Genomic DNA, 142,055 nt, shown 5'->3' with positions numbered 1-142,055 from the left:
TCTGCTTTAAAACGTACATCCACGGGCGAAAGATTCGAGCCATCCACTAATCATCAAAAGGAGTACAAAATTGGTGGAGAATCACCAAATAGAGAACATCTCTAATAAATATGCCCTTAGAAGAAAAACCCACAAAGTGTTTCTTTCTCTACAAGAAGTAACCCAAAAGGGTAAGAATTAACTTATATTCCTCACATCACACACACCCCTTTTTTCCCTTATTCACATCAATGTCTACATTGTGTGTTCGGTTTTGGTGTCTTCTAAAAGGTGAATAAGGTAGGCTATATATAGTGAGTAAATAATCTATATGGCATTAGGAATATTAATCCTAATTGGATTTATACTTCCTAGTTAGCCAATGATAACAAAGTTATCCTTCTCCCAAACACTTCATTAATAGAGTCCTAATACAAATAGGAATTAGAATTCTAGGCATATTCCAACAATCTCCACCTTGACTTGAATTCTCCAATAAACTGTGATTACTGTTGTGCTCCACCTTCTCCATTTAAGTCCAAACTGAACTTATTCCAAAAGAGGTTCTTTGAGGAGGACCATACAAGCTTCAAGAACGTCTTGAACTTGCTGAAACCAAAATGACTTGAAGATTTACTATCTTCGGGTGTATCAATCAAAATTTCACGAAGCTTCGAATTTTGTTGGTATTAAAACTGATACCAGAAACAAATGTCATTAGTAGCCTATAATGATTAAATCAAAAAACAAATGTTGAGGTCGTAGCATATCCCTTAATCTTCATAAGTCGACCAACCCAATGAGCATACATCACAAGTGCAGCATCCAATCTCACTTCATCGCCAAATAACCCATAAAACTCGTAGTTTTATATATTGAGATACCAGACATGTGCATATAGAAATCATGTTGAACATACATTATTGTTCTAACTGCCTCATTATGCATCTTGTCCTTGACTGAACCAAAATCCCAAAATTCTGCATGTATTGACCGTTACCCATAACTACACTCCACTATCAACTCAGTTGTAGACGGAAAACCAATCGAAATTGGCACATATGTGATATGAACAACCTGAATCTGCATAAATTTTGGATAAAAAATATTCTGCCTATCTCCAAACAAATTGGCTTATGAGCGATTCAATAGTGACGCCGTTTCAAATTACAAACGTTGTAATTCATCTTGTGTCTAAGATTGCTACTTAATCAAACAAAATCTCTTTTGCTATATCATGATTTTATCAAAATCTGATTATACCCAAACAAACTCTTCATTCAACAAACTCTTAAAAGCAATTTTTATATTACTAATAGAATTTTATGAGAGTATAAAGAGATTACCCCAATCATTCATCTTACAAAAGCTCTATAAAATCCTCAAATAGTTGTGTGTTTAGAAAAGTCATACCTTTTTCTTTGTAGTTTAAAGTAGCATATTAATCTCCATCACAAAAATCTCCTTAAGAATTTTAATACCCAAGTCTGTCTTCAATTGACAACTTTCGGCACTTCCAAATTTGGTGGCTTCTCTATCTCCAAATAATCTTCTTTGTGTCAAGTAATTGCGCCTTGCGAAATCCTCCAAATAATACTTTGCCATCATAATCATAATCCAAAATTGAATCTGAAAACCAAATTGGCTCCGATACCAATTGTTGTAACATTGATACCGATTGTTGAATCTTTGGTACCAATTGTCGTGACCGGTTCTTGACCGGATTGGTATGCGCAGCGGAATCGAAACCATTGGTAGGTATTTAATTATGGATTTGATCAACAAATAACAATATAGCAAAATAATAAATAGCACAAGAGATTTACGTGGTTCTGCTTTAAAGCGTACATCCACGGGCGAAAGATTCGAGCCATCCACTAATCATCAAAAGGAGTACAAAATTGGTGGAGAATCACCAAATAGAGAACATCTCTAATAAATATGCCCTTAGAAGAAAAACCCACAAAGTGTTTCTTTCTCTACAAGAAGTAACCCAAAAGGGTAAGAATTAACTTATATTCCTCACATCACACACACCCCTTTTTTCCCTTATTCACATCAATGTCTACATTGTGTGTTCGGTTTTGGTGTCTTCTAAAAGGTGAATAAGGTAGGCTATATATAGTGAGTAAATAATCTATATGGCATTAGGAATATTAATCCTAATTGGATTTATACTTCCTAGTTAGCCAATGATAACAAAGTTATCCTTCTCCCAAACACTTCATTAATAGAGTCCTAATACAAATAGGAATTAGAATTCTAGGCATATTCCAACATCACGTATGCGGAGAAATAAGGTTGGAAGGAATTATATGGGATATTAAACTCCCCGAATCACTAAATTTAGGTCAGATTACAGAAAGATCACTAAACGGATTTTTATTACAAAAGTGTCACTTGAAGTTAACAATTTGTTGCAACAAGAAGTCACTCGCACAGAACTCATCATTTTTGATGACATGTCTCGCCAGATTTGTCCACATCATACATGCCTCATATGCCATGTCAGACGAATTTTAATTAATAAAAGTTTAAAAATCATATTAATTCATTAATGAATGGGGTTTATTACATATAAAATCACCACCTTTACACGAATTTTTAAAAATAACTTGACTTTTAAAACATGTCAATTAAGGGCACCAACTTTTGTTTCTTTTCAAAAACGACATCGGCAATATTAATAGCGTTTTTGCTGACGTGGCAGGACACATGGCAGACCCATCGGGTGTGCAAGTCAGCAAAATTTTATCTAAAAATGTATCCATGTTGTTTTTAAAAAGAAATAAAAGGTGATGACCTGAATTGACACGTTTTCAAAGTCGAATTATTTTTGAAAATTCGTGTAAAGGTGGTGATTTTATATGTCATTAACCCATAAAAATGTAGGAACCTAACTTCATTTTTTTCAGGGTTTTAAATATAATTAACCACTAAATCTAATTTACCTAAATTCATCTCATCTTCTTCATTATTCTGGGCCACCATTCTTCCTCTCCAGTCACCACCACTGCCTGCTATCACTCACGCGCAGCAGCTCCACACTTCTTCTCTTGTAAATCACAGCTCCATCTCTATCACCTCACTGAAAATCAAGAGACAATGGCAACAATACTACACTGATCAATTAGGAGCAGCAACGGCATTAATGCCGTCAAATTCCTTAGATTTGTAAGAAATTTCAGGCTCATTTCTCACAGATCCTTCTCAGGTACACTTAACTTCGTCCAGGCTCGCCTGAATTTTGATTGTTTTTGTACTGTTTAATTCAAAATAAAGAGAAAATCGTTTTTTTTTTTAATTTCACTGATGTTTTTATTTTTTTGTCTAGACAAAGTTTGAGAGTTCTTCTGTAGATTCTAAAATCCGGGTATGCTTCTTGCTCTCTACTCTTATATACGCGAATTTGAATTATCTACACACTGTTTGCATGGATCCTTTAGAAATTCTTTCTTTGATTGTTTATATTGTGGCTTCTGCCGCCGTTCTTGGATCTACAAGTGCACTTGTCGCCGGTCTAGAAAGGGAAGTTATTGTTGCTGGCCGGAGAGGATCTGCACCCGTCACCGTTCTTGGAGATGCAGCGCTGCCGCCGAACATGTCCTCCCACCTGAGAAGACGGACAATTTTGATTTATTAGGTTTAGGTTAAATTTGATTTGATTAAATTAATTAGAATTTTATTTTAGTTTTAATTGATGTTAAAAACTAATAATTAAACTAATATTAAACTAAATTTAATTATTAATGCAAAGAGTCCAAAATGATTCCTAAATTTTTGTTAAACTAAATTTAATTATTAATGTAAAGAGTCCAAAATGATCCCTAAATGTTTATTAAACCAATATTAAATTCGTCTAACGTTGCATATGAGGCATGTATGATGTGGACAAATCCGACGAGACATGTATCTTCTTGCGAGTGACTTCCCGTTGTAACAAATTGTTAACTTCAGTGATATTTTTGTAATAAAAGTCCGTTTAGTGACCTTTCTGTAATCTGATCTAAATTTAGTGATCCAGGGAGTTTAATATCCGAATTACATGTTTGTGTGATATAAACTGTACAAAATGCTACCTTTGACATGTTGACTAACCTTATATATCATGAACATGCATATCATGCATCAAGATATTAACCTCTTATGCATGCTGTCATTAGACTTTCCCACACCATCGTTGGCAAAGACACTATGGTAGACTAATTAGGTTACCAAGCCCTACAAACTTACCCAAGAATCCTATGTCTTCAAAGCAGTTATCTAGGCGCATCAGTTAAGCGGGTTCACCTCTACTCGAAAGTCGATCACTCAAGATGTCAGGATAAAATGACGAGAAGCTGAAATTAGTTAAGGCGGTAATGGATCAACTAAAGAATGAATTCAAGGAATCATTTGCAGAATAAATTATCAAGATTAACAACTTGTTTTCTGAGTACATGACACCTTGAACTGATATGATTATTAATCTAGAGAAGGATCCAACATTTACCGCTAAGAAGAGCAGCAAAAGGAAGAGCTCATAAGTGAGAAGCTAAAGAAAGATAAAATTAAGAAATATTTGAGACTATGAGATAACAATATCCATATCCTATTAAAAATCTAACTAAGAGAGTGGAGAAAATGCAAGCCAACATGTTAAATAATAGCATGGATCCCATTATTAATCTGGATGAATATTTGCTAGATGATGATGAAAAACTTCATGCAAAGTTCAAAATGCCAGACTTTAGCTGTTTTAATGGTAGGGTTGACCGTGGAACTGATGTAAATCAATTTATTCTTACTATGTCTAATTATTGTACTGAATAAGGAACAAATTCTTTGATCATATCTTATACCATTTCAGGGTATTGCAGCCTGATGGTATTATGATTTACCTTTGAAAATAAGAGGGAATTGGAGTGAGTTATCATGTCATGTTATCTATCATTACAATTATGTACTTAAGCTAGAAGTATCTCTGTAAAACCTGGAATAGACTAATTAGAAACCAGAAAGGCCACTTTTTAAATATTTGGTCAAACGAGTAGACAAGGTTACGGTAGACACCTATTTTTCAGACATGTAAAAAGTAATAAGGGACTTAAGTGTCGAATTATAATTTTCAGAAAAATTTGTCCTGGTGATGAGCTATCGATTTGCTTGCTGGAATATAAGCAGGCGTTAGCTTATAAAAATCCAAAAAGATTGTAATCTAAGTCCAGAAATTGGACTAACTGCAATATCTTAGAAGTTTATGACCAATTTGCAAGTTTTATAGACTAAAATTGACCATACCCAAACCCATAGGGTCCCAAGAGTCATTTTTAATTGCCCAATTACGTATTTTTAATAAAATGCCATGAAATTGATGAAAAAGCATGTTAGTGGCTGAATTAATAAGTTTTGTATGCTTAAATCCAAAAAGGCAGTAGTTTAGAACACCTAAAATGCATGTTTAGGCTGTTTTTGAGTTTATTAACCATGAAAAAAATACTTGCTTAAAGTTGCTGGAAAATTGTAATCTAGTGTTCAAAATCTGTTGTTAACACTCTGCAATTGCCATATTTGCATTCCTTGTATTTTTATGCGTTTTTTGCTGTCTTTACACGAAAAGCAGAGTTAAAACGAATGAAAACGGAGCTGAAAACGATGAAAAACGACCTAATTTTCTTTCGTGCCCAAATGACGCCGCCACCAACCCAGATGGCCGGTGCCGCCGGCTGATACTGCCGGCGCCGACAGTACATGATGTCGCCGCCGACACTGAGGGTGGCGGCATCGTGTGTTCTTCCCCCTTCCCTAGAACTCGATTTTCCAAACTTCCAGGCTTTCGGGCTCGGAACCAGACCTGGTTTTAATCTAGACGTAAATAATTTGATGTACTTTATTTTCATGCACTTTACGGGCAAAAAACAATGTAAATCGAGCCCATTAAACTAAAACCTAGAAACTTCCAAGCCGTGTTCAGGGACAGACCAAACTCGTAATCGACCCTTGTTTGAACCGATGGAACCGTATTGATGAGACGGGAAACTTCCGTGTTCTGACCAAGAACCAGTTCTTACCACACTCACGGTTATATTCGCGCGAGTTCAAGGCATTCAAAAATTAACGAGTTTTAAAAGTATTAAACAATGCTAATAAATATTTAGTTAATTCTATTTAATTATATATCATTTTTTACATCAATATTTTATTTACAACATGATTTAACAATTATTTGTTTTTATATAATAAAAAGTCATATAAAGAGTAAAAGTACTTGTAGATAAATAAAAAATTAAATTCAATATTTAGTTATACTAAAAATAACGGATCAATATTTATGTAAAAAAATAAATGTAAAATATTTTTATTTATTGTAATTTAAAAATGAAAAATAATTGAAATTAATATTATAAGAAAATTGTAAACATATATAACACTGTTTCATATAAAGAATAAAAGAACTTGTAGATAAATAAAAAAATAAAATTCAATATTTAATTAAACTAAAAATAAATAATGATATTTAATTCCAAAAGATAAATGTAAAATGTACATTTTTTTAAATGATAGATGAATTAGCACTTTCTCCAGATGAGGAAGGCAAAAAAAGATTTGGAATACAACACCGGAAAACCGGAAAGAAATCAATCTCTAGCTAGGAAATTTAGACTATTAAACACATCATTTCCATAATAAACGAATGAAGAGTTGTGATATTTGTAATGCATGACATTCTTACGAATACAAAGAAAAACTAAGCCTGAGTAATCTACCTTAAGGCGGCGAATAAAATGGCACCAAAAACTCCAGACGATAGAGCAATGTAAGACGATGTGCAGCCCTGATTCGACCTCAGATAAACAATTCCAACAATATCTATTCTCATTGCTAATGATATGGCGGTTAATTTTAAAAGAATCAATAAATACCAAAATTAGAAGAGATTATTTTCAAAATACTCATTTTAAAACATATTTACAACTTTTTTATCCATCTTTTTATAATTCCCCTCCCTGTCCTTATTTAACACATAATATCAAAAATACCCTACTATAATATTAGGACTTTATTTCATTTTAGGTCATTTGATTCTCATAGCCAGCATACCTTTTCTCTCTCCTAACACAAATTTTCTTTCTCTCTGCTTTTCTCTTCCTATTAAATTTTTCTCTTCCTTTCCACTTCTCTTCCTATCAAATTTTTCTCCATCTTCTTTTTTTCCAATAACCGCTTTCTTTCATCTCGCCGTCACACGTCTTCCGGTGTATTTTCTGTCGTAGTTTGTTCCCATCGCATTTTTTTGTGGATCTTTCAGCGTCGCGATTCTTCTAATGATTTTCTCGTCGCCGCGTTTCTTCTGATGGATTCATCGACGTCGTTTTTAGATATTTGTAATTTTTTTAGGGTTTTTGTGATAAATTAGATTTTTTTGTAAAGAGTGTCTTGTAGATTTATTATTTTTATGTTTATACAATTCTTTTATTATTCATATAATTATTTTGTTTTTTTTTTCATAAATTTATTTTTTTATTTTGCTGCTACTGATTTTGTAAAAAATAAATTGATTTATGGTGTATTTGTAGTGTTTTTATGGTGTATCTACGTTATAGTGTATTTATGTTATAGTGTATTTTTGATGTATTTATAGTATTTTTCTAGTGTATTTGCAGTGTTTTTGTAGTACACTATAAAAATACTATAAAAATAGCATAGATACACTATATATACACTATTATTACACTATAAAATATCATAATTACACTAAAAACGCAATATATACACTATAAAACATCATAATTACACTAACAACACGATAAAAAATTAAAAAAAACACCAGAAAATAATCATTAAAAAGTGAAAAAAAATGTATTTGTGAAATTAAGAAAAGAAGAAGGTATTTTTCGTAAAAAAAAAATTAAAAAAATAAAGACAAAAAAAATATAAAAATATAAATAAAATAGAAAAATAGTATAATGTAGGAAATTTTCTTTAAAACATCAGAAAAGTTGTTAACATATATGATACAACTTATAGTTAAAAAATAGAAGTAGTAAAATGAATTTAAAGAATAACGAAAAAGGTAATTATATAGGGCATTTTTTCTGCTTGTGGCTAATATTTTTGTCTTTCTTTGATAAGTATGTATGCCCATGATTAATTAGGGAAATTATCCTATCTCATTTTTTCAATTTTTTTTATAAAAAATACTCCTTTTACCTCTAATCTATTAATGAGTTATCGATAATTTACTAATAAACTAGCGAAAACGAATATTTTTACAAAAATTTCAAAAAAAAAAAACAGTTTTAGAAAAACCCTTTAATTAAAGATGGTGGGTTTATGTTTGGTTTAATTTCAAAAGCCCAAGTAAAAGTCATAACTCTTGTTTGTATTATATAACATTGAGAAATTTAAAATCATTACAATTGTAGGAGTTAAACTCACGATTTTACTGATTTTATCGATTTTATTGATTTAACTCACGATTTTACAGTGATTTTATTAAAATGCGATTTTTAAAATGTGTTGAATCGTTTGAAACATTTTAACTTGTAAAATCGTAACATTGTGCGTGTTAAAACACAGTTTTAACAACATTGGTAGGAACGAAGCTCATCTCTGTGAGATCCCAGGTTATTGATACAGAAGTATAAGCCATACTTCGGGGATTAGAAGTTGCGAGGGACTGTGCTTTCCAGGCGGTCATTATTGAATTAGACTGTGCTACTCTAATTAATGCGTTGAATCAGCACAGTAAATTCCTCACTGCTGTTAGAGATATTCTAGCAGATATAAAGGCTATGAGACATCAAATTGTTTCTCAACAATCAAATGGAAACACTCTCCAAAAACAGCAAATATCTTAGCTCATTAGTTGGCTGCGATGGCAGAACCAGGTGAAGCTCGAATATGGTTTGAAGACCTTCTTTTTTAATGGCAGCAAGTCTGGCATAATGACTTACTATGGAGCATAGTTGATAGTCCAAGTTTAGTTCAGTGTAATTGTGCGGGTCTCTTGCTTTGCAAGGTTCTTGTTTTTCCATAAACAAATGTTGACCTGTTAACTTGTGAGACATTTAAAGATACTCTAGAAGCTCAAATTATGTATTTTGTATTAGTTTTTGATATTATAGTGCTGACAGATCACAGTTCAGCATGTGATGTTAGGTTACTGATTAGAGTAGGATTAGAAGTATGGTTGAAAGTATGGTAATGTAAGATGTAGATGTCCATGTAATGATTATTTTGATTATGTTATCTCCTATATATCTAATGACATTAAGAAGCAGATGTGTGTTAGAGGAAAAATGAAATTTAAAGTTTATTTACTGTTATGTTTTTCTTCTCTACTCTAAAACTCTAACATAACCTAGTTAGATTTTTTTAGTAAAAAAATCATTAATATCAAATTAAATATTTTTTAAAGGAATAAAGGTCGACATATATGCACCTAACATTTGTCTCAGGATCATTTACGTCTTCGTGATTTGGAAATGTGCAAATATACCTCTAACGTTTTAAAATGTACTCATTTAGGCTCTTGCATTTAACACGGTTAGGAGAATACATGACCCTTTTTTGAAAAAACATTGTTGTCCTAAATGATCCCGTTAAAAAATATTTGGGTATATTTGCACTTTTTTGAATCATGAGGGCATAATTGATTCTGAGATAAACGTTAGGGGCATTTGAAGTCCCTTTTCTCTTTTTTAAATTAAACTTCGAGTATTTACATGTTAACTCAAGGAGGAGTGAAAAGATGTTCATGGGTTCTTTTTCATCATTTCAGGTACATAATAGGTCCTGATATTACCAATTTAGTCATAGAGTTTTTCAATGGAGGAATATTTCTGTGTAGTCTAAATCATACAATCATTTCCCTTATCCCTAATGTTCAAACTCCAACCTCGGTGATTGACTTCAGACCAATTAGCCTATGTTCAGTGTTTTATAAGGTAATCTTCAAGATCATTGCAGCCAGATTATAGAAAGTGCTTCCTCAGATTGTAGTTAGTTCTCAAAATTCCTTCATTTAAGGGAGAGCGATTTCAGACAACATCTTGATTGCCCATGAATTGTTGCAATTCCTCAAAATTAAAACCACGGGAAAAAGCGACTATCTAGTGGTGAAACTGGATATTAGCAAGGCTTATGACCGAGTAAAATGCGGTTATTTGAAAGAAATCCTCAAAGCTTCGGGATTTGATGATAAATTTACTGGCTGGATCATGAATTGCATTACCTCTGTTACATATTATGTTCTTATCAATGGAGAACTAAAGGATTTTTTTTCAACCTTCCAGGTGACTGAGACAAGGAGACCCTCTCTCATCTTTGTTATTTTTTTTTTGTGCAGAAGGTTTATCCCACATGATAAAGAGAGAAATTGCCAACAAGCAATTAGCAGGTATCAGCATTAATCGTTACTGCCCCGCAATAAAGTCACCTATTCTTTGCAGATGATTCACTGATATTTGCAAAGATCAATTCAACCACTATTGATGCCATTAGAAGAATTATAAACCATTATGGTAAGGCTACTGGAAAATTATCAACCTAGGGAAATCCTCAGTTTTCTTTAGTGGGAATACTCATTCAAATATCATGGATAATGTCATGAGCTCGCTGGATCTCTCCTCGATGACTTCGGTAGACAAGTACCTATGTTTTCCAGCTCAAATCCATAGATAAAAAAACATCACCTTTGCAAGCCTATTAATGACCCTTCAAAATAAGCTAAGTGGATGGAAAACAAAATATATCTTGCAGGGAGGCAAGGAAGTGCTTATTAAATCTGTGCTCATGGTTATACCTGTGTATGCTATGATGTGTTTCTTGAAGCCCAAATCTCTGTGTAGCCGTATCAACAGCCTCATTGGCAAATTTTGGTGGGGGCAGCATGGTGAAGACAGGCGTACGGCCTGGGTGGCTTGGACCAAGATGTGCTGAAGCAAGTGAGAAGGAGGATTAGGTATTAGAGATCTGGAAGTATTCAACATTGCCCTACTGGCCAAGCAGAGCTGAAATATTTTGAATAATCCAGACAGCATCATATACCAATTACTTAAAGGAAGATATTTTCGTTCCTCCTCTCTGCTGGAAGCAACTCGAGGTTCCAATCCCTCTTGGGGTTGGAAGAGCATCCTTAAAGGTTTGGCCCTACTAAAAAAAGGTCTTAGATGGCAGTGTAATAATGGCTCTCGCATCAGAACTATGCTTGATCCCTGGATTCCTAGAGACAATGAATTTTTACCTAAGGTGCGAACTGGAATTAGTGAGCATCAGATCCCCAGGGAGGTTTCAGACCTTATAGATTCAGTGAACAATTGTTGGAAGGAAATTTTGATTAAGTCCATATTTAGTGATGCCGATGGAGAGCTCATCCTCTCCTTACCCATCCATTATTGTTTGCCCCTAATAGACTAATCTGGCATTATAATAAGGATGGATGTTATTCTGTTAAATCAGAAAACTATATTCATCTGAGCCATAGACACTCTCATGAGGTTTTGAGGAACTCAACTATAAGATTTGAAAAACAGGATTGGAAATACCTTTGGGCTCTAAACATCTCTAATAATATCTGCATCTTCATCTGGAAAATTCTCCATAACGGTATCCCGGTAACTAAAGCGTTGAATAGGCGAATTGAAAGTAACCTGGCTTGCCCTCATTATCAAGATGAGGAATCAGTGTTTCATGTCTTCTTCGGTTTCCATTTTGCCCAGCGTGTGTGGTTCCTGTCTGAACTCCATCTTAATGCTAGTGCTCTTCCAGATAACTCCTTTGATTTGCTTTGGAAATTTAAGATTAGCAGCTTATCTGCCCAGCAGCATTCGGATAAACTCATATTTCTGTTTGTCTTCACAATTTGGTCAATATGAAAGGCGAGAGATGCCAAAATATTTCAAGCCCTACATTGGACAGTAGAAGAACAAACCTGCATCAATGCAATCTCGAAAGGAATTCGAAGACGGCCAAGCCACCGATCTCGTTAAGGTCAAAGCAATGGAGAGACTAACTTCCAGGCAGCCAAGGTTACCTCCATCAGGGACTCATATCTCAAAAGACTCTATAATCATCACTTATAATGGTGGTGTAAATTCAAGGCTCAAGGTTGGCTCGGTAGCGGGACTAGCCAAATCTAGTTCGGGCACTCTCTTGGGCAAATTTGCTCTTTCCTTTAGAGATGTTTGGGATCCGGGCATCATGGAATTCATAGCGCTCGGAGAAGCTATTCTGTGGCGAAAAGGAAAGACTGGCGGAAGGTGATCTTTAAAGGAGATGCCATCCAGATTCCAACTCGGTCAATTCAGGTTCTTGTTTATTGGCCTCTTGTTGGGGTCTCTGTCATGATATTTGGTTACTTTTACCCTCCTTTGAAGATTACCAAATCATATGGATCAAAAGGACGAATAACAAGGAAGTTCATCATCTGGTTCAGTTGGAAAAAGCTAAGTTTAGAAATTATAATGTTTTAAAATATCCCAGTTTTTTTTTTTATGAATATATCCTAGCTTATTAGTTCCTTGCTTTGTAAGCTACCTATTGGGGAAAAAAATACTAAAAGAAAAGATGTTCCACCATACACACGCTCGAAAACCACATTAATATTTTAAAAGTTTATAAAATATGTAATGGTTAATAAATAACTAGTCCTTAAATTGAGGGTTTTGAGCGTGAAGGCCATGAGCAAGCACGTGGTTGTGTTCCCTAACCCCGGGATAAGCATTTCTTCTAATTTCACCATATGGGCCTTCCATTTCGATTTTTTTTTTTAATCGTTGCTATAGTAATATTATTAATGTGTTTAACTCCTTTGTTATAAATAGGAGAAATTTTTAGGTAGACCGAGTCTACCATAATTAAGTCATTTATAATATAACACCTCATTAAAATGATGACAATATCGTAATAATTATGCAATAAATGCATCCATCTTAATGGTGATATTATGATATTGCCATCATTTTATTGCGTGTTGCATTATGAATGGTTTAACTTACGGATGACGTGGTAGACTCGATTTATCTAAGAATTTCTCTATAAATAAACAAAATTTTAAGTCACCCGATTTCAAAAATATTTAAAATAAATAGTCATCCTAGGAATATTTATACCAATGATTATTCATCAATTATCAGTTTATGTAGAAGTTAAAATCATCAGATCATAAAAATTTCTAAAACATACCACTCGTTTTGTGTGTCATGATCAATACTCAAGAGCTTTTTAAATTATTAATTATAAATATATATTTTTTAGACAATTAATAAATTTGTTCTACATAATTTTATCTAAGTATAAATGCATTTAAAATCTTTGAAATATAATTTTGATTAAATATATATTTCATCTATTCAATTTAATTAATTTCAGTTAAGTTTATATGGAATTTAGAAGACTTAATTCATATTATTATGTTGTTATCTTAGTCTTTTTAATTATATATCTTTAATTTTTATTATTATTTTCTGTTACTAAAGAGAACAATAAACCATTAAAACAAATAGTCATGGACGTTAATAACATTTGTTGCTTTATAATAATTTGATTATTTGTTAATTAATAAATTGTATTTTATCATTAAACTATTAGAAGTTTAAAAAACAAATTGGCAAAAAAAATTATTTTTTTTAAATGGGACATTATAATTATGACAATGTGTGTCTTTTTATATGAGACAAATCATATATCAATTTTTTAATGTTTTAATTATCTATATATTTTAGTTTTTCCCATGACCATTTATACACTTAATTTTATTTTTTCATTACATTTGAATTCTTAATCATAATTAGCATTCCAACAACTAACACCTATCTTTCTCCCGAAAAAAGAAATTAAATTGATTAATTTTTTATATTATACAATCAATCTAATTTAAATTCAATTTGTTTGATAAACTAGTCTATACTTTAGGGTCAATATTTAATAATAATTTCAATATTTTATTTTTTAATAGAAATTGGTGATTTTTTTTAAGAAAGGCGCAATAATCATAATAAAATTATATTCACTAATAAACTGGAAAAGCTGGAAATAAAATGTTATATAGTCCTTAAATTTGCAATAACTGAGAAGCTGGAAATAAACTGGAAATCTAACAAACATGAAAATTTTATAAGCTGATGAAAGTTATTGCGAGCTTATATTAAATTAGATAAGTGATAATATTTGAAAACGGGACGAACGGTCTGTGAATTTGATGTGGTTGGTTTCACTTAAATTTGTTACAATCTCGTGACCTGATCTAGAATGAAATCATCACCTGATTGTGTTAGAACTACCTTTTATACCAATTAATATATCTAACTCACTTTTAGATGCCTATGACCATATACATCGTACTAAAAGATCCGAGTTCATGCACACAATTAAATTTTATGACTTATCATCTTATTGAGATTATTAATTTACTGATATACTTCCAATTATTAATATCATGCTATACAAAAAATAATAGATATAATCTTTAATCATAATAGAATAGATAAAATTTGCAATAACTGAAAAGCTGGAAATAAACTGGAAATCTATTAAACATGAAACTTTTTTTATGAATAATAATTACATTAAAAGCCACAAGATGTGACATCAAAATTTTCGCACAAAAAATGGTACTCATTAGCTGACACACTAAGAGTTATGACTAAAAGAAAAAACCAAAAAAATAAAATTGAAATCCGTAGAACAAGATACAATAAGAACTTTTAAAGAAATGCAAACCCGAATAAGAATTTATTTTATTAAATATCTTGAAAATAAAAACCGCCTTCGAGAAACAATTAAAGATCGCCACTTCTTTGCTTGGTACGTAATTTATTCTGAAAAACTCTACTATTCCTGCATTTCAATAATTCACACACCCATAGAGACCAAAAAACCTGCCACAGCTTCCAATAAAAACCTCTGGGAATAATTTCATGTCATTATGTCATAAAATCCACCACTGAGATAGGAAAAGTCAAAGTAACATCCAACTTATGCATAGCCTCACACCAAAAATTCTTAGCAAATCTATAGTGAACAGTAATATGAGCTTGCATTTCCACCATCCTACATAACGAGCACAAAAAATTATCCACTGAAATAATAAAGTAATTCACCAAAAAATCGAGTGATAGAACTCTATTGTGCAAAGCAAGAAAATACTTAACCTAAGGCGAAGCTAATGACTTTCAAATATATTTGAACGGAAGAATAAGCTGTCCCCATAACCCATCACGATGCTACAACAACAGACTCACATTATGATTATTCCTATGCAAAATCGTTTACCTAACTGCATCCTCCTATCACGTGCATGATAGTTCATCCCATGCAAATCAATATTAGGAGTCTCACGTTGCAAACCTATACCATGCACATCAATAATAGCTCCTAAACCTGACCCACGCAACTCACTACGAGCATGATTAAAATCATGCAAATCATTACGCGTGAAAGCATGTAGGTGTTCTCCAAAATTAACTTGTTGCAGACCTATTGTCAAAGAATTATGACTCACTTAATCACCAGGCAAAAAAATCAGAAATGTATATGTAATACCCCGTAATCTAATAAGATACTAATAAAGTACTAGGACGTGCTATATGGAAATTATGAAATTAAGGACCGAAAGGTTGGAAGTGAGAATCGAGCTAAGAAACGTAGTTGGACTAAATTTATCAAGTGAATCACTATTGGGCCAATTATTAGCGGGACTTAATATAAAATAAGATATACGTTCTGAGCTAATAATTTTCACGACAATGTTCGTAAAATATTAATAACAATTAATCGGAAAAGGATTTCCGGAAAGTTAGTACGACGATTATTTGGAAATTTGAGTTTAAGTGAAACTTAACCGTTTTTAGCTAGAGTGAGCTTTTAGCCACTTTGAGCCAAAGTGGCACTTTAGTCAGAACTAAGTAACATAAGTGATAAATAAATAATATGGAGTTGATCGGACCTAAAAGGTTTAGCGTTCGACGGACGAAATCGAACAAGTTTTAAGTTAGAAATCGAAACGGTTTAAGTCGATTTCTTTAATGACTAAAGGAGACCTTTTTTCATAAATATATAAGGAAAATGGATTGAGTTTTAAACTAAACAATTCATTCTATTTCAGCTAGCAAAATCCAGCAACTCTTTCTTCCCCTTTGAAGTTCGTACCAAACATTTTCAAACTATCATATCTTTCTCAATTTTTAACGGAATTGAGCGATTCTCGCGGCCACGAAAGGAGGAAATGATCCTCTATTTGATTGTGGAATAAATTTGAGGTAAGGATGAGTGTTTATGGTTAGGGTTTTCAGTGTTTCAGTTCGGTTTTGAGATTGAATTCTGGGAATTCTGCTTAAATGATTAGGTGATGTGTTCTTGAGTTTGTTTGGAGCAAAGTGATAGTGAATTGGAGAATAGGAACCTACGGCATGGAGGTAAGATGAATTCTAAAAATTTTGATCTTTTAATGGAAGTGTTTGAATGGTGTTTAAGCATAGGGAATTTGTAATAGTCATGAGGATAATGTATCTGGTGTATTGTTTATGTTAAGTATTGTTGTGATTGGAATTTTGGATATGAAAAATGCCAAAGGCATTCGGCCCTAAGTTTGGGTGATGAAGACGAAGTTTAAATTTTGGGTTTATTCTTGATTCATGATTGTTAGGATTGTATTAGTGTCACGACCCGATTTCCATTCAAAATTCGAGCTGAGACCGGCGCTAGGGAATGGGAGTGATTGCTCTGAAACCCGTAGCAAGCCTAAAAACCTTTATAATTTTTTGTGTTTTAAAACATAAAAAGGTTTGCAACCTCATTGCAGAAATACTTTAACACCTTTATTAAAATGCGATCGCAATTCAAGACCATACATCACGTATGATCTGTTTTCAAAAAATACCGTTAAAACCTTTTCTCGTTTAAGAAAAACACATTTCTGAAAACCAAGTTCATAAAATCCCGATTGTATTTCAAGAAAACAGAGCGCAAACATTAATCTCATATGACCCTACATGCTCTGTTTCCAATACAATCCTAATATGCCAAAAACATGAAATCAATGTATATCTCAAACAACTGGTTAAAGCATTTTAGAAAAGACAGCTTTTCAATCATATATATACATTAGTTCAAATCATAGTCTATCAAAATAAGTTTGAACTGCTGTAAACAAAAAGATAGACTTCCCGGCATCTAACTACTTGCAGCTCTAGAGGTATGGCAGACATTGACTTCCACAATTATTGTGGAAGTCCGACCTCGTACTTGATAACCTGAAAGGTAAACATTGGGGATGACCAGAAATATAAATATTTTTGAGTGAGTTCACACATTTACAAATGAATATTCAAACGGTATATATGTAAAACAATTGTATATATAAAAATATTACCAATTACTTGATCCAGATGAAACCCTACAAATTAGACTATTGTATGGGTCTCAACCTACACAACATGCGCCTTTTACCGTGAACTGAATCACTGCCGTCTAAGCTGGGTGTCTGGACCGTAACCGTGAACTGCTATCACGTAGGAGACATTTCTATTTTTTCCCCGGGGAATCTTTTGAATTACCACTGCTTAGCTTTCAATTCGCCTCTGACCATCAAATGAAATGTGAATAACCCGTCCTCCTCTCTTTGAAACAAGGGGTGCTTCTGGTTCTGTCGGTGCTTGAAACAATTTTATCTTCTCCATATTACTATATCTCTAGAGTCAATAATTTTCTATGAGGAACTACTGAACTCAATCACTTGCTGCCGTTACTCTTCAGTTTTCTGTTGAGGTCTATCCTGTAGAGGTATTCAATTTGGATCAGTGATCGATTTCTAGGTTTTTTCGTAAACCTAATTGGTTATTTTTCCAATTACGTAAATCAATAGTTCAAACCGCACTCAAAGGTAGGGCATTTCCCATTTTTATAGGAACTTCTGTACCAGAAAGAATGGTATCTCCAATTATAGCCCCTCTGGGATGTAAAATATATCTCTTCTCACCATCCCCATAGTGTATGAGACAAATGTATGCATTTCGATTAGGGTCGTATTCTATGGTTACGATTCTGCCATATATGTCTTTTTCATTCCGTCGCAAATCGATTTTACGGTATAGACGCTTATGACCTCCCCCTCTATGCCTTGCGGTAATGATTCCTCTGGCATTACGGCCTTTACCACAATGATGCTATCCATAGATCAAATTATTTCGTGTATTGGATTTCACTTGACTGTCTACGGCTCCATTGCGTGTACTCGGGGTAGAGGTTTTGTATAAATGTATCGCCATGCTATTAAGTATTTTGATTTAAGCTCTTTTCTTTCTAAGAGGTGGAATAGAATAACCCAGTTGAAGAGTGATCATACGTCTGTAATGCATTGTATGTCCCATAATAGGTCTCATTCTTCTACCCTTTCCCGGGAGTCGATGGCTATTCATAGCTATTACCTTCACACCAAAGAAGAGTTCGACCCAATGCTTTATTTCTGTCCTAGTTGATCCTGATTCGACATTAAAAGTATATTGATTTTTCCCCAATAACCGAATACTTTTGTCTGTAAATACTGCATATTTGATTCCATCCACAAATCTATTTTCTTCCCTATGAGTTCTAGTCTCACTAAGAATGCTAGTTCTTACTGTTCATATTATATGATATGAATATACCACACCAATTCGTTATGTATGGATGATGAGATTCCATTGATACAATTCAAATCCTGGATTTTCAAATTGAGAGAGATATTGAGAGAGATCCAGAATTCTCACTATTTCTTAGATTCATGGACCCAATTCAATTCTGTGGGATCTTTCATTCACATTTTTTTCCATCAAGAACGTTTTATAAAACTCTTGGACTCCCGAATTTGGAGTATCTTACTTTCACGCAATTCACAGGGTTTCAACAAGAAATCGATATTTCACGATCAAGGGTGTAGTACTATTTGTAGTAGTGGTCCTTATATATCGTATTAACAATCGAAAGATGGTCGAAAGAAAAAATCTCTATTTGACAAAGCTTCTTCCTATACTTATGAATTCCATTGGACCCAGAAATGATACATTGGAAGAATCCTTTTGGTCTTCCAATATCAATAGGTTGATTGTTTTGCTCCTGTATCTTCCAAAAGGAAAAAAGATCTCTGAGAGCTCTTTCCTGGATCCGAAAGAGAGTACTTGATTTTTTCCAATAACTAAAAAGAGGGATTCTAATTGTAAGATATCTAATGAAACCGTCGCTGGAATTGAGATCTCATTCAAAGAAAAAGATATCAAATATCTGGAGTTTCTTTTTGTATATTATATGGATGATCCGATCCGCAAGGACCATGATTGGGAATTGTTCGATCGTCTTTCTCTGAGGAAGGGGAGAAACAGAATCAACTTGAATTCGGGACAGCTATTCAAAATCTTAGTGAAAGACTGGATTTTTTTTATCTCATGTTTGCTTTTCGTGAAAAAATATCAATTGAAGTGGAGGGTTTCTTCATATGTGGCAATTCCGCCAAGATCTCTTCATTAGTTGGGGGAATAATCCGTACGAATCAGATTTTTTGAGGAACATATCGAGAGAGAATTGAATTTGGTTAGACAATGTGTGGTTGGTAAACAAAGATCGGTTTTTTAGTAAGGCACAGAATATATCGTCAAATATTCAATATGATTCCACAAGATCTAGTTTTGTTCAAGGAAGGAATTCTATCCAATGGAAGAGATCTTCTGATCAATCCAGAGATCATTTCGATTCCATTAGTAGTGAGAATTCGGAATATCACACATTGATCAATCAAAGAAAGATTCAACAACTAAAAGAAAGATCGATTCTTTGGGATCCTTCCTTTCTTCAAACGGAACGAACTGAGATAGAATCAGACCGATTCCATTAGTAATGAGGAATCGGAATATCACACATTGATCAATCAAAGAAAGATTCAACAACTAAAAGAAAGATCGATTATTTAGGATCCTTCCTCTCTTCAAACGGAATGAACAGAGATAGAATCAGACCAATTCCCTAAATGCCTTTCTGGATATTCCTCAATGTCCCGGCTATTCACGGAAGGTGAGAAGGAGATGAATAATCATCTGCTTCTGGAAGAAATCGAAGAATTTCTTGGGATCCTACAAGATCCATTCGTTCTTTTTTCTCTGACAGATCGTCAGAACTTCATCTGGGTTCGAATCCTACGGTGTCCACTAGAGATCAGAAATTGTTGAAGAAAGAGCAAGATGTTTCTTTTGTCCCTTCCAGGCAATCGAAAAATAAAGAAATAGTTAATATATTCAAGATAATAACGTATTTACAAAATACCGTCTCAATTCATCCTATTTCACCATATCCGGGATGTGATATGTTTCTGAAGGATGATAGATATGGACAGTTCCAATAAGATCTCTTTCTTCAACAAAAATCCATTTTTTAATTTATTTCATCTATTCCATGATCGGAACCGGGGGGATGGGTGATAGGAGTATTTTACTCCTATAATTAGGGTCGATTTTACTCGGTTTTCATCATGTGTAGTATTGTTTTTATACATTATTTGGCGTTTTTACGTTTAATAGTGTTTGTTAGTGTTTCAGTGGAAATTAGGTGAAAAACGACTATTTGGGGCAAATTTATGGTGGATTGCGTGTACGAGTAAAAAGCGTAGCTTGCGGACGAAGAAATTGAAGATTCACGAACGAGATTGAGAAAAATAGGTTGTTCCCGTTCGAAACAAGGTTTCTCGAACGGGAACCATGCAGAATGAGCATGAGTCTCGAACGAGAAGGCCTTGTCTCGTTCGGGACTCAAGAAGGAATCAACATCTCAAAGCTCTCGGTTTAAGTTTTTTCGAACGTGAACGAGGCTCCCGTTCGGGAACCATGTTAAAATTGGGCATGTCACGAACGGAACTATGGTTTCCCGAACGGGAAAGAAGAAAATTACGCGTGCAGCAGACTTTGAATTGGACTGAAATTCCTCCTCAAATTACAATTACAATTCCTATTACAAATTGATTTGTAATACAAATTAGAAGACTCCGGAACTTCTCCTACTATATAAAGACCTTGTACTAGACTCAATTTAAGATGTAGAATAATTTAGACTACATTAGTTTTATTTTCATTCTCTTAAAATAGCGTTTTAGCTTCTATTTCTCAGCAGTTTATAAGTAGTTTATTATTAGTTTCTGCAAAGAACGATTGTGAAGATTTCAAGTTTAATCTAGACGATTCTTCCGAAATTGACAACTCCGGTATTTATTGTTCTAATTATGTTTAATTCTTCATCTTCTTCTTTGTTTAATTTAAGCTTAAGCATGTGTAACTAAATCCTTTGTTCGGGGATTGATATGAACACTTAGATTAGTTTTCGAATTGGATTAGGATTTATTAAGTGAGTAAAATTGTGTTTTAATTACTAAGATTAATGCTTGAATTAATTTGATCACTTAGTTCATGATTTTGTGTTTAATTAACTAATTGAGAGATTGTTAATTAAATAGACATAGGTAATTAAAAACTTAGAGGAAAACACCGTGAGAGCGGGTTGGAATTTAGGTAGTCGTTGAGTTTGCTTCATAATTACAATTTAATTATTTAATTCAGTTTTAATATTGTGAGAGCAAGTTAATAATTGATTAGCTAATTAGGTTGTGATTTTATTTGAATCTTTGAGGCTTGAGAGAGCGGGATTCGGTGCATTAGAATAGCTCGATTCATAATAAAATCACTAGATAAATTTTAATCCATTCTTCTACTAGTTTATTTGGAATTATCAATCCTTGAGCTTTTTACCATTATTGTTTAAACTTCAATTTATTTGTTTGATTTCAGATTTTTAGTCTAACTATTTGAGTTAATTCATTAGTTTACACAAATCCATTTATTTTCCTACTAGCCAATTAAAGAATATTAGAAATTAGTTGTTTAGTTCATTGTTCCTTGTGGGATCGATACTTGGTTTTCCAAGTTATATTACTTGCGCGATATCGTACACTTGTTGGCAAATAATCGCAAGTGTACGATATCGCGCAAGTAATATAACTTGGAAGACCAAGTATCGATCCCACAAGGAACAATGAACTAAACAACTAATTTCTAATATTCTTTAATTGGCTAGTAGGAAAATAAATGGATTTGTGTAAACTAATGAATTAACTCAAATAATTAGACTAAAAATCTGAAATCAAACAAATAAATTGAAGTTTAAACAATAATGGTAAAAAGCTCAAGGATTGATAATTCCAAATAAACTAGTAGAAGAATGGATCAAAATTTATCTAGTGATTTTATTATGAATCGAGCTATTCTAATGCACCGAATCCCGCTCTCTCAAGCCTCAAAGATTCAAATAAATCACAACCTAATTAGCTAATCAATTATTAACTTGCTCTCACAATATTAAAACTGAATTAAATAACTAAATTGTAATTATGAAGCAAACTCAACGACTACCTAAATTCCAACCCGCTCTCACGGTGTTTTCCTCTAAGTTTTTAATTACCTATGTCTATTTAATTAACAATCTCTCAATTAGTTAATTAAACACAAAATCATGAACTAAGTGATCAAATTAATTCAAGCATTAATCTTAGTAAACACAATTTTACTCACTTAATAAATCCTAATCCAATTCGAAAACTAATCTAAGTGTTCATATCAATCCCCGAACAAAGGATTTAGTTACACATGCTTAAGCTTAAATTAAACAAAGAAGAAGATGAAGAATTAAACATAATTAGAACAATAAATACCGGAGTTGTCAATTTCGGAAGAATCGTCTAGATTAAACTTGAAATCTTCACAATCGTTCTTTGCAGAAACTAATAATAAACTACTTATAAACTGCTAAGAAATAGAAGCTAAAACACTATTTTAAGAGAATGAAAATAAAACTAATGTAGTCTAAATTATTCTACATCTTAAATTGAGTCTAGTACAAGGTCTTTATATAGTAGGAGAAGTTCCGGAGTCTTCTAATTCGTATTACAAATCAATTTGTAATAGGAATTGTAATTGTAATTTGAGGAGGAATTTCAGTCCAATTCAAAGTCTGCTGCACGCGTAATTTTCTTCTTTCCCGTTCGGGAAACCATAGTTCCGTTCGTGACATGCCCAATTTTAACATGGTTCCCGAACGGGAGCCTCGTTCACGTTCGAAAAAACTTAAACCGAGAGCTTTGAGATGTTGATTCCTTCTTGAGTCCCGAACGAGACAAGGCCTTCTCGTTCGAGACTCATGCTCATTCTGCATGGTTCCCGTTCGAGAAACCTTGTTTCAAACGGGAACAACCTATTTTTCTCAATCTCGTTCGTGAATCTTCAATTTCTTCGTCCGCAAGCTACGCTTTTTACTCGTACACGCAATCCACCATAAATTTGCCCCAAATAGTCGTTTTTCACCTAATTTCCACTGAAACACTAACAAACACTATTAAACGTAAAAACGCCAAATAATGTATAAAAACAATACTACACATGATGAAAACCGAGTAAAATCGACCCTAATTATAGGAGTAAAATACTCCTATCAAACCTCCTCACACTTAACCTTTGCTTGTCCTCAAGCAAGAAATAAATCTTACTCTACAAAATATGTTAGAAATCCTTAGCATATAACTTAACAATAAATCAATCAAAGAAATCCCCGACCCTATGAATAATATGAAAAACAACCTTCTAAAACCGACAACTAAATAATGATGCAATCAAATAACAATAATAATTTTATGACATAATTCAATATAACAACGGTTACTAACTCATTAGTACAAGGTCAAATTGAATCACACTTCAAGCTTCACTATCACTTGCGGGACATGGAAAATAATCAATTTCTCACTTAGGCAAATCATAGCACAATTTAGTAAAAACTAAGCTAATGGCATCAATATTTCAACAAGTAGGGTATATAACAAAGAAAGCTCACAATTGAAAACATGAATACTCACCATAAGCTTGCTCATAGTCCCGGACTCCGCTACTTGATTCGGTAATCAACAAAAATCATATGGTCTTTTATTGGGTTGTAATGTGGCTAAGGTAAAGGGTAGGTAAAAAGGTTAAACAAAGGCTAATTATCAACTTAATACACTATTTATTACTACTATTAACTTCTAGGTTGATCTAACTCCGGTTTTGCATTTATATGAACTCATAACTTTCTTTTTTTTTTGAATTACGCTCTCCTCATTGCTTTTTGCAATCTCAGAATTTTTTTTTCTTTTGAAGCTTTTGCTTGCAAATTTTTATCTTTTTTTTTTTTTTTTTTTTTTATCTTTTTTCCAAGGCGCAATCTTAATCTTTTAAGCACAATGTAGTTCACTTTCTCTTTTCACTAATCTCGAGTTATTAATCACCTATATTTATCATAGTCATAACAAATAATATATAAAGTCGATAAGGTAAACAAAAGAGGTAAAGCATAGAACGGTAAAGGGTAAAATACGGTAAAAACAATAAAAAAGTTTAAGGCTTAAATTGGTGTAATCTAAGGGATAAAGGGTAGTCTATTTAAGTGGTCTAAAAGAAAGGGATATACCTAATTGCCATAATCATCTAATTGTTGAAAACTCAATCGTGTAACTTTAAACGGACACCGAGCAAGTTCTAGGAATAAAACATGAAATCAACACTCACAACAAGAAAATTAAGCTCAAAACTCTCAAAAGTGTGTAGTGTTATGCCATAAACTCAATTCCTACAAAAATTATGCTACTTATGCCAAAAGTTAAAAACGACTATAAAAATAAACAATCAACATGTCATGAATCCGCATCAAGTTATTCAATTATGTTTCAATGATTTGAACAAGTCTAAATTTTGAATTCACCCTTATTTCATCGGATTATGTCAACGAATTATTAAGTCATTAAGCAAGCATCGCTTATCAATTGTCGAATTAAGAAATCGCGTTCATACATTCATTGATTTGGGGAAATCTAAGATTGACAAATTAATTAAGATACACACCAAATCAACTAACACTTTCATATTTAAAAGACAAAGATTTAAAGCGATACAAGACCTTGAAATAAACTAATTTAACACCTAATACAATCTACTAAAAAGAAAATAACACCCTAATAAAAATAAACTAAAACTGAAAATAAAGATAAATCACCGAAAAATAACCCAAACGAAAAATAAATTTTTCTTCCCCCCTCCTCACACTATTTCTAGCTATGTCCCCAAAGCTAAGAAATAAGAAATAAAAATAGAAAATTGAAAAGAGTTTGGGTTTAGAAAAACAAATCTCGCTCTAGTCAAAGGCCGGTGGATCCGGTGATGGTTCCGGTGATGGATAACGCTCTCCGCCGGCGGCATTAAAATAACCCCGAAGAAAATCCTCTTGCCGATTAAGTCGAGCTCGCATTCGATCTTGCCTCCATTGTAGTTGTGCAAGACCAACATGTTGTTCACGTCGGATATCTTCAAGTAATTTTTGGTTAGTTTCCCAACCAACCCGGTTTTGCTCCCATCCGGTCCGGTTTTGCTCAACCAACTCAGAAAACCGTTGGTCAAACACGGAAACATGAGCCGCTTCTCCGGCTTGAGAAGTTCCCGCGGGTTCCTTCCCCGCTCTTCTTCCTTCTCCTCCTTCTTCTTCCCGTGCTACCGCTTCTCGTCGTGTTCGTGCCACCAATCGTACCCTTCTATTATAGGGAATAACTCTTCCCTTCTTCACAAACCCGGCAACATCCAAATGGTTGATATTAAGAGACCGTGCTAGAATGGTCTCAAAAGTTGCCAAAGTAGACGCCGTAGGCATACAATTGTATTTCTCGGCCAAAGCACGAATAATGAAACCATAGCCAATCTTGGATAATTCGGTTGGAACTTCCCTCAATCGCTTCAAAAGACGATACGCCGTGTTGACTTGGTAGGCTTCTATCTCCGGATGCAAAATAGCATTCAAAGCTAAAAGATCACTCTTGGCCACCTTCGAATATTCACTACGCCCGCCAAACGAGTGCCCAAACCACTTCAAAAACACCACAATAGCTATGTCTTTGATTTCATTAATTTTGGATCCCCTTGTCCGATAATCATCATGATCCGTCAATTCTCTCCATATCTCCACTTGATCAAAATTTTGATCCCAATCCATCAACCCCGTTCCCCTCATTCCAAACATTTCCACCAAATCTTCAACACTAAGTGTATGGCTAGTGTTGTTGATGCGGAAAGAAATAGATGTAGGAGAACCGCTAACCGGTTTGAGAGTAGAGAAGAATTCACGAGTAATTTCATCGTAAGAGTGATGACTAACCTTTGATAATGCCAATAACCCCAAAATATCCAAATAGCGCTCCACCTCATCCTTGATGCCAAGGCTTTCCATATCATCAAAATCGATTTGAAATGGAATTACCATTTCCCTTTCTTTGATACTCAAATATAAATCACCTTCCTCCTCCGTATGGATTTGGAAAGGTGCGTTATAGCGAGTAGTCAATATCGCCGAGGTGTTAACCCGAGATGAGGATGGAGCGGTTGTTTTAGTACGTCCCCTTCCCACGGCCGGTAAGGGTGGATTCGCCGCTTCTTGATTTCTCGTGCTTGAACGACGGATTGGTTGATTTTCGGCATTCTTGCTTCGCACCATGATTGCGGAATGAGAATGTTTCTAAGCAAAAATTTGGAGAATAAGAAAAGAAGAATATTAGAAGAAGAATATGTGTGAAATAAAAAGTAGAAAAATGCAAGATATTTATAGGAAAAATATAACAAATCTCAAGATTTCCCACCACTAAATTCAAACTTTCAATTTAATAACTTTAAATTGATTTAACGGTTTAGATCGAAGCCATGTAATCAATCCAAGTGAAATTTAAACACTAATGAATGGTTCGGATTTGCCAAATCATCAATCCAAGTGAAAAATTCAAATTTTTGCAAAGCACAAATCTTAAAGAAACACAAGTTTCAAAAAAAACACAAGTCTCAAAAGAAACACAAGTCCCAAGAAATCTACTACACTTTAATTCAAAATTCAAAATTCAAATTTTTCAAAAATTTTTTATGCTTCCCGAACGGGAATAATTTAATCCCGAACGGGATTAGGCTTATTCCTCGGTTTTCATTTTTGTCCCGTTCGAGACCCTTTCGAACCTAGGCAAAAATGCCTTGTGTCTCGAACGGGAATGGCCTTTCCCGAACGGGACAAAGGCAAAATTTGCCTAGTCCCGAACGAGACAGGCCATTCACGTTCGAAAAAAGTGGAATCTGAGGGCTGGGTCTCGAACGAGAAAGGTCTTTCTCGGTAGTTGTTGAAGTTGCCTTGGTTTTGTGGACCACGGTTTCCTCCTTGAAAATTTGCTCCTCCCATATTTGGGTTGGCATTGGCTTGACCCGCATTTTCCCTCCACGAAAAATTAGGATGATTCCTCCACCCCGGATTATAGGTGTTGGAATATGGGTCATTGCCTTGCCTTTGTCCATTGACATAGTTGACTTGCTCATTTGAGTTTTGATGTAGGACGGGTCAATCCATTCCCGAATGATCGTGCCCATCACAAGTCTCGCAACCCAATTGAACTACCGCAAGTTGAGCATTCCTTTGATTTGCTTGTTGTTTGTACATCTCGAGTTGTGCTAGAAGTGTCGCATTCTTCGCTTTCGCTATTTCGCGATGCAAAAGACTTTGTTAGTCATTGCGATCGATGCCAAAGAGTGGGGAACATATCTAAGAGAGATGAAATGCCGCTTACCAACATTCAAGAGGTAGAACTTTTCGATGTATGGGGAATAGATTTCATGGGTCCATTTCCTATGTCGTTTGGAAAGCAATACATATTGGTGTGCGTAGATTACGTTTCAAAATGGGTAGAGGCGGAAGCATTACCCACTAACGATGCCAAAGTAGTGTTGGATTTTCTCAAACGTTTGATGAATCGATACGGGACTCCTAGAGCAATAATAAGCGACGGTGGATCTCACTTTTGCAATAGGCAATTCGATGCCTTGATGCGGAAATATAAAGTCTATCATCGGGTCGCTACTCCGTACCATCCTCAAACAAGCGGGCAAGTTGAAGTTTCTAACCGTGAGCTAAAAAGAATTCTAGAGAAAACGGTTAATAACACATGGAAAGATTGGTCACTGAAACTAGATGATGCATTATGGGCATATCGTACGGCTTTTAAAACGCCCCTCAGAATGTCTCCATATCGTATTGTTTTTGGGAAAGCATGCCATCTTCCGGTGGAACTTGAACATAGAGCGTATTGGGCCATTAAAAAGCTCAATTTTGACCTTAAAGCGGCGGGGGAGAAACGTATGCTTCAACTCAATGAGTTGGACGAATTTCGGTTAAATGCTTATGAAAACGCCAAGCTTTACAAAGAAAAGACGAAACGATGGCACGACGCTCATATCGTTCCTAAAACTTTTTCGGAAGGCTCTTTTGTCTTGCTCTACAACTCACGCCTCAAATTATTTCCCGGGAAATTAATATCCCGTTGGAGCGGTCCTTTCAAAATTCGAACGGTGGCAAGTCATGGAGCTTTGGAATTGGAGAATTCTAGTGGTGAAATCTTCAAAGTAAATGGACAACGGTGCAAGCCGTATCTTGGACCTTTGACGGATCAAGTAGTGGAACAAATCACGTTCACCACTCCTACATAAATTCCGGGCCACGGTCTAGCTTTTGACCGAAAATAAAGCGCACTCGAGAGGCAATCTCGAGAGGTCACGTGTTTTGTTTTTTTTGTTATTATTTATTTTTTATTCTTTTTATGCTTATTTAAATTTTTATTTGTTTATTTATTTCCGTTTAATTCCGGGGTGAGTTTTTGTGTGTTTACGCAGGTATATAAAAGATTTCAGGAAGTTCTCGTTCGGAACAGAGCCTTTCTCGAACGAGAAAGCCAAAAATTGGCCTTGGTCTCGTTCGAGAAAGACCTTTCTCGTTCGAGACCCATCCCTCATATTCCACTTTTTTCGAACGTGAATGGCCTGTCTCGTTCGGGACTAGGCAAATTTTGCCTTTGTCCCGTTCGGGAAAGGCCATTCCCGTTCGAGACACAAGGCATTTTTGCCTAGGTTCGAAAGGGTCTCGAACGGGACAAAAATGAAAACCGAGGAATAAGCCTAATCCCGTTCGAGATTAAATTATTCCCGTTCGGGAAGCATCAAAAATTTTTGAAAAATTTGAATTTTGAATTTTGAATTAAAGTGTAGTAGATTTCTTGGGACTTGTGTTTCTTTTGAGACTTGTGTTTTTTTTGAAACTTGTGTTTCTTTAAGATTTGTGCTTTGCAAAAATTTGAATTTTTCACTTGGATTGATGATTTGGCAAATCCGAACCATTCATTAGTGTTTAAATTTCACTTGGATTGATTACATGGCTTCGATCTAAACCGTTAAATCAATTTAAAGTTATTAAATTGAAAGTTTGAATTTAGTGGTGGGAAATCTTGAGATTTGTTATATTTTTCCTATAAATACCTTGCATTTTTCTACTTTTTATTTCACACATATTCTTCTTCTAATATTCTTCTTTTCTTATTCTCCAAATTTTTGCTTAGAAACATTCTCATTCCGCAATCATGGTGCGAAGCAAGAATGCCGAAAATCAACCAATCCGTCGTTCAAGCACGAGAAATCAAGAAGCGGCGAATCCACCCTTACCGGCCGTGGGAAGGGGACGTACTAAAACAACTGCTCCATCCTCATCTCGGGTTAACACCTCGGCGATATTGACTACTCGCTATAACGCACCTTTCCAAATCCATACGGAGGAGGAAGGTGATTTATATTTGAGTATCAAAGAAAGGGAAATGGTAATTCCATTTCAAATCGATTTTGATGATATGGAAAGCCTTGGCATCAAGGATGAGGTGGAGCGCTATTTGGATATTTTGGGGTTATTGGCATTATCAAAGGTTAGTCATCACTCTTACGATGAAATTACTCGTGAATTCTTCTCTACTCTCAAACTGGTTAGCGGTTCTCCTACATCTATTTCTTTCCGCATCAACAACACTAGCCATACACTTAGTGTTGAAGATTTGGTGGAAATGTTTGGAATGAGGGGAACGGGGTTGATGGATTGGGATCAAAATTTTGATCAAGTGGAGATATGGAGAGAATTGACGGATCGTGATGATTATCGGACAAGGGGATCCAAAATTAATGAAATCAAAGACATAGCTATTGTGGTGTTTTTGAAGTGGTTTGGGCACTCGTTTGGCGGGCGTAGTGAATATTCGAAGGTGGCCAAGAGTGATCTTTTAGCTTTGAATGCTATTTTGCATCCGGAGATAGAAGCCTACCAAGTCAACACGGCGTATCGTCTTTTGAAGCGATTGAGGGAAGTTCCAACCGAATTATCCAAGATTGGCTATGGTTTCATTATTCGTGCTTTGGCCGAGAAATACAATTGTATGCCTACGGCGTCTACTTTGGCAACTTTTGAGACCATTCTAGCACGGTCTCTTAATATCAACCATTTGGATGTTGCCGGGTTTGTGAAGAAGGGAAGAGTTATTCCCTATAATAGAAGGGTACGATTGGTGGCACGAACACGACGAGAAGCGGTAGCACGGGAAGAAGAAGGAGGAGAAGGAAGAAGAGCGGGGAAGGAACCCGCGGGAACTTCTCAAGCCGGAGAAGCGGCTCATGTTTCCGGGTTTGACCAACGGTTTTCTGAGTTGGTTGAGCAAAACCGGACCGGATGGGAGCAAAACCGGGTTGGTTGGGAAACTAACCAAAAATTACTTGAAGATATCCGACGTGAACAACATGTTGGTCTTGCACAACTACAATGGAGGCAAGATCGAATGCGAGCTCGACTTAATCGGCAAGAGGATTTTCTTCGGGGTTATTTTAATGCCGCCGGCGGAGAGCGTTATCCATCACCGGAACCATCACCGGATCCACCGGCCTTTGACTAGAGCGAGATTTGTTTTTCTAAACCCAAACTCTTTTCAATTTTCTATTTTTATTTCTTATTTCTTAGCTTTGGAGACATAGCTAGAAATAGTGTGAGGAGGGGGGAAGAAAAATTTATTTTTCGTTTGGGTTATTTTTCGGTGATTTATCTTTATTTTCAGTTTTAGTTTATTTTTATTAGGGTGTTATTTTCTTTTTAGTAGATTGTATTAGGTGTTAAATTAGTTTATTTCAAGGTCTTGTATCGCTTTAAATCTTTGTCTTTTAAATATGAAAGTGTTAGTTGATTTGGTGTGTATCTTAATTAATTTGTCAATCTTAGATTTCCCCAAATCAATGAATGTATGAACGCGATTTCTTAATTCGACAATTGATAAGCGATGCTTGCTTAATGACTTAATAATTCGTTGACATAATCCGATGAAATAAGGGTGAATTCAAAATTTAGACTTGTTCAAATCATTGAAACATAATTGAATAACTTGATGCGGATTCATGACATGTTGATTGTTTATTTTTATAGTCGTTTTTAACTTTTGGCATAAGTAGCATAATTTTTGTAGGAATTGAGTTTATGGCATAACACTACACACTTTTGAGAGTTTTGAGCTTAATTTTCTTGTTGTGAGTGTTGATTTCATGTTTTATTCCTAGAACTTGCTCGGTGTCCGTTTAAAGTTACACGATTGAGTTTTCAACAATTAGATGATTATGGCAATTAGGTATACCCCTTTCTTTTAGACCACTTAAATAGACTACCCTTTATCCCTTAGATTACACCAATTTAAGCCTTAAACCTTTTTATTGTTTTTACCGTATTTTACCCTTTACCGTTCTATGCTTTACCTCTTTTGTTTACCTTATCGACTTTATATATTATTTGTTATGACTATGATAAATATAGGTGATTAATAACTCGAGATTAGTGAAAAGAGAAAGTGAACTACATTGTGCTTAAAAGATTAAGATTGCCCCTTGGAAAAAAGATAAAAAAAAAAAAAAGAAGAAGATAAAAATTTGCAAGCAAAAGCTTCCAAAGAAAAAAAAAATTCTGAGATTGCAAAAAGCAATGAGGAGAGCGTAATTCAAAAAAGAAAAGAAAGTTATGAGTTCATATAAATGCAAAACCGGAGTTAGATCAACCTAGAAGTTAATAGTAGTAATAAATAGTGTTTTAAGTTGATAATTAGCCTTTGTTTAACCTTTTTACCTACCCTTTACCTTAGCCACATTACAACCCAATAAAAGACCATATGATTTTTGTTGATTACCGAATCAAGTAGCGGAGTCCGGGACTATGAGCAAGCTTATGGTGAGTATTCATGTTTTCAATTGTGAGCTTTCTTTGTTATATACCCTACTTGTTGAAATATTGATGCCATTAGCTTAGTTTTTACTAAATTGTGCTATGATTTGCCTAAGTGAGAAATTGATTATTTTCCATGTCCCGCAAGTGATAGTGAAGCTTGAAGTGTGATTCAATTTGACCTTGTACTAATGAGTTAGTAACCGTTGTTATATTAAATTATGTCATAAAATTATTATTGTTATTTGATTGCATCATTATTTAGTTGTCGGTTTTAGAAGGTTGTTTTTCATATTATTCATAGGGTCGGGGATTTCTTTGATTGATTTATTGTTAAGTTATATGCTAAGGATTTCTAACATATTTTGTAGAGTAAGATTTATTTCTTGCTTGAGGACAAGCAAAGGTTAAGTGTGAGGAGGTTTGATAGGAGTATTTTACTCCTATAATTAGGGTCGATTTTACTCGGTTTTCATCATGTGTAGTATTGTTTTTATACATTATTTGGCGTTTTTACGTTTAATAGTGTTTGTTAGTGTTTCAGTGGAAATTAGGTGAAAAACGACTATTTGGGGCAAATTTATGGTGGATTGCGTGTACGAGTAAAAAGCGTAGCTTGCGGACGAAGAAATTGAAGATTCACGAACGAGATTGAGAAAAATAGGTTGTTCCCGTTCGAAACAAGGTTTCTCGAACGGGAACCATGCAGAATGAGCATGAGTCTCGAACGAGAAGGCCTTGTCTCGTTCGGGACTCAAGAAGGAATCAACATCTCAAAGCTCTCGGTTTAAGTTTTTTCGAACGTGAACGAGGCTCCCGTTCGGGAACCATGTTAAAATTGGGCATGTCACGAACGGAACTATGGTTTCCCGAACGGGAAAGAAGAAAATTACGCGTGCAGCAGACTTTGAATTGGACTGAAATTCCTCCTCAATTACAATTACAATTCCTATTACAAATTGATTTGTAATACGAATTAGAAGACTCCGGAACTTCTCCTACTATATAAAGACCTTGTACTAGACTCAATTTAAGATGTAGAATAATTTAGACTACATTAGTTTTATTTTCATTCTCTTAAAATAGTGTTTTAGCTTCTATTTCTCAGCAGTTTATAAGTAGTTTATTATTAGTTTCTGCAAATAACGATTGTGAAGATTTCAAGTTTAATCTAGACGATTCTTCCGAAATTGACAACTCCGGTATTTATTGTTCTAATTATGTTTAATTCTTCATCTTCTTCTTTGTTTAATTTAAGCTTAAGCATGTGTAACTAAATCCTTTGTTCGGGGATTGATATGAACACTTAGATTAGTTTTCGAATTGGATTAGGATTTATTAAGTGAGTAAAATTGTGTTTTAATTACTAAGATTAATGCTTGAATTAATTTGATCACTTAGTTCATGATTTTGTGTTTAATTAACTAATTGAGAGATTGTTAATTAAATAGACATAGGTAATTAAAAACTTAGAGGAAAACACCGTGAGAGCGGGTTGGAATTTAGGTAGTCGTTGAGTTTGCTTCATAATTACAATTTAGTTATTTAATTCAGTTTTAATATTGTGAGAGCAAGTTAATAATTGATTAGCTAATTAGGTTGTGATTTTATTTGAATCTTTGAGGCTTGAGAGAGCAGGATTCGGTGCATTAGAATAGCTCGATTCATAATAAAATCACTAGATAAATTTTGATCCATTCTTCTACTAGTTTATTTGGAATTATCAATCCTTGAGCTTTTTACCATTATTGTTTAAACTTCAATTTATTTGTTTGATTTCAGATTTTTAGTCTAATTATTTGAGTTAATTCATTAGTTTACACAAATCCATTTATTTTCCTACTAGCCAATTAAAGAATATTAGAAATTAGTTGTTTAGTTCATTGTTCCTTGTGGGATCGATACTTGGTCTTCCAAGTTATATTACTTGCGCGATATCGTACACTTGTTGGCAAATAATCGCAAGTGTAATTTTCTGTAGAAGTCTAGCAATGAGAAAATTTGAGCATCAAGAGCCAAATTTTCATGTTTTTAAGACAGTTTTTTTGCTTAGTTAAGGAATGTAATTTGGTTGAAGCTGTCCATGTAATAAAATTAACACGGATGGTTCTTCTTTGGGTGCACTAGGTCCTTCGGGGGCAGGCGGGATTTTAAAAAACGCAAGGGGTTTTAGCTGTGGCTGTTTTGCTTTTCATTTCTTGCTGAGACTTAAAACAATGATAAGTTGATTGAACAATGGACACAATTGGTGGCATCAATTTCCAGATTTAAAGGATTTTTAGCTTTGAATAGTTTGGAGTACTCGTGTGAGGCTAGTCTCTTCTAAGGTTTTTTTGTGCTGATGTATTTTTTGCTTTGATTTTTTACGCTTTTTGGTTATTTTCAATTTTGTACTTGAACTTTTTTTTTTGAATTTTTATAATGGTTGCAAGAAAAAGGATGTCAATGCTAAGAGGGTGACACCTAATTGAGATGTTCGGATGCGTTTCCTGATTACTCGACTCCAATTTTAAATAAAAAAAAATCTATTTATTATTTTAAATACACTCTTTGATAAATAATAATTTTTTAATAATAAACATTTTTAGTTTACGTCAGGCATATTATCTAAATTTTATAGGACAAAAAAAGTGGCTACTTTTTCTGTGTGTATTGGACGGAGGGCGTATATTTTGAGAAATTATTAAAGAGATAATTGAGGGTCTCAAAAATTGCCAACAGGAATATAGTTGCAGAATAATAAAAACTTTAAAACCTTTTAAATGTACCAGAAATGGCCAGCCAAACGCACCTTCTCCGGCTTTCGACCACTCTGCTCCGCCAACGCCAACCAGGGCTCCCCCACTGCTGGTCACCCCACTGCCTAAATCAAAAAATAAAACAACAGGCTTATCTCCGTTAGTACCAGAACTAGTCATTTAGTAAATTCAGAAGCAGCAATGTCCATCATCAAGAAGTTAAAGCACCAGAACTAGTCAGACACAAAACCAGCAGGCTCAAAGCATCTACGAAAACAGGGTAAAAAACATCGACTAGGCTTACTTACATGCTCTTTACAATGAACCTCCAACATGGCAAATAAAACACAAAAATATCGGATAAGTATATAAAACCGATAACAGACTTCATAGCTAGTACGTGAATTTCAGGTATCTTAAGACTTTCATCAATGCAACTCAATAATAATCTCAAGCTGAGATGCCTTGAGAATGTTCTCCAAACCGGTGCCTATAAAAAATGTATAATGCAAGGCAAAATTCAGATAAATACCCGTTTATATGAAAGAAATGCAAATGACAATTAGATGTCTCTACAACCACAACAATTGAACAAAAAACTTCAATCTGAAACGATAACTTGAACAGGCACAACATAATGCATATCATGCTAAATTAACTTTGCTTCAATACCAAAACAAAATGAGAAAAAAAATATGAGATTTTTGAGTAGCTCCACCTCATTCGACCGCTGTTGTTTGTTCTGTTTCAAGTCTGGAGCGCCCACATATTCCAGGCCGCCAAGCCACTGTGACGACCAGCATACATATCTAGGACCATTTCCGCCCCTTGAAGCTTCTCGAGTTTCAAACGCTGCTAGCTGATGGCTGAGCTCTCTATCCCTCAGCCAGGATGCCCTCAACTCCGCTTCTTCAAGTCCATGTTTAAGTGCAGACAACTATATGCAAATGGCCAAGGATATTAGGCATAGAAACCGTAATTACAGAAAACAAATCAACTATTCAAACATGTTGGAACCAACGAATTTCGCATCGTGTATTCCAGATGCAACATAGAAATCCCACCATGTCTTATTGTATGAGTAGTTCAAAAAATCACAGAACACACTTAATTGAAGCTTTTAAACACAGGGATTTGCAAATTGTGCAAGCATTAGAACTATCAAAGGTAAGAATTTCCAATTTTATAATTTATGAATCGTTCCCCAATAAACAAAGAAGAAAAAACAACTGAATCACAACAATTTATCAAATAGGAGGTACATTATCAGCAATCAGAATGAAACTCCCAAGCATATATGTATCAGCAATCAGAAAATCATATACAACAAACTTTTCAGTTATAATTTAAACCAAAAACCCAGAAATCGAAACAAACCTTGTAATTCTCCACTGCTTCTGCTTTTCTTGGCAAATCAAATAGAAATCCAAACCCACATCAAGAACCAGCAAAATTGAAAAAAGACAAAGCTACCCATATCAAAGAACCCGTAAATTTGTAATGAAAAAAAGGGACTGACCTCATTTTATAGCCATAATGAGCTGACTCTTTTGCCAACGGTCGAATTTCGTTTCATTATCTACCTTCAGATCTAATTCTAATCCAACGCTTTACGTTCAACCAAAAGTAGCCGTTGGGGCATCGTGAAAAAGTTACCGTTAACGCTAAAACGCTTCCTTTTGCTAACACGTGCTCAATGATAATTTATGTTATTTTTTAGCCGGAAAACACCTTGATTAAACCCATCTAATTTTCTATTTTTCTTCTCATCATATAGAAATATTTTTTTTTTTGCCGTTTACAAAAAAATTAATCGCAAACTTTAACAGAACTATACCCTATGCATTTAAGGGACCGTTTGATTCGTCCAAAAAGGAGAACTGTAAACTAGCGTTAGTCTCGTACGTTATACGTGTTTATTTTATTTTATTGATTACTGTTATTTTTTTAATAAAACTATGATTGAAAGATTTTATTTAATAGTTAGAGAGTTTCTTATTTATGAAATAATTTATTTGAGTTTCTTGTTTTAGTTTATTTTAAGAAGTCTTTTTTGTGAATATTACTTTAGGTAGTTATGCGATATTTGCACAAATTAGTTTTGTTTTTAATAAATTTATAGCCGTTTTTAATTTATTTTTAATAGATAACATATTATGAATATTTATTTGGGTTAATTCCAATAAAATACCAAAAGTTTGCGGATTTTATCAGTTATAACCAAACCTTTCAAAATTGTCTAGTTTAGTTCATTTTGGGATATTTAGAACCTTTTCTAGCCATTTACAAAAAAAATTCGAAAAATTTATCATTCGTAAATGGGCTAAACTAGCCGATTTGGATTGATATTGGATATTTGAAATATTTTCTAGCGACATTAATCAAAATCGGCTAGTTTAGCCTGTTCACGAATGACAATTTTTTTTTTGATTTTTTTCGCAAAAAGCTATAAAATGTTCTAAATATCCCAAAATGGGCTAAAGTAGACAATTTTAAAAGGTTTGGTTATATTGACTAAACTCATAAACGTTTGGTATTTTATTGAGATTAACCCTATTTATTTTTAGGCTTAATTCCTTAAAAAAATCCCACCTTGCATTTTTTTTCGTTTATACCCTGATCTTGTAAAAACACCATTTGTACCCAATTTTGAGTTTTTATGTTTCATCTCTACCCAAAAGCATTAAATTGTACTCTTTTCATTTGAAAAATATTTCCGACAAAAAAATTAAAAATAATAATTTTTTTTTAATTTTTTATTATTTTATTAAATTAAAAAATTTAATTAATTATTTGGATGTATTTGATTATATTTTAAGTTTAAGGATTTATTTGTATTTTTAAAAATAGAAAAAAATATGTTTTAAACTCTTTTCTAAATGAAAAAAATTATAATTTAATACTTTTGAGTAGGGATGAAACATAAAAATCTAAAATTGGGTACAAATGGTGTTTTTAAAAGGTCAGGGTATAAACGAAGAAAAAGTATAAGGTGAGAGTTTTTTAAGGAATTAAACCTTATTTTTATTACAGTTGTTGTATTTTAATTAGCATTTAACATTCTTGCCGTTTAAAATTTAAATTTTAGAATCTGTAACTCAAAATCAACCCAAATATTAACTCTAGTTATTACTATTTATCTATCAAACTAAAATACCAACCCACCTTAATTCTTATATTTTTACAGTATTCAAATTATAAGTGTATTATTAAGTTTTATAATTAATTTTTAAAAAATAAATTTTAGTTAGATGTAGTATTAGTTTCTATGAGGTCATTTAAAAATAAAACATGGATTTAACATTTAAATTTTTTTGTATCAATAATAAAAAAAAAATTGTAACAAAATCGATCAAACCTTAATAAACTAATATCTTGGCACTATTTAATTTATATTTTATGACCTTTTTCATTTATACTGGATTACTAAATACCGCCCCTTTTTACTACGCACCGCCCCTGCACTTTACCCTTTTGCCCTTTTCCCTATTTCTATACAAAACTAAAACCTCTCAATCCATTCAAACTAAAACCATATTCTACGTGACTGTCCTCCTTCAAGGGGTTGTTTCCGGCACCGCCAAAAATCTTCTAAATGAACTTGTACAACGTAAATAATTATGTTTAAAAATTTATAAAATTTAACACATTTTTTTTAATAAATATATTGCCGGCAGCGATATTGTTCGCCACCGCCGACAGAAGGGGGACGTCCCGGAGAGACATCCCTCCTCAGAGGGAAATCCCTCCACAAGGAGGGACTTCCCATCTGGGAAGTCCCTCCACAAGAGGGACTTTTGGACGTCCCTTCTTGTGGAGGGATGTCCCTCCGAGACGTCCCCTCTTCTGAGCCGATGCCATCTGAGGATGTCGGCTCAGAATCCATAAAATACAAATAAAAGACCGTTTTTTTATCTCGAAAAAACCGGAAAAACTTGTTTCCGAACGTCGATAATCGTTACCCGACGAATTGTAATCGTTGTCCGTCATTTTATCAACTTTTTACGTATTTGTTCGAATGAGTTGAGAGAATTTTTTTGTTTTGGTTTTGCTAGAAGAGCGAAAATGTCTTTTGTAGGGGCGATGTTAAGTAAAAAGGAGCGGCGAACAGTAAAACTCTATACATATGATATAATGTTTGCATTCATTATAATTTAATAATAAATAACTTAATAAAAAATTATTAGTTCAAAATTATTATTTTTTTATTAATTTAATATTTATTTCAAACTGGCATCATTAATATGCTACTTAAATAGTAAAAAAATCAATTTTATGTAATATTACAAATTGAAAAGTCATAAGAGTTTTAATTTTGTAAATGTAAATTAAGGTTAGAAATCAATCAATTAAATAATTTTTATTTTCAAGATAGATAAATTTATTAAAAAGATTAAAGTATAAAATGAAAGTTATAAACAACCAACATATGAACTTTCAAAACTCTAATATATCAAATAAAGATGCATATGGAACTATGAAGTACAAGCAAAAGATTAATTAAAAGGGAATAAATTAAGCCGATATTCTGTCAATATTGCTAACATGACATTCTTCACCGAGAGTATGGAGTCTTAATTTATTACATTTGTTCGATTATGTCTTGAAAACCGCTTACTCCTTAAACTTTTTGTGCATCTTCAAAATAAATAGACAAAGATAAATCTCATAAAGCATGAGTAAGCATCAGCATATTGTGAGCGGAGCGGCCGCTCCGCTCGCTCAAGGCTTATGGCTGACTTCTCGATCTGGAAATAGCTTAAAAAATGGAGTCGCCACCTAGTTCAACTAGGAAATGTCGGTTAACCGAATAAATAACCTTACTCGCTTCCAGTAAAACTATCGTGCATCAGACCAAAGATTAGGATTTGTGGACCTCACCGAGACTCTTGTGCTTGACTTATCTGTTACCGGTTTTATTTACTGGACATATTCATTTTATCTTACCTCAATAATATATGCAGTTCACAGGATATGAAAGCTGCAAATAAATATGTATGAAAGCAGTAAACACGTTTGACGCGCATATGACTCTATCTGAACTGGCATTTGAGGCAAGTAGCAGGTATCCTAAACATACATCTAACCTTAGAGGTTTCTAACAAATAGTCATAAGTCTGGCTGGTCTGGATTGATTACATGCACAAAGCCTAAACCGGATGTATAAGTGTGATTGGGTGATTTTATTAGGTGAACTTGAAAAACATATACAACTGTTACTCTGTTTTCGTGGTAGTCCTACAATGTCTAAATGTTGGGCTGGAATTGCATTAATGGGCCAATTTTAGGTGATTAGTCTTTTAACCGGTTATTATCTGATTTGGAATGATTTTGGAAAGCGGTAAATAGTGGGATATACATACAAGGTTAGGAATACTTTTTAACCTCGTTGACTTTGAGTGCCTGGCACTCGCGCGGGTTTTGACCATCAGTCTGGTCAGAATAGGCTCTCGGTCATATCACGGGAGTTGTGCGTCTCATCGATCCGGTTCTACTGGTTTAATCTGGACTTAATTCCGAGTTCGGGTTAGCCCGGAATCGGCTCTGGAAGTTGCTGGTTTGCTGGGCCTCAGCCTCGTGAGCCCGGTTTATACACTATGTTACATATTTGGACTTTTGGGTCCGTTGTACATCGGGTCTGACCCGTTATATTATAGAATATTAAAGTAAATTTAATTAGCTATGTCTGGATTCAAACTGGACCTGATTTAGAGTCCGGATGAGCCCGGAAACGCGTTTTGAAGTTTGGATCAAAGTTTGGAAGATCTGGAAAGCGATTTTGGAAAGTTGGCGATGAAGAACATGGCGTCAACTTAAGCTGTCGACACCGTCATGTTATTGTGGCGGCGCAGCCACTTTATTGCGGCGGCGGCGGCGGCGGTTCGTCGGCATGTTCAGAGGTCGTTTTGTTTCACTTCGTTCTTACTCGTTTTGAGTCCGTTTCTCATGCAAAAGCAGTCAAAAGCGCATAAAATTGAACAAGGAATCCAAATATAGCATTTACGGAGTGTTTAAAGATTATTCAAACAAAAAAAAATTATGGGCAGCAACTCGAAAATAAGTTTTTTTTCATGGCTAAAAACACCTAAAAACATGCATTCTAAAGCATCTAATCGATTGTTTTTTGGGTTTGAATAAAACCAGCTAATTATAGTGATTAACATTCTTTTTCATCGAATTCATGACAATTTATTGAAAGCATCGAATTATCTAATATGGCAATTTTATAGCTAAAGTTAACAATTACGCTAACATGCTCCTTAGCTCATACAATCATAGCAATTATGATATTTATGGCATACAATCTATTGGCAAAATCAAAGGAATAAATATAGAGGGTCCTCAGAATTACCGGTTTGAGTCCTTGACTCGTTTACTAGCGAAGTGGATGCGGAATCCAGCTTCGAAACCGTGCGGATGTTGCATTCTTGGAGAATTAACATGTATCAATGTTTTTAGGACTGGATTGAATCGAATCTTTATGTGTGTGTGCTACAGTATTCGGCTATACTAGGTTTTTTTAGGGGGTGGTCGAATGTTTTAGGTCTTTTTCTAGGATTTGTGTGCTCCTTTAGCCAGACTGGCTTAAGGTTATATGGTCTAATTAGGTCTAGGGTTATGTGTATTTACAGGTCCGTCCTAGTTTGAGTTTGGTTAGGGGTTGAAGAAGTGTTATGTGATAAGTATAGATGTATTTAGGATCAGGTTTTAATTAATTAATTAATTAGGATTTTAATTATAATTTTTGAATTTTGACTTACTAGCTAAGTAAAAAGGTGCTAAACGTCTATTTTGGTGTCTAAAAGTGTTAAAAAGACTACTAAAGTCCATAGGTTTGGTTATGGTCAATTCCAATCCGTAAAACTTGCAAATTCGCCCATAAACTTATAAGACATTGCAATTAGTCCGATTTCTGGACTTAGATTACAATCTTTTTGGATTTTTATGGGCTATCTACGCCTAATTGTGCTTTAATCCTCCAAGTTTGCAGCTGTGCACAAGTTACTCATGTTTAGATTCCAGCAAGCAAATCGAAATCTCGTCACCCTGACAGATTTCTCTGACAATCATCATTTTTTACCTGTCCGAAAAGTAGGTGTCCACACATATACTTAAACAATATACAAACTACATAATTTCTAAGGTCCAACCTTAAAATTTAGAAGAAACCACTAGAAAAAATTAGAAAGTGGTTTTTCAACCCCCTAATAGCCACCTTCAATTTTTTTCTAAACCTCTAAAAATATACTAGGGAAAATCACAAAAAATATTACTATTTAAATAAGAAATACAATAATAAACACCAACATAATAATTTACATTGATACCAAAAAAGATAAAAGTTTACATATTATAACCAAATGACTAAATAGGAGATACATGGCATATTCAAAGGGGAAAAATGGTCAAAAACGTGTCTGACACGCGCGTCAGTCGCGCATCAGCGCGTGTCAGCATATCAAAATATTTAAACATGTATCATCTATATATCCGTTATATATTGTAAATGTATCATTAACTTATTTTCTCATATTTCTAAAGCATGTTCGAAGAATGCTGTAAAATTGAGAAAAACATATGGTTCTTTTATAAGTTTAGAATTGTTTTTGTAATGAAATTTTAAGTTATCCGGCCACAGTGACCTCCTGTTATAATAGAACCATAACTTAATGGCCTTTTTATGTAATTCCGAACAAACTAAGTGACTGCGGAGTTTAATATCCATGTTATGCCATAAAATTCATAGTTTTTGCATGGCAAAACTAATGCTAAGCCCCCTCTACTATACTGTTTTTATTCGATAAGCCCCAACTCTAAAGTTGCTCACGTCTAGGTCCCTTTATTTTTAAATATCGCATTTAGACACTCTTAAACTGACGGAAAATGGCATGTGATTCACACTTGCGTTATGTGAGAGTGTAAATAAAAAGTCAGTCTAATATTTTTACTTTTAGTCCCTAAAAAAATGTATAAAATATATATAAATTAAAGAACCTATAAGGGTAATTGATTCTGTGGGTCACCGTACTTTCTCAATCACAAAAAGGTCACTGAACTAAAAAATGCTACAAAGTGCTCCTCAAATTTTCATTTTTGTATCACATGTAGGGGTGTGCAGAAACCGAATTGTCCGAATTAACCGAATCGAACCGAACCGAAATTCCAGGTTTGATTCGGTAATTTCGACAAAACGGTGCAGTTTGGTGTGAGATAATGAGGTTATTAGATATTTGATATTCAATTCGGTTTAGGGCATCGGTTAACCGATTTAACCGAAAAAACCGATATGCAGAAACGACGTCGTTTTGCCAGAAACCTCACACATGCGAGGGAACCTTCCAGACCTTGTGCATGTGCGAAGGGTTTGTGTTTAACAAACACAAAACGCTGAGTTTTGGTGTTTGTATATATTCCACATTTAAAACACAAACCCTAGCACCTCTCAGATTTTCATCGATTCAACTACTTCATTTTCTAATTCTCTGAGAGTTTCTCTCAACTCTGAAACTGAAACCCCTAAAAATTGAAACCCTAAGTCATCTCTGTGCCTCTCTCGCTCCTCTGTTCCCCGCATAATCAATGGTTCCTCTCTGATTACATGCTTAACTTAAACTAAATCCATGGCTGCTTGCTTCTGTTCTTCGGTTCTCACTCTCTCAGTGTGTTTTGTATGAACAAAAACAACATCCTTTCAAGTTTCAAAGTTTCAAACTTTATTAACAATCTGTTAATAACGAAGAAAACAATAGTTAAAGAACATATGATATGGTGAGTGTTCTACGGTTTTTAAATTGATTTTTGATTACTCATCATTTCTTCTCAGATCTTTATCACTGATATCTATTCTTGTTCACTTGTTTGTGTTTGTTTTTTTGAAAATGGATGGACTGGATCATTTCACAGAAGTTTCACTGTCAATCACAAACTTAAAAGGTAGATCTGTTCTTGATACACATTTTTATTTTATTTTGATTTTTATTTTGTAATTTCTGCCGTTTACTAATTGTTTGTTTTCTTTGTTTTGTCGAGAACTGAAGTGGTGGAAGCCTGCGATCTCTGAGCTCTCTTTGTTTGACAGTTTGAGACATCTTGATTCTTGTGGTGGTGGAAGCTTGAGTCCCATTTCACTTTCTGATGGAACCCGATTCAATTGTAAGTTAAAAATGCCCTTTTGGTTTATTTGATTTCTGTTTTGTTTAATTAGTTTTGTTTAAGTAGTTTTTAAAGTTTGAACTGACCTAGTGTTCTTATTTTTTATTCCAGATGCTAACAGCTGAGCAAATTGGGACTGGGGGCAATGTTGCTTCCAGTCCTTGTGCACCTGTTAATACTACTGATGCTGTTATTGAGGGCTCAACACAGCCTCAACCTCAACCTGAGGCAGCCGGGAATAATCCAAAAAAGAGGAAGCCAATGTCCAAAAGGTCTGCTGTCTGGGACCATTATGAACGCATAAACGATGAAATGGGCAGAGTGGTTAGTGCTAAATGCTTATATTGTGCGAAAGAGTATCAATGTCATAGTAAACTGAATGGGACCTCAACTCTTAGAGCCCATATGCTTGCTTGTCTAAAGAATCCTCACAGTAAGCACACAAGGCAGACTCTCTTAACTGTTAATAATATTGAACCTGCTGGTGATGGGGATAGATTTAATTTAGGGGCATGGAAGTTTAGTCAAGAAGCTGTTAGGGAGTCATTAGCTTACATGATAATTGTAGATGAGTTGCCCTTACGGTTTGTAGATGGAATGGGGTTTAAGAAACTGATGAGTACTGCATGTCCTAGGTTTAGAATTCCTTCTAGGTGGACTGTGTCTAGAGATTGCATTGATATGTTTGCAAATGAAAAGTCAAAACTTAAGTCTGTTTTGAAAGAACACAGTCAGAGGGTTAGCATCACTACTGATACATGGACTAGCATTCAAAGAATAAATTATATGTGTGTCACCTGCTACTGGATTGATGATTTGTGTCAGCTGCCAGCTTCTCATCCTTCTGCTGCTTTCATGCTCAACTGTCAACTGAACTCAGTCATTTCCTATTCCTGATGTGAATTATGCAGTGAAAAGAAGGATCATTATTTGAATGCTTGCTGAGTTTCTGTTCTGAATATTTGGTTGTAACTTGCAAATTGCAAGATTATATTTTTTGATAATTTGAGATGTAATTTTTTTGCATATATTATACTTGTAAATTTGTAAAGAAGGGAATTAAACTATGGGAAATAGTACTTAGTGATTATATTTTGTATTTAGGGCATGTCATTTGAATGCCTTTCATTGTATTTTGATAAATATTTTAAATTGCAAAAGGCCCATATGGAGGCCCATGTGGAAGCCCAAACCGATATACCGAATTGAACCGAACCGAAACCGACCGACAAATATCGGTTAAAAATATTTCGGTTATCGTTTAAAAAATGTGCAATTTGGTTTGTTTCACTCCTGTAATTCGGTATCATCGGTTTCTTAATATTCAAAACCGAACCGAACCGAACCGACCGATGCACAGTCCTAATCACATGGATGTCACCGGCCCCTTTCCGTCCTATTTTTTCCTACGATATCGCTCAAGTAATATAACTTGGAAGACCAAGTATCGATCCCACAAGGAACAATGAATTAAACAACTAATTTCTAATATTCTTTAATTGGCTAGTAGAAAAATAAATGGATTTGTGTAAACTAAATAAAATCTAACTTAAATTAACTCAAGTAATTAAACTAAAAATCTGAAATTAAACAAATAAATTGAGGTTTAAACAATAATGGCAAAAAGCTCAAGGATTGATAATTCCAAATAAACTAGTAAAAGAATGGATTAAAACTTATTTAGTGATTTTATTGTGAATCGAGCTATTCTAATGCACCGAATCTCGCTCTCTCAAGCCTCAAAGATTCAAATAAATCACAACCTAATTAACTAATCAATTATTAACTTGCTCTCACAATATTAAAATTGAATTAAAGAACTAAATTGTAATTATGAAGCAAATTCAACGACTACCTAAATTCCAACCCGCTCTCACGGCGTTTTCTTCTAAGTTTTTAATTACCTATGTCTATTTAATTAACAATCTCTTAATTAGTTAATTAAACACAAAATCATGAACTAAGCGATCAAATTAATTCAAGCATCAATCTTCGTAATTAAAACACAATTTTACTCACTTAATAAATCCTAATCCAATTCAAAAACTAATCTAAGTGTTCATATCAATCCCCGAACAAAGGATTTAGTTACTCATGCTTAAACTTAAATTAAACAAAGAAGAAGATGAAGAATTAAACATAATTAGAACAATAGATACCGGAGTTGTCAATTTCGGAAGAATCGTCTAGATTAAACTTGAAATTTTCACAATCGTTCTTTGCAGAAACTAATAATAAACTACTTATAAACTGCTGGGAAACAGAAGCTAAAACGCTATTTTAAGAGAACGAAAATATAACTAATGTATTCTAATTATTAAAACTAGTCTATTACAAGGTCTTTATATAGTGGAGGAAGCTCTAGAATCTTCTAAGTCGATTTACGAATCGATTTTGAAATAGGAGTTTCGGTTGGAGTCGGAAAAGAAGATTAAGTCCAAGTGCAATTCTGATTAGGCAAACTTCAGCTCTTTCTCGTTCGTACCTCTGATTCTCGTTCAGGAATTAAGCCAAAATCTCAAGGTTTCGAACGAACCCTCCCTATTTTCTCTTGATTCTCGTTCGAGAATGGCTTTCTCGTTCGAGACTCATCCTTTTTCTTCATGGTTCCCGTTCGAGAATTATGTTTTTCGAACGGAAACATCCTTTTACTGCACAAGGTTCGTTCGAAAATAATAAGATTCCGTTTGAACCTTTCTTTATGATGTTAATTTCTTCGTCCGCAAGCTACGCTTTTACTCCAACGCTCAATTCATCATTAATTAGCTCCAAATACTCGATTTTCACCTAATTTTCACTGAAACACTAACAAACACTATCAAACATAAAAATGCCAAATAATGTATAAAATAAATACTAAATGTGATAAAAACCGAATAAAGTTCTCCTATCAGTGGACATCAGATCTGTTGAACCCCCTCTCTCTTCTCCACCTCGCTGCCACCTATTGGACCACATTACTTGAAAACTACTCAATTCATCCCTAAACTTTGTAGATAATATTTAAAATAAAAATTCTTAATTTTATTTATATTTTTATCATCTTCTACCCTACATTTTCATCTCCTTCCACCTCCACCAGCCCCCACCACACCTACCCACCAAACCCTCCCCTCTTTGCTGAGTTTCTTCGCCTGGGTGTGAACCCAAACGAAAATTCATCGTCTGGGTTCACATCCAGACGAGTTTCTTCGTCTGGGTGTGAACCCATACAAAGATCTTCGTCTGGGTTCACACCCAGACGAAGAAAATTTCTTCGTCTGGGTTCACACCGAGACGAAAGGCGACGGCGGGTGGTTGTGAGGCAGTGGTGGGGGTGGTTGGAGATGGGTAGGAGATGGTGGAATTGTAAAAAAGAAAATTATTTTTTGTTATAAAATTTATGTGGAAAATTGAAGGGTATAAATTGATTTTTTCAAGGTGATGTGGCTTGGTTTAAATAAATTCCGGCTGCCACATTGGATTAATTTGACCGGAATTCATTAAGTGACCTCCTTGTGATTCAAAAATGAAAGTTCAAAGAGCACTTTATAGCGTTTTTTAGTTCATTGACCTTTTTGTTAGATTGGGTAAGTTTGGTGACCCCATAATCAATTACCCGGCCTATAAAGAAGTTTTTCCTTGTTTTTTCTAAAATTGAATTTCACATAAAACATTGAGTTTTATTCGTCTTCTCCACTTCATCTTTTTCCCCAAAAACTACAATTTCCTTTAAATCCCCATAAAATTCAGTTCATATAAAACCTTTTATTTTTCTCTTTTTATTCTATGCCCACCCAATTCATCAAATTCCCGTGAAACCCATAATCCAACCCATCTTCTCTCTCACTCTAAATTTTTTTTCTTGTTTTCGTCTACATATAAACCTTCAATCTTTTAACATTGTGCTATATGGGTTTGATGGCAACTTAGAATTATTTTAGGTTTTCTTCATACTTTCTTTAACTAGGTTTTGTGGTTTCGTTCTTGAGCTATGTAATATGGAGCACTATTGCCATATTACATTTTAGTGGATCTCAATATGAAAATTTACTGGTAACTTTTAGACTATAAAATCTGTTAAAATATGGCTTTTTGAGTATTTTTATCAAATTTAATTGCTTAAAGATGTGGGTTGTTGCAGAGAGAGCTAGAAAAGTTGGTGAGCTTGGCGTTCATGGGTTTAATTTTGGCAGTCTCTGAAAATAACATAGTGACATGCCAAATAAAGAAGATGATGGCAAAATGACATGTTTACTATCATATATATTTTGTTTTACACTTTTTTATCAAGTTGTATTTTCGTAATGAAAAAAGTCCTCAAAATTGATGCCATGTAGATCTTAATATATGAAAAGCAATGCCACGTCAATATTTTCTGTTAAATAACGGAGAGTGAATTTCACTTGCCACTTTTCCGTCAGTTTGAGGGTGTATAAATGCGATTTTTGAAAGTAAAGGGACCCAGACGTGAGCAATTTTGGAGTAGGGGCTTATCGAATAAAAATGATATAGTAGAGGGGCCTTAGCATGGGTTTTGCCTTTTGCATTAATAAACTTTCTATATAAGTAGAAATATATATATTTTTTTTAAATATTTCAATTTTCCGTTCCCCATACCCGTATCAGTGAATCACATATTACAATTCTTTCGAACCGAAAACTAAAATTTGAATTTATTATGAAGTGTAACAGCATGCATGCAGGAAGGCTTAGAAAAGGGGCCATGTACACACTGAATTAATATTTCAGCAGCATTGTATTATGTTTAGCAAATACACATGCTATATAAAAGCTGATGCACAAGAAGCAAATTAAGCTGCAAACTAAGCTGCAAATTTTTATAAGGAAGGAACACAACCAGCTTAGTTTATACCTAGAAAAAGAAGTTGTTGAGCTGCGTTTGAGCTTGTGATTCTTCAAGATCGTGTGATGGAGAATGTACGTGTCTACCTTCATATGTCGTTATCACCATTCTTGGATCTTCCGCTAGTCTCTCTACTCGTTTCTTTACTCGGCAGCTATCTTGTGTACAACGATAATAGCTCCTGCATTAAAATTGCATCAACTAATGTTTTTTATAAGCTGCCATTGCAATTTTTAGTTGCAAATGTATAAGACTCCATATTTTTATTTATAGATCCAGGAACATGACATTAACATGAAAATAATTTAAATGAAAGTGTTATGATCCTTGTCCCGATTTCAGTTATTTGATACGTAGAAGTTACAAGAGAAACAATGAGTTATCAAAATTGAGAAAACAAAATAGTAATTTCAAATATAAAAGAAAATTAAGAGCAATACCAAATAAAAAAAAAGGATTTAAATAAAATTATTTTGATTTTAACTGTATTGAATATTTTTGAGGTTATCAAATTATATTTTTTTTCCTTCAAAATGGTTGGCGAATTATAAAAAATTGCAAAACAATTATCAAACTATTATTTTTTACAAAAAGGTTACCGAACTATAAAAAATTATAAAAGAGTTGCACAACTATAGTTTCTTTACAAAACGGTAATCAAACTATAACTCTTTCACAAAACGACTACCGGCTTGTTGCATGGTTATATATTTTTTCCTTATCCACATCTATAATCCGGTAACCATTTTATAAAAAAGCTACAGTTTAATAACGTTTTTGTAAATTTTTATAGTTGGATAACCATTTTGTAAAAAATGTATAGTTTGGTAATTTTTTACAATTAATATTTTAATTATCAATAAGTAGAAGGTTTTTTTTTCGTCTAAGATGGTAATTGACTCATTAAAGTCTTAATTATTAGTTTGTTAGTTGCTGAGACGTGGTTCGAATCTACAATCTCTTGATGTAGATTGCAGCAAAACTACAACATGGCAGAATTTATGAAGATTGAAGAGACTGACCTGCTGCTAGACAGCACTTGTTTCATGCCATATGTGTACAAAATTGTTACTATTGAGAAAAGAATTTTTGGGTCACAACACTGTAAAAGGCATCAAACTATCATGAAAATGTAAGTTATTGTCTTTTTTTCTTTTAAAATTTTCAAACAGTTAAAAGTAGTGTTTGGGTCAGCTTTTGCATTTCAGTTGAGTTATTCATATTGGCAAATAATTAATTAATCTAAAAGTTTAAACTATTCGAGACTTTAATAACAATTTTTTTAATTTCTACTATTATCCACACGCTAATATCAATTAGATTTGAAGTGTAAATAAACTCATTTTACCTTCTGTCTCATATATTTTGACTATGTAAATGAAGATTGTTAAGAATTGAACTCTAACCAGACTTTTTGACCATAAAGACTGATACAATATCAAAATAATTAAAGGTAAAATGAATATTTCTACACAACTTTTATGTTTCTACCAAATATAACACAATTTTTAAATCTTGCCAATTTGATCTATTATCTTTGCGAACTTTATCCAAGACTCATTTTGAGCTAATGTGAAGCAATGTTTTTCGTTTACATGTATAAAATTTATCGCATGTGGCCTATACAGCCTCTCGTCATGTTAGCTCCAAATAAGTCGTGAGTTTATTTGACAAAGATTTAAACGATGATGGATCAAACTGATAAGATTTAAAAATCGTGGTATATATGAAAGAAAAAATATCAAAATTATGAATAGATAAATTTCATCCACAACCTCAAATTGTTAGACAAGCTGCAACTATAATTTTATCATCCCTAGACCGTAGCTTGAGCTAAGAATACTAATTGTTACTTATCAATAATATTAATATTAAAAGTAACCTTATAAATTTCCTACTTTATAGTAGAAGAAGAGTTTTTAAAACTAAATGATACATAGACCATGGTTGAAACTCTTAACTAAACCAAGTATATATAGTCTCTAGTTGGATGTTCACTTTTTGACTTTGCCTATGTTCATCCACTCATGCTCACAACAAAGAAATACTATAAGCAATGCACAAAACAAATCGTGTATAATTATGCAAAATTTACAAATTCAAAAAGCTGAAATCATTGCTGTAGAATTTTCATCCACTTTTTATACTCTTCTTATACTAACAAATGAAGAACACAATTCCTAGCCGAGACAAAACTGCTTTAAAACATATATGCATGGACCTTCAAATCTTACTATTGTAAATCATGCCATCTAATTTTATCTTCGCATTCATTCCATCACAAGATTTTCAAAGATCTACTCGAGTCGAAAATTTATTTTCGGTTGCTTTTTCCTTGTCTGAACATTTAATTGTTTGCAGCTCTCCATATTTAACCTAGATATGCTTGATATATCTTTCTATATCTCAATCAGTGGCGGATCCAGAATTTTTTAGCCCGGATTTAACTTCTAGTTCACCTCTGATCTTTCAACCACCCGGATTTAACCTCCCTCTATCTCTGAATTCACTACAAACCCTACTATTATTTTTTAAAAATAATCTCTCCATAAATTAAACTTTAGTTTAATGAACTTGATCATGAAATAAAAATTTCATTTATTGACCTTGATACTTTCACAAAATGCATGCTCATAGAAGTTTATTTTAATTACATCTACCTTTTCTGTCTATTAAAAACATTTCCATCCATCTAAAAAAATTTAGATGTCTACATTTTACATGCACAAGAAAATGACTTTATAAACACATTACAATGAATACTTCTAACTAGATCCATGCATGAATTGTCATTTCTGCTTGTAAATGATGGGTCGAATCACTCCATTTGAGTCTAATAACTTCCATAGATCAAGAATTATTTACCTTATTATTTGTCTAATCACTTCCATAGATCAAATTCAAGTTATAATTTAGCTTTGCATAAGACATTATGATTGATCAATTGTTATAACTTTTCCTTTTCCTTTTTTTACAATTGTGATTTTGGCTTTTAAAAGCTATAATTATGACTTCTTTTTGGCCACTTCCAAAATATTAAATTTTGTTATCAAATAATGATTAAAACTCAATCACCTCACATATACTCACAATATATTTATCCATTAAAATCTCCTGCACCCAAGTCTGTAAAAGCCTATAACACCAATAATGATATCAAAGATAATAATGAAAAATGACAGAAAAGAGGTATAGTAACATAGCATGTGTTTATAGGGTACCCTACAGCAACAACTACAAATTACAATCCAATATGTATAAGAATTGAAACACTATAAATTTGAAAAAGAAAAAAAAAGAATTGCTAACCTGGGATGTAGTGTGTTCTTGACAACTTTTTGGCCATATTTTCTCCATTTGTAACCATCATCAAGAACATCTATATCACTCATTGTCTTGAAGCAAAACCTAGGCTCTCTAATCTTTCTCCTTGCTTTTATTTTCTTCATTTTCATTGTAGAAACCCCTAAATTATGATCCTCTCCAGTGCTATTTCTTTTGTGGGTTATATATTCATTTACCTCTCCCCATCCCCTGAAAAAAAATTCCATAAAATCCATTAGTTATATGCTAGATATAGCACGGACACGGACATGGACATGATCGAACCGTGTTATTTTAAGGTTTCGTATGTAAAAAAAGATAAAGTATCGTGTCCGAAACATCAAATGTTTGACACATTTCCGAAACAAATAGTTCATATATTAAACATCAGATCAGTTCTAAAATGTTATAAATCCAACACCAGATTAAAACAAATAAGTACTTAAACTAATAAGTGATAAGAAAGAAAAGCAAGAAGAGAGAGAAAAAACTGCAAAAGAAGGTGATTGCATGATTACCATAGATTTGCTCTAGATCTTTGCAAAGAGAGACTAGGGTTTGTAACAGCAGCAGTAGTAGAGGATGATGATGATGATGAGATTAGGGTTTCTGATAGATTAGCTGTGGAAAAAGAAGAAGGTGCATGATGAACTGCAAGTGAAGGTATAGAAGTACTCAAACCTTTCAAAAAAGATTGATGGCAACTACCCAATTGAGGAAAATTCATGTTTTGATGAGGAAAAGGAAAGAAACCCATCTGAGTAGAGGCTGCCATAACTTGTTCCTCAAACAATCCTTGATTTGCCATGGATTCAGAAGTGGCTGCCATTTCTTTTTCAAAGGACTTGGCTCTTCTAGGTATGATCTTTACAAGGCAAAACAAAGACTTGTTCAAGATTGAAAACAGATGGAATAAGGAAGATGAGCAAAGAGAATAACTAAGATATATATATATGACAGTAACCCAATACCAATAAACCTATAAATATAACCAACCACTTTCTTTCTCTCTTTTCCCCATAGAGATCTCTATGTTAAAAATGAAAAAGTGGCTTTAAAAGTTTTGAGAAAGTATTAAAAAATTTAAAACCTGTCAAAATTCTAAAATTTATATATTTTTCTAATTTTTATTTTATTTTTAAATGCTTTGTGTTTTCCTTTTATATAACTTTTTTACTTTATATGTTTTATATCATAAAAGAATTTAAAATAGAACAAAATTTTCCTGCAAACCAAAGTTGCAGGAAGTCCTACAACTCCTTGATGTGGCTATTGTTGATAGGCTGCTGCATATGTGGCATCAGGTATTTCAAGTTTTAAGGAAAAATTGCAATATTAGTCTCATAGTTTATCAGCCTTTTTAAAATATATCGTATCACTATTTATGTTGAATTCTTTAATATATTAAATTTGACTACAAAATTTCTTTAATATTTTCATTATACTATAGATTACATTTTAATTCTTATTTTTTTTCCCATAAAAAAAATTCTTAAATTTTCCTAGATTTAGGAAATTACTTTTTTGCTCAAAAAGGAATTTATATTTATAAATGTATTATCATTTTCTACTAGGATAGTAATGTTTTATATAAGAAATAATTTAATTTTGTTATTTTCTAAGACCTTGCATTTTTTTATTTTTCTAATTGATAAATTAACTTAGCTATATTTCGGCTAAATAATTAAATCAAATAAATTTAATACATAAATTATGATGATATAAATTAAATGAAATAAAAATATAATTAGAATAGTTAATTAACTTTCAAAATATTTTTAAGTTTTGTTCATTGAAATTTCATAAAATTACATTAAGATTACAAAAGATAAAATTAAAATTATTAAAATATAATATAATCAAAATTGAATTATTAATGTATAAGATAAATTATTAATTTAATTTTTCATTTGTGGTAAAGTGTTAATAAAAATATACCATTTTTAAAAAGTTATATAAAAAGATACTCTTTGTTAGACAGAATTGAATTATAATAGAATCTATAAAAAAATATAAGGATCAAAGTTGAATTTTTTTACTAAGTCGTATACACTCAAGTGGTACAGCTATAGCCAATGGATGGCTGACACACTTAGAATAGTAGGACTTCCTACAACCATAATTTGTAGGAAATTTTTATTCTTTAAAATATATCAGTGCATCGAAAATATAGCAGTGATGTATCTTATATGTAATTATCTGTTATAGGTAGAAATAAAAGTTTAAAAATTTAAAAATTAATATTTTTCATCAAAAAAAATTTAGACTTAAGTGCGTTTTATGCAATAGGATTATGTTCATCCTTGGTTATTATATTATGCATGGAGCTAAATTATTATCGTTTTTCTAATTTATTCTTTTAATAATCGATAATATTAAAATATTATTATTTATATAATTTGAAAAAGTATTATTGTTTGTTTAATACGGTGTTATTGACTTATAAAAGAATAAAATTAAACAATTAAAGTATATAAAATACGTGGATTTTTATCTACTTCAATTGTTTACTTTTATTATAAGTTGTATATAAAAGAATCATAATAATAAAATTATAATTTTTTTAATATATATTTAATTATACAATGTAATAGTATGGACTAATGTTAATGGTTAAACCTCAAACCGGTTTGTACGGACGATTACAAGAAAAAACCCCTATATCTGCTTTTTTCAATTTTTTCCGGCGAGAAGAATTGGCCCTTCTAACTCCCCTGAATCTGCCCTTGACTGCAATGAGATTTTTATATTTTTATATTACATCTCAATTTTAAAAGTTTTATAAGAAAAAACTCTTATATCTGGGTTTTAAAAAAAAAAAAAACATTCGGCGAGGAAGATTGGCCAACTCTCCTAACTTCTGTGGATCTGCCCCTGACTACAACTGGATTTTTATATTTTTATATTACATCTCAATTTCAAAAATTGATTATGATTATTTTTAAATTTTAATTTAGGTATAAATTTAACCTATGTAATCTCACTCATTTTAATCAAAATCACTTTTTTAATTTTATAAAATTCAATATTTATTCAATGTGAATCCCTTAGTGTTTATGTCATGTTTTTCATTCACTTAATTTATTATAGCAGTATTCATCAAAAAAAAAATTATAAGAGTCTGAAGTATCTAATATATTCATATAAAATAATTGAGAAAATTATATCATTTAGCAGTTTTCAAAGTATATATACAGATATACCGTAGGGTTTTAAAAAATTACATTTAACATTTGACTATTTAAAATATATTTTTAAAATTTTTATTTATGAAAACACATCATTTAAGAAAAATGCTAGAAACACTATAAAACATCATAACTACACCTGTGACCAGTCGCCGAAGTTTAGTCGGAAATTTTTTCGGTCAACACGTAATATGTTCAATGTTGACCAGTAGACTGTTGACTCAGTTTACTGTATAATATGAGAGTTTTATAAGTATCTTTTAGGTATTATTAAGTGTCTTTTTAGTGTTTTTTAGTATATATTTTAAGTGTTTATTAGGTGTCTCTTTTCGTGTGTGTGGTTTTTTTTATTTAATTTTATTTTTATAGTATTTTCGGCATACTAATATCGTAAAAAAGTAAACCAAAAATATACCATTTTCTATTTACTTGTGATTTATTTCCAGTGTTTTTTATTTTAGTATCTTTGTAAGAAAAAAATTCAATATCTTGGATAGTTATTATTCTGCATCAGTTTTCCTGAAATTATTTTGGGATTGTTTTCACTAAATAATTTTATACTCAAACTGAAACTAAAATTTAAGTATGATAAATTTTAAAATTTTAAATATAATTATAAAAAGTAAAAAAGCTTTAATTTTAATTGATAAAAATGAAAAGCTTTGCGCTTAAATAGTGAGCAAGCCAATTCCAAATATCAATTTTGAGGAGATTCAAAATAAATTATATGCCACTTGAGTTTATCATGGTAGTTTTTTTTTCATCAAAACCTCTCGACTAAACCCTCTCAAATTTAACACCGCATGATTTTCAAGGGTGATGGGATAATAATCTCTATTTCAAATAAACTAAACTCTCCCAAATTTTGTGCTTTTTCTTTTTTAAAAAACAATTATTTGCTATGAAGATCTCTTAGTGTTTTAGTGTGTTTTATGGGTTTTTTAAATAATTTTAGTTTGTGTGCTCTTAGTCGATTTTTGATGCATTGAAGACCGTTTAGTGTTTCTTCGGTTGCAAATTTTTTGTTTATCGAAGTTATGGTCATATAAATTGAAGTATATTTAAAATATATAAAGATAAAAATAAAACTAGTAAATGTAATAGTGCTCAAAAAAATTGCAACACTTGAATTTTCTGGGTATTGCATTGTTAAAATTTTATTCTTAAATTTAGTTTTTATTTTATTTTATTTTGATTCAAGTTAGATCAATTGCTCAGTTTGTTTTAGTTTATTAATATTTTTAAAAAAAGTCGATTTATGATGTATTCCAATATTAACTCAATTTGAACAAAATACCAGTTAAGAATAAATTTATGACTTTAAACAAAAAATCCATTTTCCCGTTAGTAAAATTCACATGTTAGTTAATTTGAGTTTTTTAGTTGCGCTGACAGAAAATACTACATATAAGTTTGAGCTTATGTATTAAAAAAATTATTGAATAAAGTTAAAATTAAAGAAATAAAATGATTCAAATATTTATTTTAAAATATTTTCATTTAAAATATTTATATTCATGAAGTTTTTATTTAAATTAAAAAATTCACCTTATTTAATCTTATATTTCAAATTTAAGTGAAAAAGTAAATCTTTGTTGATATGTAATCACACAAATTCATGTGAAGTTGAGGTTCCTAACTTTTGAAGTGGTATGTACAGTGCAACAAAATATATGTTACTGTTTGACATAAAAAGCATAAAAATGTTGTGTGAATGAAAAGGAATTAAGCTTTGTGGAGGTCAACAATAGAGGACAAATGGGATATTGAGGAGCATATGTTTAAATAAATTAAAATATGCAGATGTTTTAATTTTTCTGCCAGATTGAATGAAAATTTCTGCTCACTCTTTTGTCACTATGGACGACTCCAAAGAATTTCAATGAAAAGAGACTCATAATTATTTTATAGTATTTTTTATGGATGTAAAAAATCTTTTTATAATAAAAGTATTTGGAAACTTAAATTTAAATAAGTAAGAGACTAGAATGCTAACATATCAACAAGAAAAGTTACCATACTTCTCCTATATTTTATTTTATTTTGAATAAATGATAATTTAAATTAAGTTCCAACACAAGAATTGGAGATAAAAAAACCTACAAATAGATTAAATAAAGGAGATCACAAAATATGGAAAATGCGAGTGGGAAGAAGAAAAAAACTGAACCATCACAAACACACAAATAAGCAAGAAACTCATATGCGAAGCACTATTGAACACTTTATTGTTTTGAGTTTTCTAAAACTCCCAAATGCCGAATAACCAAACAAGACTACATATGTATAAGAAAAATGCGAAAAGGAAGTCCCAAAATTGAAAAAGATGAATCGAAGATGGAGAAAGGTAAACAATATCACAGTTTTGCCAAAACTAAAGTAGCAGAATTTCCAAATAAAAGAACAATGACAAATAAAACACCAAATTAGATTCGGATTCAAGATACAGCTAAATAAAGTCTAAAAAAATCTCCTGCTCCGAAAAAAACAACAGTCAAAATCGTAGACTGAACATCAGAAAGAGAATAAATCAATAGACTATCTAGAAAGAAAGGAAGTCTAGTATTCTTTCTAAATAACTTCTTATAAAATAAAAAAAACCTACTCTTTGACATCACTTAGAATAATAAGAGACATTATCAACCATAATCTCGGTAATTAAGTTATTCCTAGAATGAATCAAAGAAATCGAATTGAAGAATCTGATATTTCTGTCCCCAGGTAAATTCCAATTCACCCTCAATTTTTGTCCATAATTATTGGCTAGTTTAGCCCACGAATAGAAAAAAAAATTGTTCGTTTTACGAAAGGTTAAAAATTCTTTTAAATATTTCAAATGGGTTAAACTAGCTGATTTTAAAAGGTTTGGTTATAACTGACAAAATCCGCAAACGTTTCGTCTTTTAATTAGGATTAACATTCTTTTTATGAATTTAGGTAATTTGTTAATTTTTGAAAAATTACTATTCTATCATTAATACTTCTCTTTTGCTCTTAAAATTGATAGAAGAAGAGTAATTTCAAATTCAGAGAATTAATAATAATTAAAATCATATAAAAAAATTTACTGAAAAGTTAGTGGTTATAGACACCTTGGATTGGCCCGCTCCCTACATCATCTTGGTTTTTGGTGAATTTATTCTTAGGGTTTGTTTAGATAATAATAAAAGAGAGATGTGGAGCAATGATGATAAATCTTGGGTGCAAATCTCGCCCTTCTTTTTTTCTCTATCGGCGGTGAAGGGATGTTATCATTATGATCAATGTAATAGTAATACCCTCTATTTGACTTTTTTGCATACAAAAATAATCATAATTATATTAATTATTATTATTATAAAAAGCTCTTTACCTTTCTCAAATTTCCTTTTTATTACAACACTTTTCATTTGCTTTTCTATTATTCTAATGTCTATTTCTATGTCCCCATCCTCCTCCCATCCAACCCTACATTAGGGGTAGTGCATTTAGATTAAAATGAATTATATTAAGTTAAATTTAAATCGGATTGAATTAATAAAAATTTAAATATTTTACACTAAAAATCGAATCAATCCATTTAGTTTATTTCAAAAATAAATTAAAAATAGATTTCACAAATTCACATCTAAATAATTTTTTTTAATAAAAACAAAGTGTCTTAGACAGATTGTAATTATTAAACGGTACTTTCAAAAATCTTTAACTAATCTCTGTTCGAACAGGATAAAATCTTTACAAGAGAATTTGCTTTAATATTTTAAATATTAAAAGGTTGTATATAAAAAAATAGTTCAAATCTGCACAATTCTACTTAAATTATAAGAGCGTTTTATCAATTCACTTACATTTTCGATTAATATCCAACGACGTTAAAGTGAGCCAAATTGAATTTATTAATTCGGAGCTACCGGAAATTCTCTCTCTACCCACCACTTCTCAAATTCCAAACCAACCTATTATGATGTTATCATCTCTTCAATTAATCATAAGAATTGTGTTTGGTATCTCTTTTATATCTTTTTTGAGTTAAATATGAATATTGGGTCATGGCTTAGTTATCATCACATTGTTTGCATTTGCACCAATTTAGGCCATTGGGTATCATTTATCTTTTTAACTTATAATTACCACCTAATTATGTTTTTCTTGTACTTGGGTTAAGCTTGGAAAAAATGATTAAATTCATTTAGTAGAAAAACAATTAGCAAATGAGGGTTAAACAAATTAATATAAGAAAACATTAGATGGTAAATATTCATAGACAAGTGGTAAAAACTAACAAGGTAAACATTTTATGAAATGCTGTAGAGATTTGATTTTAATTATCATTCATAAGTGAATCTAAGTAATGGTGAATTCTGGACATCTTCATTAGCCGTAAAGATATAGTGATATAATTTTTATCCTATCTAATAAGTATAAGGCAATATGCAAATTAATTTTTTTATTTTGTTTCATGTTAGGTAATTAGAAACGGTTAAATTTTTACACTTATAATTGCTTGATATTAATAGAAGATTATTTGATTGTCAAAAAAAATATAAAAACTAATATAAATTTTTAATTATGAATACTTTATAAATTGAATCATAAAGTCATTATTAAAAAGGGATAAATTTGAAATATAATAGTTAAAATTATCTTAAAATTTTAAAAGAACAAATGATTATAGACAACTACATAAACTATCTATTGTACGCCCTAAGTAGATCCGCTCAGTAATTTAAACCTAATAATTATAGAATCAACTGAGTGTAAAAAATAATTTTTAGAAATGGAACATTTAACTAAAATAAAATAATTCTATTTATATATATTGTGACGTAGTTAAGAAATAATATTGAGGGAGGCGAATATTAATAATATGATGTAATCGAAAATTATTGTTGGGACAACGTATTATAACGGATAAAACTCTAATCAACAATCTTTTTATACTAACCAAAGCAGAATTTGAACTCATAATTATTTTCGAAAAGAGAATAAATCTCTGATCAATTACGACCAGAACCGGCACACGGACCCGCCCGTGAATGGCTTTGACGTATAAGTATAGGAAACACATAACATGAATATCAAACTAATTTTTTGAAAATTTATTAATAAATAACAAATACAAAAATTAAAATATAATAATAGTTTTACTTAAATTTACTAATTTGATTTAATTTAATATTTTTTAAAAAATTAGTTGATTATGTAATGAATTATCAGTAAAATAGATAACGATTATATATCACAGATGCTACAGATTATTAACAAGTTATAAATGAAGAATGTCTAATGCTTCATTCACTAATAAATATGTCATCATATCAAAATTTACATCATTAAGAGGAATTGAAAGTATGATTATTATTTCTAAATATTTTAATTATTATCTCAAAACAGAACTTAGAATTTTACATGCTTGGGTGGGCATAACGTGGAGATGATGTCACGATGGTACGTACAGTTTGCAAATAATAAGTTGCATCATCTACGGGCAATTCTAGTTGCTTTGTTTCGAGGGAATTTTAAATTGAACTTTTTTGAGAAACATTTTTTCTGAAATTAAAAAATTAAAAGTAGTGAAAAATGGATTCTGGGTTGTCTCTTTCATTGGGGGCCCAGCTAAATAAAATAAGCATCATTTCATTTTGTCTCGGTTTATAGGTGGCCATTATGCCACTTCTTTTCTATCTAGTAGCTCCCCAATTTCTTTTAGGATTAATATTGCCATAAGTTCATTTTAAATTTGAGGAAGTATAGCTCATTTTAAATTTGAGGGAGTATATTTAAAATATACATCGTTCATTATAAAATAAACGGTATATATAAAAATAATATAATTTAAATTAAATTAATTTATTTTATAATAAACGTTATAAATTTTAAACATAACCCTCTCAAGTTTATAATAAACTTCTTGAAAAAATTCCAATCCTTTTTTTTAATATTTTTCAGATATTTTTTATATGGTAAAATTTGTGTGACAAATAACTGAATGATCTACGATCCAAGTCTCATGAAGTTCATCTGAAAACACAAACAAATAGGTTAGAAGAACGTCGAAAGGGAATACCAGCTTTTACTCTAACGAGTAAGTCAATATTTTAGTAAAAAAAAGATGAAAATAGTAAACTGAGTGTGAAAAAGTATTAACCTAATATTTGAGATTGTGTATACATAAGGAGTGCTGATATAGGCAAGTTTATTAAGGGGTGGTGTGTATAATTTTTTTTTTTAAAGAGTGTTAGGTGTATGGGATGCGAGGGATAACATTTCATGATGTTTGACGTTCCCTTGTTATAAGATCTTTGTGTCCCCCCCCCCCCCTCCCCCTCCCCCTCCTTTTGATCTCTTGGTTTTGTTATTTTTGGGTTATCTCGGCTAATGCTATTCCTTAGTCATAACTAGGTTATGCAGTTCCTAATTATAACTCGGCTATGCTATTTCTTCGTCATAGCTCGGATAGGATATTTCTTATTCATATCTCGGTTAGGTTGTTTCTTAATCATAGTTCAACTTGTTGTTACTCGGTTTCGTGTTTTGTCTATTCTTTAAATTAGGTTTAGTTATTTGGATTTGGAATTTGTCTCAAGTGAACTTTGTTTATTAGGCTTTAAGGTGATTTGAAGTTGTTCCTCTAATATTATGTTATCATCAACCCCCCCCCCCCCCTCTCCTAACTAGTGCACCCGGTTGTTGTTACTTGGTGTTTGTTATGTATATGGTTGAGTGTCAGTTTGTGTTGTCTCAGTGGCGAAACTATGTGATTTTATGGGTGTGTTAAAGATATAATAATTCAGGATTTTGAGTAGAGTGTCTTTTTAAATTGGATTAATTGAAAATTAAATCATGAACATTAGCATGATTTGCAATTACAACACGAACTTTGAAACTTGGCAACGTTAGTCACCATTTTTTGTTTTTTGGAAAATCAGAATACTAAATTAAAAAACATTGACATGGACATTATAATATACAGCCACGTCAACATTTTTATTATTGCATGATTAATTGGTGTTCCAATTTTCTAAAAAATAAAAGTAGGTAACTGACATTACCAAGTTTCAAAGTTCATGTTTTAATTGCAAATTATCTGCATTTATATCTGTTATAAAGGGCGAATCGCTTGTTGTCATCTGGCATATGAACTTTCTCCTCGTGCTTCGAGGATTTTTCTTTTGATCTCTCGTTTTTTGAATCTTTCGTCTTGGTTTCCTTTCCTCTTAGGGCTCTTCGCCCTTCATCCAGCCCGAAATAATTTTTGGCGATTCTCATCAGATTTGCGAATGTGGTGGGTTTGTTTATCAGCAGCTTGTCTACTCACTTTTCAAATCTAGTTCCTTCTCGGAGGGCTTTGGTAGCTATATCAACATTAAGGTTATCGATTTTTATAACTTATCTATTGAATCGTTCCATATAACTCCGTAGAGCTTCTCCTTCCTCTTGAATGTAGGTCCTCAGTATGCTAGTAGTAGTTTTAGCAGGTATATTTATCATATACCTGCTAATGAATTCATTGGACAGAGTTATGTAGTTCTTGATGGAACGAGGCTTTAACCTGTTGAACCATCTCTGAGAAGTTCCTTTTAGCGTTTTAGGGAAAACTCTGCACACGATTGCATCGATTAGTTGAGTAACCCCATGGTCACGTAAAATCTGGAGGCATGATCCCTTAGGTCTCCTTCTCCATTGAAAGTTGGCAATGTCGGTCACTTTATGTTATGATGGATTTTCCTCCATTATCTTTGCAGACAAGGGCGTGTCCGTTAGCTTTAGATCATCTAGATTTAGCTCTTCACCTTTTAATTTCTTCGGCGCCCTGGCTTTTCTTTCTTCCAAGTTCTCTTCTACTATGTATGCAGCTTTGTTCGGAGGTAAGGATTCAGATGACTCTCCTTCGTCTTCTTCTTGATTTCTTATTTTCTTTGATTGTGATTTTTGCGGATCTTTCTCCTCTCTCTTGCTCCTGGTTGGAATTTATCTTCATTCATCTATTTGTTTTGCATCAGATTTTCTCCTTTGCCTCTCGGACCGTTTCATTCTTTATTGCGTCGGACGGCATTTTCCCGCTTCTCTTGATTCCTTTTATCGTTGTGAACGTTATTCCTTTGGTTTGTTCTTTCTCCAGTGTTTCGGTCTTTGTCGATTGCCTTGTCTTTTGGGTTCATATCTTTTCTGTTTCTTTTAGAATTGTGTAGATTTTGTCTCCGGTTACTCAGGGGAGTTGTTACGGATTCTCTGTAACTTGATGTTTTCAATATGTGCCTTGTATCTTTTCTAGGTTAGAATGGAAGTTTTTGAGCATACTCTTTAACGTTTGATGGTAAATTTATGGGAAAACCAACGTGGGAGTTGGTTTCGGTGCTCCATCTAATGATGGGAAAGAAATAGGGTTAGATTCCCTCATCTATTGAGTTTGGTACTCGGGTGTTAGGTCCAGAGGATCTTTTTTGGATCCTCCTGAGGTGGTTCTGGTGAGAGTGGTGCTTTCCCAGAATGATCTCTAAACTTTTTTGGATCTACCAGTTGTTTGTTTTTGGGGTCACTTCCATCGGAATCCATCTTAGTCAATAGAATTTGTTGGCTCGCAAAAAACTCCTTTTGATGAATTATTGTGAGTTTTCCCACAAACGGCACCAATTGATGACTTAGTGAGCTTCGTGATAGCGTGAACTTGCAAAATAGGGTAAATAGCTTATCGGACGATGGTGGTCTGATTATCTCTCTAATGCTTTTAAGTCAGTTGAGTTTAAGGGAGGACATTCAAATTCAGTTGTGTGTGTAGGCATACCTCAATCCCGTATATTGTGATGCGTGAAAACTTGTTAGAGTCCTGGAAGGAAAGTGACTTCTTTTAGGAAGTTCAATCTGACCAAGAAAAGGATTCATATTCAGTGCATTTTCCTTTTTATGAATGAATCTTATTTATGATTGAGTCCTAAATAGGATAGTATTCTTGTATTGCAATTAAGTCTCGAATAGGAGACTATCTTTGGTTATTCTAGAAGATATAGGTCTTCTAGAATCTTCCTTCTTCATCGTTGGTATAATTGATTTTAGATTCGCTCTCTTAATGAGAATCATATATGATCTGATGTTCTTTAATGACTGAATCCTAGACGATTCGGCTGTCATTTCCTAAGGCGAACCTATCTTGACTTTATAGCTAAGGAATCCAGTAGGATTCACCTTTGGCTTTTAGAATTCTCTCTAGTTTAGTTGTCCTTTGTGTAGAGGTGTAAATGAATCGAGTCGAGTTTTAGAGTGTTCATATTCGGCTCTTTTAGCGAATAAGGTGTTCATGTTCGGTTCATGTTCAATCGAGTTTTGAACGGAGAGTTCATGTTCGGTTTATTTAGATTTTATAGTGTTCATGTTTAGTTCATGTTCAGCTCGTATTCGTTCGTTTAGCCACTAAACGAGCAAGTTTGCGAACGAGCTCATGAACGAGTTTGATAAGTACTAAACGAGCTCGTTCACGAACAAGCTCGCGAACGATCTCGATAAATATTAAACAAGCTCGTTCGCGAAACCCGCTCGTTTAGCGTAAAAAAGAACGAACACGAGCTGTTAAAAGAACAAACATGAATATGATCTAAATAAATTAAAAACAATCTAATCAACCTCGTTCACGAATATGAGTTGAATAAATTAAAAACATAATTATATAAATTAATTTAAATATGTTCGCGAACGCCTAATCGATTAAACAAACTTGTTCATGAACTATATACGAACTCGTTCATGAACTTATTCACAAACTCTTAATCGAGCCCGTTCACGAGCTTGTTCACCACTGTGTTCATGTTCGGCTTGTTTATTTTAACGAATATAAAATTAAGCTCGAACTTGGTTCGTTTAGAATACGAACGAACATGAGCCGAGCTTTTATCGAGCCGAACACCGAGCTGCTCGCGAACGGCTCGATTCGTTTACACCCCTACCTGCGTTTAGACTTCTTACAGTGAATATTCTTGGAATTTGGTTTATCGGTATCATGTGGAAATTGAGTTTCCATCAATAATAATATATTATAATTTTTAATACTATATTTTCTAAATATATGTTCATGTATTTTTAAACATATAAAATAACTATGTTTATCAAGTTATATTAAATTATATTTATTTTTATATATATTTCCGGTACTATAATTTTTATGTTGTTGTTGTGTGTTTATTTAACTATTGAATAAATTAATACAAGTCTATTTATGTTCATATGTATAATTTAGGTATGTTTATAAACTTTTAAATTTTAAAATAACTATATTTATTAAAAAAATAAAAAATATTTATTAGATGATAACAGACACTTAAATGTATCATAGTTGATAAAAATCTACTTTATTTGATGTTACATATTAATTTTTTTGATCAAATTGGACATGCTTATTGGACTAAATTATGACAAAAATTAATAAATGTTTAATAATAAAATTTATAATAAAATAAAAAAGATAAAAGTAAAATAGCACCACTCTATTTTCATCTTCAATAATACTTTATTTTAAGATATACTATAATAGAGTAACTCTATATATAGAGAAAAATATAAAATAAAGGATCAACGCGCTCCCTGAATTTGTGGCATAAGGTTGTTGGGTTTTCTTGGTTCATAACGCAGCGGAATTTCAAAAATTTATCTAAAAACCCAAACCAAGATCCATGTAATTCGAATTAACATAATAATTATTTACTTGTATGTCGAATTCAACAGCAATGTAGGAAGGAAGGAGGTGGTTCACTTTGGTGATACCTGGCCTCGGATCAGAAACGCCTCCAAAAGAACGCGTCCTCTACGAGTATCCACACGAACAGACCTTAGCCAAAACTAGTGCTTGTGTGCTAGCACTATTGCTTCACAAGCAATTTCGAATTTTAGTGATTTAGTGAATAATGAATTTCGTGATTCTCAAACCAATTGCTTAATGTGTATTTATAGTGATAAACAACACTAGGGTTTGAGACAAATTCGAATTTCAATCTCATTGCAATTCTACAAGTTTATGTTTATCAAAAACTCCTTTTTGATAATTATCCATATATATTAATTACTATATTTATTATCTTCCAAAAATAATAAATTAAGGAAAACACTTATCCTTAAATTTCGAATTAATATATATATTTATTAATATATATATATATATATATATATTTATTAATATATATATATATATATAATTAATCACTTAATCACATTGGGCTTGTACAACCCATAACTGTTTTGGGCCTGTTCTTAGTGTGTGATCCTGTAGGTTCATATAACGTTGGCAGTAGGCTCGAAATCCCTATTTCAGCCCACAAGTCATAAGTGGCCTCTAGCAAGACATTATGACTGCCCAAGTTATACGAATATCGATAATCCGATTTAACCATTTATAATAATATTTTAATCCCTTTGTCTCTCGATATCCAGATTGAATATAAGGCATAGTCCTGTCATCCTTATAATATTCAATTATTAGTTTCTTAACTCTAAGTAGACTGAAAATGATAACTCCTTATCAATTAGCATGGCCATGCATTTCCTTCAGTCTATCTTTTTCAAGGGGCCCATAGATATCTTACTCAAATAAATGAGGGACAAATTCCTTCTCAGTCACTCACATTTCTCACATAGTTACTTTCATATCCAATGACAATCTATTCCATTATCTTGTTAAAGATAATGTAAGACTGTATCAAAACATGAAATAGCTATGTAGAAATCCATGATGATTTTAAGGTCAAAAGATTATACTAATAGAACTGTAATGAGAATTACTTATGACAGTGATCTATGTAGTATTCTCACAGTGGGTCATCAGTGCCTTATTTCTCAAATAGCACCTATGATTTGACTTAATATCTCATATACATGATTAGTAAAACATAATCATCAGTCAACATCATACTAGTCTCAATGTTCTATTAAGACTAGGGATAGATGGTATATAATTCTTTTATTAAACCTAAAGGTTCTTCTATCAAGTCACATATTTGATGACCTTAGAAAGAATTAACCATTCAAGTATTTTAATCATTAATATAAAATGATAAAAACTGCCAATCAATAAATAACAAAATGATAAAGTCAAAACATGGTCAAACATGATTGACCTAGTGCATATCACTAACAAAGGTTATATAATCTAATTTTAAATTTTTGAGCAATTAAACCCAAAAATTCTTTATTTTAAGTCAGATTATCCCATAATTTATATTTTTATTACAAAAAAAAATTACGATAATTTTATCGCAACAATCATGAAATTTTCTAAATTTTTTTTTCATCACTCACCTACGATTTATATTTCACGCGTTTTAAAAATATAATTATATGTATTACCGAAAAATCAAGAGTTTTGGGGTTAGTTGCTCAAAAAAGTAAAAATCAGGTTAAATGATCTTGTGTCACAAATTCCAAAAACCAGTTTACCCTTTTTCAAAATAAATAAGATACACTATAATATAATAGAGTTGGATATGGAGTACTATTAGAGATGATTTTTACACTATAATAACAAGATAGCATGCTATTAGGGGTTAATGACGTTTTTATTTATAAAATTAAGAAATTTTCTAAAATTAGCCCCAGATTAATTGATTTTTCCTATTTGTGCCATACAGACCGCGGAACACTTAGGCGGTTTGATGTAAACCGCGGAAGTGTTCCGCGGTCTGCAGACGTGGCTCCATCTGGACGCAGGTGGAGCCACGTCATTGTAAACCGCGGAAGAGTTCCGCGGTTTACAGTGACGTGTCACTGTAAACCGCGGAACTCTTCCGCGTGACCGAGTGGTTGTAGACCGCGGAAATGTTCCGCGGTCTACACCACTATATAAGGGGGAACCGTTCCCCCTTATACTCAAACAATTTTGAAATTTCAACAAGATATAGAAAGAGAGAGATAGTAGAGAGAAAATTTCCGAGAGAGAGAGATAGTAGAGAGAAAATTTTCTAAATCGGGGTATTATTGTGGAGAAGATTTTGCGGAGTCGGTTTTCGTGGCGGAATATTATTTTTTGGCGAAGAATATTATTTTTTAGCGGAATTATCGGGTGAGTCTTTAAAATTTATAGATATGTTATTTTTAATTATTGAATGTAGTTAGATTTAAATGATGTTTGATGTGTAGTTAGATTAAAATAATGTTTGAAATGTAGTTAGTTAAATAAATATAGAGTTAACCCATAGATATAGTTAGATTTAGTTAAATTTTTTAAAAATATGTATTATATAATAAATTAGATTAATGTGTAAATGAAATTAGAATAATGTGTATAAAATTTATATAAATGTAAAATAGAGTAAATTAAAATTAGAAAATCGAATATATGAAATTTTTAAAATATTTTTAAATTAGGTTGGAATTAAAATTTATGTTTTATATTATATAAATAGATTCGGAATACTAAAAAATTAAATATAAAAATAGGTATTTGTTTTTTACAGTATTTAAAGAAAATATAATTTTTTTTATAACTGTAATTTTGTGAAAAAAGTTAATATAAAAAATAATTTGAATTTACATTTAAATCGGCTAATTATTAAAAATTTGAATTTGACATGTAGAATAGTCGAATGATATTACAAATACGAGTAACTCTCTTTTTAATTATTTGATAAATGTAGTAATGACGACAAATGAGCTGTCAGCCCTAAAAATTTATTGGGATGGTACAATATTATCGACTCCGGGTGGAGTTGATTATGTTTCCGGTAAATCAGAACTGGTTGAGCTGACAAGTGTAGTGAATTTTACACAACTACAAGTCGCAATTAGAAGGGTAATTGGGCTGAACGATGCTGACGAGATAGTGAAGATTTATCTACGAGTGCCTCGGTTCGATGAACATGGAACATTTCAAAAATATGATGGTTTTCCTATGGAGACAGATGTTCACATGGAAGCAATGTGGCGTAATGTTTCGCGGACGCCACAAATGAGGGTACTTGAGTTTTATATTGTGTACAATCTGTTATCTCAAGTACGTGCGGATGTAGACGACTCTGTGGATGTAGACGACTGTGCGGATGTAGACGACTGTGCGGATGTAGACGATGGTGATGATTTAGTGATGAAAATGAGGAAGAAGAACACTTCTACGAGGTCGTTGATGATGACAACGAGGATGATGATGATGATGATGACATCGGTGGTGAGAATGGAGATGGCACCCATGGTGAGAATGTCGGTGGTGAGTCGGAACAAAATACAGATCATTTTCAGTCGCGCCTTCCTCATGAGTACACGCATCAGAATGTTGACGACATGTGTGTCAATATGAATCTGTGGCCTAAAGAAAATGCAATATGGGAAGCTGGCAAAGAGTTTGAATTGGGGATGGTTTTTAGTTCGAGGTATGTTGTCCAGACATGCGCGGCGAGTTATCACATTGCAGCTAATAAAGAATACAAGAGCAGTCAAACAACTGGTAAAACAATAGTTCTTGTGTGTGTGAACAATGACACTTGCAATTGGAGGTTGCGTGCGTCGCTTTTAAAAGGCGAGACAGATTGGATGATAACAAGATATAACGGCCCCCACCAATGCAGCGGCCAATCAATGAACCAAGACCATCGCAATTTAAGAGCGCGACAGATAGCTGAACACATCGACACGCAATTGCATCTGCAACGTGACATTAGGATTAAATTTTCTTAAATTATGTGTTTTTCAATTAATTAATCAATGTAAAATTGTGGGTTAATGTCCTACTTTTTTTAACGTATTATATCTTTATTTGCAGGCCGATTTTGTGGAGCGTGTACGTAGGGATGCTCCTGTTGACACTGAGCTTCGGCGGTTCGCAGCCAGCACACAGAGAGGCACTAGAGAGGACCGCCGTGATGTTACATCGCCCCCTATCGAGCCTTCTATACCGCCGCATCGACTACCAGTCATACCTGACGCGCCGATAGATCCGACTACACTGAGACATCGACGGCGAGAGCGGCATCATCCCCCTGCACCACCTCAGCGTCTGACCGATCCTATGCCTCCCCCCAGTGGTTTTTCATCCTTTCAGAGGGCATTACTATTACGCGGGGTCCAGTTCTGCACCGCCACCCTTTTCATCGGGTCCTCCTTCTTCATCTGGCCAGTTTTACGGGGATTCGGCATATCACTATTTTCAGGGGTCATGTTCATATCCAGTGCCACCAGGACCTTCTTCGCCTTTTGTTCCACCGCCGCCTGCTTATGTACCACCTACGGTGCCTCTTTTTCAGGTGCAGTGGGATCAGCCTACACAGGGTACACAGGACTTTCCAGCTTCACAGGGACTTCCAGAGACACCTGGGACTACAGACTTTCTGTCATATGGTAGCAGTTGGTTAGGTCTAGACAGCATGGAGGCTATGATGTTCCGCCAACAAGAAGAATTTGTTACCCAGCCACCAGCAACGACGAGTACGGCCATTCCCGAGGACCAGCAGGGTGACGACGGAGACGACGACGAGGACGCCGATGCAGGAGGGGGAGATGGTGATGGTCGCCCAGGTCGACTTTACCTCACCATCAGTACAGGCCGTCGGGCGAACCGTAACAGAAACAACTTGCGCTTGAACCTCCCGGTCACTAGCAAATATGACGATAGAACTCCTCGGTGATTTGTTTTTGTACTTTGAACATTATTATCCGATGTAGTAATTTTTTTTTTAATTTGTAATTTTTAGTTTATTAAATATGTTATTGTTATGAAGTATAAATCATATTTGAATATTTTTTAATATAATTATTTTGTAGTATTTTATAAATTTATTTTTGTAGAATGTTAAAAAAATTAACTAATTCAAACGATTTAAATTTAAAAATTCAACAATCAAAACGTAAAATTTTTTTAATCAAAGATTTTTTCATTTTTAAATAAATTTTTTATTTATTTAAATTTTTTTTAAATGATTGGGAGAAAACCTCCCAATCATTTAAAATAAATCAAATGATTGAGAGAATTTTCTCCCAATCAGTGCAGCACAAAAGCAAACCGCGTAACTGTTACGCGGTTTGCCACGTCGGAAAAGCAAACCGCGTAACTGTTACGCGGTTTACTTTTCCTATGTGGCTCCTCCCTAGCGAGGAGCCACGTAGGACAGACCGCGGAACAGTTCCGCGGTTTACACAAACCGCGGAACAGTTCCGCGGACTATATGGTATTAAGTGGGAAAAATTGGAGTTTTGGGGGTAATTTGAGAAATAATTAGCAAATTATTTATACAATGGTCATTAACCCTGCTATTAGAGATGGGGTAATGCTTGTTTATTGTCAGATTATCGGGATTGGTTTTCAAATTTTTTCGAATATTTTATAAATGTAGCCATTTTTAAAAAAGAAATAAAATACAACACAAAATACATACAACCAACGCATATGCTCAAATTTTTCACATTTAAATATTCTAAATACAATAAATATAGAAGGCCTAATTATTTAAAAAAAACCCCAACTTGTAACATTTTTTCGTTTATACCCTCATCTAGGAAAAAGTTCATTTGTATCCTTTTTTTGATTTTTCGTTTTCATCTCTACCCTAAAATTTAAATTTTTGACAATTAAATTAACTAAAGGATGAAAAGATTATAAATGATTAATAATATTAATGTTTAATTAGATTATAAGCTAAATATAAAGGATCATTTTGAATATTTTTCCAATTGAAAAAAAATCAAATTAGCTCTTTAGGGTAGAGAAGAAAATGAAAAATCAAAAAAAGGGTACAAATGAACTTTTTCTTACGTCAGATTATAAACGAAAAAATATTATAAGGTGGAGATTTTTTAAGTAATTATGCCAATATAGAACGAATACATACTTTGAAGCATTACCAAATTATTAATAGTATATATTAGACTGAAAAAATAGTGTATAAGCATTATTATATTTCAAATGGAGAAATAATTTTGAAAGATGGAATCATGTTTGATGTATAAGGAATGATGACACCCACTTCCTCATCAGAAGGCAGAAGGTACTGTATAGAAGCAGAGAGTAGGGTAGTTTTGCACCCTAAAAATAAATAATGCCTAAATTTCATACCATGCCTGATTTTATTTTTTAGCTGCCTTGACATGACTTTTTATTTTATTTATAAATAAAAATTAGTTTATTATTTTAATGTTTCAATTTAGGTTGAACGGAAATTTTATTGGACTAGTAGCGTTACACTAGTCGGAAGCTTGCATATTTGCGTATAATTAAATTTATTAATTTAAGTTATAATTATTATTTATTAAAAAAATATTAATAATTCGTAAAATTTTAAATTTGTGAACTTATAATTAAAATAAAAATCTAATTTAGTAATCCAAATGAATTTACATATGAACAATGCATGAGAATGTCGCCTTGATCTTCGGGATGACCACAAAAATCATAGCTGATAGTATCAATTGAGTTAATATTTCTAGAAGCAAGAAAAGTTAAAAAGGATACTGAGCTACATGCATAACAATCCATAAGAATAATATCACTCGAGGCAGCAAAATAAAATTTTAAATAGTGTGAAACGGCTTGATAGAAAGAGTTTGAGTTTGCTGCAATTTTACAAAAGAGCTAAGAGTGAAATCCTAACTTTCAAAATTTCACAAAATTTTGTCACTGTTGCTGCCAGAATTAAGAACTACGCTTGCTAACCAACTTTGCATCTGGTCGAGTATAAGTATTTTATTTATATTAGGAAACTAACGAGAATTATTTTTTAATAACAACTTTTTAAAATTAAATAAGTATTTTATATAAATTGGGAATTAATAAGAGTTCTCTTTTGATCCTTTCAAATATATAAGGATAAACATTATTATTTCGTAAATTAAACTATATCACTAGCATCTAGAATTTTTGAATTCCATATTTTAGTTATAAATTTTTAAATGGTATTTTATTTTTAATAATATATTAAAATTTTATTTTAATGAATTTTTGATCACAACAATGCTAAAAATAAAAAATTAATTCTTATATTTTGATTAATTAAAAATGATATCATATTGAAATTATACATTTATTTATGTAAAATTAATAGAATTTATATGATATATTGTATCAATAATTTTAAAAATTTATTTTTACTTTGCTAATTATACAGAGATCTTAAAAAACTTTAAATATTTCTTTAATATATTTAAAAATATTGAAATAGTAAATTAGAATTTATTGAAGTTTAAATATTAAAAACGTTAAAACACAATTTCTAAATTTTTGTAATTTAAAGTTTTGATAAATATAAATATATTTTATTTATATTTAAATAATTTTATTTGTAAAGTCTATCTTAGAAGCACAACTTATAGCCCTCTAATAATTAGAATTAAATGTAAATTAAATCACAAATTTTAACGTGATTTAACAAAACGAACTTTAATCTTTGATATTATAAGTCAGCAATTTTAATTTTTTTCTCTATCTCAATTAAAAAAAAAACAATTCTAATATTTTGACAAACAATAATATTGAGTTATTTTACGGTGAAAAAATATTGGCATGTACGCCATAATTCAGTAGCCTTACCAGTGATTTTTTTGACAAAAAATAAGCTGTTTTGATTTGTTAAAATTCAAAAATTAATAACCGAATTTGTTTAAAATTCTTATTATAATTATAAAAATATTAGAATTTATGATTTATTTTACAGTTTATCTTAAATGCAATAATCAAATTTGAAGTAGTGTTATCCTACATTTTGAGATATGGTATTTTTAATTATTAGTAGGTGATTATGTGAATATTCCTTTGTTTTTTTAATAATGCAAAACATCACATCAAAGAGTGATGATAGTAAATTTAGGGAAATAGAGGAAAATGATTACAAAGAAAATGACAGTTGAAAATGGTGGAAGGCAGTGAGTGGTGGATTTGTGTCAGATTTATCCCCACTGATCACCTCAACAAAATATTGCTGCCTCCGATGACGAACATTAAAAAAATAGATCATCCAGATTTTAATTTGATGAAAACGTCAAATTTGCTCTAACATTAGGAGTGTTTATCTCATACAACCGTTGCGCCACGTTATTATTACATCAAGCCAATGAGTATTTGCGATAGAGAATCTTTTAATTATTACTTATTTTTTTTATCATTCAATTTTTCACATGGCTAACGCACAATTGGTTTGTTGCACGAATGACATGGCGCAACGGTTGTGTGTAATAATTTTTCTAACATTAGTCATTAAATTCAACATTAAAAACATTTTTTTTATTTTTAATATTTTAATTATTTTAAATGTTAACTTTTTATACATTTTTTACAAATTATCCTATAAATTTATTTTTGTTACATGTTCATCCAATTAATATTTTATATATATATATATATATATATAATTATTTATAATTTAAAATAAAATGTTATTAAAAAAATTATTAAACCTATATTATTTACATCTTGATTTATAATAAAACTGCTAAAAATAAATATTATATTAATTTATTTGAATTAGAACAATAAAAAGCTAAAATTATTGAATATATAATTCAACCATCACAATTACAATGTTACATCCACAAATGTGCTATTGATGCATTACGAAGTTCAAATGTTTTTTGAATAAAAAGATATTTTATTTCTTTACTATGTAATGTCTCGTCTTTAAATTACCGTCTCTTAAAATTATTAATGTTATAACTTTTATGTTTTAATTTTAATATGTTAATGAAAATATATGATTAGATTATTTAAATATTCATGTGTCAAATTATTCCATAATAATATAATAGTACATTATTTATTTATGCTTAACTCTGTAATTAAATAAATTTTAAATTAAATAAAAAAATAAACTATAAATATTAGATTGTAAGTTAACCGAATAATAAAATATTGTGAATATTAATTAGATGACTAAAAACAGTCATTAGAATTGATGAGAAAGGGTGTGAAAAAGAGAAATAAGGTCATCAAATCATTGGAGAACAGGATCGTCAAACATCAATTTAATGACCTTTGTTGGAGATGCCCTAAGTTTATAAATTAAGCTAATTCATCTAATTTTTAATTTAAATTTTATTTACGGATACATATATTTTAAATTCAAATAGTTCTTTTTAAATACAAATAAAAAATTAATTGTATAAAATATTTAATAAAATTTAAAAATTCTGAAGAACAATTCTAAAAGTAAGTTAAATTAACAGTTAGATATATTTAGTTAAATTTACAAAACTGAAGATCATAATGTTCAACGTAATTTTTAAAAATATGTTAATGAAATGGTCAAAGTTGTGGAGATAAAAAAAGCCTTTTGTTTTAATTCTATAATCAATTTATATTTTATAAAAATTTAATATAAATAAATTTAAATATATTGGTGTTCACTTCTTTTAAAAATATATGTAGCCACCTCTTTTTCGGACCGTTAGAAAAGCGATAAGGGACTAAAGCGTCCATAGATGAATTTCAGAAACACATTTTTATGATGAGCTAGCGGTCCGCTTGACAATATTCAAGTAGACTAGTAGATAGACATACAACGACAAACTTGAAGAACTGAAATGTATTTTTTGCAAATAACCTATAAAACTACAAAAAAAATTGTGATAAAAGTGTAAAAAATTGGACTAGATTTCAATGATTTAAAAGTTTATGTGTCAATTATAAGTTTGATTCAAATATTTCTAACTATGCATATATATCCATTACTGGATGGGTATATTGTTCCTCGGTATTGCTGTGAACAGTGTTTTAAAAACCGAACCGGTGAGGACACCGGCTTCCGGTTCAACCGGTTGAACCGGTTCAATGACCGGTTCAACCGGTTTGATAAATTTAAAAAAATTTAAAAAAATTACGATTCACCGGTTTTTTACCGGTTCAATCCGGTCCGGTCCGGTTCAACATCCGATTTTTTACCGGTTCAATCCGGTTCAACCGGTCCAATCCGGTCCAACCCGGTCCAACCAAAAGATCCGGTTTTTCGCAGTTTCAGACCGGACCACTGGCCGGTTTGCGGTTCAACCGGTCCGGTCCGATTTTTAAAACACTGGCTGTGAATGTATGCTCAGATCCAATATTAGCAAGTTAATCAACATTACCACATTAATTTAGTTCTAAATTAGTTCAAACACCTAGAAATCTTAAGGCTTCCATGAAAATGTAATGAGTGTTCATCCCAGTGTTTTAAAAACCGAACCGGTGGCCGAACCGGTGAGGCCACCGGTTTCCGGTTCAACCGGTTGAACCGGTTCAATGACCGGTTCAACCGGTTTGATAAATTTAAAAAAGTTTAAAAAAAATTCCGATTTACCGGTTTTTTACCGGTTCAATCCGGTCTGATCCGGTTCAATATCCGGTTTTTTACCGGTTCAATCCGGTTCAACCGGTCCAACCCGGTCCAACCAAAAGATCCGGTTTTTTGCTGTTTCAGACCGGACCACTGGCCGGTTCGCGGTTCAACCGGTCCGACCGGCCGGTCCGGTCCGGTTTTTAAAACACTGGACTTCATCCCATGCATTGGTTTTGCTATGTCATATTTACAACAAACCAATGAGCATTCGCGATAGGGAATCTTTTAATTATTATTTAATTTTTTATTATCAATTTTTCCACATAGCTAACGCATCATTGGTTTGTTGCACGAGTGATATGGCACAACGATTGCGTGCAATAATTTTTCAAATGTAATCAGTGCTTATATAGGCATTAAAAAAATTAAATAAAACTAATCTCACATTTACATCTGGTATAGGTTTTTGTATGTAATTAGAATAAGATCAATCTCGGTTTGCTATTTGATAGAAACCTCAGAATTTGATATTTATTTAGGAATACATGTTGCCCGCTTGTCATGTTAGTCTAGATCAAATTACATGTCAATTATTTATTATATTACATATTTACATTATTTTCAGTTTTGTCCAATATTTTCAGTTCTCCAATTATTTTCTTAATCCATGATGAGAATGAGATGCTATATTTATTATTGCCTCAACTACCTGATAATAATTAGCCTGGTGTATACAGGTAAACCAATAAAATTAATAAACGACAAGTCTCTCAGATGGATTGGAATTCCTTCAAATTCATTTTGAACTTGAGAGGTCATGTTCACAATATACACTGTTTATTGTAAAATGAACGATGTAGATTAATTTGATCAAAATTGTACTTTTTTTATCTGCACCGTTCATTTTACAATAAACGGTGTATATCATGAACATAACCCCCTCAAGTTCATTTTGAATTTGAGAGAATTCTGATCCCTCTCAAATTGTTTGTGTATCTAAATCTTTCGATCTAATACAACACCCTATATATCCATAAGCAAATGGAACATTCCATTCGATAGAAAATATATTTTCAGTATGACTAGGTGGCAAATTTCTTCTAGTTTTTGAAAATATATTTCCAGTATGACTAGGTGGCAAATTTCTTCTAGTTTTTACCGACAAGGTTGCCATAAATCTAAGCAAACGTTAAACTTTTTTGGAAAAATTGTTTGAGTTCTTTTCATTATCCCGAATTATAAACACTTTATTTTAAGAAGGTTTCACCTGTAAAATAATTTCAAAAAACATAGATGTGTAATTTTAGTACATGTTGGGTAGTAATATATCTTTAATACATAATATACACGTTTTCAGAACATAAATTTTGGTAGAAATGTAGGGTTCAATCCACTTTCAAGAACATTTATTTATATGCATCGAAAGACAACATTAAGCAACAAAATTAACATTTTACAATTCTTCAAAAATTGAACAATGCCCTCGCTCCCTGTATACAGTTCCCTCAGAATTTGAAGAACCAAAAATCAATCAACTTAAACTCTCTTTCAGCCATGCTATTTACTCGGACAACCACATAATCAACCCGACTTCCATAAATCTAGCCAACCTAATCTGTAGTTCTTTTTAATTACACCACTCGAAACCCCTAAACTTGTCCATGTATGTTGAAAAAAATATTGATTTTCTTACCCTTCCAGTAATTTACAACAGGGTGGCTACCGATACTCGAGTATTCTTCCAGCTACATCTCCCCAAGGAAAAATAAGAGAGCATAAAGCTTATAGAGCCACTTATGTTCAAAACTTTTTCACCGCGAGCATCATCAGCATCGGCGGACAGCAATGAGTTTTGATTATCACAACCACCTATCTTCCTGTCGAGGTCGAGCATCAGTTTCACATCAGGGGAAGATAGGCACCACCATGCCCTTTCCTTAATACGAGCGGTCCCGCAACATCGGGAACCTTGTCCAGTGCCTTCGTACAAGCATCAATGATTTCATTAAAACCAGTTGCTACTGTAGCCAGCTGCAATCTTAACCTCAGATCTCTAGTTCTCATTAACAAACAGCGGAACGATCTCCCTAAATATTTAGCCCATTCTGCAGGTAATCCTCCCCCAGTCAGCCAAACAGAAAACTGCGATTGGTCACCTCTGGCTGCCACCTCAGCCCTATAGAATCTTGCAAGTTCAATAAGCATTGAGGGTTGCAGAGGAAGAACAGCCACAAATTCAGCTACAAATTCTTCTGTTAGTTCTGGCTTTAGCATCTGATTCCAAAGAACCAGTGCCCACTCACTCGCCTGGTTAAGATTATAGGCTTCAGCAACAATTAGGGCTTCCTGAAAACGGCATTGATCTACTAGTAACCGCCTCGCATTCGTTTCAGACAAACTTAGCCACTTGGAATCTGGCATTCGAATTTGAAGAGAAACGAGGGAAGCCTGCGCACAAGTTCCACATGTTTTATTGCCCGCATCAATTGAAGAGTGTACTTCAGCTGCTTCAATGAAGTATCGCATTGATTCAAGGAGGTCTTCATTCTGATCTTTGTCATACCGGCGAAACCACTGCTCAGAAGACTGCCATGCTCGCGACTCTAATAGAGAAGCTGTTTCATGCTTCATGTCGAAGTGTTTGTAGACCTGGAAGAAAAAAAAGCTTGAATGTTATGCTAATTAAAATGGCAGCATAGCAAATTTTTATTAAATAGTTCGAGAAAGATCAGAACGTCACAGCATTGGATCTCCCATATATACGCGAGTAAAACAGGTCAAATCCAGAAATGGACCTACTAGCAACTCAAAACTTAATGTTTGCAATTGGCAGCCTGGGACACAGGCAATTAGGCAAGAAAACAGACTTGTTTTCTCCTATATCCATCAAAATATGCTGGTTCAGTTTTATCTTCAATCATTTGTTTCCCCACCACTCGAACAACATTTTTATCTTACCATGATTTCATCAAATAATGTAATCCCACAATAAATACATCACTCATGCACTGGGCATTAAGATAATTCCAAAAAAAAAAAAAAGGAACTCATGCATGTACAAACCATAGCAAATGCATCGAGATCTTTTGGATTGAAATGCTTCAATGATGTTAAAACAGCCATTCGGAATCCTCTGACAGCCTCAGCTGTTCCTGCATTTGTGTCTGCAGCAGCTGAATACTTCTGAAGTAGCAAGTCTAACTGCCCATTCTCTATGAGAATTCCAAGAATGAAATTAAGGGCATGAAAATTTCCAACTCCAGTTATTAACCGAGCCAAACATGCAAAATCACCCTCATATACATAAGCTTCAACCCTGGTTGCAGCAAGAGCCACCAAAACATCAACTCCATCAAGGCATGCTGATGATTTGTAATAGTGGTGAGACAGAATAAGAAGCTCAACCTGCAAAAAAGTTTTATCAAAAGAACAGATAAAGAATAAATGCAGGATGACGTGAAATCAAGAAACCATAAAAAGTTTCAAATCTACATTGTTATAAATTGTAATTACTAATAATAGGTGGCAATAATTACTGGGTATTCATATTAGTCAATCATTGCATATAAGAATCTGATGATATAACCCATGTACAGCATTATAAGATAACAAGAAATACAGTTATATAACATTTCAAGTGCTACAGACACAAAAACATTAACCAGAGGATATCATTATTAACAGCTTCATATTAGTTAAAACTCAACTCAACATATCCAAAATCTAAGCTAAAAGAGACAGCTAAATAGAAATATCTCTTAGCACGATTATTTTAGTTACTTTTGACAGTATCGCAAACAAAGAGTAAAGAAGAATGGTTGTTTTGTACTCAACACAAAACAATGAAGATATATATACAAAGTGCCTTCTAATATCTAGAATCATCTCTAATTAATTACTTTCTTCATTCTATGACGTTCTACTAATAACTTCCCACATTCTATAATATTCTACACTATTCTATCACACTCCCCCTCAAAATGGCGCATAAATATCTATTATGCCTAGCTTGTTACAAATATCAACAACTCGATTTTCATTTAGCGCTTTATATGAAAATATCTTATAATTTCTCTCCAGTCTTTAAATACTCCAAAGAAATCAGTCCTTTCACTAGTTTTTCCCAAACAAAATCAATTTCAATATGCTTAGTTCTTTCACAAAATACGGGATTAGATTCAGTATGAAGCGGAGCTTGATTATCGCACCATAATTTTTTGGCATTGAAGTCTTAAGACTTAAATCACTCAAAAATTTGTAATTTATATTACTTCACAAACACTCTTAAGTCATAGCTTTATATTCTGATCTGCACTTGAACGTGAAACAACACTTTGACCCACTTTTCCTATTTCTTACTATGTAGAGTACATATTTCCTTTGACACAAGAGGATTCCTATCTAACTTTTCAATACTTCGACTATAAAGAAATACTTCAATATTCCTAAATTCTTTGTCTGAGACAGAGTATGTATAAAAGATTTAAGAAAGGAAATGCATGTCGTATCACTTCCAATAATATCGACATACATGGCCAAAAGGATCAGGCCAGCTTCATATTGCCTATAGAACACGGAATGATATGATTTACTTTGCTTCAGTCCAAGAGCCGGAAACACAATAGAAGCCTAAACTTGATTGCCTAAGTTAGACTGACATAGAGTAAGCAAACGGAGATAAGCTGGCTGACAGACTCGCCTCCACGCGTCGGCGCAGGGAAGAAGCAATTTCTTCTTGTCAGTCTGCTCCTTTCTCGAGGTGAGTACCAACTGTAGCCAGAAAATAGTGACCCAGGAACCTAACAATTCTGTTCACTAGAGCAGAAATAGAATTTAAACAGATGAATGCTCACTGGGCAATCTGAACAGTAGAAGAAGGTGATTACTCAATCAGATTAGGCTCTGATACCATGTTGAAAACAAAGAGTAAAGTAACTGTAGTACTGTATTCAACATAGAACAATGAATATATATACAAACAGCTTTCTAATCTAAAACTTTCTAATGTCTAGAATATCTTTAGCTAATTACTTTCTTCATTCTACGACATTCTACTAATACTTCTCACATTCTAAAATATTCTACACTATTTATAACAGGCAGTAATGCCAGGGTTGTAGAAACTCCATGGGTCAGATAATATTGGATTGAACAAACATCAATGGCCTGTGGTCATATAAGTGGGGTTGGAATCCATCTAGCCCATAACCATGTGCCAATTCACTTGAGCTAATCCCTATCTTCTCCATTCTATTCCATTACCATAGTACATCTTCATAATTTTTCTCGGTGGGATTATATTCTCCAAAAAACACATCAAGTATACCAGAAAAAACAACTACAAACAGCAGCAGTAATAGACAATAACATAGCTAATTGAGTAATGCCATACCTCACAGGCATGTGGTATTTCTTGCCCTGTAATTACCAATCGCATCAAAGCATGACCAATTTCAGGTTGTGAAGGGCAAAGCTCTGCCCATTTTAAGAAGTCAGAAAATCTCCACAATAAAGGAGAAGGTCCTTCCTCCTTCTGGGTATCCATATATCCCCCACGATGTGCAGCCAGTAGACCCTGTAACACGAAGAATTATAATAAAAATCAGTAAAACAAAATAACAGAGGCACTTTCAAGACATAGAACTCGACTTCTTAGAGAAAAGCTGAGGAATGGTCAACATTCTACAGGTTATTATTGCAGTAAAAAGTCAACAAGCAAAACAACTAAGCCTCAATATACAGACTGAAATGTTGCGCCAAATTTTTCGTGAAGAGTTTCAAAATATAGTTTGTAACTTTTGGAAAGAAGTATGCACTTATTATTGTAAATGATGAAATACCTTGAAGACCATCAAATAACCAATTCACCAAAAATTCAAGCTGTTAATGTGAGAATCCAACTATAATTTTGTTATTATCTTAATACATCCCCGCATGCGAATGCCTGTTAAACTTAAACCTTGAACAAGTATACACTCGCTTTATCTTATATATTTAATATTTAATTAATCAAAGACTTCAATCATAGAGGCTCCGATACTAAATCAAATAACTAAATTACTCAAAAGTTTAAACTGTTAGGTAAGACGCCAACATTATTTTATTATTATCTCCAACAAAGATTATAGTAGTAGTTTAAGAAGAATACTAAAGATGAGATGCAAACAAAAGTCCACCTTCAAAAAGGATTCTGCTAGAATTTGAGCAATACTAGCTGCTGGCATAGAATGAGTGTGGACTAAGAGAGATGCTTCCTCAAATGATTCTTGTGCTTTAAGAGAAAGCAGCTGCAGCAGTTCGATTGGCTGCTTCTCAAATGCTTCTGAAAAAGGGATACATAGAACATTTGCAGCTTTTACAACTGTTATGATTCTCTTACATAGTCCACGTCCACTACCCTCGATAAAAATGGTCGATAAGCTCTGTAACACCTTCATTTGAAAATTTATCATTTCCGATCCATGCATAGAAAAAGGATCAAGTTAGAAAGCATATATGCAGAAGAAAAAAATGTATATTTTGCATGTTTAAAGGATAAACTAACAAATCAAAAAGAAAGCAGGAGATGGTTAATGACCTCAAGTGGGTCAAATAGATTTCGCTCAATTAAAATGCCATATGATTGGAGAACAGACAGCACTTCCTTATCAAGCAATGATGGAGATAGTCGACTGCTAGGAGTTGAGATAGCTGCAAGCTTTAGAGCAGTATCCACAAGAATAAATTCTGGAGGTGTGTGTTCTGGAGACAGCTTATGTTGGAGTTGCTTGGCAGCTGTTATTTGTCCACACTCCATTAAAGAAAGAACAGCCCTTTCCAGCTCTGCAGCTCCAACTGTTTCCTCCCATTTAGAAAATGAAATTTCCAACTTCAAATTTGCATCTTGCAGGTTCAACTCATTCTTAGAACTAAGAGGAACGGAAACATCTTCCGGATCAATAGTTTTATCCACTGAATCAATGAATGGTCGCCGAGATGGTAAGTACGCTTTGGCCCTCCGCTTTGTCTTTGCCCCAACCCCTGCAGATGGGGTGCTGGCATCCAGGGCTTGATTCTTCTGAACACCACCAATCAAACTTTCCTTCATATCGTGTTTCTCTGCAGTTCTATTCCTCATCGTGTTAATATGGATGTCCATCTTTGTTATTAAATTTGCAGTCTTGTCAATGATATTGGAGCTATTTCCAGCCATAGGAACTTGACTTGAAGAAGATGTAAAATCTCCTTCACTCTTTACCTGAGCTTCTGATTCTACTGCCAACAGCCACACTCTAGTCTCAATTTCTCGCAGAAGATTTATTGGATAAACCCTGAAAAAATTATCATAGAGGTATGAGAAGAATCCGGATGAACTCTGAAAAATTACATAGAGGTAAAAGATAATTCTTCACCAAGAACTGACATGGAAATTAAATTAGGATGAATCACTTACGGACTGGACAGCGTTATCATCCCACTTAACCATTGAAGAGAAAGCAGAAGCAATTCATAAAGCTCTCTAGCTGGAAGGTCTTTCTCCACCATTTCAGCATGTTTAAGGAAAAATAAGCCAGCCTAAGAATGATATGCTATTTAGAGATAATCAACAAACATGCAGAAAGGACTCCACAATAATTCTCAATTTACTTGATAGCAGTAAATAAACACACCTGTAAAGGGGAAAAGGAATATCTTATGAACAGGGTCTGACAATGGCCCCATAGAGCAACTCTTTCTTCAGGAACATCCCAAAGAAATTCCTTCCATTCAGTTACCATGGCTTCAGCCTGGAGATTGACAGAAAAGGAGGTGAAGTGTGTCCACAGATTCATATTACAGGGATATCATTGCAAACAGTAGAATAGTTTCAAGGGAAACACTTAAAACATGTGAAAGGATAAATATTCGTTCATAGGACTAAAGCTATTAATGATTTAAACTTTCTACCAGCTAAATCAAAGGCATTTCAAACAAAAAATTCAATATCTTTGCACTAATAGTTGACTACGCACAACTATGAAGTGACTTAAAAGAGAATTGTCATAAACTAAAGACAGAAAATGGACTACCAGAAGAGAAAATTACAAGAAGGGTAACTGTAAGCTTATCTTATCAAATAAGCAACCAGCAGAAAGAAGAAGATTAATGAAAAATTAGGACCGAATTTGAGTGGATCTTCTTCATTCACAGGTTCTTATAGAAGAGGTAATATCTGTTTGTTTTGAAGATTTTTTATCATGAAGGATTGAATGCCACAAATATGGCTTCAAAAAGAGATCAGGACATTACAAACAAAATTTACGTAGCTGGAAGGCCTTCTAATGAGGATGAGATGTGACATGTAATGTTTGACAAGGATACATGGGAAGCTCATTCCTCAATGGCTTTTTGAGAATATCATATTGGGTTTTTGTGTTAAACTGATTTGTTCCAGTCCTTTCTGGACTTGTTCCTCATTAGTTTTCTAGGCAGGATAAATTTTATGTTTGTAATCCTTCAGACAAAGCAACATCCAGTTTCAAGGTTAAGAGCTTCCAAGTTCTAATCCATAAGTCTGGTAAGTTTGTAAATTCTAATGTATTAGTAATCATCATCTAAGGTCTAAACACCATTTAGCATACCAAAGAACTACTCCCTCCATGCCAATATAGTTGTCCACTTTCACAAATTTTTTTGTCCCTAAACTCTTGTCCACTTTTAGTAAATAACAACTTTTGAAATGGATATTCCTATATTATTCCTATTTTTAAAACCCACTCATCAACTATTTGTTGTTAATATTTATTGTTATTGTTCATTGAATAAGGGTATAGTAAGGAAAGTTTATATAAATTAGTAAATATTTATAACATTAATTGTGTTTTCTTAAACAGTGTGGAAAAGTGAAAGTGGACAGCTCTATTGAGACGGACGGAGTATTATTGGAGATAACTTAGTGAAAGATGATCAGAGAAGGTAGCCATTCTTAAATTGGACTTCTGAAAAGCTTATCAAGTGAGTGGAAAGTCTTGTCAAATGGTAAAGAAGATTAAAGGTTTTGCGAAGGGATAGAAAGAAGGCACATTTATTCTATTGAATCTATTCCTTTTACTATAAATGGAACCCCTAAAATTTGCTCAAGACATTCTTTCCTTCTTGACTCTTCTGGATGATCTAGATAGTTCATAGGGGATCAGAATCAGGCAGAAATATAAGTATTTATCTGACTGGAGGACAGCTGAGAGTTTGCTGTCTATAGTTGAGTACAAGGTTGTAGTGGCATATGGCACATCTGAAGTCCTCAATCTCAATAGAGATTTTAGCTTCATAATTTGGGAGTCAAATATTTTGGGTAGTTACCTCCAGAATATAACACTCTTTGACATAAGGCTAATAAAGCCAAGTATATAAGGATGGAGAGAGTGAAGCTTAAGCAATCTATAAAGCTCATGGAATAATCTTGTTCTTTGATGGTCTTTTTTTCCCTCAAACCAATATCTAGTCACAATAAAATAACATAACTCGACCAAGCAGGAATATGTATCACAAGAAAGTACCTGAGTTTCAGTTACATGGTGAACAGCAGATTTCCAAGGTCCGCCACTTGCCTCCAACTGCCTAGCCCAGTTGCGTGCTTGCTCCCAATGCCCATTCTTCTCTAGTGCTGTTAAAAGCGAAGCATCATCTAGAGTCTCACTACCAAGATGCAGACCATCATCCTTCCTCAGTAGAGGCTCTGCTAAGTTAATTTTCCAATAAAGTCGTCGATAGTATGTTGAAGCAGATCCTCCATCCCCGAAGTCAGTTGCAGCAAGAAGTTGTAACAAGCATCTTTTTTCATAAGGAGATGGACAATTTGAAAGCATCGCATTGGCAGCTTGAACAGCAGTGGAGCTTAGCCATGATGTTCCAGAATGTGCTTCTCTTCCAATGATTGATTGTAAATTAGATGATTCATCCTTTATCCTGGCCGAGAAGGAACCGAGATGTGCTGAAGCTTCAGATAGGCGCATCTGTGAAAATGCCTAAAAAGAAAGGAAATAAAAAGAAATTTTGAAATTCTATCAGATGGCATTATAATAAATTACTTGTCTCTGAAGCAAATTGCGGACAGCTGTAGATTAGTGGGATTTCAAATGCAAAACCTAATTCGTAGGTATTATTCTTGTGTATTCTATTTTTCCTATTTAGAATTCATGAATATAAAGGAGTTGCGGTAAACTGCAATAAAATACAAGAATTAATATTTTTTTTCCATCTTTATTATTTCAACGTGGTACAACAGCTCATGCCCTAGGTCACTGTCGCTTGAGAGAAATTGATCCTCATACCTAAATCTTATTGCAGCCTTTACCTCTCTTTTTTTTGCTGATAAAAGAGGAATTTCTTAAGATGGCAAAAGGAAAAAAGTGCTATTGAGAGCAGTGGAATTAAGATTGGGTTGCTAGGTGAAAATCCTTCTCTGCAAATCATCCATTGAAGGTGGATGGAACCAATTACCTCGCTGAGTCGAGGTTATGTTTATTGTTCATTCAAGCTAGAGGATTAAAGGGATATACTGCAGGATGTAAACAAAAACTAGCTGCTGATGATCCAACACACTGGACGGAATCAGAAAATTCTCTTGTCAACTCTTGGCTGATTAACTCGATGCAACCGCAAATTCTCGAGGATCCATGCTATTCAACACAGCAAAAAAGATTTGGAATGCAGCCTCTCAAACCTATTTTCAAGTTGGTAATGATGCTCAAACGTCAGATCAATGAGATGCAAAATAAGGTTCATAGAACTAGACAAGGAAAGATGACAATAGGACAGTGTTCTGCTGAAATAAGCTGGTTTGTGACAGGAATTAGACTATCATCGAGATTTTCAGGCTGAATTTCCAAACGATGCAGTTCAGTTTCAGAAATTAATCGAGTAAGAAACGTGTCTATGATTTTCTTGCTGGTTTGAATATGAAATATGGCCAGAAATGGATGCAGGTTCTTGGTAAGGATTGTTTCCCTCCTTGAGACAACTATACTCTTACATTCAACTGGAAGAAAGTTGAAGGAATGTCATTGTATACACCTCCTCTGTAGAGAAAGCATGACTACTTGCCAACAAGACTCATGAACTCGAGAAAGGGAGCGACCAAGGTCTATCCAATAAAATTTGCTTAGAATATGATTAATGTAGTAGGCATACTAAAGAGAATTATTGGAAGGTTCATGGTGGACCTACAAAGGGATATGGAGGTAAACGAATGATTCCACAAGGCCACAAGAAAATGTGCCGGAGACAATAGAAACACCAATGTTTTGAAAACATCAAGAACTAGTGGTTTTTCCAATAAGAGATGCAAACTCTACGAAGTCTTTTGTCTCGACTTGACTCACATCATATTGTTGCTTCTTCTAATTTTACCAAATCAAGTATTATGTGACTTACTAATTATAAAACTCATAATAATCCAAGGGTTATAGATTCTGAAGCATCAGACTGTGCAACGTCTTCCCAGAATTTTTCAACTTATACTCCAAAATCAGGCAAAGATAAGGTCCATATTGCTGACAGGTCTTTATCCTCTATATCTGGAACAAGTTCTATTAATGGTACTCCTTCCATTAAACTGTCATCAGTGCTTAATGTTCCTAATTTTTCGAACATTTTTTGTTTGAGTTCCCTCACCAATGAACTGAATTGTAAAGCTGAGTTTTATCCTACTTATTGTATCCTTCAGAAACTGAGAACAGGGAAGATGATTGACTATGACTACAAATCATGATAGGCCATTTTATGCCTGCCAACCAACAATTAATGTTATTTAATGCTTATACAGAATTAAAATTATATATTGTAAATTAAAGAATCCATAGGTATACAGAATTAAAATTATATATTGTAAATTAAAGAATCCATAGGTTTAAAGAAATACTATGAGGCACTAATTCTTAAGATATACCTCCTAAAGTGTTTGGTTGTATGTTTTGTTCATAGGACAAATGTAGGCAAATTGGATCCTCGTGCACTTAGATGTGTGTTTGTTGGGTATTCTGACACACAAAAAGGTATAAATGTTATAATCTGCCTATTCAGAATATTTTTGTTAAGTATGGATGTCGCCTTCAGGGAATTAAAGCCCTATTTCTCTCCATCTCAGTCACCTCTTTAGGAGGAGAATATGGAAGAAGATGCGTCCCAAAATCACCATGTGCTCCACGCATAATTTTAACCCAACCATTAGTAGTGAGAATGACAAACCTTACGGTGGGAAGCCAGGGTAGGCCAGATTTGAAAACATGTACTCGAAGACAAAATGACAATAAAGCTATTGAGCATGTTTTACCTAGTCAAACGCCATCTCTGAATTTAATTCTTGAGGAATCATCCAATGAATCTCCTTTATATCTTGATCCCTCTAACTCTAATTCTGCTACTAATCATCTTGATGTTCCTACTGTTGTTACAAAAGAAATTTGAGCTTACTCTAAATACCCAATATCTAAATTTTGTCTCGTATAGGTAGTAGTTTGGTTACTTGGATGAGTAAAAAGCAAACTATTATAGCAATATCAAGTGCAAAAGCTGAATATAAAGCTATGGCCCAAGATGTGTGCGAGTTTTTATGGCTTCAAAAAGTAGTGCATGAATTACAGTTAATGGATGGAAAGAAACTTTTTCTTATATTGTGATAACAAGGCTTCTGTTAGCATTGCCACAATCCATGTATTAGCTGATGTTTTAACTAAGGAGCTTGGTAGTAAGATATTTCAAGCCTTTTTTTAGAAGAGATATTTCATGCCTTAGTTAGCTAGATAAGCATGCAAGGTATATATGCACCATGTTGAGTGGAGTGTTGACAGCTGTATAAAACTAATTTTCCGAGTTAAGTTTGGTGTATTCCTAGATTAGTTGGGATTTCTATATAAGAAACTACGTTGTAGGTATTATTCCTGTATATTCTATTTTCCCTACTTTAGAATTCCTGTACATATAGACTACTGTAAATTACGATAATACATTAGATTTATTTTTTCTCTTCCATCTTCTTTATTATTTCAACACAAGTCAATACACAAATTTGCATTCTTCATTACAAGATAATTAAAAGAAAATCTACAATCAAATAAACATTACAATCATTTGATAGTAGCTATTTCACTTTTCAAATCTAACAGACAGTAAAACTGAATTCAACTTCAATGTAACTAAAATCAGACAATAAAAACAAACGCAATATAATGAAACCAAAATTAAAATATCTTTTTTACCAAAAAATTGATTAAAAGAATTTTTCAGACAAACGAAAGAATGAAGAAGGGAAAGGGTGAATTGACCAGATCACTAGTTTCACGTTAGATGATACCTAACAGAGAGGATGGGGAAAAATTTATGGGAACCATTATATCCATCTTGACCATTGTGGTGATGGATGTGATATTAGGGTTTGGAGAATTAATATGAAAGAAACTACTCAAATTTGATGAAATCGATTCTGTATATACCAGAAGGCTTCACAAAAAAAAAAAAAATATAAGAAAATTTGGCAGCACTAGGGAGAGGAACTGCCAAAGAGAAACAGAGAAGGACAAGAAAAAGAAAGGGGCATTAAAAAAAATATAGTGAGACATAGGAATGACCAAATTGCAATAAAGAAGCACCAAAAGGTAAACAGACTTAAGTGCAAGAGGAAATTTCAAAAAACACATGGAGCAGTCTAATTTCTCATTCTAACGTTACAGCTTCACTTAGAAAATTACATTCCTCTACTTTTGAATATTTTATCTTAGCAGGCAGAATGCCTGAAAACAAGAGAAGTAATCCCTAAAAACATAATTCCACGTTATAATTTAAAAACACATAGTTAATGTGTCTCAAGTTTACAATGCAGTACAAACATAAAAAGGTAATAACTGTGTTCATATCCACATGAACATCTATCCTCAGCTCCAGCAAAGTTTTAACTTTAGCTTATAAATTCTATGAAAACCTTTTCATTTATAATAATTCCACAATCACCTAATACAGACTAAACTAGGGAGACATCTGGAAGCCCGTTATACACTGATGGGTGCTAAGAATCAAGACTTAACACTGGTGATAACAAATGAGCATGTTCTCAGCCTCAAAAAAATATTACCCAGTAGGAACAGCATATCAATAATTTAACTATTGGTCAACATTTAGTCAAATTTCATAAAAACCACAAACCAGCAGTCATTTAAAAGAAAAAATCTTCATCCAAAGAAACTTAAAATGGAACCAAAAAATGAGTTGAAAGTTTGAGTACAGACCTGAAGCGCCCGAATGAAAGGCAACAAAGAACATGAAGGCAAGAACATGTCAAAAGCCTTTAATAATGGCAGAAACAAATGTTGTTCACAAAGAACTGCCACCATCTTTGAGAGGGGCACTGATCCTTCATCAGAATCACTTGAAATATTAACACGTTCACCAGCTTCTGGTTTTATTTCCTCCTTACCGATTACAGGCTGTGCAATCGGTATTTTTGAACCACAATAAGTAGTTGAAACATCAGTAGATGCAACCGTTAGATCCACAGAAATGGACTCCATCAGACAGCGACGTTTTGCATTTTGGCGGTTGTAACGAATTGTCACAGCCCGGTTACCCACTGGCAAAGAATTAGTAGCTTTTACAGCTGCCCCAACACTATCAGAAATCTGCGATGCAATGTCATTCACCTTGATGGCTGAAGTTTCACTGTAACATAGTAATTAATTAGATGCAAATCTTAAACCAGAAAATGCTCAACAACCTTACTTGAAAAGCATAAATTTTTTATTTAGGAAGTATAATATTATTTAGGTTGATGGTTACCTTGCTGCTGTTATTTCCAGCCAAACCGTCAGGCAAGATAATGGAGACACATCTGCAAAGCATGAAGCAATCATTGCCAAAAGAGACCAGGACATCTCTTTTGCTTTCTTCAAGAGAGCCTCCCCAGGATTTTTCTGCTTTTCACAATCAGCTAGAATTCTAAAGAGTTCAACAGGCATAAGAACATCCTCATCAAAGTATGAAGTTTCGCTCCTTTTTTCTGCAGTATCCAAGTACGATAAAGAACCAACTTTTTTTTTTGACTGCATGCCCTTCAAAACTGTCAAAATATGAACTCTGAGACGTGGATCACTAAATTCCTTACTTGCCTGAAATAATTAGTCACTAGGGAAGCTATATCAGACGAAACTTTAATAAGAAAAACATCTGACGTGTTCATTAAAAATGAAATAAATTTACCACTTGGACCACCGTCTCAAAAGGGTATCCTCCAATCTGAGCTTCAGATAAAAATCCAACCTTATAGCAGAAATTAAAAACATAAAATTGGGAGGTGAACAAGTTATCAAAATTAAAAATCAAGGAAACACAATGGAGACTTCGCAACCCAGTCTCAATCTTTTCAACTTCACTTTTCTTTTCAGACAGTTAAGGGATAGAGACATACCCAATCACTATCTCTTGCCAACACCACAAGGTATTTTGTACTTAAGGGAAGATGGTGCATCTGACAGAAAAAAGTAACTAAATTCCAGTGTTGACTTGCAGCTTTTTGTTGAGATCGTAATTCAGCTCCATCGCCATTACCAGTAAGTAACCAAGAGCCACAAGATTTTCCGTTCATTATCACTGGAAGGCTAGCCTTTTCCAAATGCTGTAGGACTAGAATGGGAGCTCGTGAAGGACGTCTACTATCAAGAAAATCTTTAGAGTCATTTCTATTATCCATTCTTAAATATTCATCAGCTAGAGATCGAGCCAGAGACCCTGCCATGCCATCCTCATGAGAAACCAGATGAAATGCAGAGCCTTTGGGTGAAACTTGACCATACTTCTCACTAGTTTCACTTAACTTGTGAAATGACGCTATTCGCCTCAGGGCAGCAATATCTACTCGAAGCATGCTAGCAGATAAACCGCACAGCTCCAGAAGAAAAACACATGATGCCACCAGTACAGGATCCTCAAAATGAGTAACAGCAAGTGGAATGACCTGAAGTGTCAAAATAAATGTTTGCACTCATCATCAAGTTGAGAAAAACATTAGTACTAAATTAAAACATCATGCATTACAGTAGTAATAGAAATAAAATCAACTAAACTAGTATTCAACACTCAAATGAATGACCTTCAAGTTAGAAAAGATGAGTGACGTTCAGTAAGAGAGAGAGAGAGAGAGAGAGAGAGAGAGCAAATCAATTTAAACAGGAAAAGAGACTAGTAAGACCAACCAAAGAAATAAGATTTCTCCCACCTTTAAAATGTACAGTAGCCTATTCTTTTAAATGCAGATTGGAAAGAATGTGATACAAAATTTAATCAAAACCGCGCGAAGTATAACAACCAATAAAAACAGCAGCCATGAGAAAAATCACAGTTATAGTTACCTCTCTAAGATTATCCAAACTTTCCCAAACCCACTAATTTTATTTTATAAATGTACAAATTTTTAACCCACGAAATGATATAGGTTCCTTCTTAACCATCCCTGACGATCCATAAACTGCATAGGGATAGTGGAGGCAGAACACAAGCTTCACAGCAAAGGTTCTGTAATTAGATTAAATGGAACTCTTGACCACTTTTATTGCACATTTGAAGTTGAATTAAAAATCATTCCCAATCATTCACCTTCTAATGCAGCTAAGAGGGAAGTTAGGAACTTCTTACTGCCACATGAAATGATATGCTATACCCTAATCATAAGCCTGAGATTGGTATAATTTATTAGCTGATACTTTATTGTAACTCCATTCAGCAAATATAACATTACTCATAGATTTTCATCTGTATTTTTCTTACTGAAACTAACGAGCCCCAAAGCATATGATGGGAGTAAAATCAGTCCTTACAGATGAAAGAATAGCCTCTTCGCTCTGAGTTATAGGAGCTAGAAGTGTTTGCACATCTGACTGCACATTTGTTTGTCCATGCGATGAAGTGCTAGACTGACCGCGCAATTTCAACTCTTGAACTCTAACACCAAGAACATGATTAAAAGCTGCCAATGCACGTCCGCGATGCAAATGGTGCTCAAGCCCATGTCCAGTTTCCTGAAGCAAATGTAAAACCATCAGATGAACAATAAATAAACATGGACCCAAAACAGACATGGAACATGCAAAATACCAGCATATCATATCAAACTAACCACTTAACGGTAACAAAACCAAACTCCTTAACATACAAATCTAATAGATAAATGTCTTTGTTGACTCGGTGCAAATTTAATTCCAGAGACATTAGTCTTGTTATTAGCAGCCAGAAACAATGCAGTCCCCCAATTCTCTGTAAAGTTGCTCTTTAAAAACATGGGGAAAATCTAAAATATCTTCTACCCTAATCTCATCATTATGTGGGTTTTGACAAACTATGAGTTCTTTTGGGCAAAATCAAGAACTTGGACTCTTCCGATCTTTTGTGCCAAGTTGGAGGGGCGAAATGAACCTTTATTAATAGTTTTATTATGATTTATCTTTAGTTAATCACTAATTCTTCTTTAGATTTATCTCACAAACTCCAAGTTAGTTTAATCTTACCTTTTTTTTCAATAAAAAGTTTATGTGTATGTAAACATGTAATAAGTTATCTTGATTCTCGGGTCCTTGTTTATCCATTTTTTTGGAATGTAAATGAAGTAATAAAAAATTTAGCAGAGTTCCAAAAAAGTTGGAGTCCTAAAACTAAAGAGATCCTCAGGTTCTCCCAAATAAGCCTTTACAACTAAAGAGAGTTGGATTCTTTAGAAATCACCCTTACTTTGTAGTATATCAAAAATAGGAAACATACTAGAAAACCAAGGAGCGTGACAGTGAGATTTGAAGATTATTTTTAACCAAGTACAAACAGGTGATTAATGTATCCTATATAACATTTACACTCAATAAGAAAGCTTAAAGAGAGACAAGCCCTCTTTCATAAGCCCCTTCCAATCCCACAAAACCAAAACTCTCATAATTATTGATACGAAAGCATCTTGAAACCTGCCAATAAATTCATTCTCGGCTTTATCTAAATAGTCAACTTTTTTTGGTACTATATTAACTTATTTCCTTCCAAATAATAAATCTGCAGAAGTCTCAAGATACTTGTTTTTTTTTTTTTTTGAGAATATATACTTGTTTAAAATTCAAGAAAATAAACAATAACATTTAATTAATACAGCTATTACAACATTGATTTGGAGTAGGAAACTTAATGTTCCTTTAAAGTATCAGCATTATTACAATCACCACAAACACTAACATCACAATTTTCTTAGAATATTACAACGAGATTGCAAGAGATAAAAACGTATATTATGCAAGCACATAACAAAGTTAGCTGTGATAATGAGCATGAAATATTTCCATAGAAATGAAATGCAAATACCTCAAGTGATGAATCATAGAGTTCCTCTTGGACATGATTTTGTATTGTTGCTTCCCAAGAGACGGCACTTATCTCGGTGTCCTCATCAGCATGTATATAAAAATCGATTTCTCTATCTAACAAAGAGTCTCCAATAGGCAACCCTGAGAATGATTGACATTCAAGAGGACCCTGTAAAACAAAAGTTGTCATGAGTCAATGCACTTGAGCAGTACTGTTGATTCAAAGCAAAAGAAAGATGCTGTCCATAACTTGAATTTACATAAGACTACCAAATACCCTCCATCATCAGATTCTTTAAGATCAATTCTCATCAACTACTAATTAAATACATAAACTTTAACCACCTTTTTAGGAGTCTTGAGATGTACATAAGGCACTTCAAGAAGATATGCTAATGCACATCTATAGGGTAACTAGAGCGCCAACAAAAATGTTATAGCAAGAAAGTAGAAAAGCGAGGTGAGGTAAAAATAGGGAAGAGATATGAATGCTGAGTGGTCCCAATAAAGATTCAAACAGGGAAGAGAAAACTTCAGCTGGACGAAAACAGGTGTAACTAGTGCAAGGAAAAGTGGAGGTGAAGAAACAAATTCGATTTGAAGTTTTTGATGTAGAATCATATGTTTAGCCATAACGAAGTAAATGCTGAAGGTGGCATCGGTAGCAGATACGATAAATGAATTGCCCATAGAGCCCATAAAATAATATTCAGCTTTTATATTGGATTTTTCTGGTCATTAAACCTTTGATATAATATCTACACAACAAGCGAGCAAGAAAATAAATCATGAAAGCAGCAAAAAGAAAAGAGACCTGGATATAAAGCTGAATCAGCCTACGGACAGCTTTAGGAAACCAGCATGGCAGCATTTGTAACAACGAAGTATCACGAGCAGAAGAGAAGAAGATATTATCGCGCCAACAAAGATACTTTGACAGCACTGAAATTCAACATGCATAAATTAAACATGAGAAAAGGATGATTATGCTACTGAAACATAACTCATACTGTTTCTTAATGAAAAAAGAGAGCATGATGTCCATACTAACCATTATGTGCCTTGGGGCCCAACAAAATAGAAGTATCTTGCCCAACACTTGCTGTTACAAGTGTGCGCCACAATGTAGGAAAGCGCTGTAAAATGGGCCTAAGGTTTTCTAAAGTACACTGTGCTGTGGAACTACTGTTCCTTAGTACGCTGCCACTACTTAGACAATATTGAATTGGACTAGAGGCATACATTAGAGTTGCTAAAGCTGCCATTTCACCGCCTCCTTCCGCAATGTCATCAACGGTACGAATTATTTCATCAATCTCTAAAACATGGAGGTTGCTATCATGCGACATTATAGATCGAGCATTGCAAAATGACGCGTCATATTCACGCCCCTTTATCCTAGATAGAAGCAACCAATTCAACCATTGGCATTCTCCCTGAAAAATAAGTGTTAAAAATGAATGATAGAACTGCATCCACAAATTTTATGTCGCAAACAAGTTAAATTGAACTGAAGATTAACATCTTGAATGAAGAGAGAAGGGCTGGAATGACAAGGATAAGAAATATACATCTTCACCTCCTTGATAACGTACCAAACATCAGAAAGAAATAGCATACTTTATAGCCTGGATAAGTTTCTAGGGGACATTAAAGTGTTTTCTTCAATTTAATAGCAGATGAGCAGTTATCATTGAAATGCTTGTGGAACACGTTACATAAAAAAGAGATGCTTTTTGATTATATTTAAAATAATCATACTAATAATAAAATTGGCCAGCTAGGAGGACCAAAAAGGATTTGAAAATAACATTTATAACCTTAACAAAATAATTGCAATTTATTTCAAACAAGTTTAAATTAAATTTGAATATTAAGTAGGGAAAAATGTTTTTTTTCAAATAGAATACATGATTTTTTTAAGGCCTAATGTCTCAAAAAACCCTGACCTTTTAGCCCCTTTTCAATCCTACCTATTTTGCATTTTTATGTTTGAATTGTACCCTGAAATATTAAATTGACGTTTTTTTTGTTTGAAAAAAATTAAAAAACGTTCTCCATATCTATCATATATCAATTGTATATGTTAAAAATTTATTTAAATTTAGTTAAAGTAATTAAGAATTTAAATTAGTTTTAAGTATGTTTTTTAGTTAGTTTTTAAAAATAAGACTTATTTGTACTTTTTTGAATGGAAAGAAATTTGATTTTATCTTTAAACTTAGTTAATTAAATGATTTCATCATTTGAATAAAAAAATTATGAAAAATTAAAAAATTAGGGTACAATTGAAACGAGAAAATGCGAAATAGGGTAAAATTGACCAGTTTTCAACGTCATGGTAGAATTGAAAAGGGGCTAAAAGGTCGGGGGTTTTGAGGTATTAGGCCTTTTTTTAATTAGTAGCCATAATAACATTTGCCAGAATGGACCAAGTGAAAGTAACTAATTACTAATTTTAAATGTTCAAAATTAAGTGTCTTTTAATATTTAACTTTTAGAAAAATTCAACTTAATTTTAAAACAAATATATAATTAGAACATTTATCATATCGCGCTGAAAATTAAACAGATTAAGTTCATTTAATTTTTGTGAATTGTTAAAATTAAATAGAAGAATTCAAAGTTAGATCACAAGTTAAAATCATGCCAGTGCACATGATAATTTTAGTCGTCATAAAAAGGAGTGATTTCTTCAGAAGAAATGGGTTATTTTAGAGGATACGCGTCAATGTTTAGATGGCAATCAATCACATGCTTATGAGCATGCAAAGCTAATGTTTTTCAATATGTCTGATATGCAAAACAAGTTGCTTAATAAATGTAACTGCAAATGACGGACAATATCAAAGCAAATGCTAGACCGGAGATAGCCCAAAAACCCTACTATATTAACATAAATGAAAGAAAGCTATTTTCATGTAAATTAAGGGGGAAAAAAACAATTAGAGAAAAGTAACTCTCTAGATGTGAGGAAACTTACTGCAGCTTCCTGTAGCAAGTAAAGCGAATCATTGTCCAGTACCAATTTGTGATGGTCAAGATAAAGGTCCAGTAAATTTGGCAACCTAAATTGCACACTGTGATGCAAGATTAATTTATGAAATGCTTGTGTGGTATCAACATGATGTTCTCCGCCATCTAGTGAATTTAGATCAGATGAACCCTTCACAGAATAGTCCTCTAACAGTATTTTGCTAGAACTGCTAGCTATGAAGCCTGAACGAGCCAGTAGAGCTACAACCTCTGCAGTGCCTTCCCAGTATTCCTTGAAAAATATAAATTTCTTTGCAAGCTCTTGTTCCATGCGCATCCTTAGCCACACAGAACACGTTGCCTCAGTGGAAAATCTGAATATTTTGATTCCAGGAACATGCATGCACATAGCATCCACTTCTTCAATGGAGCATAAATAACTGCCACATTCAGGAAATTCACTGCTGTATCCAATAGCTGGTACATGCTTTGGGCTGTCCAAAGTTATTTGGAGGCTTCCACATGATACAGCAGATGCAGGAAAAAGATCCATAAGCTTATAAACCTCCTGCCAATCATTGTGGCATAAATAAAACTCCAGTTGAGACTCCCACAATACATGAACACCCATAACGAATGGTTGATCCAACACTATCTGCATCACAAGAAAGTAATTAAGGGAACGGGCTTGGTGTCTATTGGTGTAATGAATTACTAATTATTCAGAGAATAATCATAAATGTCTTGCAATTGAGGCATGTTATAAGAATTCCGTTTAGGGTAAAAGCATCCAGGGCACCTAGGAAGATGAAATACAGACTCATAGCATGCGTGGGATCCTATCTTACCAGACGCTGTCATTTTCCTTTTCAATATTAATTCAAAACCTTCATGCTCTCCTGAGAGCCACAAAAAAAAAGTGACTTACACGATCGATTGTTCTTTGATCCCAGACACTAGACCACACTGCCGCACCAGCCCAATAACCAGCATGGGCAATATCTTCATCAATCACAGGATCAAGAAAATTTTCATTCATGCTTGACCATGCACCTAAAACAACTCCATCAACTTCACCGCATTCAATGATTTGATTGAAAGGTGAATGTAATAACTTCAACTTGATTCCTCCAAGCGAATTTAAAGGCTGTCTTGCTCTCGTTAACTCCTGCCGGCCAAGAAAAGTTCTCCAAAAACTACTGCTAGGGTACAGCCTCTTTCCAGTAAGAAAGAGAAAAAACTCATCAGATCACGAAAACCAAAATAAGAACAGTTCCACAGAAATCAAAAAATGTATCAGGCAACTGCAGATACCTCTATTATTAATATCATCTCTAATATCTTCCAATCATAAGGTCCCAGGTAACTATATTTTCTCGCCTCTTCTGCAACTTGAATCCGAAGAGACCTCCTCAATGTGCCAAATAATAACTGCTTGAGGCAGGTTTCAACGTCCTCACCTAGCCTTTGTAATGTTGCAATGGCATGTGTAGTTTCCCCCTGTTAATCACAAATGATCAATGCAGGAATGAACATCATTTTTTAACATCATGTCATTGAGCATTATTAAGCTACCTTTAAGAATAGGTCATAAGCGATGGCTGTTCCAATTTCACGAACTTCACTAAAAGTGTCAGGAGGCTCATCATCATTGTCTAAACCTCTTGAACGATGAAGATGTAATTGTAAAACAGCTAAAGGAAGACGACCAGAAAGCAGTGCATCTTTAACCACAGTTTCAAGGTCTAAATTATCCAATTTCCATCTTGCCATCATCTCTTTAGGATTTTCCATTGGAAAAAATTTCTTTTCTAAATTTCCAGCTCGCGGCACAAATATAGATACTGCAGTTGAATCCTCTTGATCCAAATGGGCACTGGAATCCAAGGCATCCTTGGACATCAAAGCAAGTTTTTCAGCACTGGTGCCTACGGAAGATGCAGAATTTAAAATTTCTTGCTTGTTATTCGACGCCAAAGTTGAAGCATTAGCTGGAACAATGGGAAGCTGAGACTCATCCTCAGACAAATCTGTTTGTAAATTCAATGCATCTCCATCCACCTAAATGGTCAAGAAAAGGTTCAATGTGGTAAGCTACAAATTAGAATCGAGCAGTTCAGGATCACAAAATAGCATACCAATCCCTGGCCATGCTTTTTAGATTTTGCTCTGAGCCGATACTGCATATTCCGAATGATCTCCAAGAAGCAAGCCATTTCATGAAGCCTTCTTGAGGTCCCCATCTCGTTTTTCACTTCATCTGGTAAAATTGGTGGAAGAGAGAGCAAACGACTCTTCCTAAAGCCATGCATGTCCCAATTCTTATGCTGCAGTAACCCATATTTTCGAATCATTTTGGTGGCAAAGCCAGTAGCTAATAAAAGAATTCTGTAAAAAGGAAAAAACACCATGCAAGGTTTTAGAATAACAAGTAATTCTGAAGAAGGAAAAAAAGAGTAACTTAGAAATTGTTCTTTTTTTAAATAACTCCTAAGTTAAATCGGTACGAAAACTGACAAATAACGAGGAAAGATGAAGGATAAAAAATAAAGTATAAAATCACATGGAATAACTTAAGAAATACAGGGACAGTAACCACTCTTGACTGTTCCTCAAAATCTGAAATGCTACTTCAGTATATAAGCTGATTCACATAGGTTTTATGCAAACAGTTTTCTATAAAAAGATGTAAATTCAATGTCAGCCCTTTCAAGCTTTACTTAACCAACTAATCAAACAAAGTAGTAAAATAGTCAAAGATTTGAAGGAAAAAAACAGACATCATGCGGACTGTACTTTTTAAGGTCAAAATTGAAAACAAAATATCAGAAAATCCAGTTGATTTACCTAGGAAAAAATCTATATATAAACTCCACAGAAAAAAAGGTATATGTAACATGTGTAAAAAGAATATCCATATAAAGAGTGCAAAATGTAGATGAAGTGTACAAATAAATTACAAATTTCAAAATTAGTAAAGCCGCCCAAAGATCATGAACATGGCAGCTGACTTTCCTTAGTCGATCTTGTTACTTGTTAGATGAGAAAGCCATACAAGGATCTTGTTTTAGTATAAGTATCAAATAAGATTAAAAACTATTTAATGAGAATGTTATACCTTGATGCAGCAGAAACATCACCCTCATTTCCATTTTCGCGACACATTAAAAAAGCTGCAGCAAAGAGCAGCCTCAAAATGCCTTCCTCTGCTAGATTGACACCCACAAGCATTTCTAGAGATCTGTTATACCACCCAAAAAGTTAAAAGAATTAATATCTCATCCTTCGATGTTCACATAATGTTGCTCATATGTAGATGGGGCATGCCATGTCTACAAGATAATTGTACAAATATTAGTAAAAACCCCATATACATTTAGATGTTCAATGCAAATCCTCAAAAAGAATTACAGCCGCAGAGTCCTCATATGAAAAGGTAATATCAGTGGGAAAGGAAAACTAATAATAACCTAGAAGGACTTGTGAAAAGAGCGCAAATTTAAATATTTCAGTTATTGTATTTACATACTAATTTGGAGTTAGTATACAAAGGGGATTTTGAGTTGAATTAATTAATGCCATTTCTATAAGATGAAACTTTCAGGATAATCAGTTTTACAGAAGGGAAGACCAATAAAGTCGAATAATATCGAAAATTCATATTTGTTGTATCAAGTGAAACTCTGAAGAAAGGAGAAGATGCTGATAATAATAAGCAATCATCTCTTCACAGGAAAGGGACAAGAATCTAAGAGAAGTAATAGGAGACTTGGATCCACAATTTTCATGCATATTAGCTTAAATCTAAGGGTTGGTTACAGTGCTGGAAAAAAATACATACCACAGAAAACGTTTTCTTTTGTTTGGTTACAATGGTGAAAATCAATTGAAACATATTGACTTTCTTGAAAGTACATTAAGAGATTATTGCTTTCCATCAAAACTAAATATTTCTTATCAAACAGTCCAAGGTTTAAATTTAAATATCAATAAAAAGGTCTCAGGCCTTTCTGGAGATGTGACACAAAATCGTGCCTGTAGCTTGGAAGTAAAGCATTCATATAGTAGAGCCAAATTAACAAGCGATTAAGACTTAATTGAGTTGAATTGAGTTATATAAAAAATAAAATTACACAAAAAAATATTTTAAAACTTTTTTAGGTGACTGGTTCCGGGGATCACTAAAAGTTATTACTGACATATTGATTAGTGAATGCATATGTAGTTCTCCTCTTTTGACTTCTCATAAGTTTGTATTCTTCAAAAAGAATGACTCCTTTTCCTTGAAAGTGCCCTAGTTTTCCCTTTATCTTTCCATAACCTAATTTTTTCCTAAGCACGCCAAACATAGAAAAAAATGCATATAGCACTGCATCAGAAAATGTTTTCTTGGAGAAAACAACAAAGACCTCTATAAACATTACACTAGAGGCCCTTGTAGAAATTAGTATTTTGTTCTTATCATAGTTGTTAAAGCGCAAAGCGCACTTGAAGCGCAAAGGGTCCCATATCGCTTTAAGCGCAAGGCGCAAAAAAAGCGCACGCCCGAGTGAAGCTCGGCGCATATATATAAAAAAACATTAAAATACCTATGACACACACAATAATTGTCCCCAAAATTAAATATATAGATGATTAGATAAGCCTTATTTATTTTAGAGGATTTAATATATTTTTAATTTATAGTTTTAAAGCTAAATTTGCTCTTTTTACTAAAGTGAACAGCCATTTTATAAGTTAACTATATCTATAATAGTATAAAAAGCCATTTATTAAAGAATAAGGCCTTTAAATGAATTTTTTTGTTGGTTTTGGGCTGTCAAAAGAGGCCCATTGAGATATTAAGAGCCTTTAGTCTTTTCCCTAACATAATTAACCCTAGACAGAGCCGTCGTCACTGGTTTCACTTCTTCTTCTTCTTCCATCATTTGATCTTTCATCTGGTTTTTTTATTTTGAAGAGTCCGATTGCACATCTCCATGTAAGACCCAGATCTTGTATCGTGAAAATAGCGAGTCCGGGTAACAGAGGCTGCGCTTTGCGCCTCAGAGCCTCGCCTCAGCGCTCCTGAGGCGCGCCTTGATGAAGGTGGTCGCCTCGGGTGTTTCTTAGGCGCACCACCTGCGCTATGCGCTATTCTAGCGGGCGCGCTTTTAACAATTATGGTTCTTATAATGACTAGAAAATTATTATTAACTCCTTTGCCTTTTAGAAGCATTAAATTAGTAAGTCGTAAGTTTTCCAAAAGTCATAAGCACATCTACCATGCACCAGAACCAACAAGACAATTCAAATTAACAAGAGATCACAGTGTGACAATACATTTTTATTAGACTATGTGACTGAAATAACACACTGAGCAAACATCAAAACATGGGGATTCGGAAGACTGTTTATTAGGCTTTATAAGCTGCACCAAGTTATCAGTATTCGAAAGAGAACTGGGAATCAAAAGGTTTTAATTATGGAAGGAAATTGTAATTTCAACACTGAGGGTGAAACACAATGAGAAGGGAAAACAAAGAGTCGAACAAATAAAAAAAGGGCATGAGAGAGAATATTCCCAAAAGGACTTAACAAAACTAGATAACAAATCAAGATCACTAATTGTCATTTTTAGACAAACACAAATGTTCTTAAGAAACTAAATTTATATCAGTAGTGCTAAAGTGCACGGAAAGAAAGGCTGTATACAAACGTGCCCATTCTCTCCCTATCCCACAATAACTAGGGAAAACTTCATACATCAGGTGAGCCCTCACGAAAACAATATTTCTACATGAGACTGACTTTGAGTTACTATTTTTGTTCTGAGACAAGTAAGGTCTTTAAAAGTTCAAATCTATTTAATTCACAAGAGCAATATCTTTCCGAATGTTTTAAACAACATTTAAATTTCTACTTAGGTAACACTAATCTATGGTTTCAAAACCATTCCCACCATCTTCACTGAAAATAAATGCACACTTGTAAAAATAGAAATTTCAAATAAGCATTTTTTATTTCAATAATCCATGTATGGTGCAAAAATGCATGCGCAGCTCAAGCATCACCTTAACATCATAACAATCAAGCAATTATTAGATTATGGAAAAGCTAAAGAAACATAATGTTAGATTAAGAAAAGCTAAAGAAACATATCGACTCTTACTGCTCTATTTCATCAAATTTCAGGTAGTGCAATGTCATCTGTAGCCGGCGCATCCTAGATATTTTTAAGTCCCATCCTGACAAGTAACAATTAAATTTGTTAAGAATGTCAGAAATTTGAAAATCCAGTGGAACTATCATAATGCCAAGCACTCGTAATAAAGTCAACAAACAGTAACTGCCAACTGAATTTAACGACTTCCTGCTTTCTAGTGTTGTGTTTCCACAACACTATCTTAACATTCTCATCTCACTTGTTTTTTGGACATGCATCCCTTGCATAAGGTCATGCTACACAATAAGGCGTCAAATATCCAGAGCCTTGGCAAATTTGCATACAAGCCCGTAACAGAATCTACTAATAGAAGAATTCAAAAATGAACTACAAGTTAATAGACCTTATGGAACATTAACTGCAATTTTACACTTTTTCGGAAGGAGACATTTTTATCATATGAGCTTTGACAGGCTAGAATTCAGAAGCTTAATCTGTGACCTTAACAATCTTGTGCCAAGCAACAAAATGCTACATGTACAGCCATCTTCCAAAACTACTAAGTATCATCCCCATCTTCATAATACTACTGACTTCCATATGACAAGAGAGTAGCTTCTAATAATCAGATCCCAAATAAGTATCATCCCCATCTTCATAATAATAAGTTCCGAACACAATAAAATCAGTCTTACTAAATTGCCCCTTTCCTAAATAAAACATATTAATGAAGACACTGCATCGCCTTAGATAAGGCTCATCTCAGAAAGAAAGCAGCTAAAACAAAACAGACTTTTGGCTGGGATGAAAAAAGTCAAGTCCAAGTGACCAGCCATACAATGAAGTCCACATCCAACGTATACTAGTATATTGTAAGGCTCAGTCCAGCTAAAGCAAATGAATCAGGAAAAAAAACATCTCCAAATATAATATTAGTTCAGAATTGACAGGATAAACTTTCCGGCATGAAATTTAACAAAAAACTCCAACAGATCAATGCAAGACATGCCGCACCTAACAATGAGGAAAACAATATAATAATAAGATAAGAAATGAAATGGCAGAAACTCTAACAGTCAGAACAGAACTATGACTATTGCTTTACTGTAATTACATAATTATGCAATGAATATTGACTAATTGCAAAGCTTATTCATCTTCTTACCATTTTTCAAACACAGGCGGTCTGCCTCTTCAGGGCCCTCATACATAATAGCTCTATCCAAAAGCTCCACTTTCCATGCTGAAACTAACTCTTTTGAACTTTTTACTTGAAGAGCTCTTTGTACAAGATATTCATTAGCCATGTGAGAGTTGTTTTGCCGATATCCAATGCTTTCAACAGGAAGAAAATTTGATGAGAAAGAAAGGGAGGGAAGAACAACTGAAAGGCCAACTTCATTCACTAAATAGAGACACCCTTGAAAAGTACAGCCAATTGCTTCTCCAATAGAAGCTTCTTCCTTCCCTGGTTGAGATAACATCTTGCTCTTAAAATCCAAGCTAATATCATCACGAGCCACCAAGCCCATATGCAGATTTAAGTGAATGATACAAACATTCCTTTGATTCCTACTTATATTGTTTTTGGTGAGCCGAATGATGCCCAAAGGTGAAAAACACAAACAATCATCGTGGCAAAATCTCTCAGTGAGAAGAAAAACTTTACGCATCGGTTTTAAATGAACCTCAGAATCACAAAATTTATTTTCTGATGCACCAAAAGATAAACTTGGCAAATCAGCCTGGGTTCCCTTCCCGTGAATGTTCCCATTTTGAAGTGTCCAAAGCGCAGCATTTATATCACAATCCAAAAGGGAAGCATTTCCTTTCCTCATAGTCGGACTATTAGAAAATGCTTGTTTGTGACCTATCTCAAACCCACCAACCTCCCAACCAACCAACATGCCAAGCCCTGAATGTTGAAAATGTGGAAGCAATTTCTCATATGCATAGAAATTTTCCGGAAGATAATCACCAGCACGTATGACATATATAATACCACATTCATCAACTACTGATAACAAGGAAGTATGTGATGCAACTAGCAACTTTCTAAACATTCGTCTAGTAGATAAACCAGAAACTGGAGAGGTTGACCTAACAGGAAATTCATCAACATTTTTTATTAGTGGATCAACAAAAACAGACATATGTTGCTGCTCTAGATTTGATTGAGGAGTAGATCCACAAACTTGTAAGATATCAAAATGTGCCACATACTCTCCGGACATTGCAGCATAGAAATATACTAACCCGGATGCATTTAGGCATATCAGAAGGTTATCAGAAAAGCAAAAGTCAGTCCACTCAGTCACATGATCCTTATTTACACATTGTGGAAGCTTCACTAAAGAGACCCACTGGATACCCGAACTGTCTAACCTAGCAACAAGCAGCATAAATTTTACCCTGCTTTTTTCAACATCATCTGAAGAATTAGCAGTCAAAGAATCTTCCAATAATAAGAGAAACCCAACTAGGGGATGTGAATTACTGGAGAAAACTCTGGAACATTTGAATGCACCAGCACCAAAACCATCTGATAGATCACTTGATAGATTCATATCACTCTGTATTTGCGAGTCAGTGTCACACTGGCTTTCTTGTCTATTTGAGACAGCATTTCCCTGAGAAAGGAAATGCATAACTGGTAAATCCTTGTCGAGAATGCTGAAGGAAATAACATTTGCAGGGCAAGGAAATGATGACTTCTCTGGGAACCTAGTCCAGATGTTACCATCAGTTTGGACCGTTTCCACTTCAACGAGAAATGATCGCAACCACCTCTTTGAAGTAATACCACTTGAAAGCTGACCGACTGCACTTTCTTCACACGCATCATGCACATTTTCTCCATTTTCATCAACTGCTCCATTTTCATCAACTGCTCCATTTTCATCAACCGATTGAACATCCAGAATAGCATTAGTGTCTTCAGAAAAGCCAAAAGAGTTCTGTGACCTTATTTTTTTAGCTGATGTGCAAGGACCCCACTCCACCCACCTCCCTTTCCCTAACTCACAGTCCAACACAGGTGTCATAACTGCAGTTTTATCAGCTTCACGGAAAGCATGCACTATAACTCCAGAATCATTCGAAACAAATAAGAAGTCTCTAAATGTGACATCATCATGCAGATTATAAGCATCCCCACGCACACCCCAACACAATGAGTTAACATCACATATAAATGGATAGCCATTGGCTGTTGAAGCTTTATTTTCAGTGGAAAAAGAATTACCACAATCCGCTACTGGTGATGCTTCTGAAGCTAACAGACAAGGTTGTAATGATGGTTGGGTTGAAGAAACTCCCGATGACTGATTTTGCAGATGTTCACTATGACCAGCTATGTTGTCATCTGTCAAGTCCCCTACTAGATAATCAGATAAAGAGGCAAAAAAGATGTCAAATGATTCCAACTCAAAAACTAAGATCTAAGTGATGGTTCAAAGTTCAAAATGATAAAAAGTTTCACACCACAGAATTGTTTTGCGCAAACCACGCGGAAGAGTTCAGTTGAACTGAATTCTCGCGAAATCACGTCACTTCTGGCATGATTTCATTTACTCCACAATGCTATTTTCCATGAGATGGAAAAACTTAGGCTATGTTTGTTTCACGGTTTGGTTCATGAAACAGGTCCGGAATAGAATAACTATTCCATGCAGAATAGCTATTTCTTACTTTCTTCCATTCGTTATTGAATAGCTATTCAATTCCATGCTATTCTATTCGATGAACCAAACATAGCCTAAAGTCTACTAAATTGTGAGGTTTCCAGACATGAAATTGACCAAAAAAAGAATCTAATCCAATCCAAACAAGGTAAAGAAAAACAATGTCAGACAGTGATAAAACAGATTCTTTTACACTGAAGAGTGAGAGGTAAAGAAAAACATTTACCAGAACTCAACGGAAGAAGCAAGGCTTCACACTGATAAGACAGCAGTAACAGAAGTTGCCTTGAAGGAGATATAAAACCTTCACGAAATTCCGATAAGTTGCTGAGATGCAATCGACAGAGAGCGTCCCATTTGTGCAACTGCAGCACCGGAGGATTCTCGCCGCCGCCGCCGTGAAAGTAATCCATTAGTTTAGATTGTAAGAAATCCTAAGTTCAGCAAATAAAATTAGAATTAGAATATAATCAAAAATAACATTGAACTGGATTCTTGAGAAATCGTGTAAACTCAATAAGATAAACTGAAAATCCACGACAAAATAATAAAATTAATGATGAAAAACTCACAATCTTTAAGGTTGCATAACCATGGATAGGGACGAAGCTAGAGAGAGAAATAGAGCTGAAGAGTGAGGTTGTGTGTGGTTTTAGAGAGAGAGTGGGAGTAACATGCAGAATTTTGATCTGCAAAATTGGGAGGGCCGTTTAATCTAGCAAGAGATGGAAGAACGTGCTGATGATGCTACGACATTTGTGTTTTTGCTGTTACGGCATGTCGTTTTTGGTGATTGAGAGGATTCTGAGTCTCTCATCTCAGCTTTGTCCTTAGTACGGTTTATTAAAATATTCTCCTCTAATTTTGATAGAACAAAGGGATCATTTCACCCCTGAACTTATCACAAAGTATTAAAATGGTCCAAATTTGCAAAACCGGATCAAACAAAGCCACAACTTGGCAAAACTAGATTGGTTTCACCCCTCTCTCACCCTCGCCGACTCTCAACCCGCATTTGAAACGCACTTTCCATAAAATAATAATTGGAAAAATGTTTAAATTAGTCTTTAATATTATTTTAATTCTTTAAATTAGTATCTGAAGATAAATAAGAAAAAAAATTACAAATTCAAAATTAGGAATTCTATTGTACTTTTTATCCCTCCACCCACCAGAAACCACCGACCCGCCTCTGCCGACCACCGTCGACGGGTAAAAAACTTCTGATGCTATAACTTTTTTTGAAACCACCGCCGCCGATGAAAAAGAAACCCATTTGGGTCTGTTCTTCATCGATGAAGAGCAGACTCAGACGGGTTTGTTCTTCACGTTGAAAAGCAGACCCGTGATTTCCAAGAAAAATCTGGCACCGAAAAAAATTCCTGATGGCGGTGGTTGATAGCGGTGTGACGGTAGTTAATAGCGGCAGGACGGTAGTATCCGGCGGTGGATGTCGGAGTAGGCAGCGGTTGGCGCTCGGAATAGAGCGGTTTCTAGTGGGAATACCCCATGTTTTCCGACTTGTTTTGGTGGTTTGGTTATCCGTTTAAAGTTTGGTTTATGATGGACTTTGATTGTGTTTTCGCTTCGTCATATTCTCGTTGTGATTCCGACTTGTTTTCGGATTGATATATGTTCGGATTAGCATATATGGTACCTTGGTTGTGTCATGTTGAGTGACTTTGTGTACCCCTTGAGCCTCTAAGTATTTGATGTTGAATTGATTTATTTTCGGGTTGTTATCGAAACAATGTTTGCATGTTTTCCAAATCTGCCATGCTGTAGTAAAACGTTCATATCTCCCAATTGAACAGTCGGATCTGGCTGCATTTTGGATATGTTGTACCTAACAGGATTATCTTTCATTTGACCGTTCGGATCGTCGTTTTGACCCTTTTTCGGGTTCACTGGACCTGCTGCGTAGATCAAGCCGTAGGTCTGGTCCACTTCGATTGTTTTGGTTTTAATGAGCAAATCGGTTCTATAATCGGTTATACTGGGTAGAACCGGTTGGGTTCGTATTAGAGGCTTTTAATAGACTTTTACTCGACCTAAACAGTCCCGATTCGATTTTTAAAACCCTAAACTCATTCTAAACTATTACTAGGCGATTTTCCTCTGATTATTGGTGTCCATAACACTTGGTAAGTGTTCTAACCTCCATTCCATCATTCAATTCATGGCTTATGTAATCAAATCGTTTGGGTATTCATTGGTCCTTTGGATTTTTATTGTTGTAGAAATAGATCCACTATTTCTCTGAGATTTCCCTTACTCTTTGGGAACAGGGTATTCAATCCACTCTCTTATCATTCGATTCGAATCTATGTGTTGTGTTGTGGTTGTGTTTCGTATAAATCGATTATTGATTTTGATAAGGCTTTACCCACTGTTTTGTTTGATTGTTTGGCTGTCCATTTTTGATTTGGATTAGATCTTTATATTTGTGAATGTTATTATATCATGATTTGGTTAAATGTTAGTCATATAACAAATTGGTTGATTGTTACGATATTATAGGATAATGGAATGTTATAAACTGTTTTGGTGTTCTTAATATAGGGTTGTAAATGGTCGGATTAACACGTGTTTGGTGAATTAAAATCAATTTAATATAATTGGATTAGTTGGGTTTGAATATAGCAAATTGTTTGTTAAATTGTCATGATAATTACGATCAATTGGTATGTTTTGGGTTACATGTTTTGAATCTGAAAATGGATAAGATTTATGTTAAATGTTGTGTATTGAATTCATAAAATGTTATGGCATGATTGTTATAAGTTTGATTTGTTGTACCGTTTTTTGCTAAGTGTTGGTTAAGCCAGTGTTTTAAAAACCGAACCGGTGGCCGAACCGGTAAGGCCACCGGTTTCCGGTTCAACCGGTTGAACCGGTTCAATGACCGGTTCAACCGGTTTAATAAATTTAAAAAAATTTAAAAAAAATTCTGGTTCACCGGTTTTTTACCGGTTCAATCCAGTCCGATCCGGTTCATCATCCGATTTTTTACCGGTTCAATCCGGTTCAACCGGTCCAACCCGGTCCAACCAAAAGATCCGATTTTTTGCAGTTTCAGACCGGACCACTGGCCGGTTCGAGGTTCAACCGGTCCGACCGGCCGGTCCGGTCCGGTTTTTAAAACACTGGGTTAAGCTTCTATAACTTGATTTAGTATGTATGCCTAAATCAAGTGAGTTGTTTATCAAAGTTAATGTTGTTTGGGCATGTTGAGTGTTCTGAGGGCATGTTAGGGTGATTGTATGATTTGTATTAGTAAATGAATACATTGTTGATTTGGATCTTTTATCGATCACCTTTGAACATGATATTATTTTGGGTTGTTAAGTTCTTATTGAGTTTCTTGCTTTCAAAGATGGATTTTATGGTTTATCAAAAAATATTCCAAATATTAAATTCTGATTGTACTCTTGTTGGATTTTGGTTCGGGTTATACTTGGATCGCCTGATTTGTGAGAAGATGTCTTGTATTGTTGTAACTTGGCTGACTCACCATGTTGGTTTTAAACTTGGTTTTATGAATTTAACTAAGTTATTTGAAATAGATTTCCGGATTATGTTTTTAAAGGGAGCTCAATTTTGACTTAAGGGGGTGTTTGATAACCCAATTTATTGTTTAAATTAATGTATGAAGCACTTAATTATTTTAACTTGATTTGATAATTCAAAAAAATTCAACATAACTTATCCAGTTAAGTCAAAAAATTTGACTTATTAATTTTACTAAAAACATTAAGTTATAAAATATCAATTTTATTGTTGCATAAAAGCATATTCTCTGTAAACTCACACCTTTTAGCCCCAATTCGTTTGCACTCTCACGTTGTAAAACCACCAAATATACCCAAATTACGACCTTCCACTTTGAATTGCACCCTCAAGTATCATATTGATCTCTTTTTGTCACGATCCGATTTCCATCCGAAACTCGAGCCGCGACCGACGCTAGGGAATGGGAGTGGTTGCTCCAAAACCCGTAGTAAACCTAAAAACCTTCATAAATTTTTCGCGTTTAAAACATAAAAAGGTTTGCAACCTCGTTGCAGAATCATTTTAAAACCTTTTTTGAAAACGCGTTCATAAACTGTGATTGTATCTCTTAGACATCAGGGCACAATTGTTATTATACAAAACATATTACCCTGTCTGCATACAATACCAACAGTATATGAAAACTGTGTCTTAAAACCCGATTGTATTTCAAGAACCCAAAGCGCAAACGTTAATCTCTTATGACGTACTTGCTCTGTTTCCAATACAATCCTAAAAACATGCAGCTTTTCAAACATATATTATACAGTAGTTCAATCAGAGTTTATCAAAATAGTTTGAACCGCTGTAAACGGAAAGACAGACTTTCCAGTACCCAACTACTTGCAGCTCTAGAGGTATGGCTGACAATGACTTCCAGAATTATTTGAAAGTTCGACCGCAAACCTTGATACCCTGAAAGGTAAATATTGGGGAGGGCAGAAATATAAATATTTCTGAGTGAGTTCACACATTTACAAATGAATATTCAAATCGCATTGTTGATACCCAATTTTTAATGTTAATTCTTAGAGTTTTCTTTCAACAATTTCATATACATTAATAATACAATAAAAGAAAATAATGAACAAATGAAAAATAAATGAACCAAATTTCAGATTTTATATTAATTTGAGAATTGTCGAGATACAAGGAAATAATAAATAGACATTTCTCGAATCAGATTTGGGCCCTGAAGATTAACTAACGGCATGGTCCATTTCATCATTTTCGAGCGGCTAAAAATTTAAGCCGATTAAAATGCATATATTGGATTTGGATTCTAAAAAATGGGCTCTAAACCTATTGGGCTCAGAACACTTCATCTTTATAGCCCAAGTGTAGTATTTATTATCCATTTTTAGGTTAAGCCCAAAAATTAAAATGACCCAATACACACATTTTAATAAAAAAAACTTAAATCCAAAACCAATAAAAGGGACTATTGTACATACTACAATCACATATTATAATTAAATGAATTGATGGACCATTTTGTCAATTTTAAGAACTTTAGGGACCATTCTGCCATCTTTGCAATCTTTAAGGACCAAACAGAGCTGATTCAAAAGATTAAGGGCCAATCCGAAATTTATCAAGGGACCATTTTGTACTTTTTGCGCGCAAGGGCCAAATTGCCAATTTATTTTATTTCAGGGACCCAATTAAATTTTGGACGAAATTGAAGGACCAAATCGAACAGTTTGCCACATTTTGTCTTTTGTGGCACTATTTGCTACAGTACTTGAGAACGGTGAATTTCTTGTAGCATAAGTACACTTAACTTCATTAAAACTACTTGTTTAAGCTAAATGAGCATAAATCATATATAAATCATGATTAAGCCAAAATAATTCGAATTAATCAATTTACAGAAATGCCACATGCAGCCCTTATAAAAAGAGGGGCCTGCTGCTGAAAAGGGGACAGCAAAAAAAGGAGTAACAAACCTCTGTAAAAAATTAACTTTGTAAGATCTTGAGTGTAAAAGAAGATCAAAATCTTTCAAAAAACCATACCCAATATAATCATAGTCTATCCAGAAATCTCTTACTAAAATCCAAAACAAATTGTATATAAGCCAGCATTGTCAAAAGAAATAGCAGTGTACCAAAATCTCACAGCATAACCAAACAGACTACAAACAAGGAGCATTCACTATCTGAGGTGACAACCAAAACCCACTTCTTTTTTATATAGCATTTTCTTTTTCATTCAAGCATTTAGTTTCTTATCAAGCTTTTAGTTTCTTACCAAATATTTACTGCATTCCCTATTTTATCGCATTTTAATTTGGTGTTTGTAGGTTGGCTGGAATATTTATGAGGTTAAGAAATATTCAAGCCAGTCCACAATGGAAAACTCATGGAGTTAATGGATTCTCCTAAGAAAAGGAGAATAGGAAAAATGGGTCAAGAAAATATCACATGAAATCCATAATTGTTTAAGCTCAAGTCATTTCATTTAAAGAATAAAAATCAGATTTTTATTTTAAAAGTAGAGATCATAAAAAAGGGGTTCAAATATTTAGAATCAAACTAAATTTGTGTTGGAGCATTTATAAGTCAACATTCTATTGAAATCTTTTGCATTCTTAATTGGTTATAAACTGATAAAATATTTTTGAAGTAAAAAAGATACTTAATAAATATTTGAGGAAACAAACATGTATAAGGATAATGTAAACCAAAATATGGTCCAGAATTTATTTTAAACCTCTTATCTTTTAAGTTGGTCAAAACATAATATTTAAATGAACCATTAATTTTTTCTTTTAATGAAACTGAAAATAAATTTCTTTTGCTTTCTAAAAAAATGTAAGTTAAGAGAAATATATTTAGAAAAAAAGATATATTTATAAGAAAGTCAACAAAAATCATCAATAAATAATAACAAAAAAAAGGTAAGATATATATATATATATATATATATATATATAAAAATTCAAACATATTTTAAACCAAATTTTGTCCATACAATTTTATTTTTCCTGCAAAAAAAAAAAAAACCAAAATTCAGAAGTAGATATATAAAAAAATAAAAAGAAGAGAAAACAAGAAACTTTCCTTTGTTCTTTGTTTTTTCTTGGGGCAGAATTACAAATAGTCAGAAATTTCGCTCAAACTCTAAAAATATAAAAATAACAAATAAGATCTTGGGGGGCAGAATTACAAATTGTCTCATATTTTTTAATTCTTATCCTAAGATCTTCACCAACACGATTTTTTAATATTTTATATATTTAAATTAAAAAAAAAGGAAACAAATAATACTCCCTATTTCTTTATGGCTGGGTCAGATATGGTTCATCCCAGATCTACACCATAAAAAAGCATAATTAGATCAAATTTCAAGTAATAAGAATAGATAATGAACCTCTTAATGCAAAATAAAAAGAAAATGTCTAATAAATTCAAATCTCTTACCTCAAAAATAGGAGCACCGAAAAGGATCGACTCTTTTTTTATTTTTAAGTACCGAATCAAAAATCAAATTCAAATGAGCGGTGAAGTTGGAAATTTCAACAAAAACAATTTACATGAGTAAAAAGATCAAATCTGTTTATTTTTTCTAGTTAGATGTTTAATTTGTGGGGAGGATAAGAAAATAGTAGAGGAGTGTAACAGTGACGGCTAGGTAAAGTAAAATGAGAAATTGAGATGGTATATGTTTAAGCATCATTTTTTGATATTTTTACCCTACCTAAACGAATGGGCCTGAAGGCCCATTCATTGTTTTTAGACCAGCGAGGCCAGTCACTGGCCCACTTCTAAAGCTCTCAGCATATGTAATGACCCCAAAATTTTGAAATAAGAAAATAGTGCCATGAGTCCTAAAGTTTCGTAATTTGGACCAAGTAGGTCGGGAAATGGACACTGACATGAGATTTATTAAGGATAGCTCGAGAAATAATAATAATTTAAAATGGGAATTATTATTATTTATAATAAATAAGGATTAATCAGAAAAGGATATACGAAATTATTTGGAAAGTTAGCGCGACAGTTATTTGGAAATTTGAGTTTAAGTGAAAATTAACCGTTTTGAGCCAAAATGAGCTTTTAGCAATTTTGAGCCAAAGTGGCACTTTAGCCAAAAATTAACTAAGATAAGTGATTAATATTATTTATTCGGAAATAAATAATATGGAGTTGATCGAACCTAAAAGATTTAGCGTTCGACGGACGAAAACGGACAATTTTTAAGTTAGAAATTGAAGTAGTTTAAGTTGATTTCTTTAAGGACCTAAAAGAACCTTTTGACATGCTATATAATGCCTTAGCATGTGATATAGATGACCATAAACTCATATTTCCAGAGTTTCACTCGTTCTTCATCTCCTCATTTCATCAAATATAGAAATTCTTCAAATCACCATAACTTCTTCGTTTTTGATCCGAATTGAGCGATTCTTGCGGCCATGGAACGAGCGTATAATCCTCTATTGATTTAGCCAAGAAAATAATGGTAAGGAGATCAGTTTATTATTAGGGTTTCTGAAGTTTCAATTCGGTTTTGATTATTGATTTGGGGATTTTTGCTTATTGTTAGTTTAAGATGTGATTAAGCTTTCATGAAGCAAAATCATGGTGATTTGGAGAATAAATCTATTCGGCCAAGAGGTGTTCTTGTAGGTAATGGAATTCTAAAAATTTCAAGCCTTTGATTGATATGTTTTTATTGATGTTTTAGCATAAGAAATTGGTAATAGTCATGAGGATAAGGTGTTTGATGTTTTGCCAAAGTGAAGTGTGTTGTGTTGTTGGTATTTTGGTATGGAATGGTAATGAGGGGCTCGGCCCTAGGCATAGTAGTGTGTTAAGAGTTAAGTAAGATCTTGAGACTTGTTTAAGAATGCCTAGAGTTGATTTATGATGAGTTTGAGTTGAGTTAAGTTGTATGTACAAAGTTTGTTAAGTTGCTGGAATTTGGCACTGCAGAAAAGCCCTGTTGCGAGGCTTGTATCTCATGTTATTTAACTTCAAATTAAGTTCCGTTTGTTGATACGGAAACTTAAGAGTGTCGTCTAAATATGTCTAGGTTTACGTTTTAGCTAATTCGGCCTCTAAGTGGCCCAAACAAAGCAGAACATTAAGTTGCACGTAGCAGTCCTGAAAACAGGACAGCCCCACGTTATTAAGTTAAGGGCTAGTTTCCGACACTTTTGGGTGCTAGTATTAGTCCGAGACCTAAACGAAAGTTATAGAGGATATTCTGAACTTTAAGAATGTTGGTTTCGTTTAGAGGTCGGACTACTTTACGGTTAGCAAACATAATCGAATATGGGGTCGATAATGTGACAAGTTATGTAACTTGTTTAAATCTCAAGTCTATGTGTTGTTGAGTTAGAATCTCACTTGATATCCGTTTGATATATCTCCTAGGTCCGATAAGGCAACCTAATAGCAGACAAGGAGCTCAGGGAGCTTACGCTATAATAAACAAAGATTTTGGATAAGCCAGTTATGAGTATATTTTACTTACTCGCATTATCGTAATTAAATCTATGTTAATATACTATATGAATAGTACTTGAACGCATCACAAATGTGAATTGTTTGGATTGTTTTGGATTGGATTGCTTGGATTAAATTGGTTTGGATTAGATTGTTTGGGATTGAATTGCTTGGATTATTTGTATTGGCTTGATTTGATTGGATTGGTTTGTGTCATTTGTATACGACTTATTTGTATTGCTTTGTATATGCAACTTGTGATTTGTATATGGTTTGAATTAGAAATGTGATATGCCTTTATGGCTATTGGATAGTCATTTGATTTGGTAAATGATGCATTAAAGTGTTTGTTGTTGAAGTTGTTTTGAGATTTGGTTTTGTGGCCAAATGGTTATTTAATTGTGCTTAAATGGTTTGAGATTTATGTTGGTGATATGCTACTCTGTAATGATGTATGTGAGAGGGACTAATAATCATCGACGGTCCTCGACCTTTACCCTTAACTTCCGTAAACCCCCTATACTTTCAAAAGCTTCCCTAAACCCCCCAACCTTTGTGGCGGCGCCATTCACGGTCCTTATGGACGAAAACACCCTTACAAAAAAAAAAATTGGCGGCTGGCGGTGCCACGTCATCTGACATGTCAGAATTTTTTTAAAAAAATGAAAGCCCCAAAATACCCCTAAAATAAGCTAATCAAACCAAAATTCAATCATATTCGATCCAACCAAACCAAAAAAAATGAACCAAACTAACCAAACCACCATCCACCATCCACCCGCCGCCGGTACAGTCGCCGGTCATCATCTCCGGCGACCATCTGTTCTAAGAACAGATCTGAAAACCTAGATCTGTTCTTAGAACAGATCAACAAGTTTTGAAAGCATTTTCTGCATTTTCCCCCTTAATTTATAAATCAGCTTCTGTCGCGTACATTGGTATTTGATTTTTCGAAGATGAGTGCGAGCTGGGTCACCTCTAAGTTTTCTGGACATAGCAAGCAGCGTTTCATAGGGCAACTCCCCTAGTCTATTCATTATTTGAATAGCAGAGTCATGATGATAGTGAAACGAGGGAAACATGTCCATCAAACAATTGTCTCGTACATTTTGCGGGTCCTTAAAGAGTTGAGCTAGCTTCGTCATAACTTGTATTTGAACTTGCTGATTTTGAACCCCAGCAAAGCTCGGAATCAGTTCTTTGATCACCTTCTTCAACTTAGGGCGAGTTTTGTCAAAGTTGGCAGAGCCCCTTCTTAAAAAGAGGGCAAGAAAAAAGAGTCCTTTGTTTGTGAAAGCATCAAGGCAAGATAGAAGGATGCCTCTCAAATCAGATCTACCAAACAATCGTTTAGTCTCTTGGATGATTCTATCCTCTATTTCACCACTCACTCCAAAAGCTTCTTCACACAAACTTAACAACTAAAATCCTGACTGGCAAATACATTGACAGAAAAATAATATAAGTTATGACGAAGACGGAAAAATAAATAATAAAATCCTGACTGGCGTTCGTCTTCTCAGACGAACTGAGAAGACGGGTTCGTCTTCTCAGTTCGTCTGAGAAGACGAACAGATCTGTTCTTAGAACAGATCTGATTTCCAGATCTGTTCTAAGAACAGATGTGAAATCTGTTCTTGAAGAACAGATCAGAACAGACGGTGGCGACCGGAGGTGGCGGCCGGAGGTGGTGGCCGGACCGGCGGCGGTTGTTGGCCATATGGTCTGATTAGGCTGTTTTGGGTTTGGTTAGATTAGACTAGGGTGTTTTGGTTTGATTTTGATTTGGTTAAATTAAGGGTGTTTTGGGGTTTTTGAATATTTTTGGACCTATGATGATGTGGCGCCGTCAAACTTTTTTTTCTTTGCGCCGCCAGCCGCCAAATTTTTTTGTAGGAATATTATCGTCCATAAGTACCGTGAATAAGCGCCGCCACAAAGGTTGGGGGGTTTAGGGAAGCTTTTGAAAGTATAGGGGGTTTACGGAAGTTAAGGGTAAAGGTCGAGGACCGTCGATGATTATTAGCCATGTGAGAGGTGCTGAGTTGTGATATGCACTTGTGATTATGTGCTAAGATAGAGATATGCACATGGAAGAATATTTTGTTAGGTGTCAATGCGCATGACACTGGGCTAAGTCCTGAACGATGGTCGGTGAAGGGAGAAGGGCCGAGCCTGCTAATGAAGTAGAAGGGTTAGCCTTCAGGTGGCCTAGAAAGAGTTTGGCTAGGCTGTAAGCCAGTGTTGTGTTCCTGGTTACAGACCTAGGGTTTGGTGAATTATTACAGAGATGGATATCACAATTGTTGATATGATGTTCATGTTATTATGAGTTTTATAGATGTTGAGAATATTGTAGTTACTCATGTCACAGTTAGAACCTTTGATTGGGTGTGTATGTGAGGTAAGATGAAAATGAGTATGATTTAAGAATTAGAGATTTATCCAGTCTTATAATGGAGTAAAAGTATATTTATATGAAAGGATTGTATTTGCATAAAACGTTTTAAAAACGCGATGCTATTTTGATAATAGGGTATGTAACGTATAACTAACTCAGTCTCGAATGACCCCCCCCAACAGTGTATGTTGCAGGTGTATGATTTATGACATGACAGACTTCTACCTTAGTTCCAGAAGTCCTTATGTACAGGAAGAAGGAGTCAACCAGTAGTGTTGCAGTAGGGTCGAGTCCTAGCATATGTATATTTGTTTGTCAAACGATTTTCGTATACGATATAACTCTGATTGTAAAACTGTTTTGAGACTTCCGCTATAAAACTGTTTTCTTTGTTTTAAGACTGGGCTGTGTTAGGATGTGGGACATCGCACGGTTAAGGCCAAGTTCCTATGGAACGCTTTGTGTTTTGAAACAGACGTTTGTACACGTCAAAGTTCAAGAAGCTTTTAATGAAAATGATTTGTTTATGAATGGATGTTTGGATTTTGGAAATGATTGTATTTTACAAAAAAAAATTATATGTGTTTTTAAAGGCTTGCTACGGGTTTTGGAACAATCATTCCCATTCCCTAGCGCCTGTCGCGGCTCGAGATTTCGGGTTGTGACAGCATATGCTGGGAGCATGGGCTGAAATAGCCTCTAATTAGGCTCCCAAGCCTATTGTTTGTTTTTTTTTTCTTATTTTGATATTATTTCAAATAGACTATTCTCATTAAATCACTTCCATTTTATTTCACATTTAATAAAAGTCGAGTGATGCTATTTTATTCATACCATAATTCAAATCTAATTTTCATATTTTTTTGTGGTTTTATTTTAAAAGCCGAACTACGTAGACTTTGATTCCGGTGTTCGGATATGTAGGCATCGGAATTTAATTTCCGACTCAAGTCTACTCTTAATTATTGTTTTTTATATATTTGAGTAATATTTGTGGTTAAATTTTTTTTTTTTAAATTACATACTTTGAATAAAGGTATTCATTTATTTTTGGATACGGTTAGATAATATTTCGATGTTAGAATATTATTTAATCTATCTCAAATTTATGACTTTTTACTCGGCGTCTAATTAAATCGAGATCTAAATTAAATTTTTTTACATCTTATCATTTTTTTTTTCGATTTATTCGAACTACGTGGGTTTTGATTCCGGTAAACCGGATACGTAGGCGTCTCAAGCGAGACTCAAATCCAATCTTTCAATTTTTTTTATTATTTCGAGATCCAAATCCAATCTTTCAATTTTTTTTATTATTTCGAGATCCAAATCCAATCTTTTAAAATTTTTTTTTTTTACGATTTAAGTCCTCTATTTTTTTAAGTTTATTTAAATATCGCTTAAAATAATAACGGCTCGGTGTTAGAGCGTTATTACTAAAATAAACATTAATTCTTATCTATCGCATATATTTAAGCCATAATCTATAAAAATATATTAAATAATTCATATAATGGTGAAACACTATCAAATTAAACACAAAGCATATAAAGAACCAATTTCTGGGTGGGATAGGGTGATGTAATTTCTTCATTACGTAACCAACCCCGAACCCACTAATACACCAGTACCATAAGTGGACCAATCCCACTCATTAGATTGGTGGCGACTCCCAAAATTCTAATAATGTCAAACACAGGAAGTCAGCCAAGTCGCACAAAGTCTCGTGGTATAAATTAAAACACTTAAATGCCCTCGCGGCATACCAAGACCGGCCGGCACGATGCGACACGCATATATATAAAACAATTGCATATATAAAATATTATAAATTACTTGATCCAGATGAAACCCTACAAGGTAGACTAATGTATGGGTCTCAACCTACACATCATGGGTCTTAGACCGTGAACTGAATCACTGCCGTCTAAGCTGGAAGTCTGGACTGTAACCGTGAAACTGTCATCACAGTATTGCATGTGACCGAAACCGTTACTGCCGTCTCAGACTGTTAAGTCAGGGTCGCTAGCACTTCCAACGCCCAATGACATTAACTAACCTCTATGTCAGACACATTCTCGTATCTAGCATACTACTGGTGATCACACAATCCTATTGAAAACCAATAGGAAGTTTGTTCCAATGGATCTTTCATGGTTAATTATACTAGTGCGATTTTTTAATTAAAAACAGTTTAAATATAAATATTCAAAAGTAAAAACCACAAAGTAAACTCACAAAACCGGTGTCCCCCAAAAGCATATGCTCCTGGTAGCCCACTAGTTAAAACTGTGGTGTTCTGATTTGGCAGATCATCACTCGTCGCATCTAGTTAGAATTCAAATATTGAAACAATATCAGACATCGAATTCCTAACTTTAGTCCTATCGTATGAACGATAGACTTTAATAATTATCGTCCATAAACGACTCTATAAACAAATCTCAATATTGAACTTCTTGTTCAATATATAATACCACTCTTCGTAGAAACTTATAGTCCTTTCAACATTAATCACTTTGATTAGTATAAGGCTTTATTAAAACATCACATCATTTTAATAAGCCGACCATTCTCAAACGTCTAGGTTCTTTTAAACCTTTTAAACGTTCTAGCTTTCGTTTAACAGTGCGTTAAATTCGAACTTCAAAATTCCGTTTAAACGAAAACACATTGGACTAATAGGGCGAAAGTCCCTCCAAAAAGTCCCTCCGTCCAATAGCCGACCTGTCGTGCAACCCACAACTGGTGGCTGCACGTTCGTGCAGCCAAGCTGTTGCACGTTCGCGCAGCTATTTCGATCCGCCGCGGTTTCGCCGTTTCTCGTCCAAATCGCGCGTTCTTTATATTGATTTGTTCGGAATTCAATTCTCTATCCTCCTCAAGCTTCAAACCAAGGTAAGTTTGTCGTTTTGAGTGCTGAAATTGAAGAATATAGGGCTGTTATGTTGAGTTCGAATCAAACTAATCGTAACCACGTCGTTTTTGACATTTTTGATGATTATTGAGTTGAATTTTGTGTATTATTGATGTGAAAGCATGTCGTAATGAGTTAGGGGTTTCGGGAGCATGTCAAGATGATGTTTGGGGCTATTGGAAGGTGTCTCACGACGTGAGCCAATATGTCTCACGACGTGAGCCATAACCTCGCGCGCGAGCGGACTTGCGGTTTGCGTAATTTCTTCGTTCGGACTCGGAATTGAGCGATTTACGTTGCGTTGGAAAGAGGAAAGGATTGTCTATCATCCTAGAGCATAAAACTAAGGTAAGAACCGATTATTGGTTGCTGTAAATAAGGATTTAGGTACCGACTAGGTTTTGAATTGAGCGATTTTATTGAATTCGCATATTCGATTCATTTTAAGCGTTTTTACTACGTTTATGATTGTTTGGGATGTAGTTTTGATGTGGATACATTTTAGGAGGTCGGAAACATATTGGTATTGGTTTAGAGGTCGGAGGTCACGTCCTCACGACGTGAGGCCATGCCTCAGGACGTGAGGGGTGCCTCACGACGTAAGGAAGGTCCTCACTTCATGCCAGGACTCTTCCCGTACCAATTTTAGGTTATTCGTGACCCGTTTTGATGTTTTGAGGTTCGATGCTTAATGTTTTGAGTTGTTTGAAGTTTACGGACTTCGATTTGATGAAATTTGGACATAGAACATAAAGAGTATGATTATGGTTTTGATACCAAATTGACGTTTATAGATTAAACATACGTGTGACTTGAATAGGTGACTAACGTATCAACAAGCTACCAGACCGACGAACTGGAATAGCTACGAGGTCGAACGACGCGTGGAACCTACGTGATTGATTTACGATAATGCAGTTTTGGGATAGCGAGTTCTGAGAGTTGCATTTTACTTTCGCGTATTGTTTATAAAAGTTATTTTCATAAATTATGATTTTATATATCGCATTTATATGATTTGATTACTTGAATGATTGTTTTGAGCTGAAACTCTAGTATGCGATCCGAAGAAACTAGCTACCTATTGGGTGTCAATAGGATGTGTGATCACCAGTATCGAGTCAGTCTAGTGTGTTTGCATATGAGAAATGATATGAATATGAATATGAATAAGAATTTCGAAGTTGAACATTGAATTCGATACGAGCGAGCACTCGGTTACGGTGTAACCTGGAGTCCCCGTATCTAGTGAGTTGGACTCACACTTTGAGATTTAAAGATTGGTTGCGATCGACGTGGTAGAGTGTGAACACTCCCGGGTCGGACCATTTGGATCAGTATGATTTGAATATTCGTAAGTTTTGTCACATTTTAGGATATTGGTTTCGAACGGATCAAGTACTTGCTTATAGATATTTTCATATTATTTCTTGATTGGTAATGCGATGTTACGTTTTTACAATACCGTTAGTAACTTACAAGCTCACTCAGTATTTCCCAAAATACTGACTCCCTCACAGTGTTTCCTTTCAGGTGATCGGAGTCGGATCAGACAAACCATCTCCTTTGTGTCGGCAACCTTTAAGTTTACATAAAGTACAAATTTTTATAGAGCTGCAGTAGTCAGTAGGTGTCAGTATAAGGTTTATAATTTAATTTCAAACGGTATGTGAAAAGTAAACTCTGATATAATTTTATAAATAAGTTGTTTATAAAGACGACGTTTTATCCGTTTGATTTGGTACCAATTGCCGTGAGTGGAATTGGTTATGATTGTGACTAAAAACAGGGCGGTGCTGGATATGAGATATCGCTCGGTAAGACCCGATTTCTAAGAATTGTTTCGCGAACGTTTTCAGAAAAAGAATACGATATTTTGATATTTGTAATTATATTATTTAAAGAAGACTTCTACAAACGTATTATATATAATAATATGTTTTAATCGCGAAAAATTTATAGTGGTTTTAGGCTTGCTACGGGTGATGGAGCTACCACTCCCGTTCCCTAGCGCCGGTCGCGACTTAATAATTTGGGTCGTGACAACACGGTTCGAGGAAGACGACCCGAAAACCGTTCGTCTCGAGGAAGATGAACAAGTTTTTAATTTTTTTAAATAATTTTTTTATATTTAAAAAAGTTATTTTAATTATTTATTTATTTTTAAATCATTTATTAATATATTTAAGATTTTTTTGTTTTAATTATAACTATGAGAATCATTTATAATATTTATCAAAATTTGAAGTCTTGAAAAAAGGTCAATTTGATGCTTATGGGTGTAATTGAAATTAAAAGGTATGAATTTTAATATTTGAGGGTGCAATTGAAAGTGAAAGGTCGTATTTGGATATATTTAGTGGTTTTACAACGTGAGGATGCAAACGAATTGGAATCAAAAAATGAAGTTTTTTTCCCTAGAGGATAAGCCTTGAATAAACTGCATATCTTTATTATTTTCAATTACTACTCACCGATAAATTTTTTTGTCTCACATATTTTTAATTTTTAGTTTTTAGTATCATAATAAACGCACTATACTTAAATCAACACTTAAAATAGTGAATTATTATATTTTTTTTATTATAAATATCCTATATCTTCATTTTTCTTTTTAAAGTATATGTGTTATTTATTTAATAGAGAGATTCTTAGGTAGACTCAGTCTACCACGTCATTCATGAACTAGCCTTATTATTACACGTCATTAAAATATTGGCACCATCGTAATTTTGTTTATTACTCTTTTACACTTTTGAATGGTAATATTACGATAGTGCCATTATTTTAATAACGTGTCATAATGTGATAGATTTAGTATATAGATGACGTGATGGACTACGTCTATCTAAGAATTTCTCTTATTTAATATTTTCGCTAAACATTAGTTAGACTTCCATTTGTAAGACACAATATTTATTATAAGATTTAAACTTTTTTTAAAATTTTAAAATAATATTTATTTTAAGAACTTATTTTCAAGATAGAGGAGAGTATTATTATAATTTTTGAGCACTAATTATGCACATAAAATACTATTTATCTATATTTTAAGAATTTAAATAATATATAATTCATACCTAATAATTTATTTTTGAAATAGTTAATGTTAATTTTTTTTATATGTAAATATAATAATTTCCAGTAACTATAGTTATCAAGCAGACTTATTTAATCAGCACTTAAAAAAATCAACAATTATTATTTTCAGGACTTAAAATTCAACATTTAATTTTTAAATTTTATCAAACAGTCACCTAAGTTAAAAGACTGATATTATAACTTAGGCTGAAGGTATAAAAAATCCTTGACTGTTTCTTAAAATTACAAATCAACCCTTTTATTTTTTGGACACAATTAAGTCCTTGTGTTTTTAAAATTGAAGAATTAAACCCTTATTGTTTTAAAATCAAACCTTATAGTTTACTTTTGGGACATTTACCCCATCAAATTTTCGGTAAATATTTTAGACATTAAAATTATTATTAAACCTCTTTTTTCTATATGATTACGAGAGAGATGTCAGCTATTAAAGAGTGTTTCTAATTGTGTTGGAGCAAAGGAGTTATTTGTTCTATTTGAAAATAAAGAGGACTTAATTATATTTAAAAAAGTAAAAGTGCTAATTCCTATTTGTATAAAAATTACGAGGATTTGTTTGTATCTTTTGCCTATAACTTACCTTCATCTATCCTTTTTATTAAAATTTTACAAAGGTAAATTCTTGGAAATACGTATGAATAACCCAAGTACTGGTGGTAAGCTCACATAATTAAATATTTTCCTCCGTTCTTCCCAATTATTTTCCGTCATCGCAAAACCCTAGCTCTGCCTCGACGTCATCTCATCAGTACCGGCGCTAATCAGGTAATACTCTCTGCAACTTTTAATTTTCATTGCTCCGTATGATTTTCTTCAGTTGTGCTTGATCGTTTTCTTTGCATCAAATTTGAATCGACGGGATTTAATTCGTGATTCAAATTAAAATGTGTTAAATCCAGTGGTTGAAGTGTCTGCGTTCATTTATTGATTTTTGAACTCGACGTGAAACTGCTTGTTCGTCTCTTCTATACTAACAGATTGAATAGTTTCAACGATTGAGATTTTTTTGATGTTTTGTCTGTTTGATGTGCAGTTTTGATAAGTAATGGAGGATGTGAAGCATAAATTGCGGAAGGGGGAGTCGGAAAGGAAGGAGGAGGAGTCGAAGACGATAAGGAGCCATCGTGAGCGGGATAAGGAGAGTAATGGCGAGAGGCATTATCGTAAACGGGAGAAGGGGAGCCGTCGTAGAGAGAAAGGTAGTGATTATGACGATGATGATGAAGATGCCGGTGTTGATGATGATGAGTATGAGAACGAGAGACAAAAGGATAAAGAGAAGCAGAGGGATAGAAAGAAGGAGGATGATGAAAGGGAAAGGAGCAAGAGTAGGAAGAGAGACCGGGAAGATAGGGGTAAAGATCGAGATAGGGACAGTGAGGAAAGGGTAGAGAAAAGGGAGAGAACGAGAGAAAAAGAAAGAGATAAAGATCGAGGGAGGAAGGAGCGTGAGAGGGAGAGAGAAAGAGACAGAGAGAGGAAGGAGCGTGATAGAGAAGAACGTGAGAGGGAGAAAGAGAGGGAAAGAAGGGACCGTGAAAAAGAAGAACGTGAGAGGGAGAGACATAGAGAGAGGGAGAAAAGGGAACGTGATAGAGAAGAACGAGAGAAGGAAAAGGAGCGGGAACGAGAAAAGGAAAAGGAAAGAGAAAAGGAGAGGCTTATCAGGGACAAGGAGAAGCGTCGAGAGATTAGCAGCGATAATAATGGTGAAGATGATTCTAGGGAGCATGATAGAAAACGTCGAAAGAGAGATAACGATGACTACAGGGAGAGAACTCGTGATCAGAGCAGTAGCAGGTCAAACAGGCATAGGGATGAAAGTGAGGTGAGCCCGAGAAAGAAGACTAGTGAGGATGACTCTGATATTAAAGAGAAGAAAACCCGAGAGGAGGAACTAGAGGATGAACAGAAAAAATTGGACGATGAAATGGAAAAGAGGAGAAGACGAGTACAGGAGTGGCAAGAGCTGAAGAGAAAAAATGAAGAAGTTGAGAAAGACAAACATGGGGAAGCATCAAATAATGATGAACCCCATACAGGTAAAACGTGGACTCTTGAAGGAGAATCTGATGATGAAGAAGCACCGCCCACAGAGAAACTGGAGACAATCATGGACCTGGATGAAATAGCAAAGCCAGATAAAGAAGCTGCAACTTCAATTGCGGTGGATTCTAATAATAAAATGGTGGCTATAGACAATGGTCAGAATGATGCTACTGAGGATGACGATATTGATCCATTAGATGCTTTCATGAACAACATCTTACCGGAAGTTGAGAAGCTAACTAATGCTGTGATTACTCAAACAATTGATGATAATAAAGTGGAGTTGAAGAAGAAAAATGAAGAAGGACATAATGGGGAGAGGCTAAAGAAAGGCTCTAAGCTGAAGAAAGGCTCTAATAAATCGCTGGGGAGAATAATTCCTGGCGAGGATTCTGATTCAGATTATGGAAACAGTGAAAATGGCGAAGACCCCTTAGCAGAGGAAGATGATGAAGAGTTCATAAAGAGGGTCAAGAAGACAAAAGTTGAAAAGCTGTCTGTTGTTGATCACTCGAAGATTAACTATGAACCATTCCGTAAAAATTTCTATATAGAAGCAAAGGAGATATCAAGGATGACTTCGGAAGAGGTTGCTACTTATAGAAAACAGTTAGAGTTGAAAATACATGGAAAAGATGTTCCAAAACCTATTAAAACATGGCACCAAATTGGACTGGCAAGTAAGATTTTGGAGACAGTTAAGAAGCTTAATTATGAGAAGCCTATGCCAATTCAAACTCAGGCACTGCCAGTAATAATGAGTGGGAGAGACTGCATAGGGATTGCAAAAACTGGCTCTGGTAAAACTCTCGCATTTGTGCTTCCAATGCTGAGGCATATCAAAGACCAGCCACCTGTGGAAGCTGGAGATGGGCCGATTGGACTTATAATGGCACCAACAAGAGAGCTTGTTCAACAGATACATAGTGACATAAAGAAGTTTGCCAAGGTGCTGGGAATTAGGTGTGTACCTGTGTATGGAGGTTCTGGTGTTGCTCAACAGATCAGTGAATTGAAGCGGGGAACTGAAATTGTTGTCTGTACCCCAGGTAGGATGATCGACATACTTTGCACTAGTGGAGGAAAAATTACAAATCTTCGAGGAGTGACATATCTGGTTATGGATGAAGCTGATCGTATGTTTGATATGGGTTTTGAACCTCAAATCACCAGAATTGTACAAAACATTCGACCGGATCGTCAAACTGTACTCTTTTCTGCAACTTTCCCTCGCCAGGTTGAGATTTTGGCTCGTAAAGTATTGAACAAGCCTGTGGAAATTCAGGTTGGTGGGAGGAGTGTTGTGAACAAGGACATTACTCAGTTGGTCGAGGTGAGGCCAGAAAGTGAAAGGTTCTTGAGACTGTTAGAACTACTTGGTGAGTGGTCTGAGAAGGGTAAAATTTTGATATTCGTTCAGTCGCAGGAGAAGTGCGATGTGTTATTTAAGGATTTGGTGAAGCATGGCTATGGATGCCTTTCCCTTCATGGTGCTAAGGATCAAAGTGACCGCGAGTCTACCATTTCTGACTTCAAGAAGAACGTCTGCAATTTGATGACTGCTACAAGTATTGCGGCCAGAGGTTTAGATGTGAAGGAGCTTGAACTGGTGATTAACTATGATGTTCCAAACCACTACGAGGATTATGTTCATCGTGTTGGTCGAACAGGCCGCGCTGGTCGCAAAGGTTGTGCAATCACTTTTATATCTGAGGACGATGCAAGATATGCGCCAGATCTTGTAAAAGCATTAGAACTCTCTGAGCAAGTTGTTCCACAAGACCTGAAAGCTCTTGCTGATGGTTTTATGGCAAAAGTGAATCAGGGGCTTGAGCAAGCCCATGGAACCGGTTATGGTGGAAGTGGTTTTAAATTCAATGAAGAGGAGGATGAAAAGAGGAATGCAGCTAAGAGAGCACAAGCAAAGGAATATGGGTTTGAGGAAGAAAAAACAGATTCAGAAGATGAAGATGACGGGGTGCGTAAGGCAGGTGGTGACATTTCACGGCATAATAATGCCCTTGCGCAGCAGTTTGTTGCCATTGCTTCTGCCTCCAGAGCAGCTACATCTGCAACACCAACCCCTATCATTCCTGGTCAACTGCTTTCTCCTAGTGGATTACCTGTTCCTCTAACAATTCCGGGGCAAGCAGCAGTTGTGCCTGTTATTAATAGTGATAACCAAGCTAAGGCACTTGCAGCTGCCATCAACTTACAGCATAACATTGCAAAGATTCAAGCTGATGCCATGCCTGAACATTATGAAGCAGAGCTCGAGATTAATGATTTTCCACAAAATGCTCGGTGGAAGGTTACCCACAAGGAAACTTTGGGCCCGATTTCTGACTGGACTGGTGCTGCCATCACTACCAGGGGGCAGTTCTTCCCGCCAGGTCGTATTCCAGGTTCAGGGGATCGGAAACTGTACTTGTTCATTGAGGGCCCTAGTGAAACATCTGTTAAGAAAGCTAAAACAGAGCTTAAACGTGTTTTGGAAGACATCACGAACCAGGCATTATCACTTCCTGGTGGAGCTCAACCCGGAAAATACTCCGTTTTATAAGTGTAAGTTCTGCAATCGAATCTGTTTCATTGTTGAACATGATGTGAACATTTTTGTTGATTTACTCTTAACTGTGTATACATATATTTGATGCTCCCAATTTTTTATTGGTTTGAATATTTGTATCACTTTTTCCGTGCTCTTTGGTTGCTTATTTGTTAAAGCTATTTAAATTGATTGTGCTTGAAAAATGCTTGCTTGTGATTTTCCCTCTCCACCCGCTGTTTTGTTAGTTGTGAAGATGTTTAAATTTATCATGTCAATTTCCATCTCTCTTCCCCTTTTAATTTCGTTCTTTTTCCCGCCTTTTATGTTGTTTACCTATTCTCCAATGGACCGAGGGATGCTCGCATGTCCAATATACTTTCTGCTACAGTAGCTGTTGAAGAGACGGTGGATCTGGTTCGACTGCTCTTGCCATTGTTTTCCAATTGGTCAACGTAGTAGACAGTTTTTATACTCTTTACTATACTACTACTAGTGCTCTTGGATTTGTTTGCGTATCTGATGTACGCTTCGTGTTTTTGCAGACGAGACGGGAAAAGTATACAAATAATGTTTAATAGTCAGCTTAGGCGTGAACTATATGTTTGCTGAAATTGTTGACGATGCAGCGATAAAGTGGCGAATTATTGCCGAATGAATGCTATTTTGATCGGGTTAGTTGCCTTGTGTCTGGATGCTGGTGTCACGTTGAAAGAGATTGTTTTGATTCTTTGTTTTTATGTCAGAATATTGTTACTACTGGATGTTGGAAATTTATGAGTCTTGATTTAGCACATTTTTATGCAGCAAATCTTATTCTCCGGTCGTGCTTTTCTGATGAGTTTATGAGTTTTATTGTTGCATATTACTTTTAACAAAAGAAGCTTCATTTTGCGCCTGAGCTTGGCAATGGAAGATTAAAAAATGTCAAAATTTAAAGTTTATTTTACGAAATTAATGGCTCATTTGAGTCCTCAATTTTAAATGATTAAAAACACAGTGAGAAACACCCCTTTGACAGCATCTTAAGTGGGAATCATAAATTCTATTTTATTATCTTGTTCTACTCCAACATGAGCCATAATTTACTGCAACATGAGAATTACTACCGTAGCCAACAGTATTTTTTAAAAATAATAGGCCAAATGTTGTAAAAAGGCCAAATCTTATATAAAAGTTTCACAAAAGTCCCGACCTTTCAATTTTGTCGATTTTGGCCAAAAACAAATTATTTGGTTTCAATTGTGGCCAACTCTCAATTTGATTTCAATTTGCCTATGTGACGTCTATGTGGCGCCTATGTGGCATGACAAATATTGAAAGGTCGGGAGTTTTGTGAAACCAAATAATCTATTTTTGGCCAAAATCGACAAAATTGAAAGGTCAGGACTTTTGTGAAACCAAATAATCAGTTTTTGCCAAAATCGATAAAATTGAAAGGTCGGGACTTTTATGAAACTTTTGTGAAAGGTTTGGCCTTTTTACAACATTTGGTCAAAATAATATGTAAAACATAAAATTTACTATTCATGTTTTAATTTTTATTTATTTCAAAAGTTTAATTTTTATTTATCTATTTTTTATTGTTTTAGCCCATGATTAAAAACATATTTATTCCTCTTTTATATATTTACTAATAAATAATAATTAATTAAAAGTTTTAATAAAATTAAAAATGTATAAATATTTTTCTGTCCCGCTCAACTCCAACTCTCTCCCTAAAAAGGCAACTATGCACTGATAATCGTCCCCTGGAGGTCCGATACTGGATACCCATCTATAGGGAGTCCTGTCAGGATGACAACGTCAGGTGTGTACTCTCCCTCTGGTAACATAAAGGTATGGGTCTCCGGCTTCCACCTCTCCACTAAAGCAGTAACTAGAGACATGTCCACCGGGTAGTGTCTCATCTCTATAAAACCAGACATGCCTGTCTGCATGACCCTTCCCGGATGCGAGGATGGATCCTATGAAAGGCAGTAAGTCTAAGACTCATATGCGATCCCAATGGTCTCAAGTCCCTTTGTCAGCAAGAAACGAGATAAAGTTAGAGTGCGTTAATCAACATGCAACGCTACAGGGAAATATATAATATATAGAATTTCTTACCGGGTTGTCCCAGACAACCGATGAAATGTGATCCTCCTGCATGGTCAACAAATCGGCCTCCACTAGACCAGGATCGCAGTACTCCTGTCGGGCAGCCATAACTGCAGAAAAATAATTATTAATACATATCGAAAAAAAAACATTCCATTCTAAATAAATACATTCCATACAATATATCGAAAAATAATTATTCATTCAAATTCAGAAGTACACAAAGTACACAAATTACAAATAACTTGAAATTGAGAAGTTACAAAACAAGGTGGGCTCTAATTGTTTTGGTTTCTAGTAGGATTAATACAAACTTGGGCATTGTGGCCGAAACTAGAACATCTACTTCACCATAGCGGACTTGGATCTTCTCTATACTTCTAATCCATCTCGTTCCTGAAGCGACGATTAACCGGTCGCTCCCTCTGTCTTTCCCATTCAAGATTTTGGAACGAAGGAAGACATGTTAGGGATCCTCCAGTAAGAGCGGTCATGCAATGGAACGAAAGGGGTGTCCCAACATTAGATTGCAAACTTGGTTTCATAGTGGCAGCTGACGTAGTAGAGAGGGTTTAGTTTCTCCTTCGCATACAAGGCTATCGCATGAGAGGAAGGCAACTTCAGTGCCTGGAACGTTCTAATATTCGGCTGAAGCATCCTGTTAATGTAAACATCACCGCCTACGCCAAATAATGTGGAAATTATTAGAGTTAGAACATAAAAGGTAAAACTCATCCCGTTAAACATGAATACATATCTTTTGCATGCCAGAATAAACCAAGATTTACGTGAACCATATTGTCCATTAACTCATGAATATGCCCAAACAATTCATACCAGCCCCCGTAAACGGAAGCGATTGGCTTCTCCTTTTCATACCAGGTTCTTTTATACGGAGGCCTCACCCTATGTGTATCTCAAATGCCGGCAATAAGGGTATTAACACGTATGCCACGCTGCTCCACCACTTGCATCCGCACATATTTGGCAATTTCTCGAGCCCCAAAATTTCTATGGTTAGGATTTGGCACAATCTGATTGCACGTGTCTGGCCCGTTATATTTTGTGCATGTCCACGTTTGATTTATTTAAAGCAGAGTTGCATGCAATCACAGTTTGCAAATAGGATAATGACTACATACCAGCACAATAGTAAAGTTGGTTGTCCAGTAACTTTTGTGCTCCTTTCCATTTTCAACTGAATAAGCAGTCGCACATGTCTGAACAGAATCACAATTTGGGAAGATCATCCCAATTTCGAACTCCATCCCAGGATTCCACATAAGGTTCTTGATAAAGTCTGGGGCTACGTCAAAATCAACCAAATTCACACGGCTAAAACCTTCTGGGAGTTGCGATTGATACACTATGTTTTATCCCGAATCCACATGTGGAACATGGTCACTGAAATCCTCTTGCTCTTCTACCTTTTCCTCGCACCCATAAAAATCCTCTTCATCTTCATCACTGCCTTTATCCGACCCACTTGATTCACTTAGAACCAACTGATCCAGAGAAACGTTGTTACGAACGACAGTACGATACTCCACGTAAAACTTTAAAGTACTAAGGCCTCAATACCGCATCGTCTCTCTTCGAATTGCAAATATATGCTCGTTGTTTTCCGCTGAGTACAATGAGTAAGAGATTACACGATCACTTTCAATTTTTGAAAGCCGAAAGTAGATTTTCGTAATCTCTACTTCCGAGTCCGTAACGACTGCCCTTATACACATATTCTTCAAAATTCAAAATTCATTCTATCACTAATTGGCACATCCACCCAACTGTCGCTTTGGTATTCTACTCCAGCCGTAGAGCTTACTATGCGACCATCGCACCATATCAGAAACGATAGGTTTATAGTCGTCATTGTTACAAATTTCGTCAAAATAAACAAACATCTCAGTTATTTTAATTTATATCATTTTTTCAAATTCAAATGATATGAAGTCTACAAATTTTAACAATTTTTCTTATACCCAATTCTCAACAATTTTTATTACGTTTTTTGAAACAAATCGGCACATTTAATATTTTTTTAAATTACAATTTGTCAATAAACTACAATAACACCTATCACTTTTACAAACATAAAAATCATTTAAAAATAAGACATACTAATAAATTTTAATAACACCTAGTATTTTATTAACAATACAATTATTTAATAAATAATTAGAATTCTAACATTTAAAGATATTATCCTATCATTTTTCGAATTTAACATAACAATAAAAAAAAAACTAACCTCACCTCTTGTAGTCCTCGAATAATTCTAAAGAAAAATAATCCACTTCAAAAATAAATTCTGAATACTACCGCTACGAAAATAAAATACTCCAAAACTGCTCCAAAAGATTAAACTAATTTGAGAGAAAAATGAGAAAATTTGTGTTGTGAGGAAATGAGGGGATCTTGTGTTGTGAGAAAATGGGGGGACAAATCCCCCTATTTATAAAGATTGCAATCCGCAATCTAAAATTGTGGATTGCAATTAATATGAATGTTAGAAGCATGTGCTTCCAATGGTCACCAGATTGCCTACCAATGGCAGGGAATCCATTAAAGCAATCCGCGATTGTAACTCGCAGATTGCTTTAATTCAGTGTTAATTACTCCATCGGAGTAATTAACACAATCCAGAATCTTGCAATCTGTGATCCAAGATTGCGGATTGGGTGGTCTCAGACAATAAAATTGATTTTTTTAACAGGCACAAATTTGGAATTTCTGAAGCTCTATAGAGACAGATCCGTCAAATACCGCAATTGTAATCTTACCAAATATACCATATTCGGAGAAAATATTTTGTAAGTCCAAATTTTTTCAAAATTATGAGAAATTTTCAAAGTAAAGAATTTCGGCTGAAAAGAGTTTGGAGTTTGAATATTACGGGGAAGGTTTAATGACTTGCTAGCATGGTTTGAAAGAGATAAATAAGGAATTTGGCTAGGGTTTGGGGTTGGGGTTTTGGGAAAAGAAAAACATCGTATTTTTCTGTTTAAGCATATGTTATTTTTTATTTTTAGTAATTATTATCCAATTTTATTAGTTTTATTATTAATATATCCTTATTTTGATTAAATAATTAACTAATTTGTATTTTTATTGTAATTTAATTACTTAGCTTTAAAATCATATTAAAAATTTAATTAGTTTTAGGTGTAACTATAATTAAAATTTTACTTTTAATATTATTTTAACTTTTTGAAATAGAATATTTAAATTTATGTAGAGTCAATTCAACTTCTATCTACTCAACATTCGTGAGTGGAAGCTTTCCACCACCTTGCTATGCATGTTTCTTTAAATGCTTATCAAATCTCTTTACAAATTATTCAAATTGAACTTATTCCCCTTAAAAAGATGACTCCTACTCAATTAAACTTGTTATTTTTATTGAGAGTATAAACTCTACGTAATCTCCTATTAAGAATTAAAGTCTTATTTGATTTTCTATAGAAGTTATACTTCTTTTCCTTATTTCTTGTTCAAGTATGTATGTGTTTTTTATTTAAAAAGAAATTAGGGCTAATGTTATAGCATGTGAGTAATATTTATATGACCTATTATATATATTGACATTAAATACAATAGGTTTATATCTATAATACACATGTAAGTTGGTAAGACGCTTTTTTAAATTAAATGAGATCGCGGATTCAAACCATATTCATATATGCAGCTCTTAAGATTTAGAATTAAAATTTTGCCTCCCACAAGTAATATATTCAGCTTGAATAGGGATTAGTTTGACGCTATGAAAAAAACCCGTTAGGACATTTCATGTACCCTATGCTAAAAGAAAATGGATTTATTTTTTTAAATCATTTATTTAGAATGATGCACTTTAAAAAATCAAAAGTATATTTTATAGATAAATAAATAGATATTGGGGTGATTGATTTTGAGAGTCACTGTACTTTTCAAAAAAATTAAAATGGTCATTGAACTAATTTTTGTTTTTACTGAACTTATTCTTTTTGAGCTTCCGGTGGTTTCTAAATGAATTCTGGCGAGTTTGTCCTTTGTGACTCGCCCGACGCTGAGTCGTACCTTTTCCTTTTGCCGTGTCATCATCCACGTCATTCCTAAAACTTCAAGTTATCATCTTATTCCCTAATTTTTTAAAAAAAAATTTCTACTCGGCATTAAAAGTTTCATTAAATATGAATTTGTACGAAATCAATTTTCGAATTTTTTTAGTATAATAATTATTTTTTTAAAAAAAAACTTTGTCCGGTTCGTCTGGGTTCAAACCCAAACAACCCAAACGAAGCGTTCTTTGTCTGGGTTCGTTTGGATTTAAATCCAAACAAAGTACTTCGTCTGGGTTCAATCCCAGACGAATCTGCATCTGGGTTTTAACCCTTCGTCTGGTTGAACCCAGACGAATATTCTTCGTTTGCCAGACGAAGAACACTTTGTCCTGGTTAAATTAATTAAAAAATATATTTTTTTATTTTCTTTTGAATTATTGGTTTTTATTAGATTTTTTTTTAATTTTTTATATTTATTCGAAAATGTTGAAAAAAACTAGGAAAGAAAATAATGACATGGACGATGACATGCGAAAGGAATTGGTGTGACTCAGCATCCGGCGAGCCACGTAGGATAAAATCGCCAGAATTCATTGTCGGAAGTTCAAAACGATAAATTCGGTAATCATTTTAAAACAAAAATTAGTTCGGTGATCATTTTAAAACTTAAAAAAATACAGTGACTCCCGAAATCAATTACCCTAGATAGTGTTCTTAAAATCCGTCCAACTTACAAAGTTCTCTTTAATAAAGTCGTGTTGGACAAAAAGTACCGACATGGATGATTTAAAATCCACCATCAACAGCAAGTTAATGACATTTATGTCAATTTAGTTTCTATATAATACTTATAACATTAATTAGGCTCTTACGTGGATTCACAATATTTTCACTTTGGCTGCTTTTTCTCATTCATTTCTCTGAAATTATATAGAATATGTTTGTGTTCTTCGTGTAACTTCTTGAATTCATTGGCTTCAATATCTAATATTGGTTTAGTCCAAATCATTTTTCACTGTAAGTTCTCTTTGCCATGTTTCTTGAATTTAATTGTAGGGTTTGCTGTGAAAGAAAAAAATCTTGTTTAAATCCTTTTAATTATGTAGAGAAATTAATGGACTTTCATTTATTAAAAATGGATAAAAAAATTTGGTATAAAAAAGGACAATTCAATGAAGACAGAAAAAATATTTACATATTTGTGATTATTTGTCTATTAGGATAAGTTAATTTATTACATCCAAAATTACACCTCATAGCTTAGGAGAATTGAGATGCCTTGTATATAATTTTGGTAATAGAATTTAAATTATTGATTGTTAAAATATATAATAGCTCACATGCACCTACGTAATATTTAATCACAAGTGTTGTTTACTAGCGTTTGTTTAAATCTACTCTTTGAGAATTACTTACTATTATTATACTCAAAATACAGAACAAAAAAGAAGATGATGAATAAAAATATCCCCAGTATTGATGCATCAGATTTTCCAGGAGAATCGGAAAAACTGCGAAAAGCATGCGAAGAGTGGGGATGTTTCAGACTATTAAACCATAATATCCCATCAGCTCTCATGCTGGAGATGAAGGATGTGGTGAGATCTCTGCTGGATCTCCCCATCGAACTCAAGAGTCGCAACGCTGATGTAATAACGGGCAGCGGTTATAAGCCGACTAACCAGGCTAATCCGCTTTACGAGGCTCTCGGACTTTACGACGTCGCCTCCTCCCAAGCTGTGGAGACTTTCTGCTCCCAGTTGGATGCATCTCTTCATCAAAGGTTTTTCATTTCCCGGATTACATGAATCTTACTTTTGATTTATTACTACGCGTTAAATTTTGTTACGTTTATCGAACTATAGTGTTTTCTATTATACTCCCTCCGTCCCGTTTAAAAAGGGACATATCTCAATTTTTTTTTGTCCCACATAAGAAGGCCAAATCATGGTTTTTGTGCCATTTTACAAGGAATTCTCTTTTATACCCTCATTTTCTCTTTCTTTAATTAAAGCTAATACTCTACACACAAACTACAAGACAATAATTAATAGGGGTAAAATAAGAAAAATCAAGTGTAATTATTATTTTCTTAATCTATGTGTAAAAGGGATATGTCCCTTCTTAAGTGGGACGGAGGGAGTAGTTGATTTTTTTTTTGTATTTTGATAACTAAATTTTAATTTTATTAATAACAGTATGTCGTTAAATGATTTTTGGTGAATTGTTACTTACATGAATGACGGAAACAATTTACATCGAAATTATCAAACTAAATATTTTATATTTTCAAATTAAATATTGACATTTAAATGGCGTGACAAAATTAGGAAAGTATGCAATTTTTATCTACCTAGGCATTTTTGAATTCTTTTAGCGACTTTTTGCTATTAGTAACATCGACATTTAATTATTAAATATAAAATTTAAAAATCGATGACCGTTCTGTTAAATAACATAATTTGATAACTAGGTATTATTTAATCAATATATATATATATATAAATGTTTCAAGTTTTCACAATGTTAGAATCAATATAATGTACTTTATTCATTTTTCACTATTAAATAACTTATTATCACTTTCATTCAATAGTTCAATTAACAAAATAAGCTAAAAACAAAAATGACTCTAGAAAAAGCTTCTATTGTAATAGTATGTTTTATGTCTCTTTGCAGAAATATTTTAATTTAATTGTTCGAAATTCTATATATATTATTCTAATATTTTGTTTCAATTTCAGCTTCGGTGTTAGTTTTTCGTAATAACCTATGGTTGGCGTTATATGCAGGGAGGTGATATCCAAGTATGGTAAAGCAATTCACGAGCTGGCCTTGGATTTAGCAAGAAAGTTAGGTGAAAGTATGGGAATATTAAGAAATGATTTGTTTGAGGGATGGCCTTCTCAATTCAGAATTAATAAATATCACTTCACTTCTGAGACCGTAGGCTCGTCGGGAGTTCAAATTCACACGGACTCCGGATTCTTAACAATACTTCAAGACGACGACAATGTTAACGGTCTTGAAGTCATGGACGGCTCTGGTGAATTTATTCCGGTTGATCACCAACCTGGAACCCTCCTCGTCAATCTTGGCGACATTGCTACGGTAGGCGCATTGTATTTTATATTTTAAATAAATGTATCATGAATAAAATATAGATTCACTAATTTTATATTTTATATTAACTACGTTCAGACGGAAAAAATAAAGCGATTGATGATCTAATTGATATGAATATAGTAAGAATGTGTGTCGTATATTCTTTTTATAATAAATTAATCTATATTTAAAAAGTAATATACAAAATTTGATAGATCGTTTCTTTAAAAGGTTTATAATTTTTATTTATAGACTATTTTATCATAATTTTGAGTATGTTCAATTATTTCGTCTTTTCTTTTAATGAATTTCTTATGATGTTGATTTGGTTAATGATGAACAAACCAAAGGTATGGAGCAACGGTAGACTGTTGAATGTAAAGCATAGAGTGCAATGCAAGCAAGCAGCAATACGATATACAATAGCTTCATTTCTGCTCGGACCGAGAGACTCGGCTGTGGAAACTCCGCCGGAATTTGTGGATCCTCAAAACGCTCGTCTTTATCTCCCTTTTACCTTCAATGATTATAGAGAGCTCCGTTTCAAAACGAAACTCCAAGCAGGCGAAGCACTCGAACTTCTACGCGTAAACTCTCGGCACATTTAGTTATCTAATTACTGAACAATAAGCTCTTTGCATTGCAGCATATCTTATAAGTTTCCTAAGCATATCCAATCATAAATTATGATGGTTTCTTCTTTGAATTGATAGGATGGTTGAACTAATTAATATGCAGATCAATGCACTTCCCATGACCTTTGTTCTTTTGAACTTCTTGTCCTGCTTTATACAAGAACTTAGCTTTTCAACTAATGTACCTTTTAGTTCTTTAAATATTATTAGAGAATTCAAAGCAAGGAGTGTTAATTTTTTATTTTTGAATCTAGGAGTGTTAAGTTATTCTCTCTTCATTCAATTTAAAATGAGTTAATTTTTTCACACATTTTTATAATTATTATATTATATTTAATAAATTACTGAACAACTGGATGAAAATTACTATCTGGGTCACTCAACTTATCCAAAATTACAGAGATGGTATTATGTTTCAAATTTTTTAAAAAAAGTCATTCAATTATAGTTTTATTATAATGGAAGCTCACTGTGGTCAAACTACAAAAACAATGCGGTGTTTTTGCTTACATGTCATTGGCAAAATTACAAAACAAGTTATGACTTAATACCCCTTTTTTTAATAAAAAGTACATTTTTATAATTCGCGATAAACTCAGTATTCTTTTTGTAATAAAATTTTAACGAACAAAGGATCAGTGAACTTGTGTCACAGTTTCAATAAAGTCTAAACCTGGAAATCTGTATTTGACGAATCCGGATGATCACTCTTTAATCATGTTTTATTCTTCATCTCATTGCTTTGTTTGTATTTTTCTTAATATGAGTAGTTAATTCCCTAGTTTGGAGGTTGATATGAACTTATGATTGTTGTTTGATTGACTTATTTACATGTTCTAATTGTTGGGTTTAATGCTTATTTTAAATTGATCTCTTAAAGTGTTAAAGATAATCCCACATTACTTAGAAGAACAAATATAAATGGGTTTATAAGTGTAAAGGTTCAACCGTACCTATTAACTAGTTCTAGTTATTAGGTCATGGTTGAACCTAGGCACCTTCTTTAAACATGTGGGTTGTCACATTCTCACAATTTTATAATCAATTAATCAAAATAATATTTCTAATATGGTATTAGAGCGGGTCTGGCTTGGGTTCTTAATTTGCCGGTTGTCCGTCTGGATGTCCAGTCCCAGCGGCCTGGTCCAGTATTGTCGCTGCGTATTAAAATCAAAAAAATTCAGTGGATCTTGCCCGGATTCGTAATTTTCCGGTTGTCCGTCTGGATGTTCATTCCCAGCGGCTCGGTCCGGTGTTGCCGCTACTTGTTAAATCAAAAAGTTTCAGTTTCAGGGGGAGTCAATTTCAAGTGACAACCGGATGTCCAGTCCTGGTTGCACTTGAGGGAGAGTGTTAAAGATAATCTCACATTGCTTAAGAGAACAAATATAAATGAGTTTATAAGTGTAAAGGTTCAACCACCTACTAACTAGTTCTAGTTATTAGATCATGGTTGAATCTAAGCACCTTCTTTAAGCATGTGGGTTGTCACATTCTCACCAATTTATAATCAATTAATCAGAACAATACTTCTAATATAAAGCATGATTTGTGTTTGATTAATTAATTTAGGAATTATTAATTAAAGAGAGCAAATAGTTAGGAATCTAAATTATAGAGCGAGTTAGGATTTAGATAATCGTAGAGTTGGCTTAACAATTGCTTTTTAATGATTAATTAGTGTTTAGTGTTATAAGAGTGAGTTAGGTATTAGTTAATTGGTTGATTAATTAGTAGTTTTATCGTTTTTTGAGGCTCGAGATATGGAAATTGATGCTTTAGAAAAACCTGGTTCTTGTAGTGTTCCATAAACATTCATTATTTATGATTTTAATGATTATTGCTAGTATCAACTCTTGAGCGTTTTAAATCCATTTGTTTTACCCGTTTATTTTTTACTATTTCTTATTATAATGGTTAGTGAATTACTCTTCTAATTTGTTTGCGTAGTTGTAATTGTTTATTTACATGGCTTAGTTGTTTAATCTAATTGTTAAATTTTTCAGAATTGCTTTTGCTAAACGAATGAAAGATATAAATTGAAATCGGTGTTTTTATCAAATTGTCCTCGTGGGATCGACATCCATACTTTCAATTTACTACTTGCGTGATACCATACTTAAATTTTTTGCTGACATGCTTCAAATGTACAATTGATGAATCTGTAAAGATCATAACTATAAAAATGGGGGAGTAATTGTGTTTTTTCATAATAGATAATGTGTAGGGTAATAGACTTTGGGAGTATCCAAACTATCACTATATTTTATTTTGGCGATCAAACTTTAATTTTTTTTCATTTTGATTACTATACTTTAATGTCTTTTCAATTTGGTTAGCAAATTGTAATTTGTTTTTAATTTGACTACCAAACTTTAATTTACTTTTTTTTTTCAATTTGGTTATAAAATTCGGCTGTTAAATCATCTCTTTTGCCTAAAAAC

At 33.7% G+C, this 142,055-nt stretch overlaps 7 protein-coding genes across 15 annotated transcripts; 3 read left to right on the top strand and 4 right to left on the bottom strand.

Moving 5' to 3' along the window:
* Nucleotides 1-17,825: 17,825 nt before the first annotated feature.
* LOC130014815 (50S ribosomal protein L2, chloroplastic-like) lies at nt 17,826-18,642 on the bottom strand. Its single transcript, XM_056103754.1, has 3 exons — nt 18,606-18,642; nt 18,284-18,502; nt 17,826-18,109 (listed from the first exon to the last, which is right to left on the bottom strand). The coding sequence occupies exons 1-3, from the start codon at nt 18,640-18,642 to the stop codon at nt 17,826-17,828; spliced, it is 540 nt and encodes a 179-aa protein (XP_055959729.1).
* A 4,212-nt stretch (nt 18,643-22,854) lies between these two features.
* Nucleotides 22,855-36,375, bottom strand: LOC126656273 (uncharacterized). Of its 4 annotated transcripts, XM_056103656.1 has the most exons (5): nt 36,246-36,375; nt 35,587-35,805; nt 35,269-35,358; nt 34,922-34,989; nt 22,855-26,556 (listed from the first exon to the last, which is right to left on the bottom strand). In XM_056103656.1, exon 5 carries the CDS (start codon nt 26,533-26,535, stop codon nt 25,189-25,191), a length of 1,347 nt encoding a protein of 448 aa, XP_055959631.1. In that variant the 5' UTR covers nt 26,536-26,556; nt 34,922-34,989; nt 35,269-35,358; nt 35,587-35,805; nt 36,246-36,375; the 3' UTR covers nt 22,855-25,188. The 4 variants fall into 4 exon arrangements, with proteins under 4 accessions (XP_055959631.1, XP_050206749.1, XP_050206750.1 ...); XM_050350792.2 differs by lacking the exon at nt 35,269-35,358 and having other exon boundaries at nt 34,922-34,993; XM_050350793.2 differs by lacking the exon at nt 35,269-35,358.
* LOC130014814 (uncharacterized) lies at nt 27,630-28,747 on the top strand. Its single transcript, XM_056103753.1, has 3 exons — nt 27,630-27,690; nt 27,913-28,458; nt 28,740-28,747. The coding sequence occupies exons 1-3, from the start codon at nt 27,630-27,632 to the stop codon at nt 28,745-28,747; spliced, it is 615 nt and encodes a 204-aa protein (XP_055959728.1).
* A 12,326-nt stretch (nt 36,376-48,701) lies between the features above and the next one.
* Nucleotides 48,702-53,199, bottom strand: LOC126654551 (probable WRKY transcription factor 13). 2 transcript variants are annotated; one of them, XM_050348456.2, is made up of 4 exons: nt 52,900-53,198; nt 52,710-52,812; nt 52,177-52,401; nt 48,702-49,048 (listed from the first exon to the last, which is right to left on the bottom strand). In XM_050348456.2, the coding sequence occupies exons 1-4, from the start codon at nt 53,018-53,020 to the stop codon at nt 48,877-48,879; spliced, it is 621 nt and encodes a 206-aa protein (XP_050204413.1). In that variant the 5' UTR covers nt 53,021-53,198; the 3' UTR covers nt 48,702-48,876. The 2 variants fall into 2 exon arrangements, with proteins under 2 accessions (XP_050204413.1, XP_050204412.1); XM_050348455.2 differs by having other exon boundaries at nt 52,710-53,199.
* Nucleotides 53,200-77,940: 24,741 nt separating this feature from the next.
* Nucleotides 77,941-108,488, bottom strand: LOC126655796 (uncharacterized). Of its 3 annotated transcripts, none has more exons than XM_050350097.2 (26): nt 108,276-108,488; nt 107,930-108,137; nt 105,186-107,399; nt 104,027-104,102; nt 100,994-101,116; nt 100,014-100,263; nt 99,451-99,936; nt 99,190-99,375; nt 98,804-99,091; nt 97,883-98,530; nt 95,951-96,335; nt 95,714-95,841; nt 94,898-95,068; nt 93,379-93,579; nt 91,974-92,519; nt 91,766-91,825; nt 91,346-91,674; nt 90,799-91,228; nt 86,077-86,544; nt 84,211-84,327; nt 83,994-84,115; nt 83,139-83,871; nt 82,738-82,992; nt 81,954-82,136; nt 79,625-79,966; nt 77,941-79,210 (listed from the first exon to the last, which is right to left on the bottom strand). In XM_050350097.2, the coding sequence occupies exons 2-26, from the start codon at nt 108,114-108,116 to the stop codon at nt 78,461-78,463; spliced, it is 9,678 nt and encodes a 3,225-aa protein (XP_050206054.1). In that variant the 5' UTR covers nt 108,117-108,137; nt 108,276-108,488; the 3' UTR covers nt 77,941-78,460. The 3 variants fall into 3 exon arrangements, with proteins under 3 accessions (XP_050206054.1, XP_050206055.1, XP_050206056.1); XM_050350098.2 differs by having other exon boundaries at nt 105,186-107,396; XM_050350099.2 differs by having other exon boundaries at nt 105,186-107,384.
* Nucleotides 108,489-125,745: 17,257 nt separating this feature from the next.
* Nucleotides 125,746-130,539, top strand: LOC126657418 (DEAD-box ATP-dependent RNA helicase 42). 3 transcript variants are annotated; one of them, XR_007633329.2, is made up of 3 exons: nt 125,746-125,896; nt 126,165-130,145; nt 130,274-130,539. XR_007633329.2 is itself a non-coding variant. In XM_050352095.2 (3 exons), the coding sequence occupies exon 2, from the start codon at nt 126,177-126,179 to the stop codon at nt 129,741-129,743; it is 3,567 nt and encodes a 1,188-aa protein (XP_050208052.1). In that variant the 5' UTR covers nt 125,746-125,896; nt 126,165-126,176; the 3' UTR covers nt 129,744-129,745; nt 130,274-130,539. The 3 variants fall into 3 exon arrangements, 1 of the variants encoding a protein (XP_050208052.1); XR_007633327.2 differs by having other exon boundaries at nt 126,165-130,183; XM_050352095.2 differs by having other exon boundaries at nt 126,165-129,745.
* Nucleotides 130,540-136,808: 6,269 nt separating this feature from the next.
* Nucleotides 136,809-139,835, top strand: LOC126654988 (2-oxoglutarate-dependent dioxygenase DAO-like). Its single transcript, XM_050348992.2, has 4 exons — nt 136,809-136,888; nt 137,310-137,654; nt 138,664-138,982; nt 139,327-139,835. The coding sequence occupies exons 2-4, from the start codon at nt 137,323-137,325 to the stop codon at nt 139,582-139,584; spliced, it is 909 nt and encodes a 302-aa protein (XP_050204949.1). The 5' UTR covers nt 136,809-136,888; nt 137,310-137,322; the 3' UTR covers nt 139,585-139,835.
* The last annotated feature ends 2,220 nt before the right edge of the window (nt 139,836-142,055 follow it).

Source organism: Mercurialis annua, linkage group LG7 (genome assembly GCF_937616625.2).
Source record: "Mercurialis annua linkage group LG7, ddMerAnnu1.2, whole genome shotgun sequence".
NCBI classification, from domain to species: domain Eukaryota; kingdom Viridiplantae; phylum Streptophyta; class Magnoliopsida; order Malpighiales; family Euphorbiaceae; genus Mercurialis; species Mercurialis annua.
The sequence above is the reverse complement of the archived record's forward strand: the minus strand, read 5'-3'. Positions and strand labels throughout refer to the sequence as shown.

Bases quoted from the DNA above. Each gene is read 5' to 3' on its own strand.
- LOC130014815 (XM_056103754.1), bottom strand. From the start codon at position 18,642: ATGGAATCTCATCATCCATACATAACGAATTGGTGTG. The intron at 18,503-18,605 runs GTATATTCATAT...TCAAATATGCAG, and splicing joins ATACATAACGAATTGGTGTG to TATTTACAGACAAAAGTATT. The intron at 18,110-18,283 runs GTTATTCTATTC...ATTGTGGTAAAG, and splicing joins TATGATCACTCTTCAACTGG to GCCGTAATGCCAGAGGAATC.
- LOC126656273 (XM_056103656.1), bottom strand. From the start codon at position 26,535: ATGGTGCGAAGCAAGAATGCCGAAAATCAACCAATCCGTCGTTCAAGC.
- LOC130014814 (XM_056103753.1), top strand. From the start codon at position 27,630: ATGCCGCTTACCAACATTCAAGAGGTAGAACTTTTCGATGTATGGGGA. The intron at 27,691-27,912 runs GTCCATTTCCTA...GGAAATATAAAG, and splicing joins ATGGGGAATAGATTTCATGG to TCTATCATCGGGTCGCTACT.
- LOC126654551 (XM_050348455.2), bottom strand. From the start codon at position 53,020: ATGGCAGCCACTTCTGAATCCATGGCAAATCAAGGATTGTTTGAGGAA. The intron at 52,402-52,709 runs GTAATCATGCAA...ATTTTTTTTCAG, and splicing joins AGATCTAGAGCAAATCTATG to GGGATGGGGAGAGGTAAATG. The intron at 49,049-52,176 runs GTTAGCAATTCT...ATTTTAATGCAG, and splicing joins AAGAACACACTACATCCCAG to GAGCTATTATCGTTGTACAC.
- LOC126655796 (XM_050350097.2), bottom strand. From the start codon at position 108,116: ATGGATTACTTTCACGGCGGCGGCGGCGAGAATCCTCCGGTGCTGCAG. The intron at 100,264-100,993 runs GTATAACATTCT...TCCTTTTTACAG, and splicing joins GATGTTTCTGCTGCATCAAG to AATTCTTTTATTAGCTACTG. The intron at 93,580-94,897 runs GTATTTGCATTT...CATTTGCTTCAG, and splicing joins TCTATGATTCATCACTTGAG to GAAACTGGACATGGGCTTGA.
- LOC126657418 (XM_050352095.2), top strand. From the start codon at position 126,177: ATGGAGGATGTGAAGCATAAATTGCGGAAGGGGGAGTCGGAAAGGAAG.
- LOC126654988 (XM_050348992.2), top strand. From the start codon at position 137,323: ATGATGAATAAAAATATCCCCAGTATTGATGCATCAGATTTTCCAGGA. The intron at 137,655-138,663 runs GTTTTTCATTTC...CGTTATATGCAG, and splicing joins GATGCATCTCTTCATCAAAG to GGAGGTGATATCCAAGTATG. The intron at 138,983-139,326 runs GTAGGCGCATTG...AACAAACCAAAG, and splicing joins ATCTTGGCGACATTGCTACG to GTATGGAGCAACGGTAGACT.